Source organism: Manis javanica, chromosome 8 (assembly GCF_040802235.1).
Source record: "Manis javanica isolate MJ-LG chromosome 8, MJ_LKY, whole genome shotgun sequence".
Taxonomy (NCBI): domain Eukaryota; kingdom Metazoa; phylum Chordata; class Mammalia; order Pholidota; family Manidae; genus Manis; species Manis javanica.
Window position 1 is genome coordinate 8,249,007 of NC_133163.1, and position 144,179 is coordinate 8,393,185.

The 144,179-nt window shown below is 43.2% G+C and overlaps 1 protein-coding gene and 1 long non-coding RNA gene across 6 annotated transcripts in view; both read right to left on the reverse strand.

The window, feature by feature from the left end:
* Positions 1-11,001: 11,001 nt before the first annotated feature.
* Positions 11,002-74,374, reverse strand: LOC140850700 (uncharacterized). Of its 4 annotated transcripts, XR_012133684.1 has the most exons (5): positions 30,122-30,717; positions 13,238-13,310; positions 12,905-13,045; positions 12,241-12,373; positions 11,002-11,140 (listed from the first exon to the last, which is right to left on the reverse strand). It is a non-coding gene; the product is annotated as an uncharacterized lncRNA (long non-coding RNA). The 4 variants fall into 4 exon arrangements; XR_012133686.1 differs by lacking the exons at positions 11,002-11,140; positions 30,122-30,717 and adding an exon at positions 74,255-74,374 and having other exon boundaries at positions 11,149-12,373; XR_012133685.1 differs by lacking the exon at positions 11,002-11,140 and having other exon boundaries at positions 11,149-12,373; positions 12,870-13,045; positions 30,122-30,723.
* A 9,272-nt stretch (positions 74,375-83,646) lies between these two features.
* Positions 83,647-144,179, reverse strand: part of PAPOLA (poly(A) polymerase alpha) — a 76,678-nt gene continuing 16,145 nt past the window's right edge. Inside the window, exons 2-22 of one of the 2 annotated variants that reach the window (XM_073241888.1) lie at positions 130,447-130,620; positions 129,962-130,028; positions 126,862-126,943; positions 125,107-125,216; positions 124,604-124,657; positions 122,589-122,700; positions 121,809-121,898; positions 121,580-121,718; positions 119,949-120,021; positions 118,469-118,589; positions 117,437-117,521; positions 112,500-112,553; positions 111,867-111,986; positions 110,482-110,591; positions 107,066-107,187; positions 100,879-101,021; positions 93,988-94,085; positions 93,544-93,764; positions 89,853-89,915; positions 87,883-87,957; positions 83,647-85,829 (exon numbers count right to left, since the gene is read on the reverse strand). In XM_073241888.1, the coding sequence (XP_073097989.1) occupies positions 85,734-85,829; positions 87,883-87,957; positions 89,853-89,915; positions 93,544-93,764; positions 93,988-94,085; positions 100,879-101,021; positions 107,066-107,187; positions 110,482-110,591; positions 111,867-111,986; positions 112,500-112,553; positions 117,437-117,521; positions 118,469-118,589; positions 119,949-120,021; positions 121,580-121,718; positions 121,809-121,898; positions 122,589-122,700; positions 124,604-124,657; positions 125,107-125,216; positions 126,862-126,943; positions 129,962-130,028; positions 130,447-130,620 (2,209 nt within the window). In that variant the 3' untranslated portion in view covers positions 83,647-85,733. Of the gene's footprint in view, positions 85,830-87,882; positions 87,958-89,852; positions 89,916-93,543; positions 93,765-93,987; positions 94,089-100,878; positions 101,022-107,065; positions 107,188-110,481; positions 110,592-111,866; positions 111,987-112,499; positions 112,554-117,436; positions 117,522-118,468; positions 118,590-119,948; positions 120,022-121,579; positions 121,719-121,808; positions 121,899-122,588; positions 122,701-124,603; positions 124,658-125,106; positions 125,217-126,861; positions 126,944-129,961; positions 130,029-130,446; positions 130,621-144,179 lie in introns of both variants that reach the window. The other variant, XM_073241887.1, reaches the window with a different exon arrangement.

The window sequence follows — 144,179 nt, forward strand, 5'->3', positions numbered from 1 at the left end:
ACATCTGTTCTTTCTGTTGTGCATCCGTCCAGCCATCCACCCCCAGTCAACACACGTTTATGTAACACCTTTGCTAGACATTTGGCCAAGGCAGAGGTCAGCAAATGATAGCCCATGGACCAAAGCCAGCTTGATGCCTGTTTCTTCAAACATTTTAGTAGAAAACAGTTGAGCTCATTTGTTCACATCTTGGCTGCAGAGGCCTCCACCACCACAGAGCCAGAGTCGGGAGCTGCAGCAGGGGTCCTGCAGTCTCTAAAGCCTAACATACTGACTTTCTGGTGCTTTCCTGAAAAGGTGTTGCCAACTCTTAGGCCAGACCCGTGGCAGGGTGGGGATGCCGCCGAAGAGCTTGCAGCCAAGTGGAGTGAGCACTTTCCTCCCTCTACAGGGAGGCCGTCCTGGGAGAGGCTCCGGGGGTGCTCAGCCGCTCAAAGCCGAGAGGCGCCCACTCACAGGAGGACCCAGGAAGGTGTCTGAAGGCTGGGCTTTGCAAGGTGGGCTGGGCATGCCATGTGCATATGAAGAGGGGAGAGGAGGGTGTCCCCAGGGTGGGGCACCCAAGGCACCCACCCGCACAGGCAGGAACCAGAGCTGTGCCCTAGAAAACTGGAAGCACTGTGGTTAGGTACGAGGCCAGGCAGTGGGGGGGAGCATGGAGAGACACGGCTGGAAAAGGAGATCTGGGCAGGGTCCTGCAGGGTCTGGAATGCCAGGAGAGGGGGTTTGGAGTTTATTCTCTCGACACAGAAAGTTTTTAAAGGTTTTGAGCTGGAGAATGAACGGAGAGGCTGTGCTCTGGGACCATTAAAGAGGCAGCCAGGTGTAGTATAGGCCAGAGATTGATATTTCCAGGAGAAATTAAGTCTTCAGATTTATTCTCCCTAACCCAGCCAAATGAAGAAATGTATAAGAAGGATTTTGCAAGGTATAAGATGTATGGGGTTATTATGATTATTTATTATAACAATAATGCTAACCCAGGTAAGATTTAGTCCTTTCTGCTCAGATTCATTTCCATGTTTCAATCACTTTAACAATTCCCCCATCCTGGGTAGTATTTTGACTTACCCAGACTGCAATCACACCCCACGTAATACTGGGTGTATTATGATTAGGCAGTAACGTCTGAGCTTTCGTCTCCAGGGGACTTATTTTTGGTGTGACACAGAACATGCCATGTCATCATAATGTCACACAACAGAGGACTGAACTCTACCTGGGACAGAACATTCCCCACCAAGGGGACCTGGACACACCCTCCCATACAGCCTTGACCCGGAAGGGTGCTGGCTCTGTTGTGATAAGGTTGTCACCAAAGGCTAAGTCAGGGATAAAGAGCCACAGCTTCCGCAGCCCCAGCCAGCAGGAGGAAGGTGTCGACCAGTGAGGGCTGTGGGTCTGGGAGGTCTCATCACCTGAGGACGGAACAAGGGGTCATTAAGAAGGAATCCACTGGAATCAGGACCCCACATTTCATGTCACTGGCAAAAAGATATCATTGGAACTTTGCTTCAAAAAGTGAACATAGAAATCATGTCCACTTCTTTTCTTTACAGTTAATAAAATTCAGGTTATGATGGCAGCTGCATATGAATTCTGAGACTGAATAAGATGGGAAGTTATAAGAAGCAATAAGTTGGTGAGGGGCCATGTTTTTCCAACAAAATTGTAGGACCACACGTTACGGTTTGACTGAAGTGTAATAATAAAGAAGAAGAAAGAAGAAATCCATTTAAAAAATAAACTCAATTTCTCTTCATCCGTTGATATGAAATCATTCGTCTCTCAGGTCATCAGCCATGATGACCATGAAGTACTAACTCTTCTACGACGAAGTCTTTTTGCAAGTGGCTTTTGCAGATAGTTAAGGCAGGTCCCTAATATCCCTCAAACGGCTTCAAGAAATCCTGCACTTTGGGCAAGATTTACAACTTCACTATATAATTTGTTTACTATTGTGTTCATCCAAAATCTAACAGACGAGACATTGACACACTGGTGGAGGAGGAGTTCATTGTTGGGACAGGATGGTGACCCCTTCCCGCGGGGGTGAGTGCCCGAAAGCCCGGGGCCTCCACAAATTCAATTGCACTGCGAAGTCGTCACTGTCCGTGGCTCGCACTCACCAGACACCTGGCCCCCATGGCCAGCTCTCTGGGGAGACTCACCCTCTGCTCTGCAGGGAGAATGGGGGCCCTGGGAGGAACAGCCTGCCCCTCTCAGCCTCACACTCACGGACTCAGGTGTGTCCCAAACAGCTTTCACCTGTTCGCCTCCAGGTCCAGCTACTGCAGGAGCTTAATCTCTGCACATCTTCTGTGTTCACCCCCTTCCCACGGGTGCCTGGAGGCGACAGGTCATTGGCTCCCAGGTCTTCCTTCCCTCCCCTCCCTTGCCGTGAGTGAAGCCCTTTCTCCACCCCACTGGCTGGGGGCTCCACCACATGACTAACTTTAACCAACCAACTATATCTGAGGACGGTGAGCCGGTTCCGGTGGGGGCTTTAAGGAGCATTGCACATTGCAGCCGCTCTTGTCTGCCACCATCTGCAATGAAAAGGTGTGTCCCAGATGATCGTTCTGTCCCCAGCCTACATCCTAGAATGAGAGACCCTTGGAGCATGTCCGGACAGAAGCCCACTCGAGTCCAGCAGAGCCACAGCTGACCTACAGACCCAGAGAGAGAAGGAAATACCTATGCAGGACGCTACTGAGATTTGGGGACTATTTGCTGCACATAATTATTGCTACAAAACCTAATGCAGCTCTTTCCCTTCACAACCTGTGAGCACAGATAAACATCTATAACTTTTGTCCTAGAAAAATTCTATGGTACATAAGTTGGGGGTGTAGCCAGTTCTGCCAGAGAGCAGGAAGGGAGGTCAAAATTAGTTTGGGTTTTTTGGGAAGGAGGGGAGTTGTTTGTTTTATATTTTCTGCACCAGCAGGCAGCCTGGCATGGTGGCGAGTGTGGATTCCATTTGCCTAGATTGGGACCCCAGCTCTACTATCTTGGGCAAGTTACTCAACCTTCCCGTTGATCTGTGACATGGCCTGTGAAACCGCAATGCCGATGATACTAGCACCTCCCTGGCAAGTTCGTGGTAAGAATGAACTGAGTTAATATATGGCCCTTAGAGTTCTCCCTGGCCTAGAGCATGTACTCAATCAAGGGGGTCGTTTTTATTCTGACTCTCTCCTGCTGGCTGTGAGCTCAAGGCCACACCACAGCCACACCACAGCCACGCCTGCTGCCCTTGGGATGAAATACACACGCAGCTGTGTGGTAGTGACTTTCTGAATGCTTCTTGAGATACATGCAACCCCCCATTTCCCAGCTGCCCCTAAACCCGACACAAGCAAAGGAGCCCGTGCTTCCTGGAAGGGCCTCACGCCATGCCTGCCGCTGCTCGGCTCTCCAGTTCACTCCTGCCCATCCTCCGCCTTGGCCGTGTCCTTGTCCCCTCAGTTCCACACCCCTCAGGCTCTCAGAGCTCGAGACAGAGCAAGCAGGGCAGAGTGACGCGAAACCCCTTCACCTTCAGTCCCCACCACGTGGCTGCCAGGGGTGGGGGACTGGGAAATGCCATCCCAGCTGGACAGCCGCTCCCACCCATCCACGCAGGGGAGCGGGGTAGGTGGCCTTGTATGCCTCAGCTGGTTATGGGAAAAGGTAATTTCTTACACAGCCGAGCTAATGGGCTGAGGTTCATGCCAGTTCCACAAGGACCGCAAACATACTCCCTGGCCACACCTTCCTGAGATACATTTAGTTCCTAAACCGAAGCCAGTTCCTCATTCTGCTTGTCGCTGAATGCCAGTTGCTGGAGCCCAGCAGCCCCGACCAAGCACTTCCCCCATCTCTGGCTCTAAGCGGGAAGGTGTGGCTCCACTCCGTATTTCCCTCCCCCTGCTCTGGAGGGAACTGCCACTCAGAGGCAGGGGACTAACCCCCAAAGAGGCATCAGTGTCCGTTGTACAGACAGGGAAATCGAGGCTCAGGGAGAATCACTTGCCCAGGGTTACATAATTAGTGGGCTGGAACTTGAGGCCAGCTGCTTACTTGATTCAAATGTCCACGGTTTCACTGTAAAGTCATGCACACTCCCCAGCCTGCTCTGGCCGTGCAGCTGCTACCAGCCTTGATATGTGGCTAGTGCAAAGTGAGATGTGCTATAAGTGTAAAATACACACTGGATTTCCAAGACATAGTACAAAAAAGTGTGAAATATCACCTCAGTAGTTTTTATATTGGTCTCGTGTTGAAATTATATTATTATTCTGGGTATAGTTCATTTAATAAAATATATGATTGAAACTAATTCCACCTGTTTCTTTTTACTGTTTGAAATGTCACGAGCAGAAAATTTAAAGTTATATCCCTGGCTTGCATTTGTGGCTCATGTTATATCTTGACTGGGCAGTGCTGCTGCAAACCGAGTTTGTGTACGGTCCTTCAACAACAGTTTGTTTTATTGCTTTAGGGCAGTGGTTCTTAACTGGGGGTGCATTTGTCCCCCAGGAAACATTTTGCAGTGTCCGGAATCAATTTCGGCTGTCACAGCTTGTTGGAGGAGGATGGCTGCTGGTGTGTAGTGGGCAGAGGCCGGGCATATTGCTCAACAGCCTGTAGTATCCAGGACATCTCAGTTCCCTCCAGAGCAGGGGGAGGACATGCCCCCAGCTGGCCATCACAAGGCACCCATAGTGATCCCACCCACCCACTTAGCTCTCTGACGCTAGAACAGGGTCCTTCCCTAAGGTCTCAGTCCCACCAAATCCCCATTCCAGGCAGCAGGGTTCATCTCTGGCATGCACTTCACCCTTTATTTGTTAATAAAAGTGCTTTTCCTAGAATGCAACCATTCTAGGGGGGAGTGAAGACTACTAAGATGTGCTTGGCGTCTCCGATATTAATAGCACTGTGTGTCACAAGCTATGACAGTGATGAAAGTGGGTATGGACACGGGACCCCTTCTCTTCTGGGAGGCAATGCTCCCCCTTGCAAACAGAAAATAAACACAGCCCTGGTGGAGCACAAATGCCAATAACTGTGAAATTTTGATTAAATAATAGATATGTGTTCAGAAGCACTTCTTTATAGTATGTGATTAAGAAAGATAACTAGACATTCTTACAGTTCTAATGATAATAATTACCACAACACATGAAGTGCAGAATATGACACCAGAAAGGCCATTATTAACCTTTCCAAGGGTTATTTTTTGGGGTGTATTTTTGACACCATGGACACCAGCATGCAGAAACTAAATAAAGCTATAGCTGAGGTAATTACCCTCAGTTATTGGCCTGATCTATCGTGGGATCAAGACTGGGGGTGAGAAGGGGAGAGACAGAGAAAAAGACAGTGTACTGGGGGCATACAAAGTCTTTTATACAAAACAGATGCTTGTTTAATATCCAAACATCTGGCCAGTCTTATAAAGATTTGTATTAACATTTCTGCAACTGTCAGTAATTCAGAAAACTGACAGAGCTTCCCTGTTTAAATTTTTGCTATAAATAACAACCTTAGACCCAGGCTTTTTTTTTCCTGCTTGCATGCAATTTTTGGTCACTGACATATGATACCCAACTGCTCAGCACTTTCTTTCTGTCCTTCCCTGAGGATGCAGTGGGGGTTGGCACCTACTCAACAATCTTACTCCCTTGCACCTCCTCAAGAGCTGCCCCCAAGCCCACCCCACTATCTGCGATGACTGGCCTCAACTCTACTCAGCCTCCTCTAGTCTATACAAAGTGCATCAGTCAGCTTTTGCTGCATAACAACCTAACCCAAAACTGAGTGGCTTTAAATAGTGACCATTTGTTTTGCTTGTGATTCCACAGGTGGGCAATTCAGACTGGAATCCATTGGGTGGTTCTTCAGTCTTAGCTGGGCTCACTCATGCATTTGTAATCAGCTTCCAAGTTGGCTAGGGGCTGGTTTGTTGAGGGTGGTCTCCAGTGTGAGAGCTCATCTATATGCTTCATATGCTCGCCCATCTTCCATCAGGTCATCCTGGGAGCACTCATGTGGCAGAGGCAGGGACTCAAGAGATCAAGTGGCAGCATGCAAGGTCTCTTGAGGCCAAGGTTTAGAAATGGCATGCCATCATTTTTAATGCATCCTGTTGGTTGAAGTCACCAAACCAGATTCATGGGGATCAAGAAATGGACTTCACACAATGGAGGGTGTGCAAAGTCAGATTGCAAGGATACAGGTTGGGGAACAACTGTGGCCATTTCTGCAAACAAGGTCTCACCCCAGGCACAGCTTCTCGGCTATCATCTGAATATCCTCCTGCTCTAGCAAGGAAGATTTGATCCTAACCATTTTACAGTTAAGGAGCCATGGAAGGCTAAGTGATCTGCCCAAAGTTGCATGGCTACTAAGAGATGCCATGAATCAAAAGCAAAGGCAATAAGATGCATAGAGAAGGTACATAGCAGGAAAATTCCCAAGGGAGCAGTGAGGAAACTCTGGAAGATGTTCACCTCCAGCTGCAGCGGCCACCATGGCCAGAGTAAGTTTTCTGGCCAATAAAGTAGGTGGCCTCATGCAGGAGTGATTTGAGCAGCATCAGAAGGTCTACTTATTATTTCATTTCTTTGTTTCTTCTGCTATCTCATTCAATATAGGAATGTGGCAGCTTACAAAAATACATGCAAATGTTAAAGGACAAAAATAAATAAGAGAGAGCATCAGTATATCAGTATACTCATCCTTGAAGTTCCAAGTGGAAGTGTAAATGCCTTGGAAGGAATGAGAACCTGCCAACATCTCAGCCGGACTCAGTTTAGCACAATGGTTCAGGCAGACACCCACAGCAGGCATTCGGACATGAATGAGGTCACTTATGGTGGCTGCAGCGATGCAGATGGGAGAAAACTGCCAGCATTAGCAGGTGGGCTTTGGATGTGAAACATGACTGTCTCATCTGCCAGAGAACTTCAACAGCAACGTTGTTTACCTGGGGCTGGCCTATGAGGCCCTAAGGAAGCGAGAGATAGGCCAGCAAACTTGATAGCAACAACGTGTATAATATTTATATATTTTGCACGAAATACAAATTTATATATTTTGTCACTTAATCCTTACACTAGCACTGGGAGATACAGCAGATCCAATACTATCTTTCCATTGTCATTGACTTGCTCAGATGTGTCCATTTGGATCCTTCAAGACACAGATGCCAGGCAGGATGAAGAGAAGAGGGCTGAGACGTAGGGGAGGACCTTCAGACTGAGATGGAGGTATGACACCTGGGAGAGGACAGAGGGGAGGGGGGAGGATGGGAGGGAGAGCCTTGGACCACAGCATTCCGAGCAGGCCCTGGGAGCCCCCAAGCAAAGACTACCTGTAGAGGTGCCCTGGCTGGTCAGGCAGCAATGGTCCTGCTCCACTTCCCAGTGGGCTCAGTCGCTGCTGGGAACTGCTGAGGACCTGGAGGTCCAGCCACTGGAAGCCATGTGCACTGACCCTGCCTGTGGCAGATTCTCGGGAAGGGAGCCCTGTACAGGCCACCTTCATAACTACCACATGGCAATGACGTGGAGGAGTCAGGACTCAATTCCAACCAGGCATGTGACTGAAATGCAGATGAGGAAGAACAAGAGGAAAGTTCTGGAGCCTGAGGGACAGGAGAGGTGTGGGACAGCCCAGGTGGGGCCTGAGGAAACCCTTGAAAGGGCAGTGAAAAGCCAGAGGGGACAGAGATTCTGACACCAAATATCTTCTGTGGGGCCTCATCTCAAAAAAACCAGCCAAACAGAAACATGCTGGCAAGTTCGAGCAAGATGAGGGGCTCTGTGTTCATAGGAGAGCCTGGCTAGAAGGGCCAGTCAGCCTAAGGCTTTGCAATTGCAAAAGCCAGGGTGCCCCATTGAAGGAGGAGACAGGAAACAAACAGAAGAAGGGTTTGGGGGCTGAGGGTATCTGCCTTCCAGGGAGGTATTTTCTAGCAACTGTCACTGCAAAAGCCTCCCACTGGCACGTCCCAGCTGAGTGCCACATTGTGCGGGCACCCTGCCATTGGAGATGCTAAATGGGGCCCTCGTGTCACAGGGCAGGAAGTCAGTGATGCAGAACCTCTGAGTCACCCTGGGCAGACACATAATCAGACCACAGAAGCTTTGAGGCACCTCAGATATCATCTAGTACAGCCCTGCCGCTGCCATTTGACAGATGAGAAAACTGAGGCCCAGAGAGGAGAAGGGACTCCCTCTAGACCAGGGCTTTTCACTATTAACATTTGGGACAGGATAAGTTTTGGCAAAGGGGGGTGGGAGAAGGAGCTGCCCTGTGCACTGTGGGAGGGTTAGCAGCATCCCCGGCCTCCACCTGCCGATGCCCCAAGCATCTTCCCAGTCAGGACAACCAAAAGTATTCCAGACACTGTCCACTGTTTCCTGAGGAACACAGGCACCCCTGTTTGAGAACCACTGCCCTCGGTCAAACAGTCAATTAGTGGCGGAGAAGGACCTCCAACCAGTTCTCCTGCCACAAGCATCACCGATGGGACAGGGCCAGAGTCTGGCCTTTGACATCAGGGATTTGATGAGCAAAGAAGGGATCATTTTGAGCTTCACTGGCCACAGCAGAGAGGCAGACGGAAATGTTAGATGCAAATCTAATACTTGACCAGTGTAGCTCAGAAAGGACTACCTTTGTCTTTTTAGTAGGTTGATTATTTTCATCAGATAGAACCCTCTCCTTCCTATTTGCTGTTATTACTTTTCCCTTCCCTCCCCGTCAAAGAAAGAAAGACTCCTTCATGTTTATCACCCTGAGCTTCCAGAAGGGAGGCCGGAGAGTGTGGGCCGAGCATCGAGCAGTTTGGAGTTTCACTCTGAGCAGGACCCGCTGGCGCAGTGCCCACGGGGCACACGGGAGAGAGGCCAAGGGGACTCCCAGCATCAGCTCTGGTTCCTGGGCGGGCAGAATGGGTGGGGAGCAGGGGGCAGGGTTTGGGAATGAAGAGGGTGTGGCACAAGCTTATCACAGAAGGGTGGGTTTAAGGGCCTTCCAGGAGGAGTGCTGAGCAGGTTTGACCCTCAGGAAAGGAGGCTGAACTAGAGGCATGGAATCAAGACTCCTGGGGTGCATCGCAAGGGAGTCAGCCCCAGCGGTGCTCATGGCGCCACGGGCTGCTAAACAAGAAAGCTCTTTGAACACAGGGATGTGCAGGGTCCTGGAGGCCGCTGGAGCTCCAGCACATAGGAGAGCTGTTTTCTACACGGGGCCTCATGCCCTAAATGTGCAGAGCAAGGGCTCTGGACCTTTCTAGAGGCAGAAAATGACCACAGAGGCTGAGCTGGGTCAGTCCTGTCTCCCCAGGCAACCAGGCTGCCGGAGAATAGATCACAGGGAGAACAGATCAAGCTCTGAAAAACATTGCTGTCTGGGACTGGACATAGTCTTCTCTAACCTGGACCTATTTTTAGAAACTTTTTTTAGTGAGCAGCATGCAAAACTGTGGGTTCAGCGGAGTCTATTCCCCAGACTCCCTCTGCAATACATTTTAAGTGGAGTCACTGGTGGAAAGCAGCTCTGTACCCACAAGGGCCATTCGAAACACCCTGGTTCTGTGCCTTCAGTTACTAATGGCTGCTAATAAATCCACTAATAGTAACCTCTCGCACATCTAGAGAACTTCACAGTTTGCAGAATGCATTTGCTACATGGCCTCACCTGTCATCACTACAGCACAGCAAGGTAGGACTATTATCCCCTTGCACAGATGAGGAAATGAAGGCTCAGTGAGACAGATTGGTGCCCCCCTCCCCGCCCAAGGCCACACATTGGGCAACTCACAGGAGGGAAGGGAAAGCAGGATACCCCACACAAAGCTGAATGTGACCCTGGACCAGTCCCCGCCCTTCTCTGGGGCCCAGTTTCCACCTCTGCACCCAAAGGCACACCTGTGTCTGTAAATACAAGGGAGTCCGGGAGTCCTGGAGAGTCAACATAAGGGGCCAAGGTCAAAAAGCTAAGAGCAAGTGGATTTGGGAACCCTGAAAATGCCCCTCATACCAGCCACCTTCTCCATCCCTAATGACAAGGCTGGGGTCTGATTCCCCAGGGAGGTCATGGAAACTTGGGGGGTTCCTGAGCAGCATGGGGGATCCATGAGTCTATAAGGCAGCTGCTGAAAGGGAAGAGTAGGTTCTGGGAAGATCAACCCACAGTGGAAGTCTCCAGATGGAGCCATGGTCTCAGGGGTGACAGGAACTGCTGACAAACGCACAAGGACAGTGCCTTTTGATTCGCAGTGGGCAGTGATCCCAAGCTTCAGGTGTTGTCAGACAACCAGCAGTAGCCATGAGGACAGAACTTTCAAAACATTCCGTATACAGCAGAGAAGGTTTGGAGCAGGGAAGAAATATCCCAGAGGTGTCCACCATTCCCCATTTCATTGAAGGAAGATCTGGTTGCTACAACTTGTTCCTGGGGCAGGGATGGGATGGTGTGTGTGTGTGTGTGTGTGTGTGTGTAGGGAGTGGGGATTCTTGTATATTTATTCAATGAAAAATTTCTTCTCTTGTCTCTGTCAAAATAGATGCCAAATAGGTATAGATGTTCATTTTGTCTGTGTTTATGTGTGTTTTTTATAAGGCGAACAGGAGCCAAGATATAAAAGACCGTGGAGGTACACATTCAGATGACCTCCTTTATGGCTCATCACAGTCCTTACACTTTTAGGGCAATGGAATTTCTTCCAGGTACATCATGGCTCTGCCACCAACCCACTTCTCCAGACCTCAGTTTCCATTTCTGTAAATTAAGAAGCATAGAGCCGACGTCTCAGCACCTCTGAACCGTAACGAACCACAAGCCTGACCCCAATGGGAGAGACAAGCCCCCCAGGGACATGATGTACACAGATCAAATCAAAACGTCAATCAACCCACCCTGTGATGGGTCTCATACGAAATTCTTTTAATAAAATATGCAAATATTTTGCAGTAAATTGATTTCCCAGTTTCATTCTCTTATCTCCATATTTATTATTCATGATTCTTACTTGAAAACGTAAGGGGGGAAAAGTCTAGAATGGAGAGCTCACTGCTTTGTTGTGGTTATTGTTCGCCCAGTGTTATCCTCCTCCGAGTCAAAGGTAGATGTGAATCCAGTCCTGAGAACCAAACGCAAGAAGGTATTCATTCATCAAAGGCCACACACCTTCACTTCCTGGCAAATGTCAATAAAAGTGTGACTTTGATGAGGAAAATGAGGATCATTTAAGCCATGACTGTTGGATATTGCTGTTTCACTTGTTAAAGGTGAATACATTGTATCTTGGTCAAGAATTTGACAAAACAGAAAAACCCGGGAAAGTTTATTTCTTGACTGGAGAGCTTTCTTTAATAGAAGAGTATTTGAAGGTTAGTCATTGTGTTTCGGATACAAAACCTGGACCCCAAAGGTCCAGTCCCAGAACAATGTCCTGTTAAAAGCAGTGAAGTCCAAACAGGAACTTCAACCATTAGTCACACCACTTGAAGAACATAACCCATAACAACTGCTAAAAAAAGCCCATGACGCGTCCTCTCCTGTTTTCCGTCTCTCTGCAACTCCTTCTGTCCTTCCCCAGCCGACTTCTTTATCCCTCAGGCCCTTGCACCCAGGCCACCGTGCTCTGGGCCACTAGTCCCCCCTGTGCCCTGCCTGTGCAGGCTTTCAGTCCCCCAGCTCCCAGGGAGGAAAACTTAACCACCCTGCTCTTGTTGAGGACTTCGGCCCTACTGGGTTCTACCTGTTCTGCCTTCGCCCATTGCAGTGAGTTCAAAGCGGGTGATGGGGGAAATATGACCACGAGGTGGCAGTAGCATGCAGAGATCTTTATTTGGGTGCCACTTGGACAGGATTGTTTGTGACAGAAGTCCCTTTAGCAGGACCCTGTCCAGAGGCAATGAAGAAAGTGGGGAGGCCACCACCCCAAAGGGAAGGAAGGCAAAGGAAATCCTAGGGGAGAGGGCGGTTGAAGAGGGGTCTTCCATGCCTATGAGATGTCCCACGGAGATACCCTGGGTCAGGGAGCTTGAAAGGGCAACATCAGCCTGGGGTCTTGAGAGCCACAGGGTTTCTCTTATCCATGGCTAGCAGCTACTGAGCACAGTTTCTGAGAGTAGGTAAAGCAACTGGGTTCTAACTGGCTAAAAAATCCCTTTGTTTGGGCTGACTTTTAAACAGTTCAATGTGCACAAAAAAGATTCTATGGGCTTTTGAACATACAGGTCCCGGCCTGTGGCCTCATTCCAGCTGGTGGTTGATGTCGGCTTTTGGCTGGGGCGCCTCAGTTTTTCTCAGTGCGTCTCACCCTCCAGCAGGCTGGACCAGGCTGCTTTGTGCATTAGCAGAAATATTCCTAAAAAACAAGTTCAACTGTGCAAGCACTTAGTGACTCTACTTACATCATACGTATTGATTTCTCATTGGCCAAAGCAAGCCAAACACCATAATGCTGAGTCCGTGTAGGTGGGGACCCCATGAAGACAAGGGTCCCTGGAGCTGTGACTCATCTGGGACCATTACTTTAACAATCTATCACAACCCCAAGCCACAAGGACGGCTTTTTATATGGTGTCCATTTTTCCATCTGTCGGAAGAAACCATTTTCAGCCTGGACTCCAGCCGGGCAGTTTCTCTTTCTGCAAAGTGGATCCTGACAAAAGGACTTGGGTGAAGGTAGTTTGCTTAGGAAGCAATCAGGGAAGCCCAAGGGAGGGAGGAGGGAAAATGAGGCGGGGCAGAGAGGAAATCCAACCGAGTGCTGAGGTAGGGGGGTAAGCTCTGTGGGAAGCTTGCCCTTGGCCCTGCCGGGGCCCCTCTGAGAAACCATGTGAGCAGGCCTCAGGATTTACCATCAGAGCATGGGGAAGTCAAAGTGTCCATCTACCTCTGGTTGAGCAGGTGTAGCAACTTTCGAGATGACGGAGCAATCCAGAAGGAAGAGAACAAGAGACACTCAGGCACTTGGAGGTAGGAAGGTGTCACTGGGCTGGAAACAGTCAGCCCCAGCCGCAGGTGAGCCAGTGGGCTGAGGGGACATGGGCCAGGGCATCAATGGCATCTTATACAGACATATAGGGAAATCCCTGCCACCAGCAAAATGCAGGTACAGGGCAGCCAATACCCACAGATAAACTGAGAGCCCAAAAGCAGAGGGAAAGGGGACCAAGCTACAGAAAATCCACATCTTAGCAATGCACAACCCTCACCAGGGACTCACCTGAGCAATGGAGAGGACCACCCCCAGGATCATCAATGAGAAAGAGTCAGTACCAAAAGGAAGCTCGGAGTAACTGCAAATGAGGAGACATAGATACATGTTGCAAATAGAAATAAGGGGCTAACGCCAGAAAGTGATCTCCTTCCTGGTATTCGCGTGTGAAACAAAAGCTGCTTGGGAACCAGGAAGCTCTCCCCTATTTCCTGGCAACAAGGGACCAGGAACTTCATAGCAGAATCTTAAGTAGTAGCTGTGGTTGGTTGTAGATCATTATGCTTAACCGTGTAGTTCGCTATATGGCCCTATTTCACTGATTCTGAAAAGCACATCTTTTCACATTTCACATTTCCAAAGTCGGGACGCATTTTATCATTTACAACTGGCAGAATTTGCTTCTTCCTTGCTACATAAAATAATGGGGCACGTTAGATTTGATGGTGTCTTAGATATGATGAGCGGTAGGAGTGCGCATTTCAGAGCATGAGTTCAGCCAGGTTAGAATAATCCTTTCATTGATTAAAGTCTCAAATTGAAGAACTCCTCCACTGTATAGTTGCAGAGATGTCTAACCCTCCCGCCTTTTCCTGTTGAGATTCTGAGGCCCAAGGAGGCGCACAGAGGAGATCCGCAGTCCTCCTTACAGAACCTGGCTTCTCAAGTGCCTGCTTCTGCTTGGGTTACACAAGCTATATTTTATTATTCAAAATTTTAACTTTTGAAAGAACTTTCACATTTATCAGAAAGAGCACATGCTAAGAAATCTAAAAAGCACAATGACAGAACAGGGGCTCTAAATTAATATTTGGTTCAGCAGCACGTGGCAGAAGGCCTAGAATATTCCAGATTAAACAATTGGAGGTTCATTTCTCTCTCATGTGGAAGAACGCTGCAGGAAGGTGATTCTAGGCTGGAACAGTAGTTCCACGGTCACCAAGAGTCCAGGCTCCTTCTGTTTTCCTTACCCAGCTTCCAAGCACAATCATTTCCATTCTCAGGGTTACCTCGTGGTCCAAGGTGGCTGCTGGAGCCTCCACTATCTCATCTCCAATGCAGGCTAAAGGAGAGAAGCAACACGGAAGGGCAGGCAGGACTCCCTCCCCACCTTCTTTTAGGGACCTTCCATAGAGGCTCTGCCCAGCAGCTTCAGCATGCATCGTTGCCTGGTCACATGACTACCTTTAGCTCCAAGGGAGGCAGGGAGGTGTGATCTTTTAGCTGGGTGCTGTGTTGTCTCCAGGTGTGGAGATCGTAAGTTTAGGAGACCTGAATGAGGAGGCAGCCTAGAGCCCCGGATCCCACAGTCCTGACTGTGTTGACACCCTCGCTCCCTGGGAGCCATGCACGCTGCCCCGAGTCTGCTGCACATCAGATCAGCCCATCAAAGGCTGCAGACAGGAGACCATCGTCCCCATCTCCGCAACAGGAGAAGGTCCCAAGTGGGAAAGTGCAAAGCTGTCAAACATGCTCTTTGCTTTTGTTTCTGGAAGTGGACATGGGCTCCTACCTCTGTCACGAGGCTTCTCACCCCCATTAGCACACTCCAGACCACAAGGGAGAAAGGGGCCTGGTTATTCATGTACTTTCCAGGCAGGAGATCCGGAGTGGGCCTTTTCCATGGTCACTGGTGGTCTCTGCATCCCACCAGCTCCACAGGAATCCGGGCCATGGCGAAATGTTCTTAAAAGAGGAAAATTACCCAGAAAGCGCCTCCCAAAGAAAAGTCGGCTCTAAGAAAGTTTGTGCGTGTTGCAAAGCATTATCTTTAAGTCCTCCAGCTAGGCTAAAAGCCTATCCCATCCTCCCTGGGATTTCTAGTGAATTAATAATGCCACTGATGAATATTCAAAAGTAGGCAGCTATTGTGCCTCCAAGCACATAATTAATTATTCATTACACATTTTTATTCACTGAATTAAAAAACACAGGGTACTCTGGGAAATGAAGTGTACTTCACTGCAGGGGCATGAAATTCCACACTGCCCCTTTAAGGACTATTATTCTCTATTTGTGGTTACCAGGCAACATAAATGCTGGGCAATTAGATCATGGGTTGTCCCTGAAGACTGATGGGATAATAAGCAGTAGTTAAGTATTAAGTTGACCCAGTGAAGGTCCCATATGAATAAACCTGGGTAGAACCACAGCTGGTGTCTTTAAAATGAAACTTTTACATTAATACCATACAAAAGGTGATTCTGTTCCAGGGGAACACGTCGGCAAAACTCGCTCATCGGCAAACCCAGCATGGGTTCAATGTGTTTGCCCCTCTGACCCCGCTGCAGTTGCAAAGCTGTGCAGGGAGAGTGCTGTCCACTCCCGGAGTCACAGCGGCTCACCTCCAGGGGACAGCTGCGCTGAGGCTTCCGCATTAAGTCTCAGCTTCCAAGAAAGAAAATGCACGGCTTGGGGATCTTCCAAGCAGATTGCAGGGGGAAGTAACGAAAGCTGAGTTCCTCTGCTAGAGGTACTGAAATCTCAGCAGAGGCCAGCCCTGGCAGGAAGGCCTGGCAGAGGAGCGCACAGGCTGCCCCCTTGCTCAGGAACGCTCCCTCCTCCCTGCATTCCAGCCCCAGGTGGACCTTCCTGCCCTTGACTCAAGGGCCAAGTCCTGACTAGTCCAGGACTGGAGCTCTGGGTCTATGTGGCTGCCTCTCTCCTAGATGCCACGTTCCCCAGGGATCAAATTCAGGTCCTGATCACATCTGTGTCCTCAGAGTCTAGCACATAGTAGGCTCTCAACAATGATTACTGAATAACTATTAAGAGTTTGGGAAATTATTAATCGTGCTGTTTGTTTGTAAAGCAAAGCTTGGAGTAATGATCTCATTTAGTTGTTAGTTTGTGAATCTATTGGCTCTTCTTAAATGCCCGAGTGCCGCCAGCAGGGATGCCATATACAGTCAAGTAGGTTGTGCACTGCAAAAAGGACAGATGGCCAAAGAGGTGAGTGGAAACTGAAATCTAGCCCATGGTCCAATTGTCAAATCATATGCCTATCCAGAGGGGCCGCCTGTTTCTAAATCTCACAAAAGCACTAACAGCAGCCCTGACTGTAGTTAGAACGTGAGTGGCGGGAAGGTAGACCTGGCTTTAAAAAAGCAGAGCCAGCGCTCCTGATAAGGAAGACGCAACAATCAATATGCACAGGCAGAGTCCAGAGACCAAAGGCCACAGGCATCACCACTGTGGCTCAAGAGACAAAAACCCGCAGGCAATGCCTGCTTTCTGTCCTGCACAGCCCCTGGTATGTGGCTGTAGACAGCCTGAGGACAAGACAGAGGCCCACGAGGATCCTCACTGTTGCTTTAGAGATGCGGCGAGAAGGTGTCGGGTCTGGGCGGTGAGGATCAGCAAGACAGAAACCAGGACATTTGTATTATGTGAATCTCAAAGCACCCTTGTGGGCTGTGTGTTATCCCTACCTGCAGATGGGAAGAACGAGGCTTGGAGAGTTTAAACAACCTGCCCATAATCACAGAGCTAGAAAAGAACAGGGTTTCAACCCAGACAGGCTGGTGCAGAGCCCACACTCTTAACCAGGGCTGATATTCAAACCAGTTAGAAACGAGTAGTGTTAGAACAGATACCAGCCTTGGGGATAGAGTAGAGTCCTGCGCAGAGATCAGCAAGTACAGATGAGGCACCAGGAAATGACAGGGCTGGGCCTTCCTGCTCAGGCAGAGCCCTTAACTCACTTCTGGGCAGTAGAAACAGAAATCAAAGCTGATGATGGAGATCCCAGGTCCTGGACCTGGCAGGCCCGCTGCAGAGCACCCCTGGACACATCCCCCAGCTCCCCACTGGTAGAACAAAGGCTTTGGGTTGGAAAATCTCCTAGGAGCATTTCAACAACAGCATTTTATAATTCCATGTTTCTAATAAATGCAAACACTATTGAAAAGAAAAGGAAAAAGAAAAACATCTGCACTTTCTGCCACTGAGGTTTTGTGGTGGTGTTTTTATTTTTATTTTTAAGCTCAGAATGTCCTGTAATTCCCACTGGTGACAGGAGATGATGGTTTTATTGTAGTTGTAGTTCATTAATTTGTAGACAAAAATGTGAAAACACAGCTTATCTCTGTCTGCAGACACTTTGCTATGCCACAGTATGAAACAGTTCTGGGTTGAAGATAAAGAACTGCTGTCTAGAGTTCTGTGATATGAAGCAGAGAAGACAATTCCCCCAAAGCTAAGTGGTCTCCATGTTAGACATGAGAGATGTGGCTGCAGCAGTCTCTAGGTGACGCTGAAGTTTGTCAGGCAGGAACAGAGTGCAGGGCTGGGGAAGCTGCGGAGGAGTCAGAACAGCCCACTCTGCTACCCTTTCATCCCAACCCACCCTTCCTACCCTGATCTTTTGCAGAACTTCCCAGAGCTGTTGGGGCACTAACTACCACCAACACTTCCTTCCTACATGCTTTTCTTGAGAGCAAGGACTTTATCTCAGTTGTTTATGCAATCTGTGCTCCTAACACAGTGCCTGAAATGGAATGAACACTTGATGAAAGTTTGACAAATGAAAGAAAGAATGGACGGATGGATGGATGGATGAGCAACCCAGAGATTCTGAGTGGCTCCTCTCTTCATTCTCAAGAAGGTAGAATTTGAAAATCTAAGAACTTAATAGAAAGAATATTCTTGTAAATGTCCTCCAGGTCTTCTCATGACTACAGCTCTACTTTTGAGACATCACAAGTGAGTACTGGAAATACGTTCTGGTATAGCAGAGCAAGGAGTGATGATAAAATGGACAAAATTGTCAAAACAACCATTTCAGAGATCTGTAAATCAACAAAAGCCACACACCAAATTGAGAAGTGGTTATTCGTGAAAAACTACTGCACTTCAAAAAAGAACAGTGAAAGTACATAGTATTCTTGCCTGAGGTTGCTGCTATCCTCCACCCCAATTCCTTCTCCCCAGGTGGAGCAAACCATGAAAACTGGGAGGTTTGATGACAGGAGGATGAGTTGATTTGGAGCGGAGCGCTGAAAAACCCAGCCCCTGGTGGCATTGTCAGTAACAGCAATTTCCGTGGCAGGTGCACAGGGAAGATCAGCGGTTCAACTAGCTAGCCTGAGGTTGCAGTTCTCATTAAGGGCAAGTACAGACCAGCAGCATAGCCATGAATTTAACAGGGAGATGTGGGAAGTGAGACAAAAATAGGAAGCCTTGATAAGCTCTTGACCCATCCATGTAGGAGAGACTGGAAGAGCCCAAGCTATACAGACCTCTCAGGCTGACTGTCAGCCTGTATGCATGTGCTGAGAAGATATGAAAGAAAAAGTGGGGACACACTGAAAAACTGCTTGAACTTTGGATGCACTTCTTTACCTCTACACACTGATCGAGCAGCAGAAGACTGAAGCCCAGTCAGCTCATGGTGTTTGGGCACAATTTCTAACCAACCAGTAGGCTATACAAATACAGGAGTAAGTTCTAGGTAGCCAGGCTTTTAAAAAAAAAGAGAAATAGAGAAAAAAAATTTTTTAAGGAAGTAGAAACATAAGAAAGAATCAACAAATTTAAAGATAGAGAAAAAAAGATCCAATCTGAAGAAAAGAGGAAGAAGAAAATTAATAATAATGAGCAATGCCTTAGACATGTAGGTTATATCAACATATGTGTAATGGGAATTCCAGAAGCAGGAGAGAGAAAGAGAGAGACAAAGACAGAGGTGGAGAAGGAGGCGAACAGAAAGAAATAATGGCCAGAAGATCCCCCCCCCAAATGACATATTCTAGAAGCTCAATGAACCACAAGTAGAATAAACACAAAGAAATCCACCCTAGACACATGTAGTCAGATTGTTGGAAGACAAAAAGAAAATCTTGAAAACACCAAGAGAAAAAAATGACTGATCACATACAGGGGAACAACAATATTACTCATGGCAGGCTTCTCATCAGAAACAAGCAGGGCCAGAAGGCAGTAGAGCCACAGATTTAAAATGCTGAAGGAAAAAACTGTCACCTAAGAATTCTGTATCCACTAAGACTATTCTTCAAATAACAAAAGTGAAATGGAGACATTCACAAACAAACAGTGGCTGAGATAATTTGTCGCTAGCAGACCTGCCTTACAAGAAGCACTGAAGAAAGTCCTTGAAGCTGAAAGGAAATAGCATCAGACAGTAAAATGAATCAGTGCAAAGAAATGAAAAACATCAGAAAAGGTAAATATGTGGATAATACAAAAGACTATTTTTTATCTCTTCCTAACTTTTAAAAAAGATATAAGATTGCAGAAAACAGTAACTACAACATTGTATTGTTGGGTCTATAACACACACACACACACACACACACACAAACATATATATATATAATATATATATGACAATAACAGCACAGAAGAGGGGAGGAAATGGAGCTATGTTGGAGCAATGGACTAACTTAGATGAATTAAGTTAGTAGTAGTCTGAAGTAGACTGAGACATAATAAAAAGCATGTTGTAATCCCCAGAGCAACCACTTAAAAGTAAACAAACAAACAAATAAATAAATTCAAAACCAGTTTTTTTTAAGCCAACAAAGGAATTAAGATGCTAAAATGCTATTTAGTGCAAATGAAAGTGAGAAAGAAAAAATAAAGGAAGAGAAAAGGCATAGGGCATATAGAAAACAAACAGCAAAATGAAGATGTAACTCCAACCACATCAATAATTATGCTAAATGTGAATAGAGAACATATGACATAATAGAGCTAGAGTAGCTATATTAATATCAGATAAAATACAGGACAAGAAGTATAACTTGAAACAGAGGGACATTTCATAGTGATGAAAAGGATCAACTTATTCATAAAATATAACAGCTCTAAATATATACACATCTAACAACAGAATCCTGTAATGTATGAAATAATAATTAACAAAATTGCAGGACTCTTCACAATAGGCAAGATGTGGAAGCCATCCAAATGTCTATCAATGAATGAACAGATAAACAAAATGTGGTATGTATATATAATGGAATATCATCCAGCCTTAAAAAAGGAGATTCTGCCACCTGCTACCACATGAATGAACCTTGAGAACATTCTGCTAAGTGAAATAAGCCAGTTACAAAAAGACAAATCCTCTATGATTCCACTTATTTGAGATATCTAAAGTAGTCAAATTCATAGAAATGGAAAGTAGAACGGTGGTTTCCAGGAGCTAAGGGAGGGAGCGATGGGAAGTTATTGTTTAATGGGCATAGAATTTCAGTTTTGCAAGATGAATAAATTGTAGAGATCTGCTGCACAACAATGAATATGCTTAACACCACAGAGCAGTATACTTAAAAATGGTTAAGACGGTATATTTTATATTATTTTTACTACAATCAAAACTAATTTTTTTAATTGTAGGAATAGACAATTAATAATAATAGTTGTAGACTTCAATTACCCCATTCTCAATAATTGATAGAATAACTAGACAAATCGGCAAGAATATAGAAGATAACACTATCAACCAACCTGACCTAACCAACATCTATAGAACACTCACCCAATGACAGCAGAATACACAATCTTTCAAGCACGTATGGAACATTCTCAAGGATAGATTATATTCTAGGCCATAAACCAGTCTCAGTAAATTTAAAATGATTGAAATCATATAAAGTATGTTCTGATCACTATGGAATTTACTTAAAATCAAAAACAGAAAGAAATTTGGGGAATCCCCAAGTATTTGGAAATTAAACACCACACTTCTTTATAACCTGTGGGTCAAAGAAAGAAAATCACTAGAGAAACTAGAAAATATTTTAAATGAATGTAAATTAAAACAAACATATCAAATTTTCTGAGATGCACTAAAGCAGAGCTCAGAAGGAATATATAACTTCAAATGTTTTTATTAAAAAAAATTTCTCAAATTAATAACTTAAGCTTCCACCTTAAGAAATTAAAAAACAAAGATCAAAATAAACCCAAAGCAACCAGAAGGAAGTAAATAATAATGATGAGATCAGAATCCAGTGAAATATAAAATATATAAGCAACAGAGAAAATCAATGAAAACAAAAGTTCATTCTTTCAGAAGATCAGCAAATTGACAACATTTAGCTAGCCTGATCAAGAAAAAAAGAAGACACAAATTACAAAGACCAAGAAAGAGGGAATATTACTGTCAACCACAAGTTAAAAAGCATTATAAGAGACACTGTGGGCAACTTTATCCAATAGATTAGACAACTTAGGTGAAATGGATAAATTCCTAGAGAGGCACAAATTACCAAAACTGACTAAAGAAGATATAGGAAATATGAAGAGACCTATAATTAGTTTTAAAAAATTAACAGCAATTTAAATATTCCACAAAGAAAATCTCAGTCTTCAATGATGAAGTCTATCAAATATTTAAAGAAATAATACTGACCCTTTACAAATGCTTTCAGAAAATTCTATTATCATTCTATTAGATAATATTACCTTGACACCAAGGTCAGACAATATTCCACAAGAAACAAAAACCATAGATCAATATACCCCAGGAACAAAGATGTAAAAAATTTTAACAAAACATTAGGAAACCAAATCCAACAATATATAAAAATGATTATTCACCATGACCAAGTAAGATTTGTCCCAGAAATGCAAAGTTGGTTTAAGATCTGAAAATCAATTAATAAGATACATTACATTAATAAAATAAAGGACAAAACCACATGATCTGAAGATACAGAAAACTATTTTGACAAAATTCTAACGTGTGGCAAAAGCTCTCAACAAGTAGGAATAGAAAGGAAATTCCTCAACCTGATAAACAGCATCTACCAAAAAAAAAAAAAACCCTATTGCTAATATCCCACATAATAGTAAAAAGACTGCACACTCTCTCCCTAAAATCAGCATCAAGACAGAGATTTTGGAGAGACAGTCCATGCACACAGATTGGAGACTCAATATTGCCAAATGACAGTTCTGCCCAAATTGATATACATTCAGGATAATCCTTAGCAAAATCTCAGATGGTTTTTTTGTAGAAATTGATTAGCTGATCCTAAAATTCATATAAAAATGCAAAGGACTCAGAATAACCAAAAGAATTTTCTAGAAGAACAAAGAGCTTACACTACAGGACTTTACAACTTACAATAAAGCTACTCTCATCAAATAATGTGTTATAGGCAGAAGGATGACATCGACGGGGCAGAGCTGAGGGTCCGTCCAGCTTATTGACTGTTACATGTATCATCAGCAGAGTTTTGACAAAGGTGTCAAAGCAATTCAATGAGGGAAAGAATAGTCTTTTCAACAAATGGAACTGAGACAACTTGGTGTTCATACACAAAAGAATGAATTTAGACCCTTACCTCATACTATATACAAAAAATTCAAAATGGATTATAAACTAACATATATGAACTAAAACTATAAAATTTCTACAAGAAAATTTAGCAAAAAATATTTGTGCGTTGGAGTAAGCAAAGAGTTTTTAGATACAACACTAAAAGCACCATTCATACAAGAAAAAAATCATAAATTGTGCTTCATCAAATTAAAAACATGTACTTCAAAAAACACCATTAAGAAAATGAAGAGAGACAAAAGATGGTGGCGTGAGAGGTGAGACAGAGACCTCCTCCTAAAACCACATGTAATACAAAAATATAATTAATACAACTAATCCTAAAAGAACAACAGGGAAGAAGGCTATCTCAGACTGCATACACCTGTGGAATAGAACAGATCTCATAGAACAGGGTAACGTACCAAAGTGGTGACCTGGCAGACCCAAGCCTTTCCCCCATCCCAGCTCACCAGCAGGAGGAGCAGGGAGGGAGTGGAGGCCTGGGACTGCTGAATACTTAACTCCAGAGATCTGCTCTGGGAGCACGAACCTACATTGCATGGTGCTCTGGCGATTAGTGGGGTTGGAAAGCTAAGACAGGCAGAATACCTGGAGAGACTGAGATTCCAGCTGCTTGTGGAAAACAGGGCAGTCTAAGAGACTACCTAAAAGCGAGAGGGCTGCTAAAGGGGCAAGGATTGCACAGAGCCTACTGCTAAGGAGAAAGGACAAGTAGACAAAATTGTCTGGGTATACTCTGCCCAGCAGGGTGGGAACTATCATGATCTTCAGTGCTCCATCCCCCTGGCTGGCTACACAGCTCCAAGGCCCCCCACCTTGATATGCAGCTTGCTGTGCCTTCCTCCCAGCCAAGCCTCACCTGGCTCACAAACTGGCAAACCCTGCCCTGGCCTCAGGCCAGCCAGAGGAAAGCCCTGACAACAGCAGGTACAAACGCAAAGTATAGAGGCTTACACCTTTGTGTTCGGTCCACTGATTCTGGCAGTGGAGCCAGGCGTAGGAGCCAGGAAGCAGGAAACAGCTCTTTCCTCCCCCCGGGCACCAGCACCACTCCCCTGCAACCCCCAACATTGCTCTAGGGGCTGAGCAGCTCCAGAGAGTAGAGCTTCTGGGTACTAGAGGGTGCCACATACAAATATGAAACATCAAAGGAACCTGGTTCAAAGCAAAATCTCACAAACACCAGAAAAAGAATCAAGTGAGACTGAACTAATCAATCTTCCTGAAAAAGATTTCAAAATAAAAATCATAAACATGCTCCTGGAGGTACAGAAAAATATTCAAGAACTCAGGAATGAATTTAGGATGGAGATCGAATCATTCAGGAACACAATGGAGGGTTTTAAAAGCATATTAGATACAGTGGAGGAGATGATAAATGAAATAGAAGAGGAATACAAAGCTGAGGCACAGAGAGAAAAAAGGATCTCTAGGAATGAAAGAATACTGAGAGAACTGTGTGACCAATCCAAACAGAACAATATTCACATTACAGGGATACCAGAAGAAGAAGAGAGAGAAAAAGGGATAGAAAGTATCTTTGAGGAAGTCATTGCTGAAAACTTCCCCAATCTGGGGAAGGAGATAGCCTCTCAGGCCATGGAGGTGCACAGATCTCCCAACACAAGAGGCCCCACGAAGACAGCACCAAGATATATAATAAATTAAAATGGCAAAGATCAAGGATAAAGGCAGACTATTAAAAGCAGCCAGAGAGAGAAATAAGATCACATACAAAGGAAAACACATCAGGCTCTCATCAGACTTCTCCGTAGAAACCTTACAGACCAGAAGGGAGTGGCATGATATATTTAATGCAATGAAGCAGAAGGGCCTCGAACCAAGAATACTTTATCTGGCAAGATTATCATTTAAATTTGAAGGAGGGATTAAACAATTTCCACATAAGCAAAAGCTGAGAGAACTGACCTCCCACAAACCATCTCTACAGTGTATTTTGGAGGGACTGCTATGGATGGAAGTGTTCCTAAGAATATAATACCTAATATATAAAGCAAGGGGGAGGAAGAAAAAGGAGGAGAGAAAAGAAGAAAGAACCTTTTGATTGTGTTTGTAATCACATACTAAGTGAGTTAAATTAGACTCTTAGATAGTAAGGAAGTTACCCTTGAACCTTTGGTAACCATGAATCTGAAGCCTGCAATGGCAATAAGTGCATATCTATTGATAATCACCCTAAATGTAAATGGTCTGAATGCACCAATCAAAAGACCTAGAGTCACTGAATGGATAAAAAAACAAGACCCCATCTATATGCTGCCTACAAGAGACTCATTTCAAACCCAAAGACATACACAGACTAAAAGCAAAGAGATGGAAAAAGATATTTCATGCAACTAATAGGGAGACAAAAGCAGGAGTTGCAGTACATGTATCAGACAAAATAAACTTTAAAACAAAGAAAGTCACAAGAGACAAAGAAGGACATTACATAATGACAAAGGGGTCAATCCAACAAGAAGATATAACCATTATAAATATCTATGCACCCAACACAGGAGCACCTATGTATGTGAAGCAAATACTGACAGAATTAAAAGGGGAAATAGAATGCAAAGCATTTATTCTAGGAGAATTCAAAACTCCACTTACTCCAAAGCACAGATCAATCAGACAGAAAATAAATAAGGAGACAGAGGCACTGAACAACACACTAGAGCAGATGGACCTAACAGACATCTACAGAACTCTCCACCCAAAAACAGCAGGATACACATTCTTCTCAAGTGCACATGGAACGTTTTCAAGAATAGATCATATACTAGGCCACAAAAAGAGCCTCGGTAAATTAAAAAAGATTGAAATTATACAAACCAGCTTCTCAGACCACAAAGGTATGAAACTAGAAATAAATTGTACAAAGAAAATGAAAAAGCCCACAAACACATGGAGGCTCCTAACTAACCAATGGATCAATGACCAAATAAAAACAGACATCAAGCAATATATGGAGACAAATGACAACAATAATTCAACACTGTAAAATCTGTGGGATGCAGAGAAGGCCATGCTAAGAGGGAAGTATGTGGCAATACAGGCCTACCTCAGGAAAGAACAATCCCATATGAACAGTCTAAACTCCCATATGAGGCCCAAAGTCAGTAGGAGGGACATATAAAGATTAGAGCATAAATAAATAAAATTGAGAAGAAAAAAACAATAAAAAGAATCAATGAAAGCAGGACTTGGTTCTTTGAGAAAATAAACAAAATAGATAAATCCCTAGCCAGACCTGTTAAGAAAAAAAGAGAGTATACACACACAAACAGAATCAGAAATAAGAAAGGAAAAATCATGAGGACACCACAGAAATACAAAAAAGTATTAGAGAATACTGTGATAATCTATATGCTAACAAACTGGATAAACTAGAAGTAATGGACAACCTTCCAGAAAAATACAACCCTTCAAGGTTGACCCAGAAAGAAACAGAAAATCTGAATAGACCAATTACTAGCAATGAAATTGAACTGGTAATCAAAAAACTACCGAAGAACAAAACTCCTGGGACAGATGGCTTCACCACTGAATTTTATCAAACATTTAGTGAAGACCTAATACCCATCCTCCTTAAAGGTTTCCAAAAAATAGAAGAGGAGGGAATACTTCCAAACTCATTCTATGAGGCCAGCATCACCCTAATACCAAAACCAGGCAAAGACACCACAAAAAAAGAAAATTACAGACCAATATGCCTGATGAACATAGATGCAGAAATACTCAACAAAATATTAGCAAACTGAATTCAAAAATACCTAAAAAATATCATCCATCATGATCAAGTAGGATTTATTCCAGGGTTGCAAGGATGGTACAATATTAGAAAATCCATCAACATCATCCACCACATCAACAAAAAGGACAAAGACCACATGATCATCTCCATAGATGCCACAAAAACATTGGACAAAATTCAACATCCATTCATGATAAAAAACTCTCAACAAAATGGGTATAGACGGCAAGTACCTCAACATGATAAAGGCCATATATGACAAACCCACAGCCAACATCATACTTAACAGCGAGAAGCTGAAAGCTTTTCCTTTAAGATCAAGAACAAGACAAGGATGCCCACTCTCTCCACTTTTACTTAACCTAGTTCTGGAGGTCCTCACCACAGCAGACAACAAAAAGAAATAAAAGGCATCCAGATTGGTAAAGAAGAAGTTAAACTGTCCCTGTTTGCAGATGACATGATACTGTACATAAAAAACCCTAAAGAATCCACTCCAAAACTATTAGATCTAATATCTGAATTCAGCAAAGTTGCAGGATACAAAATTAATACACAGAAATCTGTTGCATTCCTATACACTAATGATGAACTAGCAGAAAGAGGAATCAGGAAAGCAATTCCATTCACGATTGTATCAAAAAGAATAAAATACCTAGGAATAAACCTAACCAAGGAAGTGAAAGACCTATACTCTGAAAATCACAAGACACTCATGAGAGAAATTAAAGTAGATACCAATAAATGGAAACACATCCCATGCTCATGGATAGGAAGAATAAATATTGTCAAAATGGCCATCCTGCCTAAGGTAATCTGCAGATTCAAAGTAATCCCTATCAAAATACTGACAACATTTTTCAATGAATCAGAGAAAATAGTTCTAAAATTCATATGGAACCACAAAAGACCCCAAATAGCCAAAGCAATCCTGAGAAGGAAGAATAAAACAGGGGGGATTTCTTCCAACTTCAAGCTCTACTACAAAGCCACATTAATCAAGACAATTTGGTACTGGCACAAGAACAGATCCATAGAGCAATGGGACAGACTAGAGAGCCCAGATATAAACCCAAGCATATATGGTCAATTAATATACAATAAAGGAGCCATGGACATACAATGGGGAAATGAAAGCCTCTTCAACAGCTGGTGTTGACAAAACTGGACAGCTACATGCAAGAGAATGAAATTGGATCCTTGTCTAACCCCATACACAAAAGTAAACTCAAAATGGATCAAAGACCGGAGTGTAAGTCATGAAATCATAAAACTCTTAGAGGACAACATAGGCAAAAATCTCCTGAATATAAACATGAGCAACATTTTCCTGAACGCATCTCCTCAAGCAAGGGAAACAAAAGCAAAAATGAACAAATGGGACTACATCAAACTAAAAAGCTTCTGTACAGCAAAGGGCACCATCAGTAGAACAAAAAGGCATCCTACAGTATGGGAGAATATATTCATAAATGACATATCGAACAAGGGGTTGACATCCAAAATATATAAAGAACTCACGTCTCAACAATCAAAAAGCAAATAATCTGATAAAAAATGGGCAGAGGATATGAATAGACAATTCTCCAAAGAAATTCAGATGGCCAACAGGCAAATGAAAAGATGCTCCACATCACTAATTATCAGGGAAATGCAAATAAAAACCACAATGAGATATCACCTCACACCAGTTAGGATGGCCAGTATCAAAGACTAAGAACAACAAATGCTGGCGAGGATGTGGAGAAAGGGGAACCCTCCTACACTGCTGGTGGGAATGTAAGCTAGTTCAACCATTGTGGAAAGCAATATGGAGGTTCCTCAAAAAACTAAAAATAGAAATACATTTGACCCAAGAATTCCACTCCTAAAAATTTACCCAAAGAATATAATTTCTCAGATTCAAAAAGACATATGCACCCCTATGTTTATTGCAGCACTATTTACAACAGCCAAGATATGGAAGCAACCTAAGTGTCCATCAGTAGATGAATGGATAAAGAAGATGTGGTACATATACACAGTGGAATACTACTCAGTCATAAGAAAGAAACAAATCCTACCATTTGCAACAACATGGATGGAGCTGGAGGGTATTAGGCTCAATGAAAGAAGCCAGGTGGAGAAAGACAAGTATCAGATGATTTCCCTCATTTGTGGAGTATAACAACGAAGCAAAACTGAATGAACAAAACAGCAATAGACTCAGAGACTCCAAGAAGGGACTAGCAGTTACCAAAGGGGAGGTATGGGGGAGGGCAGGTGGGGAGGGAGGGAGAAGAGGATTGAGGGGTATTATGACTGGCACACATGGTGTGGGGGGGATCATGGGGAAGACAGTGTAGCACAGAGAGGGGAAATAGTGGCTCTGTGGCATCTTACTACACTGATGGACAGTGATTGCAATGGGGTATAGGGGAGAGACACAATAATATGGGTGGGCATAGTAACCACATTGTTTTTTTCATGTGAAACCTTCATAAGAGTGTGTATCAATACTACCTTAATAATAATAAAATAATTTATTAATTGAAAAGAAAATGAAGAGAAAACACATACTGAGAGAAAATATTTGCAAATCATATCTTTGATAAAGGATTTGTATCCAGAATTCATAAGGAACTCTTACAATTCAATAATTAGAAGACAGAGACTCAATTTAAAAATAGGCAAAGAAGATGTACAAATGGTTAATAAGTATATGAAAACTGTCAACAGCATTAGTCATTAGAGAAATGCAAATCAAAACCCAATGAGATACCATTATACACCCGCTAGAATGGCTATAATCAAAAAGGCAGTAACTAGTTGGGCCAGGATGTAGGGCAATTGGAACCCTCACGTGTGAGGATGTCAAGGAGTACAGCCATTAAGAAAAACTGTGGCAGTTTCTTCACAAGTTAAACATGAATTTAGCATACAATCCAGCACTTCTATTCCTAATTATTTATTCACAAAAAATAAAAACGTTTGGCCACACCAACACTTGTATGTGAATGCTCTTAGAAACATGACTCAGAATAGCCCAAAAACTCAGAACAATTCAAATATCCATCAGTTGGTAAATGGATAACCAAAATGTGGTATATCCTTATGATGGAATTGTAGTCAACAATAAAAAGGAATGAGCACACCAACATTCTGCTGCTTGCTTGAACCTTGAAAACACATGAGAAGGGAAAGGAGGCAGGCGCTAAAGACTACCTAGCGTATGATGTCATTTACACGGAATGTCAAGGTCACCATTCCAGCAACCGCAGCTCCCAGAAGAGACTTCTCCTGGAGACAGGCAGAGAGGGCAAAGGTAGGAAATTCCATTCCTCGTATTTGAGGCACCAGTTGTCCCTTAAAGCCCTCAGACCCACCACCCCAACTTTAGAACTGAGAAGATTTTTGTTCCTTTCCCATTCCTCCCGGGGAACTTGGGGTTTTCACAAAAGAGCTGCCACCTGGATTACAACCAGCCAGCGAGCAGCAGCAACCTGCCAGAAGAGCCCCATGGCATTGGAGTCTTAGGGTGCTTGACCAGGGTGTGTGGCTGGCAAAGGAGAGCTCGTCAATTAGAGTGCACTTTCCCAAAACACAGGGTTTCACGGGGACAGCAGGTGATGCTGCAAACTTGCTGCAAGGGTGCCTCCAGGAAGTGTGGGGAAAGTGAAGCCCGCCCTGCAGTTGAAATGCCAGGATTGCCATGGCTGGCAGTGCAGGAACAGATTATAAGCTGAGGTGTGGGCGTGTTGGAGGGGACATGCTGCGTCAGGTCAGAAGACACACCAGGTGATCGTGCTCCCTAGGAAGCCCTGCAGGAGCTGTCACTCACCAAGGCCATAGCAACGAGGTGAGGCAGCGGAGCCCGACGTCGCTGTGAGGTTCAGTGGGCGCTCCCCTCCGCAGGCCATGGCTGAAGGTAAACACACCCGGACAGCACTGGGCTCACCAGCGGCATGAGACGAGAGCCAGCAGAAGCCAGGAGGATGCAGCGAAGGGCTCAGAAGGCAGGTGCAGGGTGAAACAGATGCGGCTTCATGGGAGGGGCAGAGGAATCCTCCAAGTGGGTGAGCCCAGAGCAGCGACCCGTCATCCACAGTACCTGTAGCCTCGCGGTCAACGGCAAACGCCGTGGCAGGCTGCTGAGGGGCTTGCGAAGAGAAGCACCGGAAGGTGCAAGACAAGGAGGTCTGGGGGGAGACACGCAGACGGGTGAGGGTGCGCACGCGCGAAGACTCTTGTCACATGGCGCACCACAAGAGCACTACCCGACCGGATGATTTGGCCGGGTGACCTCAGCCAGACTTCTTTACTCCCAACTATGACGAGGAAGCCAAAGCTCAGAAGGTTCAGCTGCTCGGTCAAGGTCACGTCCTGAGTGAGCAGGGAGGTCGGGAGTCACCAGGCAGGCTGCCAGCCACACTGTCTTTCCGTTTATGACGCAAAAGACACTTGCCTGGTGGTGGCAGGAGGAGGGCCAATGGGAGGACACTTGGCAGGGAGGCATGTATCATAAGCAAAAGGAGGGACACTAGCAGGGAAATGGTTGCAAGAGGAATGAGATTTTGGAGGAGTAGGAGAGGCCTGTCCATGAGAGCACCCCATCTTCAGCCGGGACTCAGGGGAGTGCTGACCCAGGCAATCGCAAGGGCCCCACCAACTCCCAGAAGAAAGGGTTCTCTTTCCATGCATGGCATTCAAATCCCCCGGCCCTGTGTCAACTTGAAGCTTCCAGCTGACGATTGGAGGAGGCCGAGTTCTGACTGGCACAGAAGCCCTTAAACAGGAGCGACACCTGACCTGGCTTCTGGAGCACCGCCGAGCGCCGCTGGGGGCTCTGTCTGCCCTGAAAGCAGGAGGCCAGACTGCGTGAGTGCTGGAGGTCCCCCCACGATCTCAGTGCCCTTGACTGCATCCCACCAGGTGCTCAATGGACGCTCTGGCTGTGCGTGGTGATGAGCGCCCATCAAACCCCACGGAGAGGCAGATGGAGGGCAGGCCAACTACAGCTCCCGCTGTCCTGGTTCTTAGCATATCTGAGAGGTGGGCAGTCCCAAACCCTCACAGCCTGTGCGGGTTATCACCTGCCCAGCAGTGCCAGGTTCTAAGCAAGACTCCCTGCTCCAAATTGCTCCTTGGCACAGCTCTGAGCTTTGGGACTCCCAGGGGGCAAGTTCTCCCAGGCAGTGGCCTGTCTGTGACCGCCCAGCCCAGCCAGCAAGCCAGGGCCTTGGAGCAGTCCTGAGCGGTTCCTCATGGAGGAAAGGTCGACTCTCTACTCAATTCCCCCTTCTTTAGCTACCCCTTTAGATCAACACGGAGGGAGAGACATCAGCTATCAACACAACAAACTGGACTCTTTGGAGCTTAATATGTACCTGGAACTCATACATCCACTTCACAAATATGTATCGAGCCAGGCCCTATAATGGGCTTGTCTTAGCTCAGCGTCTATACCAACATATCACAGACTGGGAGACCTAGAAACAGCCTTTATTTCTCACAGTTCTGGAGACTGCAAGTCCAGGGTCATGGCGCCAGCATGGCTGGGTTCTGGAGAGGGCCTGCCTGCTGGTTCACAGCTTACGTCTTCTTGCTCCATCCTCACCTGGTGGAAGGGACTAGGGGTCTCCTTGGGGCATTTTTATCAGGCACTGATCCCGGCATGGGGCTCCACCCTCATGACTTAAGTGCCTCCCAAAGGTCCCACCCCCTAATGCCATCCCTTCAGGCATTAGAATCTCAACATGTGCCTCTTAAGGGGACACAAACAGTCCAGACCAGAGCAAGGCTCTAAGATAGGGGCAGAAGATGTTTTGTGCAAAAGACCAGGTTGTAAGTATCAGGGGCCAGCCCGTCTCTGCCACAGCTGCTTGACGCTGGTGTCACAGAACAAAAACCACCACAGACAGTGTGTAAACAAACGGGAGTGGCTCTACCAATAAAATTTTATTTACAAAACCTGCAGCAGGCCCACTGGCCCACAAGCCCGAGTTTCTAAGCTTTCTAAGCTTCAGTTCACTTATCTTTAAAATGGAGATGATAATAATAGTGCCTCCTCCAGGGGGAGGCTGGGCACAGTGGGGCAGGTGGCCCCGGCAGTCCCCATGCCCTGCGGCACGTGGCACATTGCACTCTGCCTGGGGCCATCCCATCCCACCCCCACAAAACCACCCCTGGCCCACTTCTTCCTGAGAAGCCAGGAGCACAAGTATGTGCTGCAAACTTACTTTCTTGGAAAGCAGGCTCCGGGTGTCCTTGCGGTGGCCCGTGGGTGCTGTCGACAGCCTGCTGGGTGCTGGGAGGCATGCTGGCAGCAATCGGCCCTGGGGTCCTCACAACCAGCCCCGCGCCCATGTCACCCCCTCTCTCCCCTCCCCTCCCCTCCCCCCACCCCTCCTGTCCCTTTCTCTCTCTCTGGTTCTTTTCTCTCTCCTCTGCTGCTGTTTTACTCTTATTCATCATACACTCCCCTTCTCTGCTCTCCACCCTGTGCAAAGAATTTCTCCCCTGCTGCCTCCAGGCAAAGTTAGCAGAGAAGAATGAATTTTTCATTTGTTTTCCACTATTTTGCTTCTGTACCCAAGAACGTGGAACTCAGGCTTCTCTGTATGTGACTAGAGACGGGACACACCTTGATCTCCCAGGTGTGTTTTGTCATCTCCCATTAAAGTACACCCTGCCCAGGAAGGCAGGCGTCAGGTCCAGGGCATCCGAGAGGCCCGCCTGTCAGCAACTCCAGGGGACTCTGCCCTGTGGGCAGCTCAGAGACTGGGGGCTCCCTTTGTTATCAGCCCCCAGTGGGAGGGCAAGGACCAGTTAGCCAGTCTTCTCCAAGTTTTCAAGGATACAGGAGCTGGAAGTTGTCCCTCGTCAAGGACCCCGGCTGTGTGCACATGCGTACGCGCACATGGTGCAGGTCTCACCTACTTCCCTGAAGTACATTTACTGGGTCAGGCTCTTGAGTCACTGGCGCCAACTTGATGAGAAGGGCCCGGAGGGAAAAAAGACTTCCCCCTACTGCATTTTCCTTCTTTGCTCTAGTTCCAGAAGAGAAACTGAGTCAGGCTCAGCTCACTAGATTTGCTTTCTGCTTACCTTGAGGATGTCCTCTCCCTTCCTACTCCTCCATTTCCCATAATACAGACTTTTTCAGTGAGATTGGATGGAGGATCCCCGAGTCAGATGCGAGTGCCACAGGGACAGCAGTGTCGCCCTGAGGGAGCAGGGATCATCCTTGTCACAGGCCAGCTCCACTTCGGCCTCCAGGGCTCAGCCTGTAGGGCACCTCCCGGGAGGGGTTCCCTCGCCACCCTGTCCAGACAGATGGGAGTCTCCCGTGCACCCTCTCTCCCAGCCTCCAGGCTGTTTCCTCCTTGGCACTCCCCTCAACCTGGACTTGTTTTCTGTATTGGTGTAGCTGCTTGTTGATTGCCAGCCTTCCCCCCTAAAATGCAAGCCCCCTTAAAGCAGGGATCTTGCTGAAGGCACAGCACCTGGCAGGTGGCCAGTGACCAGTCAATATCTGTTGAACTGATGAATGAATAGATCATTTTATCCAAGCTCCTGTCATTATCAGCCATGAAACTGAGGCTCAAAGGGAGAAAGTGATTTGCCCAGCAGGGCACAGCCACGTGGGGCCCTCACTCCCCCCACCGAGCCCAGGTCTCCGAGTTCCCTGCCCTCGGTCTCTCTCCTTCCAGTTCACTGAGAGTCCTTCCACAAGAACTTCATATCCACCTGCCTGCTATCTTCTTAAGCCAAACCCATATTTCCTTTGGAGTAATAATGAAAATAACATATTCGCCAGCTGTTTTTTCCCCCAGATTTAATCTGCCCAGGCTCTGATTTGCATATTAAAAGCACTAATTAGCCCCTCAGAGTGCTTGAGCACGGAGAGAGCAGTAACTGGTCATGTCATCCCTGAAGACCATCCCCAGAGCTCTGGGCTGGGATGTGATGGTGCCGGCCCTGGCAGGGAGGCGTCTCTGTGCGTTTGGGGACTAGAGTGCCACCCGGCTTCATCCCGTGGCTCTTCTTCTCTTTGAAGTGTCATGTCTGCTCTGTTAGCTTGTCCGTCAGTTTCTGTGTTAGTGTGTTTGGGGGGGGGGTGTGAACTCCTCCCAGCCACACTGGGGTTTAAGGCCGGGAGGGTGGGTGGCCTGCAAACAGTGACCGAAGGGTGAGCCCCAAGTCTGTGCGGGGTGAGCTGCCTTCCCTGCTGAGCTTTGTCCTTCCCCTGCTTCCCAGCGAGGATGAGAGCGGTGATGCCAGTGTGCCAGTCAGTCCCTTAAATGATTCCTTTACTGGAACCATACAAAGCAATGGCTAATTGCTGTTGTTATTATTTCCTTAAAAATAAAATCGAGGGAATGTGTAAGGGGAGGACGAGGGGGCCATCCATAAGAGCTACCAGCCCGTGAAGTGGGATTCAGGGCGCGCTTCCAACAGACGGCATGCCCACCGTGGCATCGTGGCATTCAGCATCCTCCCAAGACAGCCTTGAGTTTTCTGCTCTGCCTGAGCTGAGATGTTAGATGGGGACCCGCCTGGTTTGTGCACGACTCTGGGAAGGAAACTGAGGCCTAAGCCTTGTGGGAGTTGGCAGAGACCAGACAGGGACCTGCCTGGGGACCGGTCCCAAAATTTCAGACTTTCCAGCCTGCCATGCCACATGCTGCTCCCCCAGACCCTGTGTTTTCACAGCAAACAGCCCCTCCCTGGAAGGCCTGGGAGTGTGTGGGGGCTGGGCCACAGCAGAGAGAGCCAGATGGCGGCTGTGCGAACACCAGGGGGCAGGGCCAAAAACCGTAAAAGGGAAGAACGCGCTGGCAAGAGAGCCTCTTTATTTCCTCCTGGGCTCGGGGTGGGCTCCAGCTTTGAAGGCTGAAGCTTGCTGGGGCTTCAGGCAGGCCGGGCAGCAGGGCCCAGTCCTGACCAGAGCCCGTGGCTGGCTGGTGGCCCATCATCACTGTCTGGGGTCCCCGCCCACGGCACCTTGCCCTGCTGGTGCACCCCCACCCTGTTCAGGCTGTCTTGAGACGTCCACACTGCCCTCCCTGTCCACTCCTGTACTTGCTCCAGATTTGCTCTTGGGACATCTCCCCTGTGCAAGACAGTAGGATGGAAGTTTGAGATGGCATTTGGGAGGGCAGGACATATGACCTTGACTCTGTCTGCTGCCTCGTTTCCGAGAGGAAACAGCTGAACTAAAGACACTGGTGCAGCTTTGAAGGAAAATGTCTGAAACATGGGCAGGAAGCTTCCAAGTCAAATGTGTTTCTTATGGTCAGCACAAAGACTATGGGGACAGGCGGGGAGAGGCCATGGCACCCTGACATGCGGTGGACAAACACTGACTTAACAATCTCTCCTGACTTTGGCAGGGGAATCACCAGAAACTCAAGGAGAGAGGCAATCAGCTGACTCTCTGGGAACTCTGGGAAAGTGAAAGAGCCAGCAGACGATGGCAGCCTGAGATTTAGGTGGCAGGTCAGGTAGGGGCTGGGGGCCTCCAAGCCAGCCAGGCCTGCATGAAGCTGCAGAGGGCCTGGACTTTGGGCACCTGGGCCTCAAAGAGAAGTGGTGGTGTGCTGGGCCATGGGCTGCCATGAGGGTGGAGAAGTTCCCCGAGATCAGGTTGGGGATGGAAGGCTGCAGGGAGGAGGAGGCAAGTGAGAAGGGAAGGAGAAAGCATCACCCGGCAGACTGGAAGCACCCACTGGTTCTGTTGGGCCTCAGAGAGCACGGGCTTGGCCCTGCAGAGTTATCAAATGCTTCTGATAATGAGGTGAGGCGCGGAGTGCGTGGGGAAAGGCACCCCCTGGAGGCAGGAGCACAGAGCCAGGTAGAAGGAGTAATGGAGGCAGGGCCTTCACAGGACACCCACGGGACTGGAGAAGGCGGGCTGAGACCACCAGGAGAGGAGGCAGGGTGGTGGGGGAGTGGGCTGGGAGCTTGACCTAGGACTGCTGAACGGCCTCCAGCCAACGGGGCACCCTGTTCCCAAGGGGAGATCCAGATCGTTCCATCCAGATCCATGCATCAGGGAAACAGAAGACAGAGAATGGGCCCCCTGGAAAAGGTGAGCCAGTGAGAGAGCATTAATCATGAGAAGGGCCTTGACCCAAATTGGAAACTCAGGGACCACAACTCACAAAGCCCTGACTGCCACCGGGCATCCCAAGTGTTGCAGATGCTTCTTCCCAGGGAAGGGATTTTCCCTAAGGAATAGAATCTTTCCAAAGGGGGAAGCAGGAAACCCAAATCCATCTGTTGCTCAGAAATCCTCCCCCTGCCGACCATTGCACTTAAGGCGCACAGACAGGCAACCATCGGCACAGGCACGGAAGCCGGGAGCCGGGAGCCTACCCTGCCCACTTTCTCTGATGGTGCTCACCCCTTCCCAGACACACAGGCTGGAAAAATCTAGTCTCTGTGACTGAAGATCTAAACTGCCGCCAAGGAGGTCACCTAAGGGCCCTGAGGGCACAGCTCTGACAAGGGGAACCTGGCAACCAAGGGCTATCAGAGGAGGTGGGCTGCAGCGGCTGTGGGTCCCCTGGGCTCTTGGATGTGGTAGTTAATCAGTCAGTGCATGGCTGGCAGGGGGACCTGCGAGGCCTGGAAGCCCAGGAGCTACGCAGAAATGCAGCACAGGATGGCAGTAGGGGTTAGGCATCGCCCTCCCCTTGGACCTGCATCAGAGAAGGCCAGGGGGGACCACCCTCAGGAGGCAGGCGGGGGGATAAGGTGGGGAATGACATCATCGCTTGGGATAGAAACAAGGCTACACGGGCTCACACAAGTGCCCGGATGAGTGCGCTGTCACTAGAACTGGGCAGAAGATGAGTACAGTGCGGACGGGAGAGAGGTGGTGCTCATGTCATGTTAATCTCTCCAAAGCAATCTGGAGAAACAAGAAACTCTGATAACCCCGTCTAACTTTTAAGCAGAAGAGAACAGTAAGTGACATATTTGCAAGCTGGGCAGAAAAATTGGCATTTCATGCTGTGGATAATGTTCTGCTTGGACCATACTGTTGGCACAGTGGGGACATAATTAACTGCTATAGATGACCTGACCGTGTCTGGTAGAGTTTTCTGGAGGTGACACTGGATGGAGCAGATTTGAAGGGGGAAGGATGTGAGCCTGTGTCTCCTGTGGCCTTGGATAAACGTGTGATGGACTTAGCTGGGCGTGTTTTAGGAGCTTCTGGAGGCAGCATTGCTCAATGCCCTTGAAAGGCCCTGAGGAGCTGATTTCACATGTCCTTGGATCTAGGAAGGGAAAGGTGAGAGGGTGACCTTCCAAGATGCATCTACTCCGAGAGACCCCTAATCTCTCCCCCAGGAGCTGCCCAGCCAGATGCCCGGCGGACCGCAGGTCTGGCACAGCTGACCTGGTGCCCAGCACATGCGGGGAATGTTGGTCTGGTTCTCCCGCCTTCCAGGGAACACCATGAGGCACGGAGAAGAGGAGCCAGTGTCTCCAGTGGTCCGGCCCCTTCTCCATGCCCATTCTAAAGAACTCCCCAGAGAAGAAAGGCCTAGAGCAGAACAGAGCCATGCTCCCCCCTCCCTGCATGCCCAGCCCCCTTCGTTCTCCCCTCACCGGGGCTGGCAGAGAGCAAGGACAGGCTGTGTACACCATAAACACCACGCTCCTCTTCCCTCCCTTCCCACGTCTCTCCCTGTTGGGTGGTTGGTCCAGGGAGAGGCTGTGGGCCGACAGCTGTTCTTGCTGGAAGAGCGAGTGACCAAGTTGCCGGTGGTTTGGGGTGGGCCAGGCAGGTGACTTGCTTAAGGTCGCACACATCGATGCAGCTCCGGTCATCCACAGGTAAGCTTTGTTGGTCAAGCCAAGCAGCAGGCCAACCAGGGTGCTCGAGGGGAAATAGCACCAGTGTGGCTGTGTTTCTCTCTCCCCTACACACAAACTCCACCACCCAGCATTTCTATTGCTCAGTGCACACCCTAGACCAGAAACTCATACAAACTGACAGATACAAGGACGTCCATTACATCGTTCATCACAGCAAAATTGAAACCAAAAACGCCCATCAGTGGGTGAGTACCCAGATGGCTAATGGCGTGTTCGTGCATCAGAAGACTATACAGCCATCTATAAGATGAGCTAGGTCTCTGTCTACAGCTTGGATGAATCAAGGATTATGTTGATTGGGAAAAAAGCAAGTATGATTAAATGTTTAATAGGATGTGATTTTAAAGAAATTTTTTTAAAATACAAAGGTCACATCATATATTATTTGCATATGCATATATATATATATATATATATATATATAAAGTAGAGCAGGAAGCAGAAAGGATGCATGTTCATTAGATGTGATTCAGTGACTGTGGGGAGTAGAGTGGGCTGGGCCCCTGGAGACCCTGCATCTCTAACTGAGGTGCAGGAAGAGTGGAGGGACAGGTCCACTCTGAGCTCCTGATGCCCAAACGCAGAATACCTTCGAGATAAACATGTAAACTTGACAAGACGAAGCCACAAGGAGGAAGATAAAGGAGGACAGCTGGCCGAAAGGGATTGTGGGAAGTTGAAGGAAGGTCAGGGATACGCACCGCGGTAGGACCCTCCTTCCACGTGAGTGCCCCCCCCCACACGATACTAACACTCAGTGCTTTGCTCTGTTTTTTTATCGTTGCTCATTTCTGTTTATTTTTGCAATGTGCCCTCTTTTATCAGAAACGCCAGGCCATTTCCATTATCTGGATAAAATAGGTGTTGCCCATAGTTTAGACTTTATGGGTAAAACAACTGCTGCTGTTATCCACCTAGGTGGCTATGGCTAAATGGGTCATCATATGTTCATTGAGCTATTCAATGAATATTTGCTGAGCACTTTTATGTGTGTCTGGTGCTACACAAGGCACTGGGATGCACCCATGTCCCCAACAAGCGTGGCTCCTGCGATCATGGAGTTACACAGGGAACAGTCCTTCCCGGTGAGGAGCCGCTCCTGGTTGTGGCTCCTCCCCTGAATTCCCCAGTCTGCTGCGGTTGTATGGCTTCTTCCTTCTTCCCCTTCCGAGCACAGTTACTATCCGAGGCCCTGGGGTCCCCACTTACAGCAGATGGAAAGATAGTGTGGAGAGGGCTACCCTTCCTGACCTAGGTCAGAACCTACCTTTGCGGTCCTGCCGACTCTCTCTAGCCTCTTGGACTCTGAGCCATTCTGGCCAAGATTCACCATAATGATCAGGTTCTGCCTCCTAATCTGGAAGCCAGGGCTTCCGGGTCCTCCTTTCCCCATCGCCTTTCTACATCTGCATTAGACCAGACATGGAGAGGACTGGGAACGTGGTGTTGGCACCCTCCTGATTGACAACATTCCTGCGGAGTTCTTCCTGGGGGGCACTGAGGGGTGGGCATGAATGTCGTCCTTGTTCTGAGATAAAGGAGCCGGAGGCCTTGACTGAGTGAGAACGATGCAGGTCTAACGGAGGCCACCCCTAGGATGGACCCATCCTGTCCCAACTGCACTGTTCCCCACACATATCCCACATACCTGCCCATCTGGGCTCTTGCTCAAGGTGTGTTTGCCACCTGGACCATGCCCCCACCTTGGGAATATAAGACCCAGTCCAAATGTCACCTCCTCTGGAGAGCCTCCCCTGACTGTTTGCCTTTCCCCAGGCTGAGCTGAGCCCCCCTCCCTGCTCCTTCCTATGACTGTCAGCGTGCACAACGTGACAGTAGGTGGACCCTCGGTCCCTCTCACTCCCCCAGGTCACTCACCTGGAGTTCTTCCCCAGTGCCACCATACAGACAGAGGGTACAAGGGACAAGGGACATGGGACAAAGGACGTGGGCACTAATTAAGTGCTGGTTCACCAAGAGGGAGAAGGGAACTGTGGAGAGATTGGAAAGATGAGGCGACAACGGCCACTCAAAGCAAAACCCCCAGAGAAGGATGTGGCATTGGCCAGGTCCTCAGGAAAACAGGTGTCAGGAAATCGGCAGAGCCTGGAGGCTATGGTCACACCAAGAAGGGCCCTGAGGCAGAGCTGTGTGATCCTGCCTGCAGGACCACAGGGCGTGCCAAAACCCGTGGAGAGAAGGAGCTCTGTCTCCTGCTCCCCAGGAATGATACTGGCTGGCTAGCTTCCTTCTTGCACATTTTCTGGTTCAATATTCATTTCCTAACAGCAGTACAGCCAAGATGCTGGATGGGTTCCTTTGTGCAGCTGAGTGCTGGGCTCTGAACTCAGGCTGCCTAGAACCTAATCCCGCCACTGCCTGGCTGTGTGATTGTGGACCAGTCACTTCCCCTCTCTGAGCCTCAGGTTCCTGTCTAGAAAGTTCACACATCCGCCCTCTGGTGGTTCTGAGGCACATTAAGAGCCATGTTGGTGGAGCTTGGCTTTTTGCTTCATGCACATTATCTCACTTAATCCCTGTTTAACGACGAGTTTCGAAAAACTGCTGGTAGAAGAGTCAGGATTTGAACCCAATTCTTCTTTCCAGCCCTATGGAAAGGAGGGGTCCCAGGAGCAGCCACTGACCACCCTCCACGGCTGCCTGCCTTCCCCGCCTGCCTGCTGAAGCAAGGGCTCCGGACCCAGTGGGGTCACTGGTTCTGAAAGGCAGCACATTGGCAACCAAGAAACACCTGTGCTCCCCAGCCCACCACCCTCTGGCTGTGCCCCACCCCAGTTCCCACCCACAGTGCTCACACCGCGGACCACCTTGTGGCCAAACCCAAAGCCAGCTGCTCAGGCCTCCCCATCCCCACTCCCTGAACCCACTGCTCATTGGCTCCCGAGGCCCCACTGCACCCTGGTCTCCCTGCAGCTCGCCACCTCGGATTCCCTGCGGCCCCTCTTTCCAGCCCCCCACTGCCACCTGCCACCCACTGTCCGCTTCCCCTCCACCCCCAGCCTCTCCCGGGGTGCTCTTGCCCACGCTTACCCATGGCCGTGGCCGATGTCCACATAACTCCAAGCCAGGCACCTCCTGGAGGCCCAGACCCACGGACCCCAGGGCCGTTCTCCACCTGGAGGTCCCTTGGGCACCCTGCGGCCTTAGAGTGCCCCCCTGAGCTGCTCTCTGTCCTGAACGCCTGCTCCTCCCCCCTGCCTGACCCTCCCCCACCCAAACAGAAATCCGGGTCATCCTGGGAACCTACCTTCCTGCATCTCACGCTGAAACAGTGGCCCAAGCCTGGTAACTCAACCTCTTAAGCATCTTTCTCATATGTAACATCCTTTCCATCTTTTCTACCCATGCTCAAGCCTCTTCATCTCTGACCTGGACCATTGAGGTTCTATGCAGCGTGGTTTCCGTGACACAGACCCGCCCCCTCACCATGCTGATGGCCTGATCTGATTTCTCCCATCAGGGCAGCCCATTTCACCTGCACTGATGGAGCATCTAATGTGTGTCTGCACCGTGCTGGGTGTCAGGGAATCGACGCAACCAAACACTATTCTTTTCTCAAAAGACTCAAGAGTAAAAGTGAGTCAAGAATGAATCGCCACACCAATTAAGAATGACGGTGGCAAATGGCACAGTGGAAGCACGCAGGCCACTTGACACAGCGAAGGTGGCTATGCGAGGCTTTATGGAGGGACTGAGGCTGAGATGAGTGAGTTGGCCTATAAGACGCTTTGTGAGCTGGGCCTCAGCTTCCCCAACCTCATTCTCACCCCCACCACGCATACAAAGAGCTTGCTTCAAACAGGCCCAGCCACCACGTGGCAGCCGGCAGGGGTCAGTCTCCCAGCCATTCGGCCCCAGTACAACATCTTGCATCAAGGATCATGTCAATTTGTGAGCTCGCAAATCGGCACTTAGCTCGCATGCCAAAGTCCACAGTCCTAAGTTTCAGTGGCAGAAAGACATTGCTGAAAATAATTGTGCCTGGCAGCACTGGGCTGGTTCCAAAAGCATCCGGTGCTCCAGCACACGCGGAATCTTTGGTAGCTCTATGCAACAGCCAGATGCCTCCGTATCCTGCCCAATTAATCTGGAATGAGTTGGACCGTGATAATGTACATTCACAACAACCTGCCACTGAAAGAGGGACCACAAAGCCGCTTCCCGGGCCCTTTCTCTCTCCCTCGCCTCTTTCCTTCTCACTCACCTGAGGGCCCTGAGGCTGCCAGCCCCCCACAGGTAGGCGGTACCAGGTTGTGGCAGAAAACGACAGCTCCACTGGCATGCTGGCCGCAGAGACCCCTGCACTGCCAGCCATTAGCCACTGACTAGCATCCTGCTGGCTCCAGCAGACGATAGTTGGAAATTCCTGTTCACTGCCTCTCCCGGGAAGAAGTCCATGCATTGCGCCCTTTCTTGGAAGTGACTTTGGCCCACTGCGTGTGGCTGAAACTCCAGTGGCATTCCTGAGGCCTGGCTTCTGCGGCAGGGACCTGCTTTCCCCTCTTGGTGCGCTCCAAAGACCCAGGCACAGGAAAGGCGAAAGAAGAAAGACTGTACCTGGGGGCCTGTTGGGAGGTTTCACCATATCGCACTCCTGGCAGCCTTATAGAACTCTGCCCTACAGTCTTGCTAATGGGCATATTTAGCTCAGAGAGGGTGAGTACAGTGGTGAGGCCTCACAGCCAGTCAGCAATCCCAGGTGAGGCCTCTTGACCCCATCACACCTCCCTGCCTGCACTCCAGTCCCCCTGTCATCCCACCTCGGTCACTCAGTCCCTTTACCAGAGAGGATGGGGGGCCAGGACCTTGCAGACTAGACAGTACCTCCATCTCTGTGACAGCATTCAGAGGCCCACCTACCTTGTCGTCTCCTTTTCCCTTTTCTTGGCCTCTCAGCTCAAATCCTCCCCTTCTGGTCCAGAGCCCACCCTCTCAGCGACCTCCAGGCTCCCACCTGCCTCCTCTCCTTCGTTTCTGGCTCTTCTTGGAGCACAGAGAATGCCTGATTCCAGAAAGGGCACCAGGGCCGGGCGGAGGGCGGAAATGCCCCGAGCTTGCAGGGCGGTGGTTCTTTGAAAATGAATGACCTGAGAAACCACCTGTGTGTCTTCCTCTTGAGAACTCAGGAACTACAGGGAACTCAGACTGGCGAGCGGGTTTCGGTTTGTGCCTTTTGCCGAGGTGTTTTTTTCTTCTTTCTTTCCCTCCCCACCCTCCCTGATATCCACACACCGAGGCCACCGCCGAGACTCGGCATCCGGCTCTCCCTCCCCCACTCCTGTTGGATGCTCGAAGTTGGGAGCCTGCCTTCAGTGCCTCCTTCCAGCACCTTCTCCCCTGGCTGTGCACCCCCACCCCCACACACCTCCACGTCACTCCCAGAAGAGAGAATGTGTCTCTGGCACCTTGACCAAGAGAAGCACCTGTGTTTCCCTCCCACCAGCACCAAAAGTTCTGGTGTTTTCTGGACTGTGCACGGAGCTCAGGAACAGGAAAGAAGCAGGACAGGAGGCTGAGGAGCAAGGGCATGGGATACTGAAGTGTCCCCCGAGAGAGCCAGCATCAAAGTCAAGCAAGGTTTCGGAGCAGGGACTGACTTCATCCGCTGGGCTGCCGGCGGCCTCGTCAGCCGTCCAAGAACCAGAGGGGCTGGCCCGTTCCAGGCTGTTCTGGCGCCAGGCTTCTCCACTCACGCAGAAAGTCACTCCAACAATTAAGCCCAGTTCCTTTGTTCCCCCTCCTTCCGGCGAACGCGTGTCCCACTGTGCGGGGTACTACAGCCACCCTCCCTGTCAGGCCGTTTCGCAGTAGTACCGCGGCGCCGCGGAGAGGAGCTAATTAGATTTGTTGTCACCTCCTGAAGCTGCCAGGAGCTCACGTCTGCTCTGGTTACAGATGAAGACATCACGGTGACAGGCCCAGAGACAGCTCAGCTGGCATCCCAAGGCCACTAATAGAGCCGTGTTGATTTAATGTCCGAGTGGAGAGGCGCAGACAAGCTGTTCGAGTTTTCCCTTCCAAGCAAAGCAGGGCTATACCATCCGTCATCTGTGGATCAGTAAATAAGCACCCGTGTGCCTCCAGGACCTCTGAACCATTGCCACAAAAGGATGACAAACTATTTTAAATGAGGAGAGACGGGGCTTTGAAATGGAGTGTCTCTCTGGTTTATGCTGCCCTCAGGGAGTCCAGCTAATTCCTCCAAACATAAATTTTACTTAACTATGTAATTATGAATGAATCCTATTAGCCTTAAAATGGCCCACTCGCTAAAGGTGTGCCCTGTGTATACGGTCTCTGGTCCAGGGCAGAGGGGTGTGAAGAGATCTATTTATTTCCATTGAAATCACTGGTCCATTCAATAGGCATTTAGTGAGCACCTACTAAGTGCCAGGCGCCAAGTGAACAAGATGCGGTATCTGCACACGAGAATTTCACAGGTGAGGTGTAGACAGACACCAGACACACAGTCAGTTACAAGGCAGAGAAAGAGGTGCTGAGGAGGAGGCGCAAACTGGGTAGGGGGGATTGAGAAAGGGGCCCCATCACGCTGAGCGGCTGGAATCGGCTCCCAGTGGAAGCAGCATCTAACCCTGGGCCAGCTTCCAGAGCAGTGGGGGGACCCACCCCATCCCTCCTCACTCGGGCAGCTGGGGTCTGTAATGGGGGATCCCAGGGATGACAGTTCCCTCTGTCCAAGACAACAGGGATGGGCAGTCATTTCCCTACAACCCACTGGTCGCTGGTGGTCCCCTTGGACCTGCAGAGCCCTGAAGGCTTTGGAGAAGTGAGTGGGTCTCACAGCATGGTGAGTGCAATGCCACATGGGCTGTGAGAGCACCAGGAGGGGGCTGCCTATCCTGGCCATCAGCCCCCCGTCAGCGGGCAGCTCCAGAACATCTCGATGAACCTCCCGTAAGGCCAGGCACATGCCAGGCACTAAACACCCACTTTCTCAGAGATGGGGCCCAAGCAGGGGAATATTGAAAATATTTAAGTCAGAGCAGATGCTGGCCGATGTTTCATAGCAGTGGAATGTCACCCTCAGGCCCAAGCATCCAAATGCCCAGCCGCTGGCCTCTCGTCCTGTCCCTGCCATCATCCCAAGGGCCCATATGCCGCCGCGTCCCTCGGCCCTCAGCCCTATGGCTCACTGGAGAACAGTAACAGGAGGGGCCCTCCAACCCCACAGAAAGGAAGCCCTCAGGGACCATCTGAAGCCCATCATGGGATGGGATCCTTCCACACCCAAGGGGGCATGCCCTGGCAGAGGACATTTACATAAGCTCAGAGGAGGGAGGGGCCCCTGCACCTTGACAAAGACCTCTCACCCCTTAACCTTCCTGCAGTTATAGAAACGTGGCCAGAACTTCACATGTCCTCAGACAGCAGCTTGGAAGAGAAAACAAACTCATCTCAAATATAATGGGGAGGGTGCCAGGAGATCACCCACACACCCATGGGCACCTCCCTAAGTCCGCTTCAGTGCAGCACACAGCGTCCAGGCAGAGCCACCCAGAGGGAGGAAGCCTAACAATATTAAGCTGGCACCCATGCCAGGGAAGAAAACATGGGAGAGGAGACAGAGACAAGGACAGATATGGGGACATAGACAAAGATCTTGACCTAAAGGAAAACTTAACTCTGGGAGGAGAAGGAATTCCTATTATTGCACAACTAATGAGCATAGAAACTCCACAAAATGGGAGCAGAAGGACAAAATAGTGGAACAATGGGAGGAGATGATACGGAAGGTTGCTCAAATCTAGGGGAAAAGATTGAAGCAAAAACATCATTACGAGAATAATGACTAACTTGTACATAAAGGAACAGAATTCATGCTTAAACCCCAATTCATGCAAATTGTTGACATATAAAAAGCTTGAGAAAAATCAGTGAATGCAAATAATTAGAAATAAGTTAATATTGAAAACAAATAAGAAGTATGTGTCCCTGAAGTAAACAATCCACCAAATGAACAAAAGATTCATTTAAAGAAGTAATACAAGAAAATTTCTCTTAAATGGAAAACTTTTTCAACAGATCAAAAAATATATATATATATGTATACACACACACATATATGTATACACACACACATATATATGTATACACACAGACATATATATGTATACACACACGCACACACACACATATATATGTATATGCATATATATGGTATTTCAGAAAAGCTTAATGTAGACCCATCAATACTGAACCCTTGTATGATTAAACTCCAAAATATCAAGGATAAACATGAATTATTTGAAGACCAAACAGGAAAGAAAAAAATCTAGTTGGCCAAAGTCTTGTCTGCAGCCATGTTCCATGTCAGGAAGTAACAGACAACTAGCTCTAGGGTTCTAGAGTAACCATGTGAATTTTAACTCAAAAAGATGCTATTTGAGTTTAATGGTAACAAGAGATATTTTCAAAACTCCAGGAATATAGTACCCAAGGCCTTGTAAAAATGACTCGTCATTGAAACAAACCAGTTCAAATAAAGAACCAGGAAAGGCACAAGTATGGCGAAAGCACCAGTGCCAGGGATGGGTCTATTTAAATACAGAACGAAAATCCAACCACCGCAGAGTTGTGATTTTAAACAGGACTTCATGTAAAATAGCAGAACTGGTGAGGGGAATGGGAGGAGGTGTGAGAGTCAGCCTCAGGGCAGAGTCCAGATGATGGTGGCTGAAACGGAAGCATGGAGGGGCACGCAGTGAAGCCGGAAAGCCAAAACACACGCATCTACTCTGGGTACTGAGCTGCACCCACATCATGGTAACCAAGCAAAATAGCTAGACAAGAATAAAGAGCACAGGGCGACAACCCCGCAGGGGAAAGATGTCAACAGAATTTTGAAGATAGTTGATGGGTCAGTGGGAACTGACTTAGCACACCAGACAGCTAAAATCTAAATGATTTCAAGGGATAAAGAGGAGGGTGGGTAACAAAAAGCTAGTCAGTTCCCCCCACAGAGGCCCAGCCAAGCTCCGGAGCAGAAGAACCAAGGATGTCTCAAGGATGGAGGATGAGATGGGGCTGAAGACATGGTGGAAAGTAGGTGTAAGGACAGAAAGGCCACCAGTTGGCATGACCAGTTCTTCTGGTCACCCGGGACTGAGGGGTTTGCCAGGATGTGGGACATCCGGTGCTAAAACCCAGACGGCTCCAGGCAAGGGCATTGGTCACCATCCCACCAGGTCTCCCTCACCCCACCATGTGCGCCTGTAAAACTGCCCCTCCCACCCCAGGAGAAGACTGGAATAAAGTTTACTTTGTGCTGAAAATAAACCATGTGGTATATTCCATAATGCCAGGCACAGCAAAGGCCCTACTGAAAATAGGAAGCTCAGAGAGTTTGCAGGGAGAATATGGTAGAATCCATGGCTCTCTTTCCCCACTTGGTTCAGAATCTAGGCAGCTGGGCATATAGCTCACACACCCCCTCCCAGGAGGAGATCTGGAGATTCACCTTTGAGGAACTACCCAAGAGGAAAGACCTACGGATGCTGGCATTCGGGAGCCTCCGGGAGAATGATCAGGTGGCCACCAACCATCCTCTGATAAGGAACACCAGCCTGCAGGCCCTGTCCCAGCACCCGGAGCTGCCATGCAGCTTGTTAGTGCCTCCCTCTTAAACATGGACGGACAGCCGAGGATCGCCACACATGACTGCCAGAACTGGAGAAAAGCCTGCAACAGAAAGGTAGAAAAAGGGGGGAAAAATGTAAACAAACAGCAACAGAAGTCACAGAAAATACTGCATCTCTTAAATAAAACCAGATGCTAGGAAAACAGCAGGAACAGCAAAAGGAGCAAAGAGAACAGGAGAGGAGCCCAGGCCACAAATGCAGCTGAAGAAGTTTGAGACTCACGAGACGGCAAAGTTCAAGAAACCTTGGAAGCAAGAAAAGCAGACATGGCGTCGCAGCCCGGAGTCAGCATGCCAGAGGGCGACAGTTGCTGTTATGCTCTTCTTTGTCATTTTGTATGTCCATTTTTCCACAATGGACACATGAATTTTATTGTCAGAAGATAAAAATATGTAAAGATGACAGTCAAAATCCCATGACCTCGCTCTCCCATGCTGGGAGCTGGGGCGGGGAGGGGCTGGGCCGGGAGCGAGGCCCTGTGCCCGCTCTCCAGGCACCCAGACCCCTGGGCAGCAGGGGCTGAGCTCCCCCTCTCCTCCCCGCTCCCCCCGCTGGCCTGGGCACTCGGGGCCTAGACAGGCTCCAAAAGGCGGGCCAACACCTGGATGTAGATGAGGTGCTTGCTTTCTCCTGCCCACCGAGAACCAACAAGAGAGGTGCCCAGAAACACCGGGGAGCTGCAAGTGGCAGGACCGAGGCTGAGGTCCCTCTGCCAAACCCAGGAGGGTTATAGCAGCTCTCGCCCCTCACGAACCTCCCGTCCACACTGTCACTGGGCAGGGCAACCCACACTGCTTCCCCGGGCCAGGCCTCGCCAGCTCTGATGCGGCAGTGAGCAAGGCCTACCTGGCCCAAAGCTGGAGGCTGGGCAGAGTCCCTGGCACTCTACCTCCCTGACGTCCAACGGGAGCTGCGGGGTCCCAAGGGGAGGCGGGCTTTGGCTTGGCAGTTCTGCCAAGGCTTTGGGCTTTTAATAGACTGGGGTTTGGAATCAGGAGTTGTGGTCACCAAGAGACCCTAGTAAATCCTTTGTCATTCTCTCTGGGTCTTGATGTCCTTGTGTGTCCAATAGACATGAGCACACAGCTCTTTCTATCCTGCAAAATGAGGCACAGAACCTCAGAGTCGAGCTGTTAGCACTAGAAGAAGCCAGATGCCAGCCCGTCCAACATCCCACTGCATGGATGAGGCACCTGCCCACAGAGAGGAAGTGCATGGAGCTGGGCTGACTGGGTGCAGGAACGTGCAGCTGGAAGGGTGTGGGGTTGGCCAGGTGTGACCCCCCCAACCCCAGCTCTGACGTTAGTAATTTCTCTCAGCCTTGGTTCCTCATCTGGAAAATGGGGTGATGATACCGACCACTAGGTTGTCACCAGGGCTAGTCATAGAAGAGAAAAAGTGCCACGATGTATGGCACTGCTTAAACTATGCTTGGCAGCCTGAAACATGTCACAGAGAAGCTGCAAAGCATGGCCCAACCACTTTAGAAGTTGAGTTAGCCCCAGAAGGCTTCCCTGGTCTCTGCAGGTGGAGGAGTGGCCATGGGTGTGAGTCCAGGCACATCACCTCCCAGCCACCTATGGACCCCTAGCGGCCTGGGGGTCACTGTCACTGGCGCTCCCCACCCAAGAAATGGCTGTGATTACAGCACACTGTAGAACCGCCCTTGCTTACCCCTGGAAGGACATTCTCCAAGTGAGAAGATCTTGCTCTGACCCCTGACTCTCAGGCCTTGCCCTCAGCATTCTTGGGCCTCCCACTGCCCAGCAAAGGGGACACCAGGAGACTCAGTTCCTGCCCTTGCTTCCCTGATCACACCTGAAGTTGGTCATAACTTTCTCCACATCTTTAACCAACCACTAAGGGGGGACAAGAGAGAAATGAGCACAGGAGCCCAAGGCAGGAACTGGGTCTGTCTGGCAGTGCCAGGCCCTGGCCCCACAGGAGCCCGCTGCACCCTCACGCTCCCCCCGCCCTTGCCTGAGTTGCACTCTGCAGGTCCTGTCTGGCCTCACACCCAGGCTGAGACGTCTCTGTGGAGCTTGCAGCCCGTGGGAGACGGGGAGCCGTGGCTTTGGGGAAGGGCTGTGACAGCACCCGCACAGGGTGCTGCTGAGGCTGGGTGCCTGTGCAGAGTCCTGATGGGTGAGCACTAGCGAGAGGGAGGCTTAGAGCAGCCTTCTGGAAAAAGCGGCCTGGACTGCAGACCGCACAAAGCAGGCCCTTGTCCACTCAGCTGACAAATATTCATCAAGCTCCTATGCTGTGCCAAATGCTGCTTTAAATGTTGGAGAGACATAGTGTGTTAGAATTCTCCGGAGAAACAGAACCCATCGGAGATACATATAGTTATAGGTGCATAAGACTTATTCAAAGGGATTGGCTCGTGTGATCACAGAGGCTGAGAAGTTCCATGATCTGCCATCTGTAATCTGGAGGCCCAGAAAATTCTGGGAACCAGAGGGCCAGTGGTGTCAGTCCCAGTCAAGGACAGAAGACTGATGTCCCCGCTCCACAGCCAGGCAGAGACAGGGAATATCCCCCTTCCTGTGCCTTCTGATCTACCGTGTCCTCCGTAGACTGTGTGAGGCCCACCCACACTGGGGAGGGCTATCTGCTTTACTCCGTCTGCTGATTCAAATGCTGATCTCATCCAGAAACACTCTCAGACTCACCCAGACAGAATGCTTCATCGGGGCACACCAGTCAAGTGAACGCATGCAATTAACTATCACACATGGTAAACAAGAAAGACTTTAGCAACCTAAAATCCATCAATGGATGAACGGATAAAGAAAAAGTGACACACACATGCACACGTACACACACACACACGTGTGTGTGTGTGTGTGTGTGTACGTGTGCACAATGGAATATCATTCAGCCATAAAAAAATAAGGAAATCTTACTATTTGTAACAACATGGATGGATCTTGAAGGCATTATGCTAAGTGAAATAAGTCACACAGAGAAAGACAAATACTGTGTGATCTCATTTATATATGGAATCTAAAAAACTAAAACGAAAATAAAAAAAAAAGAACTCATAGATACAAAGAATAGACCAGTGGTTGCCAGAGGCAGTTGGTCTGGGGGTGGGCAAAATGGATGAAGGAGGTCAAAAGGTACAAACTTCTAGTTATAAAATAAGGAAGTCATGGGACTATAATGTACAGCATGGTGACTATACATGTTAATAGTACTGTACTGCATTTTGAAAGTTGCTAAGAGAGTAGATCTCATCACAAGAAAAATACATATGTAACAATGTGTGGTGATAAATGTATTATGTTGATCATTTCACAATACATACAAATATCAAGTATTATGTTATACACCTGAAACTAATATATAATGTTATATGTCAATTATATCTAATTATATCTCAATTTTTTAAAAAGAATGACTTGTCCCTGTCCTCCTATAGCTTATAGTCTACTAGGGAGAGACAGTCAATGTGGAAATAGATAAGCAAGATAATTTTAGACAGTGATAAGTGACATGGAAAAAATAAAGCAAAAACAGGCATTTGATGATGGGTGTGGGTGGGGATCAAGAGTTACTTTAGCCAGGTGGTCTGAGAAGATCTCTGTGAAATGACATTAAGATTCCTGAAGGGTGAGACGGACCCAGTTACCTGGACTGGAGGTAGACAGTACTAAGCAGAGAAAATCATATAAGCAAGGTCCTGAAGCAGGACAGTGCTTGGCTTATCTGAGGAAAAGAAAAAGAAAAAATACAGTGCACAGAACATGAGAATGGTGGAAGGAGGTGGAGCTAGTAGAAACCAGATCCTGCAGGGCCTTATGGGCCATGTGCATCAGTTAGCTAGTGCTATGTAACAAAACGCCCCAAAACTTGGATGGCTTAAAGCAACAACAGTCATATATTTTGCTTAGGGATATGCAATTGGACAAGGCTCAGTAAGGAAGGCTTGTCTCTGCACTACATGGATGGGGGGCCTGGAGAGTTCACTTCCCGGACGGCTCATTCGCATGGTTGGTTTTAGCCATGGGCTAGAGGCCTGCATTCCTTCCTTGTGGGCCTTCCTAAAGACTGCTCAAGCTTAGTCCCAGCGTGGTGGCTGGGTTCCAAGAGTGAGTGTCCCAAGACAACCAGGCAGAAACTGTGTCGCCTGTTATATGATCTAACCTCAGAAGGAGCATCTTTTCCATCCTAGTCAAAAGTCTACACAAATTTAAGGGGAGGGGACATAGACCCCACATCTCAGTGAGAGGAGTGTCCAGGTCATACTGTACAAAGAACATGTGGGATGGGAGATAGGGTTATGGTCTGTTTGGGGAAATACAAGCTGCCCCAGTCTGGTAAGGAATTTGGATTTTACTGAAAATCTGACAGCATGCTGTGGGATGGTGGCATGATTTAACCTACATGTTTAGAAGATCTTGCAAGCTGCTGAGTATAGAGTGGATTGGAGGTGCCAAGAAGAAGCAATGGGGAGATTATAGCCATAGTCCAGCAGAAGGATAATGGCAGATTTGCCCCAGTCCAAGCAGTGGAGAGGGGGAACACCAGAAAATGCACAGTTCCGTTTACTGGCACATACAGTGACGAGGCTCTGTGACACATCAATGTGGGTCAGGTATGACATCCATGGGGGTCTAGACTTCATCCTGGGGCAGTGGGACCTACTGAGGAAGCAAGGAAGTGATGTGATTGGTACTGCTTTAAAGAATACTGGATCTAGGACAAGACTCAGTCTGACTTGGGGAGTGATGGCCTAGAACACCAGGTAGCAGGTTCAGTAAATTCACCAAAGGCCAATGGGCCACCCACTCTGTTTCCCGCCCTAAGCCTGTCATGGGGACTTTCCCTAGGAATTCAGAGCTTTAGGATTCCATCCTTCTTGCCCCTCTGAGGTATACCTGTTGTTTCTGCCTGCCCAGCATTCATTGCCTCATTGTAGCAGTTACACCATCAGCTGCTACTGGATCCCCAGGTCTCAGGGACCTACAGCAGCACATAATCATTTCTCCCATGTATTTTATGCCGGCTTCAGGTTAGCTGTGGTTCTGTTCCATGTGTCTTATTTGTCTCTTTTCACGTATCTTCTTTATTGCCAGATCCAGGGTCTCTTGGTGGCAGCCCCTTCAGAGGCCCAGAGAAGAGGAAGAGAGGGGGTGGAAACCTCCAATGTTAAATATCTTAAAGCTTCTTCTCAGACACGGCATATGTCACATCTGCTCACATGCCACTGACCAGAGCCAGTCATATATCGAGTCCACGGTCAGTGGGGAAGGCCATACACCTCTCCCGCAGGAGGCACTGCCAGTCAGCTGGCCTAGGAAGAGATAGGAAATCTTCCGACAGGAAAGGTATGAACAGCTAAGAGCCACCATGCAATGTACTCCCACCTCACCTGGGGAGCCCGTTGCTGTAGGTGTTGGTTCAAGGATGCACCCGTGACCCAAGCCAGGCCAACTGAGTCCACAGAACTCACTTCTAAGCCTTTCATTTGGGATGAAGGGAAATAAAAGGATGCATTCCCATTGCCACTTCTGGGAAGGCGGATGTGAGCCTGGAGCTTCTGGCAGCTTTCTTGGTGTCACATGGGGACAGCCTGCATGTGGACAGAGCCCTCCCAGGGACAGGAGCATGGTCAGACCCCGACATGCAGCCGGTCGTGAGAAGCTACCCTTGGTCTGTCCGGCTAGAAGGACCTGCTCAGTTGCCACCAAGAGCCCTGATGAAGAGTACCAGCTACTCAGACCCTCTTTGACTATCACAGCTGAACTTCACTGAGGGCATCCTTTGCTCCCTAACCATAAAATCCTTAAGGATAGAAAACCATAGCGCAGATTTTTAATCACCCCAAGTATCTAAGCACACGTTTTTGGGGAGAAGCATTTTTCAAGCATTTCCTCTGTGCCAGGCATTTATCTGTGCTTGGATGCTGTTTATTACCCCAATCATTGAGGAACCCCATAAGATAAACATTACTGTCAAGATTCAAAAAGAGCAAACTCTCTGTCTAAGTTACTCCCAGGTCAGTAAGGGAGCTGGAACTGGGGCCCACAGGGGCCCGTGCTGTTGGAGGTTCTCTCTGCTGGGGTTCCATTCCACCTCATAGTGCTCCACCCCAAGGGCCATGTCACTCCTCTCAGACTGACCTCACCCAGGGGCCACGAGACCAAGTCTCGGGTCTGTGAGCAGCAGGTGGGCCTCTTTGCCTTGGCTCAAAACCCGAGGGCTCCCCCCTGAGCCTAGCCCAGGTTGTCCCTCAACCAAAGACTGCTGGGCCTCAGTAACAGGCCCCAAAGGCTGTCTTCTCTCAGCCCAGCTGCCTCTAAAACCAACCCATCTTGGGGCCAACCTTCTCCACCGATTCCCATAGGTCCTATCGGCTGAAGCTACCTCCTGTCAAAATTCCAAGTGTGTCCCACAGTCAAACTGCCCCCAGTCCTCCGCCTTCCATGAACTCCCTGTCCCCAGCATCCAACCCTCCTGCCCTGAGATTATTAAAGATAACCCCCATTTGCAGGAAATATGCAAAAACTGTTTATCTTTCGAAACTAAAATATATGAAACTGAGTCATCAGGCAAATTATATGCATCAGTAAGTGATAAATGTTCAGGGCCAGCAATCCTGAAATAGCACATGAAGCCTTTTTGCTATTTGTCTTTCTGCCTACAGAGCACTTTTGAGCACAGTTCACTGCTGGCAGTACAGAGTCAAGCCCCATGGAGCCTCCCACGTGGGTCCTTTCAGCTCACACGGGTGCTTGGGGACTCAGGGACAGGGAAGCCCTACAGACCAGTGTCCCAGCTACCCCCTCTCCATACCAGGGCATGGCTGTCCGGGCAGCTCTTTGCTCCAAATGCAGGTTTGACAGCTTGAAACTGGAAGGAAAGCCAGTAAACATTCCCCTTACTGACATTCTCTCAGTTCACTGGCCTGAGGGGCTGGCCACCAACAGTGGCTCCTATGGCCAGAGAAGGGCCAGGGTAAAGCTTGGCCACTGAGAGCCCTGTGCCCCAGTGCCCCCCTTCAGAGAAACCCCGGGAGGGGCAGCTGCACCGGGCGGCCTACTCCTGTATGAGTCCCTGCTTCTCTATCTTGTCCCCCTACCTGCTGCATCCCCCACAGACATGCACACTCACACACCTCCTGATCACGTGGTGGTCCCTGCAACTAGAACACAAAGCTCCTGGCCGGAGACCCAAATTATGGTCCTGATTCTTCCTGAACCCACCACATGACCTTAGACCTCCCCTGGGCTGGTTTCCACATCTGTAATCAAAGGGTGTCGAGCCTCAGGGGCCTGTTGGTGGGTGGGTGGTTTACTCGTTTTAAACAACTGCTCTGGGTAATCCAGCCACTACTGCAGATGCTCATTCATTCACTCAACCAACACCAGTGGGGCTTCTCCTGTGTGTGAGGCCCTGTGCCAGGCTTCGGGGTGATGCAGCACTTGAGCCCTGTGAGCTGCCTGTGGTCTGGGACCTGCTGACCTGTGAATCACCATTCCGCCCTCGCAGAAGGGACTGGCTATAGCTGCTCCATTTCACGCCCTTCATTTGCTTGCCTTTGGCCTGGAGAGGTCATGATTTTAGTTCAGCACGACAGTTAAAACCTCTGGCAGAACTGAGTTCCAATTCACTTACTTCCTGTGCCTCAGTTTCCTCACGGGAAAAGGCGGATGATAAAGAATCTTACAGGGACACCACAGGGGTCATGTGGGGTTGAATGTCGCGTTCAGCACACAGTAGGCTGTGGCTGTTGTCATTACTAAAGGGCCCGCCAGGGTGGGCCGTCCTGAGCGTGCTGGTGTTGCACAAAGCCTGGGATGGAGCTCTCCAGCTTCACTTCTACTCTTGGCCGTCAGGCCCCAGGATGACCTCATGCTGTCCTCTGTGGTCCTCCAGTCCCTCCTCCTGGGTTTGGGTCCTGTCCTTGCAGGGGCCTCAGCTGTCCTCATCTGAAACATGGAGCTGATGGCACACCTCCCCTGCTTCGGGACTGCTGTGCGGACGGAATGTGACAGCATCCACAGGTCCCGGCATGACTGTGAAGGGTTTCGTGACTACGTATTCCTCTCCCATAAAAGCGGCAAGTCACTCTTCCTGTGCAGGACCAGCCGGGATGCTCTGGGCTGCGAGTAACAGAAACCCTGACTCAAAGTGGTTTAAGCAATAAAGGGATTCATTGCCTCACATACAAAAACCCTGGGGTGGCGCCAACTTCAGGCCCTGGTGGGTTGGCCGACCAGCTCTGGTGTCAAGGAGAACGGGAACCTTAGGCCAGTCGCAACTCACGAAGCCTTGGCTGGGTGGAGGTGGGCGGACCCCGAGCAAATGAGCAGGGCCCACAGGGAAGGAGGGGGAGCGGGTTCCGAGCATGCGACAAGGCCTGCCACACCTGCTCGCACAAGAGCTTTGGGCACGAATGTCTCCATCTACCTGCAAAGCACTCCTAGCATTTCCCAGGGACACTGAGAAAATGAGGGACAAGCATGGGCGAGACTTGCCTGGGAAGGACCCAAGCGCCACAGGCTCACATCAGCTCGGCAAGAAGCGACCTTTGGCAAACTGACTGCTCATTACCCCCACGTGTCCAGTTAAACTCTTGGTCCAGCAAAGCTGTTATCTTGGAAAATGCCTAAGACAGTCTCCATGAACCCTTATTCTCCAGCCTAGGGACTGCGGCTGACTGGAAGTGAGGGGGAAGGGGGGCACTACACCTGGGAAGGCAAAGCCATCTGGACCCTCCTCTCTCCTGACTTTGCTCTGGTCTATCCCCACAGCACACTGTCGGCCCCATGCCCCCATCTGGGGGGCACTCTCTGGCCCCTTTAAGACCAGCACTTGCAGGGACCTCACTGGAATTATAGCCTCAGCTAGTGGGACAGGTTCACTGTGGCTTGGCTGGCAGGGCCTGGCCTCACTGCCCGGGCAGGGATGCAGGGCCCAGCCTTAGCCTCTGGCCCAGTCCCCACCCCTGCCCAGGGCAGTCCGGCTGCCCTACCAGGAGCCCCAGCACCTGCCAGCTGAGGCCCCAGTTCTGCAGCCAGCACTCAGGGAGCAATCTGGGAGGCTCCGGGGCTGGGCGCCTAGCACCCAGTGGGCTGCCGCAGTCAGGGAAGCAGCAGTTCCTCGAGGGCAAATGTGGACGCCCACAAGGTGTGCTCCCAAAGGACCTGCTAAAGCCTCAGTCCCAGAGGTAACTGAGAAGCCGGAAGTGAGGCTGAGTGTCAGGAGCCAGGAGGCAGGTGGGGGCAGGGAGGTCCAGCCCCAGCTGCCCTGGCTTCTGGCCATTAGAGACAGGGGAGCCCGGTGCATAGCTGCACATTGCCGCGCTCGGGCAGCCACGTCGTGGCCAGCTGGTGCTCTGTGGCTCCCCTCCTCTGGAAGCAGCCCCAATGCCAGGCTGACCCCAACGGGCCACATCTGTGGTGCCCTCCCCACTCCCAAGAAACACACCCAGGTGGCTGGGCCAACCATTCTGCCACCATGATTTAGAAACTGAGGCACAGTGGTGCCAAAACTTGGTGGGGGACAGGGGCACACTGAAGTAAGTCCCCCACCTCCTGCTGCCTGGGTCCCCACGGCTGCCCCGAGCCAGCACCTCCTCCAGTTCCACAAACACCTTCTCCCGCCCTACGTTCTCTTCTGTTACACAAGTCAGTGCCTGCCACTTGCCACCTGAAGAACCGAGTGAACCCAGCTGCCTCAGCCACACCCTCACTTTACAGGCCTGGAAACTGAGGCCCAGATGGTCATGGGACTTGCCGAGGTTGCACAGGGCTTGAGTGGCAGGTCCCAGAGACTCAGGCTCCTGGCACCCCACCCCCAGCTCCCTATCATTTCGAGCATGTGTAGGACTCCCCGCCCTGCCAAGGCCCTGGCGTCAGAGGAGCCCACACACCCGCACGGATGCTGTGCTGCAGGAGGGGAGCCGGACCTGGCTCAGAAGCAGGCCCCCCAGCCTCACCACCTCTCGCACCCCATGCATGGGCGGGTCCCAGAGCCCGGCACTGGGGGCTCTCAGGGCTACTGGGGAAAGGCCCTCCACTGGCCAACACACTCCGGCCCCCACAGCTTCCGGGGGCTGAGACAAGCTGTAACATTCCCCAGATAAACAACATGTGGAAAGCAGGGAAATGGTTTCTGGTGTGTTTACTGCTCCCTTAGCTGGAAGGAGTGATTCTGCTTTCAGTAGTACATAAACTCTTGGCAAAGTTGGGTTTTCCATGGTTTGCTGAACTCCTGAACACAGATGTCCCATTTGTGTTCCATTAGTACATCAGGCGCTCTGCGGCTTCCGACCTCTGCACCAGGCAATAATTACCTGGCTCGGGCCCATCCCCTCGCCAGCTGGCTGGGGACTTGCTCTGCCCGACCAGGGCTGTGTCTGCTGTCAGCCCTTTCCAGGCAACTGGACAGCTTCGCCGTCACCATGCTGTCTCAGCTGGCCTGTGTTGGCAGTCGAGGGGGGTCTTGTAGACTTGAGCAGACCCCTCCGGAGGCAGAAGAGCCTTCCAGAGCCCAGCTGTCCTAGGGGAGGCCGCAGGGGGAGGGAGGGCCAGAGTGGGGAAAGGACAGAGATGGAGCAGCCAGAAGGCTGGCAGGAAGGAGGGGGAAGGGAGCCGGGTGCAGGCCGGGCCCAGTGTGGGAGTCTCATCTCTGAGCTGGGCAGGCTCCCGTGACCTGGCAGGCAGGGCACAGCCGGGATCCTGGCTTCATGCCATCTGACTCCAGCCAATGCACCCCACCCGCCTCTCAGTCCCAGGACAGAGGACAGATGTGTAGGGGAACTTCTGGAGAGATGTCGGCTGGTTTTCCAGAGCAGCCTTGGTAAAGTTCAGGGCTTTCAACCAGGGCTGACAAAGCTGGGCTTGGGTGGAGGGGGTTAGGACACCACCCCCAACTCCCCTGCCCCAGGTTCCACTCTGCGGGCTTGTGAGAAGCCACCAAGGAGGGCTCCAAGGACGAAAGATCAGGTCTAGGCCCTCAGGCTCAAGCACACAGTGGTCCCCAAGCCCCAGCTCGGTGCCTGTGAAACTGGGCAGCGTGCACGGATCAAGGGGGATTTGCTACCCAGCTATTGAGGCTTCAGCTTCAGGCCCTTTCCATGGCCCTGCACCCAATTGCAATTCATTGTTTTGTGAGTGAGCACCCCAGATCGTACAAGCTCCAGGCAGGCCCCCAAATCCCCGGATGTGCCCCTGGTACAAGTGTTCAACTCCACCTTGGCATCCACACCAAGGTTTGGGGCCTGGATGTCAAAACCAAACATCAGTTTCAGGTGGGATTGGGGTGGGGGGAGGTTGCGGGGTGGAAAGTTCTAAATCAGAACGGTATCAGTTGTTGGATGGAGGACCAGTTATAAAAGAGCAGGAGGAGAACAAGGGAGGTGACATTCATTGAGCAGCCACTGGGTGCACAGTGCTGAGTGCTTTAAATCGTGATCTTATTCAATCTTTCCAATAACCTGAGAGAAGGTTGTTCTCCCACCTCGATGCAAGAAGTCTGGACCTGGAAGGGCTAGGAGATTCCAGGAGTGGAGCTGGAATTCAGACTCACGTTTCTGGGGCCACATTTTTCCTACTATGCAGCAGGGGCTTGGGTGTGCCAGGGCTGAGGGAAGGCAGAGTGAATATTTATGGCTTTTGTGAAGCAGCTGGCATCGCTGACCCTGAAACGTGGAGTTATGTGGCACCTTCATCACTAATTTACAACCTATAAAATGTCTTAGGTAGTCTCTCTACTTAGACAGCTGGTTTGAGTTTGGGATTTGCAGTGAATGTGTATAAATGTATTTACATCCACTGATGTGTGGTTTCACTTGTGATCGGCTGACCTTTGTACAAATTTCCCCATAAATTCTTCATCTGCAGCCCTCCCTCCAGGAGGCTGTCCGACACAAAACCATCGCCACCAAGTGAGGAGAGAGAAGAAATGACACAGCCACGGATGCACATTTCAGCCTGTTTTTGCCAACTTCCGTAAGTTAGATGCGAAGCCCCGAAGTCCTGTTAGAAGGGCCACTGGGCTCAGCGGCTGCAGTTGATTTACAGCCTGCCCTGCCCGTGGGAAGGGGGAGCTTCCCTGGCAGGGGTGTTCCAGCCCCTGGAGAGGCAGAGACAGACTGAAGGACGGCCCTCCAGCCCCAGAATGAGTATCAGTCCAGGGTCTGTGAACAGACTCAAATGCCCTGGGCTGTAAAGGAGCTCGGCTCCTCCCACCCCAAAGGGCTCCTGGGGTTAGAGGTCAGCTGTGACCCCAGCCGGAGATGAGTGATGCCCAGACGGGATAAACAAACGGGATAACAGCCAGGGAATTGGCCTCACCTCTGTGACCAGAGGCAGCAGGTCCACCCTGCCCTAACTAAGGGGAAGGCCGTGTCCATCTCTGTGTCCACCTGCCCGGATGTGGTCATCTCACACGGGCCGCCCTTACTCCTCAGGCACCTGTCCAGAAGTTGAAAACAGCGCTTTCCCTTAAGTTTCCATAAGAAAATACACATGGGCTTTGCATGAGTGAGGGGGTCTACTGAGTCGGGGGGTTGCACGGGACCCCGCACAGCAGCAAGACAGCCGGAGGTCCCGTGGGGGCCCCGCCGTGTGCTCGCGGACCCACTGTCCTCCCCGGGCAGGGATCGGAGTGAGGCGAGCAGGGCACTCGCCGTGGGCATAGAATTTAAGAGGGTGCCCCAACATGAATAATACTTTAATACAAAAAAAAGCTCTATGATGAGCACAAATCAGCATTTTTAACGAAGACAGGACCATCTGACTGATTTTCCCTTTAGCCTCGGGCTCTAATGCGGCTGTACGTGGTTGGTCCTGCCTCTCAAATTTTGAAATTTGTTCATGGTGGGTTTTTTCAGTAATTTCAAGACACCATTTTTAATAAATAGCAAACTATTTTGTCACCGAAATACAGTCTGTCTTGATCCCTGCGATCCGGAGTGTCTCTTCCATTCTGTGCCCAGGGCAGGGCCGCCGCCGCCTCGTGCAGCCCCCCAGCTCGCTGCCTCCGGGGCTCTAACTATTACTCCTCCTGCTTTCTTGAGGCGGCTCAGCCCTCTCCACCCCCACCTGCAGACTCAGCAACGTCTCCCAAGACCTACACCTTGAGATGTGCGGCCTGTGCCGAAGGACAGTCCGACTCGGGCAGGGCGAGCAGGGAATGATGATAATGCAGGGGTGGGAATGAACCCAAGAGGGGATCCCGCAGAGGCGAGGCCCCTCACGCACAGGGCTCTTCTCCAGCACTCTAAGGGTGGAACAGCTCCCACCGGCCAGGAGGAGGCTACAGAGGCCGGGGGGTTAGGTAAGCTGTCCCAAGAATGATGAAGATAAAGGCCAGTGGCCAGGAGACGAGAATGTGGGGTCAGTTTGCGTGTTTATCTGGTGCCCTGGGAAGGGCAGGTCACTTCTACCGCGGCTGGTCCTTCCCCAGGGTCCTGACATTGGGCAGCCACCCTCAGCATCTCAGGGCAGGCACAGCAAGCCCCAGGGAGGCTGGGCCAGGAAGGGAGATGGCCGAGCCATTCTTTCGTCTTCCTCTGGAGCTTGGCAGATTCCCCAGGGCTCCTGCCACCCCGCTGCCCTTCCCGCTCCACCCTCTGCATCTGGGGCAGCCTGAGAGCTTCAAGGGACAAGTCCCGTGTCCATATTTCTGTAGTGTGGGCCTCAGAGACCAAGAGATAACAAGGCCCCACATCTGGGGCTGAGAAGACCCGAGCTGGGCCAGGAAGGTAGGGAGGCCTGCTTGGGCCTGAAGAACCGCTGGGATCAAAGCCCAAGCAGAGCCAGGCTGGCGTCCTGGGACGCGCCATCCTTCAGCGCAGCTGGTGAGAGAAAAAGCCAGAGCCCAGCAGTCTGTGCAGCAGGCACACAGCCGCCCTGGTGCGGGGTGTCCCCGCTGCCGGCCCAGGAAGAGGGAACTGGGAGGAACTGGATGAGGAAGCCGGGCTCAAGAAGCACCCCAGCCAAGCGCCGCAGGAATGGAAAAAGAGCAGGAGGTCCAAGTGTGCTGCCTTTGCGGAGGCCATCCTCAGAGGGCATGAGCCCGCTCCCCACCCAGGAAGCCTCTGGGAGGGGTGCAAGTGGGGAGAGGTGGGGGTGCCCTCGAGGGGCTTCTGCAGTGCTTGGGGAGGGGCTCCACAGTCCACAGCCCTGACAGTGTCCTGCCCCCGCTACTTACTAGCTGTGACCTTGGGCACGTGACTGTGCACACGCCCTGGCGTCCTCACCTGTACCGTGGGGATGGCAGTGGTGCCCACCTCAGAGATGGTACAAGCATTAAAGGAGCTCAAAATGCCAATCACGCAAGCCTGTGGATGGCGCACGAGAGGGCTCCACGCTGACCACGTTTAGTGTGTTACAGATATCTGAGAAAGGCTATTTTTATCCTTATGTTTAATATATATTATAAACTGTTGTTTCAGCCACCAAGTCTATGGTGCTTTGTTATAGCAACCTGAGCTAGGGCACACGCCTTCCCAGTCCGCTCCTGGTTCTTATATTTCAGTAGTCAAAGAACCACTCCCGAAAAAGAGATAATGGGAGGAGACAGAACAAAAACGAGCAAGTGCCAGATAACAATTTCTATGAACGTGAAATTCTGCTTCTGAGTCCAGATGACTTAGTGTGCCCCAACAAGCTGTCAGGGGCAGGGCCAAACTGGGAGAGGATGTCACCGTACACCTAAACCAAAAGTGCAGGTGAAGCAAGCCACACCTATTGCTTTGCAGTGTCCGTTTTCTGAACCAGTTATGTCAGCAAGCGTGGCCTCTGTTTTCCCATCTGTAAAATGGGATAGCACAGTTTGTCCTTGTCTGTTTTATAGGGATAATATAAAAGCTCAAAGCACCTGCAAATTGTAGTGACCTTCTCAGAGTGTGTGACAAGGGAACATTCCAATATGTCACCATTATCACAATTAAGCAACATTAATGAAACAAGAAGCAGGTGCTGAGAGCTCAAAGTCTAAGTGCCTGAGCATTTGAATCTCCCTCTTTTGGAAACCATTATCTCGGGGGAAGGACAGAGTATCAAGGATTGGGAAACTAGGAAGACACAGCACCATAGTCCCAGTCAAGAGGTAGAGAGGACACCACACATACAATAGTCCACAAGTTGGTGTTTTTCTGACTTAAATAATGCAATCACAAACCCAGAGCCAATAGTTTTTGAAACATCACCAAGAACCAGGAACATGGCAAGAAAGAGGGGCCACAGAAACAAGGTATGCTGAGCACAGAGTGGACGGGGCAGGCTGGAGGGGAGGGGAGAGAAGGGAGAAACCCGCAGGTCTGGAGGAAGAAAAGCCAACCTGCGACCTTGGGGGTCCATGACTCTGCCACCAACCTGAGCTCCTGAAGCCAGATCAGCTCTTCCTGGCCAGACGGCAGCGTCCTGGATGCCCCAAGCTGCACGGGGCTTAGAGCTGGGAGCTGGCACATGACCCAAACAGCCCAGTGCCAGGAGCAGAGTCAGCCCCTTTCCTGCTGTGCCCCTTGGCAGGCCGCTTCCCCTCTCTGTGCTTGGTTTTCTCTCAGGCTGCCCCAGACACATAATGAAGTTCATCTTAGACAACTGTTGGAAGGATTAAGAAAATGTACATGAACATCTTCGAGGAGTTTTTACAGACTCATAATATGCTCCGGGTCACACAGTGGGAGCGGAACCAGAACCCAGGCCTCCCGTTTCTGGCCTGGCATCTGTCCACTAGGCCACCTGCTCTTGGTGGTCTGACATGCTGTCATTTTATTAATGCACCAGGACAGAAGTCACAAACCAGTGGTCCAAGAGATGGTTGGTCTTCACGGCATTCAAATTTTGTGTTGTTGTTGCTGGAAGTTTAAAACAATGGGACATTTCACAGAAAAAGAAAAGATTTCCTCCTTCCCCCGAGAAATCATAACTTCTACAAACGCTGGGCCTGATTCCTGCATGATGGCCATGGGCTGGCCCTGAGAGGAAGCTACTCCCCGGGGCAGGTCACGGGCCCTCCATGGTCCTGCCTCCCCGCAACTTACACCAGGCCTGTCCCCCTCATTTCCTCTCCCGTCTGGCCTCGGAAACATTTGGACACAGGCACATGCAGCCTTTTGGAGGGAAGGCCTCTTGCTGCCTAGAAGAAGCTAGGAGACCTCTCAACAACAGTGAAAATTGCAAAGCACCCCACAAAAAATGTGTCCACGGTGATAAGCGGCTGGGGACATGCTTTATGGAGAATGAACACAGGAACATGCCAATTTGGCTCAACAGTGACATGGACAGAGGACACACTCCAGACACAGGCCTAGGGGAGGAGCTGAGTTGTTAAAGGAGCCCAAGGGGCAGCTCAGGGAAGCAGAAACTGAGCCACAGAAATTTTCAGATGACCTCTCAGGAAATTATCCCTAGAGCTGGGAGAGCCTGGGTGCTCAGGGAAGATTAGATGTGGACAGGGAGGAGAGAAAATGCCTTTCCCGCTTCTGCCTGGCTTCTTCTCAGAAGAGGACACTAGACTCATTTGACGGGTGCCAGGGAAGCAGCTGCCCTGCAGAGCAGCTCTATGGACTGGTGGAAGTGGCCCCAGGAGGGCTGACAGCCTTGTCTTTGGGGCCTGGCCTGGCCCAGCACACCCTGGGTTTGGAAGGGCAGCCTGTTAAGTAGGTGTTCAGTCAAGATTCTTTTCAGTTGCAACAAAAACCCAACTCAGATTGGTTCATGTGAAAAGGAAAATTGCTGCTTCCATGAATAGAAATTTCAGAGGTAGTACTGCTTCAGGCATGGCTAGATCCAGGGTTTCAGCCAATCTCGTCAGGACCTGGTCTCTCTCCATCCTCTAACTCCACTTTCTTCTATGCTGGCCTCATTATCAGGCAGACTCTCCACTGTGGTCATGAGACAGGGACCACCAACTTTATTGTTTTCTACAATAAAGACATATTAGGATTATAACTCTGAAACCAAAGTGAATATTAAAGAAAGCACTTGACAGCTCTGAAGGAAGCCCTGGAAAAATAGAAAAGAGAAGTCTTTGCTTGTTCCCCACAGACACCACATCAGGCCAGAGGGGCCAGTGGGGCATGTCTGGTGAACTCAAGGCTCGCCCTGCTGAACACAAAGGAAGGAGTCAGAAGTGTGGCTATCCTGGGCCCAGCACCCACACGTGTGCTCCAGGCTCACATCTTGGAGACCTCAAGGGAGAAAAAGCACATCTCTTTTCCATGAATCCCAGCAGATATCCTGAGATCTACTCTTACTGAACCAATTTTGGATCACATGCTCATCCCTACAGCACCAATCAGATTGATCTGGGGTGTGATGTGGTGACTGGCTATCCAGTACCCCTGGGCCCACCCATGCCACTGGGGTTGGAATGGGGTCAGCCCCTCTCCACCCAAAAGGGTTGCCTTTGGAGGAGGAGTTCTCCATAAAAAAATAAACATTCAATTGGAACTGAGATGCCACAGCAGCATAGCAGGGGGCAGAGCACAGAGGTCAGGGGAGGGGATTGGCAAGGATGTGGCCTTAGGGCCACCTGAACAGGGCCAGCACTGAGGGTCCTGGGCAGCCCGGGATCTGGGCAGACCAACCCTGGGGCTGGCCCAGGTCTCACAGTGGACCCCAGGATCCTGGGCACCCCCACCTGACGTTAACATCTTGAGCACTTTTGAGGGCTGCTTTGAGGTCTGGGGAACTTGCAGCTTGAAGCGGTCAATGCCTACAGTGAGGCCTGGGGAAAGTGGGGAGCAGGGGCTTAGGATTTCCAGGCCCAGGAGGGCAAAAGGGCACTTCCCAGGCACCCACAGTGTCCCTACCCGTCCCCAGATTACTGTCAGCCTCAGCCTCAGAGTGGCAATTTGGGGGTGGGAGGAAAGAATCCCCTCCTTGCCAGTGGCTGGCATAGGCAAAGGTGCGTAGGTCTAGCCAGTGAGAGGCCAGGCATGTTGGGTAGAAGAGAGGCCTGGCCTCCTGGAAGAGGTTGTTCTTGCTGATCAAAAACATCCCATTTGAAGAGACTTTCCCTTGTCCACCTTTGGAAATCATCGCGTCTGGAGAGCAGCCAATGGGCCCCCATGAGGGGAGGTGGCCGGGTTGAGCTGCCGTGTGGAGGGTGGCCAGGGAGAGCCCTGGGCCCGTGATCATGTTGGACAGTCACTGAATCAGCCAGCCTGGGGCTGCCGCCTCAGCAGATGTGTCACGGGACAGACTCCGTGTCCTCGCATCTGAAGCTAGTTGAGCAGGGGTTTTGTGACCGGCCGCTGACAGCAGCCTACCTGACACACAGACTAAAGGACTGCAGCTTTACTCAGAGCCAGAAGCTGCATGGGCGCGGGCAGAGAGCCTCCAGCCCAGAAATGAGGCGCCCGCCCCGCTGCTGGCCCCGGACCCAGGCATACTGGCCACCCTTCCTGCAGGCCCTGCTCACGGGCTCTGCTCCCTGGTGGCTTGTCTGACTGAGGACACCTTTCATCGCTCAGGTTCTTCTGCAAGAAACTGCTTTTTCCATCACTTCTAGGCCACAAACAGAAAATTTCTTCCTGAGTAACTTTCTTACTCTGGTTTAAATAAGCCTCCCTCAAAAGGGCCAGGAATATCCCTTTGTACACAATCAAAAAAGAAGGCTCACTGTCCATCAAGAGGGGGTAATTAAATTCATTCAACTACAGGCATCTGATGGCTGGGTGTGCAGCCGCTAAATTGATGCTGACAAATGATACTTAAAGTCACAGGAGACACTTTGTATATACTATGAGAGGGAAGAAAAGGATACAAAACTACATGTACAGTATGATCCCAATTTCATGTATCTATTTAATACATATCCACAGAAAGAGACTGGTAGGAAAATAACATGTCTTGCCCCAGAAGGTAGAAGGTGAGGTCATGGTTTTTTTTAACTTTATATTTCTATGTAGTTTTCAAATTTTCCTCAATAAAGACATATTAGGATTATAACTCTGAAACCAGAGTGAATACTAAAGAAAGCACTTGACAGCCCTGAAGAAAGCCCTGGAAAAATAGAAAAGAGAAGTCTTTTCTTGTTTCCCCAGACGTCCAGGGTTCTGAGCACCCACAGACGCCACACCAGGCCAGAGGGGCCAGCGGGGCATGTCTGGTGAGCTCAAGGCTCGCCCTGCTGAACACAAAGGAAGGAGTCAGAAGCGTGGCCCTCCTAGGCCCAGGCACCCACATGTGTGCTCAGAAGCTTCCGCCTCCGTTGGCCTCCATCAAATCCACCTCCCACCCGATTTGGGAGTTTTCTCCCTGCGATCAAGAAGCGGCAAAGCCTCCAGAAGGGAGCTGGTGTGGAAGCCGAGCCCCGCACAGGCCAAGTCCCCGGGATCTCTCACACACAGGGAGTTTGGCACGTGGGAGGTTAATTCTCTTATCAAAACTGTACAAAATCCTAATTTTGCAGAGTGGCAATTTGGGGGGAAAAAAAAACCCAGCAATGGGAAAATGTTGGTTATGCAGCACTAGACATTCAGTTCTCAGGGGATCAATTATAAAAACACTCATTCAGCTATTTCTATTCAAATGAACACCTGAAGAGGAGGCCTCAATGGTTTTAAAAGTGTGTGGATATTACTGGATAAATGTTAGTCCAATAAAAGAGATCATCATCCGCTATTTGTGTACATTTAAGTTGACACTAAAAAGATCTTTGTGGAGGCTGGCTGCGGCTGCCTCTGTTTCTGCATGCAGCTTTTTATCTCTATTCCCTTAACACTTTAGGAACTGAAGAAAACGGACCGAATGCAGCCTGGCCTGGGCTTTTGTTTTTTTCCTTCTTCTTCTTCCCGGAGATTAAAAGGACCTGGGTGCGGAGAAGGCCACACCTGAAGGGGGGCCCAGGTCCCTCACGCTTATGAATATGTAATGTCCTGCTTGTAGGCGCAGTCACGGACTGGTAATAAGAATTCACGGGGCTGGGTTTGAAAACACACATTTGCATTTGCCCTGTGGTCACAGTACACGGACCATTCTTATTCAGAAATTTATTTTTCTTCATTTTTTTTTTTTTTGAGGCCTGGGAATATTCCCTGCCCTCGCTCTCCACCAACACACACACACACACACCCTTCTTTCCATTTCCTCTTTAAACAGAAATTAAGAGAGCCCAGAACGCCAAAGCCCATTGCCCTGCAGCAGCTGAACCCCCAATTCCCAGGTGGAAACCCCCCAAAACCTGATCCAGTGTTTTCTTTTGTGAGTCCAAGAGGTTTCTCAGGCCAGAATGAAATGCAGAATTAAAAAGAACGGGAACACAAAAAACAAACAGGGGCGAGCTCAGCAGCAGCCCCCAAACAAAGTCAAGATGGATTCCCTGGGCCGCTGCGGGGACCGGGAGCTATGATTTCTGGGTTAAGCTGCCTGTGGTAAGCCCCGACCTGGTCATTTTTGAAAACCAGGCTTTTAGAAGTCTGAAAAAAGGCCTTTTTCATCCTGACCCACTAAATTGTTGGCAGTGTGCAGGGGCAGGGTGGGGTGGGGGGGCACCAGGAGAGGCATGAGGGACCGAGCGGGGCAACCCATGTCCATCTGGGTCTCTCCTCCATTGGCTGTCCCCAGGCCTCCCAGGCAGCCCACCTCTCATCTGTGGAGCCCCCACACCCCGCCTTGCCAGGATGGGCTGAGGTTCAGTGCTGACCCCGCAGACCCTGGAGGTTTGTGTGACCCCCTCCTAGTTGTAGCACTGTGCCCGCGGTGCCTGCCCAGGGGCCGGGCTGCTGTGGATGGGACTATCCTAATTCCTCAGGGGGTGGGGGGGTAGAAGAGGCTCTGGGACCCTGCTGAGCCGCTGGTGGAACAGCAGCTGGGCAGATTCCTTTGTGGGAAGCCTTGGGGCCGGAAGCCAAACCCCTATTTCAGGGCTAACAGTGACACCTGCAGTTTAGCCTACCACATGTCACGCAAGGGACAGCTGCATGGGAGGGGGCCAGGGACTGGGTCCTCCACAACCACCCACTTCTGGCCATGTGGGCCAGGGGTCTCAAGGAGGGGGTGAGACAACCCAGCTCCTAGGCCTGGCGAAGGGGCCAGAAAGGCTGCAGCCCCATCTGCTGCCCCAGTTTCCACTCTTTGAGCCTCCAGAATCAAGGCCCCAGGCCTGCTGCTCCCTGCTGGCCAGCCCTCCAGGAAGCAGACCTCCCCTACCAACCTGGGCAGGCCAAGGCTGGGCTTCTTGCTGGGCTGGGCAGGGAAGCCCCAGGACCCAGGCACCATCTGCAGCAGCAGCCCTCAAACACCCATTTTACAGATGAGACAGAGGACACAGAGGGGAAGCAGCCTGGCCACGGTCACCCAGAGGAGGCGCCTCGGTCTGGCTCAGCACTCTGAGCACCCAGGATGGCCGTGACCCTCAGCTTCTGACAAGGTCACATGCCCTTCCCAGCATGGCCACCATGGGACAACACGCATGCAGTTTTCGCAGATCACCTGCTCTCTGCCACCACCCGCCCTCCGCACACCCCCACGTGCACCATGTGGTCAGAGCTGAGGTCCCTCCGCTTCTCCGAATCCTGTGCCAGGTCCGGAGGCTGGCTTCCCCAGCCCCAGCTCCACTGCTTCCCACACACCCACTCACAAAAGTCTGAGAGCCAGGACACAAGGAGTTGGGAATGAAAATGAACCGACGCAAAGATTTCTTTATAACTTTTCTCAATATTCTGCTGATTGCTAGCTGGGTAGCAGATGTGGTATGCTTAATGATGCATAGACAAGCAGCAGCCCTAATCCCTAAATGAACTTCTTTTCTCTAAATATATACAGGGGAAGCTATATAAACTCACTTTAGCCCCTCTCTCCTCCAGCTATCCAAACCAAGGCGTTTTAGGAAAGAGTGAGAGTTTAGGCACCCACCCGGCAGGGCAGCCAGGGGCAGGGAGGAGAAGGTGGGAAAGCGCAGGGTGGTCACTGCCACGCCCACTGCCTCCGCGTCACCATGTGGGCCCTGGAGACAGCAGCCCAGCCTCCTCTGCTTCCACAGTCCCCTAGGAAGGGCCTCCTGGCAAGGAACCTTCAGTGGCGGCTGCAGCAAGAGCAACTAAAACCCGCACGAGCACCCCCCTCACCCCCACTCTGTGTAGTGTAGTGTTTCCCCTTAAAGGTGCCAGGATGATCCCCTCGGATGACTTCTCCTAATCTAGGCCTCTGCAAAATACATCCTGCAAGCTGTATGGCAAGATCCTGCAAGGTTTTAAAACTGATTGATAAAGGGAGTTAAGAGAGCATTGGCCCTGGGCCTCCTTCACTGTATGTAGGCGCCTGGGCCAGGGCCAAAGAGGGCCAGTGGGGCGGATGTGAGACCCAAGGGCAGATGGGGGCCAGCGGCAGAACACTGGGCTACAGGATCCTGGGGGGGCATTCATCATCCCCCTCTCCATGCTGGGCCCTGCAGGCGGGCTGAGTGGGGACCAAAGGAATAGCTAGTAGAAAGGCACAGAGGTGGAGGTCTGTCTGGCTGGTTTAGCAGTGGGCAGGTACGACTGGAGAGCAGGGGTAATGGAGGGCCTGGGGGCCGACAGGGCAGGGCCTCCAATGCCCTGAGCTTGATCCTTATCCTGTAGGAGGTGAAAGGGCTCCTCGGGCCTGTTCCCTCACATTGCTGCTGTCATGCTGAGTGGGTGGGCAGGAGGGTGGGTTCAAGACTCAAGTCCCAGAGATCCCGAGTCACTTCAAATAGCTGTTCAGCCCAGATGGCCTGCTGCTTTTGAAGGAAACCCAAAGAAGCACAAAGAGACACAGTGGAAAAGAGAGTGAAATCGCCCTCCGCCCATCCCTTAGCCAAAGGAGGGCAAATGCATATGCAATGTGGGCCCACTCAGAAAGCTTTTCGATTAGCCGCGTGGAGAAGCCATGGCCAGGTTGGGGGAATCCATATTTCACCTTACGTTGCACACAGCTGGGTTCAGACTGGCACCGGTGCTAAAATGCAAAAAAGGCCATATCTGTATTCATCAAGACTCTCCCTGGGAAGCCGGTGGGGGTGGGGGGCGGGGTGGGGGGCGCCAGGCTCCTTCTGGAATTCCTGAGCCAGCAAACAAAGAGAGGTGGGTGGGGCATGCCAGGGGGCAGTGGCTGGCAGACTAGAACCAGGTGGGGAAGAGGCCTTCAGAACAGGAGGAGAGACCATATCTTTGTCAAGTCACAGTTTTCTGGGGAAAAATATTCTTCCCCAAAGAGGGGACCCAAAGGAGCTTGGAGCAAGAAAAATCTCCCAAGACCCCACTCAAATGGCCTCATTTTATTGATGGGAAATCCGAGTCCCAGGGAGGAGAAATCACTTTCTTAAAGACACACTGCCGCTTGTAAATTCTGGGTTCATATGCAAATACAGTTGTGTTTCATCTCATTTTTGCCCATAAAGAAAGATCCAGGAGATCCTTAGAAGGTCAGTCATATATCAAGGCTGTGCCTTTTCTGCTAAGCTCTGGGTAGAGAACAAGAACAGTCTAAGGCGTGGGCCTTACCTTCCAGATTTGTACATGTTGTTTGGGAATAAAAAGACGAGCTCCTGTGGGGAACACTCAGCAAATACCACAAAGCAAACTGTAGTAAGAAAAGTATGGACACCACGTGTTCTCAGCACTGCATGAAATGCACCTAACAAGGCCTAGTTCACAGGCTTTCTGCGGGCAGTCCAGGGGATCAGCTATGTGACGACATTTAGCATCAGATTTAGTACACGTGAAGCTGGCTGAATTTACAGGCACCTGGGAAAATCTGGTGTGAACTGTGAAGACAGATACGGAAGCATGGATATCAACCACACATGGTACAGAAGATGCCTGCGAAGGCCCGTGCCCTGCACCGGCAGTGCCAGTGAACAGCCTTGGTGCCCAGGCTGTGTAACATTTCTTCCCAGAGCTGAAAAGCCTTTTCCACTCACTGATCGGTTCAGAGACTCAGGGCCGGGTTCCAGAGGAACTGAGTATCTGCAAGAAAGACGTCCAGGTACAAAGCCTTTTTTGCACTCGCCTAGATGGTCTGCCCTCCTTCCGTAGCCCTCCCAGAACCCTCTAAACGCGAACTCCATTTGGGCTGAGGGCGGGAAATACTCTACAGTCAGCCCACACTCCTCCAAAGGACAAACTGCTAAGGTTGAGTGTGAATCTGGCATTGCTCGCTCATGAATGCTTTTAAGCATCCGTTTAAAGAAATAAGAATCCCCTAATGCAAACGAATCAGGGGCCAAGGTCGGTTTTTTGAAATCACCTAAGTTACAGCTTGATTCCTTTTACTGCACCAGCCCAGCCCTGTGCTATACTCACTTTGGCGGTACTCACAAATATGTTCAGCCTCTGTCATTTTTTTCCATGAAATGTGCCATAAGCAGAGATGGTGAACTGAAGTCTTCAGGCAACCGGCAATTAGTACTAATCCAAGGAAAGGGTTTTGACAGTGACCCCTGAGATCTATAAGGACCTCTGATTACCAGCCACATTCCCGTTAGTTAGGCACCCTGTCATGGTTTATTCAGAAAACGCTACAATAACAGCTGTCAAGTCAGAGTCTTCCCAGCACGGCGGGAGAGACCATGGGCAGAACCATTCGGGGTCTGCTCTTCAGGGTCTGTCTGCTCAGGACTGGGCAGAGGGAGTGAATTCTGATTCGACTGCTTCCTAGCTGGTGCCCTTGAAAAAGTCACCGAATTTCCCTGAATTCTTAGGTCCCAGGCAGCAACCCTGTTCCCACAGGGCTCTTTTGAGAACTAAATGAGACATGCAGAAAATACCTGATGGTGACTAGTGCCTGGCCAGGGGCCGCCTTTCCTCCCTTCTCTTACCCTAAATGTTCCCATCATGGCTACTGGCTCCAGCATCTAGATGGTGCGGGGCCTTGGACAGGTATTTACCTGCTCTGTGCCTGATCTTCATCATCTGTTGAACAGGAACTATAATATTATCTGCCTAAAGGATTGTTGATTCACTGAGTTCACCCCTACGAGGTATGTAGCCCAGCAGCCAGTCCCGGGAGTCTTCATCCATGGGGCTGGTATCCCCCAGCACATCGGGAGCTCCTCAGGGTGGCATGGGCCAATCCTTCATGCCCTCTACTGACACTGAGAAGCATCTGGGACGCCACATGGGCTGTGGATACAGACGTGTGTCAGGGCACGGCCGGCTTTCAAAGAGCTCGGCTCCCACGTCAGGCGACGGTGCAGGACAGCGTCGTGCACTGAGGGACATGACCACACAGCTCTGGGCGTGGGGGGTCCAACCAGCCCTTGGGATCAGAAGACTGGTCAGGGATGATATCTAGGCCACAGTGTGCGGGATGAGTGTGAGCTGGCCAGGCACTGAGGAATGGACAGCAAGGACGCGGGGGCCCGCGGCCCTGGGCAGGAGGAGCACCCGCGGGCGGGAGGGGCGGCACGTCTCCTCCTCAGGCGACACACTGAAACTGCCGCAGGCAACCTGGGCTCTGCGAGTGCCGACCTGCTGCACAGGTGGGCGCCCCCCGCCCGCCCCAGGAGGTGCACTCGAGGCCTCCGGGGACCGTCCGATGCCCGCTCCCTCTCTGGAGAAGCCAGAGGCGCCGCGTAACCAGCCAAGGAGACAGCAGGGCCGCGTGCAGGGCAGGGTTGTGCGGGAAGGCATTACAAACCCCTGGGGAGCTACCCCCCACCCGGCTCCCCAGGTGCCATTTTCCGGCGGGGCCTGAGAACGGCTGCTGGGCCGTGTGGGTTTCGGAAGCAAGGTTCTGGGCAGGCAGTTTAGGGGGGAGGGAGGAGGCGCCTCCCTGAGGAAGCAGCGGCCATCGCCCCTTTCTAGCAAAGGTTCCCAGCCATTTGTCCTCATTTCTCCTTTCCCGCCCGGCCTGCTGGGCCTCACCCGCCGCCCCACGATCTCCCCTCCAGGCTGAGATGGTTATTGTTCCCCGCCGAACCCTCCCCTCCAGCCTTCAGGGAAGGCTGTAATTAGAACCAGCAGACAGACGCGCAGCTTCAAGAGGACGGGCGCTTCCCAAATGCCTGTTGGGTTTTTTCCAGTGTCTTCCGCTCAGGCTACAAGTTGCCAAATGCCCTGGGACGGAGGGCCCTTCCGCCAGACTCTAGCCTCTGCCATCATGGTGAGTGCGAATGCTTCTCACCCCAGCCCTGCGATGTGGGGACTGAGGAACCAGCCTGGCCTCCGTGACTGTTGGCTGGTGGGCACCGGGGCTGAGGTGGGTCGGCAGGGTGGCAGGGGAGGGCGGGAGCAGCGGGGCCTGGGCCGCAAGGGGGCGGCGGGCTGGTGGCTGGGAGCGGGCGGAGAGGGCAAGCAGAGGCGGCTGCGTTCATCAGTGAACACAGGAAGCGCTGTTGCTCGCCTTAATTAAATAAAGACTCATACATATTCAGCCTAGCGAAGCCGGGGCCCCCACAAAGAAGGCTGTCAAGGACTAAAAAGGCTTTCTGGGGGAGGACTCTGCAGAGACGTAGGCCCCTACCTTAAACAGGTCATGTCACGGCCCCCACGCAGGTGTGGCAATGGAAAGGGCACACAGCGCACGGCCTCCGCTGGCGTGTGACATACGGCTCCCTCTCACGATCCCACAGCCCTGGGCGCCAGAGCCAAGCAGCCGGAGGATGCAGGGAGGGCACAGTGGTACAGGAGTGAGCCCCAGCGTCCAACAGCACGTGCCGCGGCTCCGCGCTGGGCCGGCGCCTCTGAACGAACCAGCCTCTCCATCAGGACCCGGGATTGTTGATACCTTCCTTCGTAGGGCTGCTGGAAGGGTCCGGTGAGGTGGGGTCCCATGTGGCACTTAGTTTGAGCCAGGGTGTTATTCTGTCCTGTAGGACAGAGTGATTGGTCCTTGAACACCCAGGTCAGGGAGGAAGAGACAAGAGGGAGGAACCTGAGTGCTGAACTGGCGTCAAGGAGTACGGGTGAGCAAGGAGCAAGGGGAAGGGCTTGGACCTGGATCTGAAAGAGCGAATGCCAAGGACATGACGGGGAGGGCCCGGAGCATCCCCGTGCAGGCTGGTCACTGGCAAAGGATGGTTTCTCTGGCTGCCTGCTGATACTAGGCACAATGCAAGCCACGTCGTAGGCGGTTTGGATTGATTCACTGAGTTCATCCCTACGAGGTATGTAGCCCGGTGCAATGCACAGCTGGTCAGGCACAGCCCCCGAGGGACTGAGCCGCACCGTCTGTCAAGTTCAGTTTGCACTCCTTTCTCCCCGACCCAGGTCATGACCCCACTAAAGGCTTGGACCATGTCTTGGTCATGTTGAAATGTCTGATGACCTCCAAGACCCTTCATGACAGGGCTGCACCATCTCCTTCCGGTTAACCTACCACTCACGCTCCCAGCACTGGCCTCTGGTGCTTTGCTCTCCACCCCTGCCGTGCCTTCCCATCAGTGCCTTTGTATGAGCCCTTGGCCGGGCCTAGCAAGCGCCCCAGGCTCCCCCAGCTCCCCAGCTCCCCCACTCCGCTTCGTGACCACCAAATTACCATGCAAATGGCACCTACTTTCTGTCCTCCTCCTGGAGGCCACCGAGAAGCTGCATGCTCCCTCAGCACAGCCAGATGTGCCCCTCCCCCACCCTAGCTCCTGTTCACTAAACTCCGGAAACTCTGGCACCCTTCCTGCTCCTGAGGTCACCGAGCTCCTTCTTCAGAAAATGCTGCCCCCTCGAACCCTGCATCTGGCCCAAGCTTACCCAATAAAGGGGGCTCCTGTCCTTTTTGGAAGGCTAAGCCTTCTATGATTTGTAATTTATTTATTTGTCTGCCATCCTTGCTCCTTGAACCGGGAGCTTCCGTAAGGCCAGGAGCTGGTGCAGGTTTTGCTCACCATGTACACCCAGGGTCTCTCTACACATCTGATGAAAGTGAACCAGTGTCTCCAAACAGAAAGGGCCTGGGCTTTGGGAACTGCCAGACAGAGCTGTCATAGCAGCTACATGTGCTGGCCCCCCGTGTCCTAAAGTGCCTAGCACAAGGTAGCTACTTAGCCCCTGCCTGCTAGCCTCATTCTCTGTGACAGCACCAGGCTCGGCAGGATCAGCGACCATTTGCTGAGTGAATGAATCCTCACAGGAGGCAAGAACTGCATCCATCAGAATTACATCACTACCTCACAAAAATAAAGAGGGGGTGGACGAAGGGAAGAGCGGGCTGAGGCAAAACTTTCGGAACTTATTTTTCTAACCATTGATAGGGTCTTCGTTTCAACACAAAGCAAATCACCCATGAACCGCCGCAATTCAATCGTCTCCTTAGGAATCCCAGTCTCCCCATCGCACGCTCACCGCGCTCCTCTCCACTGCCCCTCCTGGGTCTACACACCACGTCTCTCCAAGTCCTTAAGGCCACACTCCAAAGGGTGCTCATTAGGACGCACTATACCTATTCAACAGCCATGACCATTTGTAGGGAAAATACTTCTGATATAAAATTGCTTACTTAAGATTACCTCAACTATGTGTAAAAAAAAGGTGTATGAGAGACAAAATACATAAGATTCAAAAAACTAGCTGAGAGGCAGGATTATAGACTTTGATTTTCTTCTTTATACCTTCTCATGTTTTTCAAGTATTCAATATCCCTAATGTAATCAGAAAAAAAGTCAACATTAACAAATTCTACATGGCATCAAATATGCCTAAAATCACTTCACCCAAAAATTATTTGCCAAATAACACATTAACCCACAATCCACATCGTAAACAATATTTACCAGTCATGGCATTTTATATATAATCAACAAGACCCTCCCCACAAAAAATTATTTTTAAGTAGATTTCTATTTTTTTTAAACATTAACTTATATCTAATTCCTCTAAAAGCACTTCTGCCTTAATTTTGTGTTAAGAAAAATTTATCAAATACCTTCAGATATAATATAGTATTTACAACACCTCCTGAGCAACCCCTAAGGTATCATTCATTGTTGGTATTTTTATTTAATTATGAGCACTTAAAACTTCTTTAGCATTTCTTCTAGGTGGTCTTATGTCTTAATTGGCTTAACAAGAAAAAAAATAAGGAATCATTCTAAACAATATGGAAAATTGTATTTTAAATAGAAATTTTAGGCAAACCAGTTATGCGAATAGGATATGAATGGGTCAGTTTACCCATACTAGCCAGAGCCTGAACCTTCTCCGTACTAATAAACATGCATTAATTTCCTCGTCTTACTTAAGTCCACCTCCCCCTACAGCCATTCACCACCTGCCTTTGCAAACCCCTGCCCCTCCTCACCTCTAGTAGGCCAGCTTCAAGGAAATCCAGACAGCAGAAATGCACTGTTTTGAAACCAGAAGCCTATACAGAAAGAGCTAGCAACCGTGGCCTTTCCAACGATAATATCCAGACACACTGAAAGGCAACAATCTTAACGTGGGAAAACACAAGGTCCTATTTCAAGAGTTAACTTTCAAAGCAGATTCAAATCCCAATTTACTGTGTGACCATGGGCAAGGTGTTTCACAAACGAAACCTGTTTTCCTCATCTGTAAATGGTGACACCACTTACCATGTCAGCACCAATCCCATATATTGCTATGGACTGCTTGACATGAGCTACGGTCTGGGGTATTTCCCAGGTCCATTCACTGTTCCCACGCTCAGCCAGCAGCAGGCAGGCATGCCGTCTACTCGGCTGTGCACTGCGTCTGTGAGGTGAGAGCTGTCTGATGAAGATGTCAGTCTACCTCCACCTCACATTAATTTTAAAAGCGAAGGAGGTTCCTGACTCCAGACTCTTTCCTCTCTACTCTGGTCCTGCCCAAATCTCTCACCAGGAAAGCAGCTTTGGCAATTTGAAGAGGGTGGTTTGGTAGATATTTGTAGCCTGCAAATGGCTTTTGCACTTGCCCTCTAACAAATTCAACGTGGGTTTAACCTAGCATTTGAAAAAAAAATCTGATTCCCTAAACATCTATTTACTTGCTAGTCCCATCAAATTCCGGTAAGAATTAAGCTATGAAGAATGAATTACTATTTACTTAGAAACTGAAAAGTGTTTAACAACTTGTCCATGGTCACCTGGCCCTGGATGGACAGAAAGATAGGGTTTGTCCTTCCTGAAGGTCTGGGCTTTTGCTTTTAAATCACCGGACCAGGCTCACTTCTCAGCACTCAGGAGACATTAACACGCTCTGCCGGTGGCTTCAGAAGCCTCATGTGCAAGACTTGATGCAAAACGGAGGACAGTTCAACTAAAAGACCAAGGTTTGGCAATATCCAACTTACAAATCATAAGAAAAGGCTTTTTTTCTCTCCACTACTACCTGGGGACCTCCAGCAGAGCAGGTTCAGGCTACTCCCACCAACTAGATAGAAAATAGCAAGAAACTGGTGACAATATTTGGCTGAAATAATTACTTACAAACAAAACCTGCTGTCAGGTTGCTCTGACACAAACTTTAAACTTTAATGCAATCTCAAACATTCAACATTCTTCCAATGTTAAAGTTTTAGATCCTACCTTGGACCAACACTCAAATTGCCACAGATCATTTTGGTTACCCCAACTAAAACTAAAATTTAGTCAAAACTTTAAGATTAATGAATGTTCCAGGGTAAATGCTGAAGAGCTAAAGCTGAGATCTGAATGCGGCTCTGACTTGAAAGCAGGCATTTTTTTCCACTACCACAGAAAAGGTGTTCGCTGAGTTTCAATTCAGCTAACATCTGATGAAATGGCAGCCAAGATGAATGGCTTCTTGGGCAACTTTGCTGATGACTGCTTCTAGCATGTACCAAGCCTGACACAGATGATCCAATATCCTATGGAATTAAATTCTTATACCAGATGCTAGGCACCCCTACCACAATGGCACCTCCACTAGAAGTAGGCTTGAGTCCTTCACTGAAAAAGCTTAGACCTCGTCTCTTATCCTCCATGGAACCCCAAGCTTCTAATTGGTTCCAGCACGAATGGTCAGCCCAGGGCCACATCCCGAGAACCAAAACTCCAGTTCTCTGCTGTCGCCCGTCTTCTCTGGGCTCTGAGGCAGGGAGGTGAGGACCACCACCTCCTGGAGTTCATGTACACGTGGCCCTGCCACCCAGTGAGGGAGGGCCAGGGCTGCTGGGGCTGTGGAGAGGAAGGCCTGAGGGGTCCACAGCCAGGCACCAGATCTCAAGGCTTCCTGTGTCTCTGCCCCAGGTGCACTTAGGCAAGTTATTCAGACTCTGCCAGAGAGCCAAGGTACTCTGGCCCCTCTGACCACTGTGGTCCTAACACATCATGGTCATAAAACATCCCAGCATATTTTACTTGGGATAAGAAAACAAGTGACAACTCCCAAACCTGTTTTGAAGGTCTCATGTTAAAGGAAGTAGAGATGAGTCAGATCTTGCTTCTAAAGCGAATAGTTAAGACTGCTGTGGATCAAGGAAACCACTTCCACCTTGAGTTGAGCCTTATCTAAAATTTTAAACACTATGCAGCAGTACAAATGAGATATGGAGTTCCTCCTCAATTAAAATGGCTGAGGATGTCATGGACAAGGATGAACTAGGTGTTTCATTAGGTTCCTTCCTTGAGATTCTATGAAGTTATTTACATTAAAAAAAAGCTTTGTTGGAGAAAATCCAAGTTTTGGCAGGGGGCAAAAACTGTACTTGCAAAGTAAATCTGTTCAAGTCACATTGTCAAGAAACTAGTGTTCATATTTGGGTCATTTAACAAGGGCCACAATGATATGGAAATATCCTTAAAAGAGAAATCTAATAATCTCATATTTGAGAAAATAGAATATATAACCTAGGACAATTTTTAAATTACAGGCAAAATCTGTGTCTTTACAGTCAGTAGAGTGCCAAATATTCTAGTAGCCCATCAAGGAGAGAACTGCTTAACTGAATGCCAGCAGCCTAAGTTGACCAGCAGTGAGAGATGAAATATATACACAATTGTCATGACTAATAACATAACACCCCATAGCCAACACCTATTGTAGCCAGTGATTTTTCTTGACGCTGTCACACTTGGCCTCCCATAATTGTGAAGAGACTGTTTTCCAGAAGAAACTAGACTTTCTACAAAGATTATAGGAGTATTTTCTAAATAAAAAATTTTACTTAACTAGTATGAATTATAAGTGCTTTTGAGGATATGTAAAAATAATTATTTTACAGTTGGGAATTGTGTGTCATATTTGCAAATATATTTGTCCTGAGCATTCTATAACTTAAGGATAAAAATGGGAATGGGAAACAAGGCTGAATTAGAGATGTAGTAGCCTAACAGTGCAGTAAAGCTCCTCCTAACAGTCTTGGCACAGCGTCCAGGCACGGCCGGTTCTCTGCTGGGGGCGACTTTCTTGGCTGTGAAGGCAGAGCATGCCCTCTGTCACTCACAGGGAGCAGTTCTGCCCAACTGTCTCTTTTCAACAACTTTATCATCAATCTCTTTATTAACAGCTCCACTGCAGTCAGAAAACGCAAACAAGGACCAATTCTCATGCCAGATTTCTGGAAATCACATAGCACCAGGCACCACACAGTGTGAAAGTTTGTAAGGAGGGTGTTGTGCCAAGAGAGAAGACAGCATCCACGAGGAACAAGCACAAAGTTGGGACATTTCACATTATATTAAAATACATATACCTATTTTCTTATGCCTCAAATATGAAAAGACCTCAAGTACCCACCTGTGTGTATGTATGAGAACTGAGAGAACAGCAGTGACACCTGTCATTTTACTCCCTACAAGTAACTGATTTTTTTATTTCCGTAAGTCCTCTTGGCGTAAAAATTGTATCATATCAAAAAAAATTTTTTTTTACTACTTCAGGACTACATGACACTATCAGAAAACACAAGACAGATAACTGCAATGAGCTATAATAAACCCATAAAACTGGTATTTTTTAATTAACCAAAATACATATTTCCAAATTGGAATCTGTTAGATCAAAACAAAGCATCTTACAAATTAACTAAGGAAATGCTCCTAAAAGACTGGCAGAATATTAAGAGACTTAAGATTTTTTTAAAAATCAGGTATAATCAAATGACTAATGAAATTAAAAACACCCAAGTTAAATAAAAACCAAGTAGTCTGGATAGTTTCAAATATTGAGATGCATGGTACTTACACTGGATGACACTTTATCACTTTAACTGTTAATTATATTGTATGCAGCCCAAGACTTAAGCCTCAAACTTAATGGTTTTCATTTATTTTGTATTTCAACCCATTGATGCAATTGTTGAAAAAAATGTTCAGTAACTAGAACAATTTGTTCTTAAGACCCTGATACTATATAACTGAATTCACACTGCTCCAGACAACGCTCTTTGCTGTGATACATCTTAAGTAAACTGTTTCAGGGCAGTGATATCCGCTCAGGTGGAAAAGGAACTCTGCTGCCAAGACAAAAGCGGCAGGCCAAGTTCAAGACAAGGATGAGTTAGCGCTGGGACTGCCACACCCCCATCGTTTATTCCACAATGTAAAACAATGTAAACACACCCTTGAGGCTTTCCCTGGTCAAATGTGGGACCCAGTAAGCATGGACGGTTTAGCATAAATCCAGTCTCACCACTAAAAAATAAATAAGAACAACACATATAAACAAAAACTCCAAGTCCAGTGGCAAGGAGGAAATTATTTTTGATTAAGGGCACTAACCTATACCTTAGAAACAGCATAGTAAAAATATAAAGCTTTGACTGAAGCACACATATACACAGACTGTCCTATTCATTTCAAATAAATGCATTTCCCATTCTACTAGTACAATTTAAAGATACCCAAAACAGAAGGAAAGTGACCCTGTTGTCTTCTTTATATTGAAGTATGAATACTTTCAAAGTTTACATTTTAAATAGTACATGGTTGAACCCTAAAAGCTTGAAATACTTTGCCCTCTGTAGATGCGATTTTTAGCTATCTGAAAATGTGAAGCATTTAAAAAGATAATTAGAGGAAAAAAAGCACAATTACAATCACAACCTTTCACACAAATGTGAGCTTTCTGAACAGGAAAGGCCTGTGAATTTTGGGAGGGAATGAAGAAAGGAATAATGCACTTGAACTTCTATCCCTTTCAATAAAAATACACTATGGCTGGCTGCAACGACAGCCCCGTAACAGTGAGGAGGCACATCGGGAAGGCAGAAAAGCTGAAGTTTAAATGAGTCCCAAGTACATGAAATCACTTCTAGAACAAGGTGCGTACAATGACTTCTGGAACAAATGGCTCAGAAATATTGATACCACCTTTCTTAGGACCAATAAAGCTATATAAAATGTCACAAGAATATTTAATCTGGTAAGTATAAAGGATGAAAAATTGATTATACAAATGAGAAACATATTACACAGAACTAAACACCATGTGTTGCTATATGACTGAAAACCATGTTTATTACAGAACATACTTATAATATTTTATTTATCAATTTCAGGTCTGAATTAAGACAGCAGCCATTTATGATTCTGATTTGAAGAAAAACTAAGAGAAAAGGAATAAAGTGGAACATTAACAAAACAAACCATGCGATTCAAGCCAAAAGGCAACTAATTTTTCTTGTACTATTCTTTTATTAGAATTAAAATAGGTGAAAAGTATATCCAAAGGGTTGTTCAATGCCTTTTTAGGTAAACAATTTATCTTTTTTTTATTTGTTTAAACACACTAACAGTTAATATTTCCAAAGCTTGGTCTACAAGTTTGTGTATATTAATGATTTAGCCTTTCATACATCAATTACTACTTGGAGCTGCTGATCATTTATTGCCACCTTGAGTGCAGCCAGAATTAATACTACGCAGAGCTCTAAAACATTTTTCTGTGTGGAGAAAAAAACAGAGGTGTTAATTAGAAAAATACGAACTTTATTCCAGAATATACCCAGAGCCACAAAATACATAACTGTCAATTATTTCACTAATTCAGCAAATGCATGAAATGCCAAAAGACCATGTAGATGACAAAACTCAGAAAGTGTGATATTCAGTCCCATGTTTAAGTGTCTATCAAGGTAAAATACAGCAAGTTCAATTTTATTGGTGTTCACAATGAAGTCAAGGGTAATTTTTATAGTATTTTCCCTTTTACTGAACAGTCCAAAAAGCTAAATTTTATTTTAACAGGAAGTTACCTCACACTGCAATTATGTTTTATATATAATAAAGGTACCAGAATTTGGAATTTCAGGAATGAAATATGCACAACTGCACGGTCCCTAAGAATAATGGCTTTTATATAAGGAGGTCCATCGTTCCACTCAAAGCACTTCAGATAACCAAACTCAGGAGCTGGTCATTATGAACACAGAGCGGTTCATTCCTAACCCATGAGTTAACACATGCAGTGTCGAGCATTTGGGCATTTAAGAGAAGCAGTATCTGATTTGGGTTTAATGAAATGAGAAACGTTAAGATCCTGGCTGGTTGTGGTCTATAATCCTAAATATACTGAAAAACAACAGTGCCACCTGCTGACATCAGAGATAAAGCACCAAATGCTTTGAAAACCAAGAGCTTTGAAAAGGAAACACCATCAGTGCTACACTGCCTACATGAATGGAATAAATACATATAAAAGGCACAGCGTATACATACACACAGTATTTTAGAAGATGGGACAGTTGAAAGTGAATACTAACTACATTCATATTTTCCTCCCTAATGATCAATTATATGAAAAATAGATACCTGATAATGTGAAATATTAGTTAATATTAGGCTGCAGCTAATGGCTTAAATTAACTAGAATCAAGCCTTTTCTAAATGTAACCAAAGCCAATTCTTTTGCAAATCTTCACTTAGAGCCATACTATAAACTTACAAGCAGGACCAATTATACAACTGAGAAAACAAAAGAAATAAAATGTCAGTCAAAAGAAACCAGTCAATTGTGGGATTGTGCTGTTTTTTTCTTTTTTATTGTGTTTTCAATGGAGAAATACATCATCTGTTTACAAAATAGCTCTTGAAAAATACAAGGAGTACAGATACTATAAAACAAAGCAAACTCCAGTCATGAGACACTACGTACATCATGCGAAAGCAACAGTCTGATCTCCAGGTTATGAAATCTAGAATTAAAAAGTCACTACACAGAAAAGGTCCAAGTTTCCAGATTGGTAAAACTTGGGTGCAGTTACATGAAACATTTAATAAACTGAATTTTTTTCCCCGATGTGTAAACAAAATGACAAGACTAAATCTGTGCCTGGCAATTTCAATCTAACTCTGAAGCTACACAAAACACACAGACACCTTGTACACTTCACCTGTTAGTATGACCATCTTTTTTCTTAAGTGGTGGGAGGAAGGGCAAGGTGACTGTGCAGAGCAAAGATGTGGGAAGTAGAAATGTTGTATACTAGACATTATAAAAAATGTTGTATACTAGACATTATAAAGTATGGTGAAAAGAAAGCCTCAATTAATGCATAGCCTAGGGGGAGAAAGACTACACTCCAACTTTGGAAAATTAATTTAGAAAGATGGGGAAGAGTTTAAGTAACTGCATTGTTAACATGAAAAATGCACATGTGATAGAATGGAGCACAATGGAGGATTCATGAAACATGCTCATCAGAAAAACCTCTTAGGTCTGCTTTGTCCAGATTAAACAAAGAGTAGGTTCATCAACACCTGGCATCCCTCAGACCTTGTAAAGATGGATATTTTCTGTTGCTTGATTTTGAGGAATTATTTTCTTTAAACAAAGGAGTTCCTAACCTGCTGATAGGCTAAAACAAAGTGAAAAAGCAGTAGAGAGCTGACTAGATGTTAAATGCTTGCTGGAAATGATTTTTAAAATGTTTCTACATGTAAAATTTACTGATAAATTTTGGTCAGCCATTTAAAAATAAAAATCATTTTAAAATTCTTGGAGAAAATGCCTTTTAGCCTACATTTAAAATTGAAAATCAACTTTACTATAGACAGGATTCTGTGGAGTGTACAAAATTCCTCATAGTTAGAGATCAAATGGCCATCCAAGATAGGTATCATGTTTCACAGGCATTACTTTTAGTCACCCTAAAATTTTAGCCATGGGACCAAAATTAAGTATTCTGTGCCATGTGGACACAGGATCATTCGTTTCACATCATGGCTTAAGAAAAGACTGGCATTTTGTGTTTTTATGAAATGCTACTTTATGCATACAAGCAGAAAGGGAAAAAGAAAGAGAGGGAGCAAAAAGCTTTGTTTCAAAGACAGCAGATAGAAGGCAAATGAATACAGAGCTTTAATAAGCTCAAAGAAAAATATCTGTTGGCTCATCACTGATTTTTATGCACTCTAAACAGTACTACAAATAAAACCAATATGTCATTTCTTAATCATGACCACACTGAACCAAGTATTTCCTAGTTATTCTTTCAATGTCAAATATATACCCCAGAGCTGACATTCTGAAGGGTTACAGCTACCGCACAGGGGCTGAACTAGATGTGCTCTTATCCCTTCTCTGAAGTCTAACAGTATACACCACTGCACAACGGCATCCAATTTGAAGACTAATGGTAAAGGAAATTCTTCAGGAAGAAATGAAAATCCATCAAGCTGAAAATCTAAAATTAGTTCTACTTTCTAATAAAAAAAAAAATACATAAAAGTGCATCATCAGAACAAGGAATTCTTATGCCAGTTTGTATTGCAAATTTTCCAAACAATGCATCAAACAGAAACCCAATCCAGATGTCAATTATGAATACAAATATAGCTTGAGGTTTTTTTTCTTTTTCTGAAGGCAGTAATTTTTTGAAATAGTTAATGCAACTGTTGCTAACACAATAATAATAGTACTCCTGGCTTCACATACTAACCTGGACTTCCGATCAAGTGTTGATTAGCCCAGCAAGAGAGGTCACCAAAATAACCTAAATCCATTTGCAGTCATGCCTAGTCTTGTACCCACCATTCTCCTTTTTTAGCATTTGAAGACAACAGGTTGAGTTGGCAGATATTGTTTATGGACCCCTGAGGTTGTTTTTACCGATTCAATCTCAGTTTTATTGAATTCTTGATAACAGGAATAGGATTCGCAGGAAGAGCAGGGATATCAGAAAGGTCTGTACTGGCTGTTTTCTGAGAACAAGAGCAAAGAACACAACATCGTTCAAAGCACTGCAACGTAACAATGACATTCACTTTCCCACTGCTTTCCCTCCTAAGAAATGGATGGGACCTTATCATAAGCATTAAAAATTTAAAGAAAAACACCCTAAAATGTTGTTAAAATGGAGTATAAATACACGACTACTACTATAAAATTACTGTTCAATGCTTGTAGAAATTTTCAAATTAAGCAGGAATATTTTAGCAATATACAGAACACCTAAGTTATCTCTACTGCAGCTTTTATAGACATAGTCTTAAGAATGACCTGTCATATTATTAATTTCATGTTAAACTCGTATTAACTCTACCAGTTACAACATTGGCTGGTACTGGAGCGCCCCCATGTGGGAGAACACTTGAAGCTCACCTTGAACACAGGAGCAGCACTTACGAGTAAATTTATTATTTGCTGACTCTGTAGATTATGAAATTGAACCCATCCAACTGAACAGTAACTGAATTACTTATTCTAAATTTTAGGGACATTTTATTTGTTAAGAAACATTAAATCACAAATATTTTTTTAACATTCAAAAACAGAGAGATGAATTTTAAATGTTTTATTGTGGAAAATCCCAGACATATATAAAAGTAGAGAATTGACATAATGAATCCCTGTGTATTCATTACCCAGCTTCATCAACTCCCAATTCAAAACCAATCCACTGTCCTCCCACCTTCACTCGGAGAGTATTCTGAAGCAAATCCCAAATCTTATTCTTTCATCTATAAATATTTCAAGTTTATCTCAAAACAATAAGGTTTCTTTATTAGACATGACTACACTATTATAATCACTTCTCCCAAAAGAAATATGCCACTTATATCAACAAATGCAGGATCTATTTTTTTTTAATCACCATAATCATTCTTTTGTAACTGAGTGACTTTTCTCAAAATGGTCTTAGGAATCTTTTCATTAGAAAGAAAATTCTATTTCCTCACAAAAATATCTAAAAGGCAAATACACATTGGTAGTAATCGCTATAGAAATGAACTCAGTAAGATGAACTATGAGAGCAGATCCCTGCAGAGTAATCAGGAAAACCAAAAGACATGCAGCCACAACACAGGACAGCTGAAGTGTGATAAACAAGTTTGTGCACCTATCAATATCAAGCACATTTCCTAATGTTTTTACTTCCCTCCCTCTCCCAAAAATTTTATTTAAGGTTATGGAAATACAAGACATTCCAGAAAATAAACATGATATTTTTATCTTTGGGGGCCTTGGTTCACGGCTAGCAAAAACACATTTTAAAATTATCACATTAAAATAACTCTGAACTACAAAGCAGCAAGTATCATTTTACCAGTTCAGCAACACGACTATGTAACAAGTGTTACCTCAAGTTGTAGAGGTCAAGCAGTTTAACATCAACTTAAATAAAATATTTACTTTGTGTCAGAGTTTGACCTGGACTTTGCAGAGCGTATTCAATTTAAAAGGATTCAAGAAGACAATTATTTCACAAAGAAAATGAAGGTTCACAAATCAATTTAAAAAAAGATTCCAAGTGACTACTATATGCAAGGACTGTCACAAGCAGAATTTCTAGGACAAATGAAGAAGTAATTTTAAAGTATGGGCTGTATTAAATTAATAACTGAAAATCAGAAGTAAAAAGTGAGGCAGAAACACATTTAAATGTAAAAAGATCATAATAGCCTTGTAAAAAAAATCCATGAAAAATGTTTTTCGTTATCATTGTTTTCCATTTTTGACCTATATAAATAAAACCTCATGGCATATTGTGACTAGTGAGGATTTAAACGATTTGCAATATCAAATAATATATAAGGGGATGAGTTAACATCTTGACAGTGTAAAAGAATGGTTTCCACCAAATCTAGTGCTCTACCTTTAAACTATAATAAATACATTTATAGGCTAGTAAATAATTACTTTCAATAAAAATAACTTTAACAGTAGTCTTCTGTATATGCTCATTTTAATTCATTATACCATACTAATCTTAACAACATTTATAAAACTCTCCTTGCTTTTTGCACTTAGTACCTGAGAGGCCAACAGAGAAGCCGCTGTCTGAAGAGTTTCTGATTGAGTTGTACTTGTCTCTGTATCAAGTTGTTCCTGTGAGACAAAGAGGATGGGGGAGGAAACAGACTTAAAAAAGAATAAAAGAACATAACTGGGTTTGGTGGCTAATAAAGAGGACAAATTGGAAGACAGGAGGGATCAAGAGAGAGATGTGACTACATTAATGATCCATTAAGCCTCATTGTAGGTTATTTCACCATTTAAGATACACATAAATTTTATTTGCCTACTTCAGTCTTATAAGGCATGGACAAAATATCTCATGACTTTCCAACTAGCTCCAACTTGGACATTTTAAGCAAACAATAATTAAAGGCAAGCACAGGCACATTATAAAATGTTGCCCAGACAATAATTAACAGAATATAAACTCAAGCTCTTGGCTATGAGAAGAAAAAAATAAAACTATTCAATAAAATTATCTAAAAGCACAAAAATTGCTCCCACTCCCATTTTTAGTTCAAAGTAGAAAATGTCTCTGAAACATTCTTCCTTGTTTCTCTTCCCCTCCTCAATAATTAACACACTGAATCTACTCTAAGGATAATCAGAAAATACACATCAACCACTATTCTCAACTTTTCTAAAAGCAGTGCACAACAGAAAACAATATATATATAATAAAGGAAAAACAAAAATCTGAGTTTTTATATAATACATACAGTATCAAAAACCATAAAATACCAATTTTCTCCTATGAAACTGAAAAGGGTAACAGGGTCTAAGAGGTCGAAATGAAGTGCAGCCTTTCTGAGGCAAGCTTGGCAATATATACATACCAAGTTTTAAAAGTAAGCACACCATTGCCTCGGTAACTTCTCTTCCATTAATTTACCCCAACGAAATGAACATAAATGGATGGCAGGTATTTCATGGTCAATACTACAGTAGGAAAGATCAGTTTCTTTGTTTAACAGAAACAACTGCTAACAATAGGGAACGGTTGAATAAATTATGGGAACAGTCTTAAGACAGTATTCTATGCAGCTATTAATGTAACATTTTGTAAATTATATAATGACAGGAACAATTGGCAAAAGGCACGGGTATGCATGTATTCATTCAAAATCTACAAAGACACCAAAAAATACTTGCTAAAAGAGCAAATGAATTCCTCAACATCATGGAAATATGTTAATATCATGGAAATATTGTAAAATATATAAGTACATAAAATCTATATTATAGTATTATAACATACATCAAGGAAAATATCAATAACATGGGAATCTGAATTTCCAATTTTTCTACAATAAGGAGGAAAAAGTTGAAAGCCTCCAGTACATCTCAGTTTCTGAAAAAAATGACATTTAAGATCTAATATGGTGTGACTAAGCCTATCTCTCCCACCCTGCCTACCTTGTCTCAAGCCTCATGTACCCTGGATTCTACCCAGAATCTTCTGCCAAAATCTGGTTCCCTAATAAACTTAGCATATTCTCATCCCAACAGTGACATGACCTTTTCATCTTGGATTGACAACCTTATGAACTCTTCAAGGACCACCTCAAGTACTACGTCATCTCTATGAGACCTTTTTTCTGCAGTCAGAATAGCCATCTCACTGCCCTTGTCCCTCACTACCCTCAATTACTCTGACTTTCTTTGAAAAGATAATTAATAATTTCAACCTCTTTATCTTTTCTACTTAATTTTAAGATCCTTTAAAATTATGGAGTATGTCTCACTCATCACTCTATCCCATTCAGTGTCCACCCAGATCACCTTACATTAAGCAGGACCTCAAATATTTGAGTTCAATTTCAGCACTATAAATTAACATCAAAAAGGGACAAACACCTCTCTAAAAACAATACTGAAAACAACCTAAAACCTGTAGAACAAAATACAGTATAATATTCTAGAGACATTTCTATTGAATCTTCTGTACTCTTAATTATATTGATTCCAAGGCTAAATTAGTATACCTTTGTTTCTGTTTTATCATGTCCACTCAAAGCAAGACAGTTAGCATCTTCGCTTGTTTCATCCTGTTTTTAAAAAAAAAAGCTTTATTCTCTCAAATGAAAAATTTAGATTATTTGCCAATCAATGCTTTAATTCACAATTTTTTTAAAATTATAAAATAATTGAACCTGTAAAATCAATTTTGGCCTTAAAATAGATTACTGGGCTCACTTAAGAAAATTTTGTTTTCATGTTAACGAATTCAATCTGGCTTCAGTATCTAACAAAATTAGAATATGAAGAAAACCGTTATTGTTGATTAATACAACCTAAAGAACATCCCACAAAACACTAAGTTCATAAAATATTTTTTGTAAGGAAGGAAAAAAAAAAAAAAAGAATCACCTGATGAACTATTTAGGAACTTGGAATACTATTGCCCCTATTCTGGGAGAGTGACACACACATTAGCACATAGAAGTTTCTGAGAAGTTCTTCTCTTAACTTACCGAAACAGAATTACCCTGCTTTAGTAAGACCTACTAACATTGGGAAGAATAGGTTTGAGAAATGCTTTCCTCAGGTCTTAATTTTTTAATTTATTAAAATTCTATTCAATAACAACTCATATTTGATGAAGAGAGGAAACAGGAAGCCAAGAATGGCTGTACTTTCCCATTCCTGCAGTGACTTGAAATAAACACTTTAAGAAAAACAATTGTAACACCAATTTCTCTAATTTACTTCATAGAACTGAAATTTAACTTAAAATGTAGTTTCAAGCAAGACATAGGAACCACAAGCTAACGCATAGAGTAGTTGAGATTTGACAGCAATATCAATCAACTCCAGTAAGGATTAAACATACAAACATACAAACTTAAGAAATAGTGATGTAAGTCACAACTGGACCAATTTCAACACTGACTAGACATGTGACACTAAAGAATTATTGTATCAGTAAATATATACACCCCCCCAAAAAAAGATATATATATATATATATATATATATATATGGTGATAACCTACAGTAGTTATGTTTTTTTGAAGTCCTTATTTTTAGATACACACTGAAGTATTTATGGTTGAAACAACATATCTGAGATTTGCTTCATAACAAAGGGAGCAGACATGTAGATGAAACAAGGCCAGCTATGAGTTATTAACAGCTGAAGCTAAATGATGCAAACATTACTGTTCATTATAATTTTGTAAGTGTTTGAAATTTTCCATGGAAAGTTTTTAACATATATATTCATTTAGCCACATAACCCAGGTAGATAGGGTAAACTCTCTTCTATTTTTATCATACATTCCTACCATTTATATGTATTTGAAAAGCTTTAGAATACGATGCAAATTAAACAGAAATAAACTACCTGCTAATAATTAAAACCCTCCTATCAACATACATGTTAATGTATTATTCAGTAGGACCAGTGTTTCTTTCTGGTTTGATCAAATTTCTAATAACAAGTACTCATTATCAGAGAATAAAAGACCCAGTTTAGTAGAGCTTCAAAATTAGGATATTAATAACAATCTCCTTCAACTTTAGCACCATGAGATTTTAGGCTGAGTTCAAATCATGGCTCAGGCTTTAAGTAGCTTGTAAATGGGAAAGCCCCTGGACCTTGAGTTGCTCTTCTGGGAAATGAGATTAGCCTATGAGGTAACCTAAGATCCTAAGATACCTTCCATATCTTAAAAATTCTATTTTTGTCAGTTAATTTCATGGAGCTGCCATAAGCAAAACCTAGACTGTGAGAAAACACAGAACAAAATACTTTTAAGAACAAAAGGGGCATAAACCTGTATTTTAAAGGATATCTAATGAGCCATCAATTGCTATACAGGGGTGTCACAGAATTAAACAAATAAAGACTATTTTTGTAAAAAATCAATGACACAATCAGGAACATTTGAGCACTCACTAGATATTTGATATTAATAACTGTTGTTGATTTCTATAAGTGGGTTAAGTTTCTTTTATACTTTTATTTTTTATAATTCAGTTTATTTCTTTTTTATTATCCTTATCTTTTAGACATAGGATTTAAAAAATACTAATGAAATGATGTATCTGGATTTTGCATCTAAATAATGGAAATGAAAGAGGCTAAAAGAATTAAGGGTATAGGGACTGGCTGAGTTCATTATCCCTGAAGCTGCATGATGAGTACATGGGTGCATGAAGTGATTCTCTTTACTTGAATGTATACTGTAAATTTTCTGTATTACTGTTGCCTCTCTAAACTAGACAGTAAATGTGAATGTTTCCTACCAAAGTAAGTACAAATGAAATGACAAATATTGAGCTGGCACACATTTAGTCAGAGCTCTCAGGGAACCATCATTAAGGAATTAAGCTATTAACAGTAAGGAAACAGATTGAATAGGGATCTAGAGTTATGCTTCCATATAATTTACTCAGGTAGAAAGAAATGTGAATTCTAAAATGCTCTGATAACCCCAAACAAGTATCAATAGAGCGAATGTGGAATGACACCAAAACTAGTAGATTTTTAGGTTGCTGTACAACACAATCACGAAACACTGGGGTGTTTAATAAAATATTCCCAGGCCTAAGTTCTGGAGAGTCTCTGATTCAGTGTATCTAGAGGAGGCTTCAAGATCTGTATTAAAAACAAAAAAAGTGAAAAAGCAATTCTGTACAACTGAGATTGAAAATCACCGCCTAAAAGGTAACTACACACAAATGGTTTTCAAGATACACATTGCAAAATATGGTATACTATACCTACTTTTCATTCTCATTTAGCATCATCAGTGACAAAATTCATCAAGTATTTACTTAATAATGACTATTTCAAAAGAAGTCAAAAAACAAAAGCCTTCAGAACAAGCTAGGGAACAGGACTCTTATAAATTAGAGAGAATAATTTTTCACTACCACAGATCAAAACACCTCCTGAGAAATCTAGATTTTTTCCCCCCATTCTAAAAGAAACTTTGATGTAATGATGTAATGAGTAAGCTCCTAAATAGCAAATTATCAGCCAAAAATTCTAACTAAATTGTTGTCTTTGGACTGTCATCAGTGGAGCAATGGTCAATGTCTCACTAACAGGAAAACAACATGAGAATGACTCCAAGGAGCAATGAAATTGTGTAACAAAGCCACTTCTATATTAAGACACACACCAAAATCAATGTACACTTTTAATAATTTTCCTAGAACTGAGACTTTGACAAGGTAAACCAGTCACTATAAAAAGTGAAAGTATTCTGAGACTATTTCCTAAAGGATTGAAGGAAATAACCACACCTGGTCCCCAAATAAGTCTGATTTTGCAACTCTGGTCATTCAATTAAGAATTCCCTGAGAACCTCCCATATACTGTAGAAGCTCCAAAACTCCATTTGGATTACAGAACTGTGCCCAAAAGGGCTATCAAAGGATCAGTATGCACAAAAGACATAGTTAAAATTAAGATAATATGTAAGTCCATGCTAAATTGTGTTACACACCAGAAATGCTATATAGAAGCTTAAATGAGAGACAAAGCTGTACAAAGAGGTAGTTACTGAGAAGAACAGAAAAAGGTGAAGAGAAACTACGGCTCTAAAGCACTATCTCAAAAAGCTTTCCTCCTTGCTGCTTCTCAATTCTGACTCAAAGGTTTTCTTCCACTGGATTTTAAAACAGGCAAGATGGTATTCCCATGGCTAACTGATAGATAGATACCTCTTCAGTTTTGGTTTTCTTGGGGCTCTCTTCTTTATGGGGTGAGGATGTCCTCTTGACTCCTGCTACAGGATTAGGTACTTTTGTTGTTGCATTTCCTGAAGGTCTAGGTAGTGGGTTTACCAGACGTGTTGAAGAAATAACTCTGGAGACCGTAGGCTTTGGTGGTGGTGAAATGGCTGGTTGTGTGGCAGTTTGAGGAATGCTTTCACTCGATGTACCTAAGTAGGAAGTGTTTGATGTAAAATTAAATCATACCAACATCAAGTTATAAATAAAGCTTTATGTTTCTGAATATGATTTCATTGATAATTTTACATGCAAATAAAATGGCATTAGAAAACTGAACTCAAACTATTTAATCAACAAATAAAGCCATCTTTCAAAATGAAGACACAAACCAAATGTAAGTATTCTCAAGCCTGTCAAAACTGATCTCCTTACCCCCTGAGCTTTCACTGGAATTTACTTGTGGCACAGAAACTTCAGTAGCCTGTATGTTGGTCACAGATGCTGCTGTTACAGCTGGAGCAGGACTGTTTCTGCTAAAAAAAACAAAAAAAAAAAAAAAAGAAAAAAGAAAAAGGAAAGCAGCAAAGAGAGAAATACAAACTAAAATTCAGTGACAAAATTTATTATCTGCAGAAGTTATTTTCTAAACTATTATGATTCAATTTTACTTTTCATTTGTATAAATCAGTAACTGGATTTGATAAAATTAACTAATCCAAAGCATACAAACATTTCTAGGCAGTGCTGTCTGACAACTTTCTGTAACAATGTTTTACATATGCACTATCCAATATGGTAGCTAGTGTACACAGCTACTCTGCACTTAAAATATGGCTAGGGAGAAATTGAATATTTAATCTTATTTAATATTAATTGTCATATGTGGCTAGTGACTACAATATTACACAGAACAGTTCTAAAAAATCTGTCCTTCTCTGTTTCAGGGTAACAGACTTAACTTACTTGGTATATAAGAAAATCCTACCAAAAGCTATAAACAAGTAAATGGTCTGAGAAACGGAAAGCTCCCACATACAAACTCTAAGGGTTCATAAAACCCTAACAGCCCATCCAGTGGCCCAGGTAAACAACACAGGCTCTCAAAGCCCAATCCCCACTTCTATGTTCTGATTCCCACTCCCTCCCATCATCCCAGGAAATTCAAATCACCCCTGCTTTACTCTATTTCTTCAACTATTCTGTCTCAAACAAATCCTGTACTTTAGTACTCCAATCTCATTTTTATTACCTCCTAGAAGAAAAATTAAAGGAAAAAGTTCTCTGTATTTACTCTCCCTCTCAGTTACAGCTCACACTCCAACTGCTGAAAGATGATACCATGAAAGGGTAGGTAACACTAGAGGACTTAGATTTTTGGTGCCTCCGTGACATTTGCATGCAGTCAGCTTATTAAAGGTTTTGACCTCACTGGTACTAAATAAAAATAAATGAAGTCAACAGAGAAGGTGATACTGCACCTCTAGAGAGAATACAAAGATGGAATAAAAGACTGAGGAGAGAACCCTCAAGGTCACAAACATCTAATGATTAAACAGAAAAGGAGAGCTGGCAAGAGAACCACCACAGATGCAGGAGGAAATCTGAGATACCTAGCAAAGTGACTGGTACATAATGAATACTCAGTATCTGTTAAGAATATACACAATCATAAACTTAAATTTCAGAGTTTTTATTCACAGATATTGAAGGAACTAATACATTTCTAAAATCACTTACTATGTATACCTATTTTACATACATTAAGTGTAAACTCAAAGTACAAAAGGCTTTTTATACAAATAACAAAATTCTCCCTAAAATTTCTGCCTCTTGAAAACTTTTAAAAAAAAATAACAGCAGAAAATTCCCTAACCTGGAGAAGGAAACAGACATCCCGGTCCAGGAAGCATAAAGAGCACCAAAAAAGATGAACTCAAAAAGGTCCACAACAAGACACATAATAATTAATGTCAAAGATCAAAGAAAAATAGAGAATCTTAAAAAGCGTCAAGGGAAAAACAATGAGTCATGAATTAGAGAAACCCCACTAGGCTATCAGCTGACTTTTCAGCAGAAACTCTACAGACCAGAAGGGAATGAAAGAGAAAAAAACCTACAGCCAAGAATATTCTACCCAGAAAAGTTATCCTTCAGAACTTAAGGACAGATAAAGAGCTTTCAGATAAACATAAGTTAAAGAAGTTTGCAATGACTAAACCACCCTTACAAGAAATGCTAAAGGTACTTCTTTAAGGCTATAACTGGATGAAAAAAATTATGAAAAGAAAAATTTTTCACTGGTAAAAGTAAATACACAGCAAAGGTAGTAGATCAATCACTGAAAAGCCACTATAAAGGTTAAAATACAAAAGAAGAAAATCAATGACTCCTAAAAATTAGTTTAAGGGAACCACTCAATTAAAAGATGTATATAAGTCATATATATATATATAAAATGGGGAGAGGGTATATAAAAAATGCAGTGCTGTTAGAATGTATTCAAACTAAAGCAACCATCAATTTAACAGACTGTTAATGTGTAGGTAGGTCCTAACATATGAACCCCACAGTAACCACAAACCAAAAATCTATACAACAAACAAAAATTAATAAAAGAGGAAGGAATATCCTAACACTAAAAAAAAATCATGCAAAAAGGAAGAGAGTAAGAGAAGAAAGGGTCAGAGAGGAACAAAAAAAAAATGAGGAAATATTTAACAAAATTACAATAACTATGGGACGTATTAATAGTTACTTTAAATATAAATGGAATAAATGCTCCAATCAAAAGACATAGGGTGATGGAATAAAAAACAGGACCCATCTACATGCTGCCTTCAAGATACTCCAGATCTAAAGACACAGATTGAAACTGAAGGGAAGGGAAAAGAGATTTCATGCAAATAGAAATGGAAAAAAAAAAAAAAAAGCTGGGGTAGCAGTACTTTTATGAAATAAAACAGACTTTAAAAATAAGACTGTAACAAGAAACAAAGAAGAGGATTATATGATTAAGGGCTCAATTCAACATGAAGATATAACTTTAAGTAACTATGCACCCAACAGAGAAGCTTATAAATATATACAGCAAGTATTAACAGACATAAAGGGAGAAATTGATAGCCATACAATAGTAGTAGGGGCCTTTAATCACCCTACTTACATCAGTGGATAGATCATTCAGACAGAAAATGAATAAGAAAACCGTGGCTTTGAACCACAAGCTACAGTAAATGCACTTATTAGATATACACAGAATACTACATCTAAAAACAGCAGAATACACACTCTTTTCAAGTGCACATAAACATTCTCCAGGATAATGTTAGGCCACAAAACAAATCTCGATAAATTTTAAAAGACTGAAATCATACCACACATCTTTTCTGACCACAACAGTATGAAACTGGAACACAATTACAAGGGAAGAACTTGGAGGAAAAAAAAACAAAACATGACCACAGGGAGGCTAAAAACCATGCTATGAACCAATGGATCAAGAAAATCAAAAAGAAAATCACAAAATACTTGGAGAATAATGAAAATACAAAAGCAATGGTTCAAAATCTTTGGGGCTCAGCAACAGCAGTTCTAAGAGGGAAGTTTATAGTGATACAGGCCTCCCTCAAGAAACAAGAAAAATATCAAAACAATCTAACCTTACTACAAAAGAACAAACAAGGCCAAAGTTAGTAGAAGGAAGGGAATAATAAAGAGCAGAGTGGGCACAGATGAAATAGAGACTAAAAAAATACAAAAGATCTATGAAACTAAGCTGAATCTCTGGAAAGATAAAACTGATAAACCTGTAAAGCTAGACTCATCAAGAAAAAGAGAGATAGGATTCAAATAAAAAAAGACGTCAGAAATGAAGGAAAACTCGCAACTGACACCACAGAACTACAAATATTTACACAAGACTACTATGAAGGATCATATGCCAACAAATTGGACAACCTAGAGGAAACAGATAAAAATTCCTAGAAACATGCAATCTTCCAATACTAAACCAGGAAGATACAGAAAATCTGAACAGACCAATTACTAGTAAAGGAACTGAATGTAATCAATAAATTCCCAACAAACAGAAGACCAGAACCAGATGGCTTCACAGGAGAATTCCCCCAAACGTTTAAAGAAGAATTAATACCTATTTCTCAAACTATCCCAAAAAGAGTAGTTTCCAAATCCATTCTACAAAGCCAGCATCACCTTGATATCAAAACAAAAGAAACTATAAAAAAAGAAAATTATAGACCAATATGCCTCATGAACACAGATGCAAAAATCAACAAAATATTAGCAAACCAAATTCAAAAATACATTAAACAGATCATTCACCATGACCAAATAAGACTTATTCTAGGAATGCAATGATGGTTCAATATTGGCAAATCAATGTGATAAATAAATCATATTAACAAAAGGAAGGATAAAAAACATATGATCTTCTCAATAGATGTTAAAAAAGCATTTGACAAAATTCAGCATTCACTCATAAAAATACTCAACCAAATGGGCAAAGAGGAAAAACACATCTCAACATAATAAAGACCACATACGAGAAACCACAGCTAACATCATGATCAATGGTGAAAAACTGAAAGCTTTTCTTCTAAGATCAACAACAAGACAAAGATGCCCACTCTTACCACTTTTATTCAACATAGTACTGGAAGTCCAGCCACAGTAATCAGACAAGAAGAAACAAAAGGCATCTAAATTGGTAAGTAAAAAGTAAAATCGTCACTATTTACAAATGACATGATGCTGTATACACAGAAAACCCTAAAGACACAACCAAAAAAATACTGAGATTATTAGATAAATCCAGTAAAGACACAGGATACAAAATCAATATAAAGAAATTGGTTGCATTTTTATATACAAATAACAAACCAGCAGAAAGAGAAATTTAAAACATAATCCCACTTACAAATGTATCAAAAAGAATAAAATAGCTAGGAATAAACCTAACCAAGGAGGTGAAAGACCTGTACTCTGAAAACTGTAAGACATTGATGAAAGACTGAAAATGGGATAAATAAATGGAAAGCTATTCCATGTTCTTGGGTAGGAAGACTATTGCTAAAATGTCCATACTACACAAAGTGATCTATAGATTCAATACAATCCCTCTTAAAATACCAACTGCATAGTGCACAACTATAGAAAATAATCTAAAATTTGTATGGAACCACAAAAGACCATGAATAACCAAAGTAATCTTAAGAACAAAGTTGTAGATATCATGTGCCCCCACTTCAAACTATACTACAAAACTGCAGTAATCAGAATAGTATGTACTAACACAAAAATAGACACATAGATCAATGGGACAGACTAGACAGCCCAGAAATAAACCCATGCTTATACAATCATTTAATATATGATAAAGAAGGCAAGAATAAACAATGGAGAAAAGAAAGTCTCTTCAATAAATTATGCTGGGAAAACTGGACATCACATGTGAAACAATGAAACTGTTTCACTTACAGCATACATAAAAATAAACTCACAATGGATTAAAGACTTAAATGTAAGACCTGAAACCATAAAAATCCTAGAAGAAAACATAGGCAGTGAACTCTTCAACATTGTCAACAGTAATTTTTTTCTGGATATGTCTCCCCAGGCAAGGAAAACAAAAGCAAAAATAAGTGGAACTGTATCAAACTAAAAAGCTTCTGCACAGTAAAGGAAACTATTAAAATGAAAAAGCAACCTACTGAATGGGAGAAAATATTTGCAAATGATATATCCAATAAGGAGCTAATATCCAAAATATACAAAGAACTCATATGACTCAACACCAGAAAAACAAATAACCTGATTAAAAAATGGGCAGAGGACATGAATAGACATTTTCCCAAAGAAAACATAAAGATGGTTGTTGGGTAAATGGAGCTTTCTAAACAGGATTCTTGCCCGGCCTTGATATACCCACTGTATATACACACAAGAGCCTGTTTGCACATTAATGTGATGTTTACCGGTGGCAGAGCTGCTGAGCATGGGGTTGCCTGTCCCGGGTAAGAGGTGGAGAGTAGCAGCTATTCTTTCTTCCCCTCCATTCCTGGTGTGTAATTGGTCAGGTAACCTCCAGGGACCCGCCCATGGAGTTCCTCCTGGGGCAAGGGGCGACAGGGAGATGAGTGCAGGGCAGCCTGAGAGAGACTGGTAGCACAGCTGAGCGAGAGGAGATGGGGCGCACCGAGCGGTAGAGAGCCGAGCAGCCCCGGTTTGGAGCAGAGCACGGCAGGGAGAGAAACAGCCATGAGAATAAACACCCTCTCATTTCCAATCCCTTTTTCTTGTCTTCCTTCAGTCTCATCTGATCTGATTCACAGGAACTTGCCCCAGGCGGGGAACCCCCCTCTCCCAGAGCTACAATGGTCAACAGAAGCATGAAAAGATGCTCAACATCATAAATCATCAGAGATACACAAATCAAAACCACAATGATATACCACCACCTCACACCAGAGCAGCTATTATAAACAAGACAAGCACTAACATGTGTTGGCAAGGATATGGAGGAAAGGGAACCCTTGTACACAGCTGGTGGGGCTGCAAATTGTTGCAGTCACTATGAAAAACAGTATGGAGGTTTCTCAAAGAAATAGAAATACCAATACAATGCCTTAATGCTACTTCTGGGAATTTATCTGAAGAAAACAAAGTGACGACTTTGAAAAGATATATGCACCCCTATGTTTATTACAGCATTATTTACAATAGCCAAGAAAGGGAAGCACACTGTGTCCATCAATGGATGAATGAATAAAAACGGTAAGGTACATATACCCACCCAATGGACTACTACTAAGCCATAAAAAGAATGAAATCCTCCCATTTGGAATAGCTGTTTACCAGCTGTTGCCCTCGTGATGGAGAAGCTGACTGCTGCTGCTCAGCATGAGAGACAGTATCACAGTGCATATCGCGAGCCAAGGAAAAGATCAAAATTTGAAGTACAGTTCGTACTCCATAAGTATTGCTTTTTCACCAATGTAAAAGTTTAAAAATCATAAGCTGAACCATAATAAGCCAGGAACCGTCTGTTTAGAAAATTGGAGAGGAGTTGGCACTAATATTCACTCCTCTCTGAATTATGACATACGTGTTCCAAAAATGGAATACAAGTATGACACAGTAAATCAAAGATAAAACTTACTTCCCAAAACTAGTAGTTAAATTGCTCTTTTTAAAAAATCAGAAAATAAAATAAAAATACTATTCTAAATAGATGACTTTAGCAACAAAAGAATATATCTAGTATTTAGTAAACAGCCACTCCACTTCTGTTCCCTTTTTCCTTACCCCTGAGAGCTGCCAGAATTGTTCAATGGACTGGTCTTCGTAGCACTAGTAGGTGAAGGCACAGACATGCTGTTATCACTGTCCATAGAGAAGTCAAGGCTGCTATCATTCAGAGGTGTCAATCTGACACCTTCCGCTGAATGCTGCAATTAATAAAATATTTAATCAAATATATCTTTATTTTAACCAGACCTTTGAAACATAAACATCTTTACTTAACTGATAATTTCTACTAAAAAGCACAAATCAATAAATTTATGAAATCAGAAGAGTCTTGCTGACTATAAAATGAAAAGATTTGGGAGACACATACTTCCTGACTTCAACTTAACTATAGTTCTTCTGTGGGGAAAGACAAAAAACAAATGCTACATTAAATATGCACACTGAATGTAAGACAAATTGCAAACTACAAAGTATATAAGAACACATGGATGTCACATCAGAGGACTATAAACATATACACATACATATTAGAAAAAAAGTCCTTTAACAATAAACATGCGGGACACTAGCAATGAATATCTCTAGGTAGTGGGATTAGAAGTAATTTTTTGTTTACAGATTTTTAATTAATCTACAATGAACATAAAATTGTGTAATTTCAAAAAGTTATCAAGTATAATTTAGTCCAACTCCTAACTATATGTAAATAAACAAGCCTTTTTCAAAAGCAAGAGATTTCTACTGCTCTAACTCCAAGTCAAAATTATAAAATGTACATTTAATAGGGGAAATTATTCTGTGAAAAAAGAAGAAATACTTTTCTGAATGTGGATATAATTTCTAATATCCACATACAAATCCTAATGTTAGTTCTGCTTTTTAAAAATCAAAGCACTCAAAAGTAGTTACTATTATAATGTAGAAAACTGAAGTATAGCTAAAAATACTGAATGGTTCTATGTGAAGAAAGTTTATTTCTTAAGTGACTTAAGTTTCCATGTTTGCAATCAGTGTATTATAATATCAATTTGATTATTTCTGCTTTTTTTTCTCAGAACACTTTTAACTTCAGTGTTCACTTACATAGAGAAACATTTTAATGGGAATAATTTTTCATTATTGGCAAAAACCCGTAACTGAGTGTGTGCGCAGGCGTGCACACGCACATGCAGGTGCACGCTCCACCTCCCCAAATGACAAGGCATTCTAATCTTTGATTTAGCACTACAAAGATACCACTTGTATACATAAATCAATGTTGAGCAAATGGGGAGGAAGAGATATGGCAGAAGAGGAGGAGAAAGTAATGCCACTTGTTTATGAAGTTGTGAAAGAAATTTTCTAGTACTCAAAATAAGCATCTTTCCTGTGCAAAAATGCTACCAATCTCACTCTCCAGCAGAGAAAGATTTGTCTGGTAAGTAAATTACACTCAACTCTGATCAGGTGATCAAACATTTGTGGGGTAACAGGCCACTGTTGAAGATAATCTGTGAAATGTGAAGGTTTTAACCAGTTGGTCTGAACATAAAAACAGCATTAAGCTGCTTTCGCCTTACCTCTGTATCTATATCGTTTGGCACAAGAGACTTCAGTGCCAAGAAATCATGACTATTCTGTCAAAACTTTCCAATAAAAGATAAAGACAGAACATACTACAAAGACATAAATCCGTACTTTGCATTTAGATCTAGGTCCAATTCACATCTCATACTACATGACCTTGGGCAAGTTTTATAACCACTGTTGTTTCTTCTATAAAAGAGACAATACCTATGGGTTACTGTGTCATTAAATACAGAAAAACACTGATACAGTGCTGTACAAGTAGCAGTTAACTAAAAAAAAGCTACTAATAAAAGAGTCCAAAGAAAAGATTCATAGAACTAGATTTCTAGCCATCTGTTACTTATAAAAACAAGAAAAGTGTTATTTTATTATTGGCAACTTAGAAATAATCTAAATGATGTCAAATAGAGGATAAATTCAGTGATACTGTAGCCATACAAAGAAATACTAAGGAGTCACTTAGTATTATATAGTGTCATGTAATTTGGATAGATGGTCCCAATAGTAAGCACCACAAAAAGCAGGTCACAAAATGCTATCACCAAAAAACTTAAAAAAATAATTATATGTGGTTACACATGTGCACTGAATAATCTGTGTATAAATAAATAAACTAAAATGTTAAGAGTAGCTATTACTGGTGATGACATTGCAGTTAAACTTTATTTGATAAATAGAATTTTTGGACTGAACAATGAATTTCAGATCATTGATTCTTTTTATATTCTAAATTATATCTAGATAGCTACTATCTTAAAAAACAGAATCAAAGTAAAATGTACTTAAACTATGCCCTAGTTGTTCCAAATATCAGTACTACCATGTAGACAGGAGTTTTAAAAGAAAATCTGAATCAAGGGTTTTAAAAAATCTAATTACCTCAGTTACAAAGAGGTGCTTTAATAAAATAGAAATAGGTACTAAAGAACATAAGAATCTAATTACATTCACTTCTGAAACAAAAATGTTACGTATCTTTACATGTAGTAAATACACATTTAAGCATTGATTGCTTAAGCCCATTGATAATGTAACACCAAGGGAAAATCATTAAACAAATGTTGAACTTGACACTTGAGTTAAAAAATAATAACTGATCCAATGGTAAATTTTACGTTATTTATATTTTGACAATTACATAAATAAAAACTGCTCAAGGAAAGAATGATACATTTTAGATGTCTCCTAGTTTACTCACGAAAGCATTAGGTTGAGAAGAGAACAAGTCAAGCCATAAAAGGCTTTAAGGTAGTATGTTATTTTTAAAATGAAACATGCTTTTAAAATTGCATTTCAGACCAAAAACAAAAAGGCAAGTAGCTCTACCAACTCCCACCTATGAATAATGATGATGGTGATAGTAACAGATACAAATATGAACATTCACTATGTGCCAAGCTAGTCTAAACCACCTATCAGGTACTAATTTCAACTCAGAAAATACCTAATGAGGCAGGTAAAATATTATCCTGATTTTAGAGATAAGGAAAATCAAGAACATGGGATTTGTTATGTACCTTGCCCAGGTCTCACAGCTAGGAAACAATGGCAACTAAAATTGAACCACATGGTCTACTGCAAAGTCCTTGCCCTTGACCTAGATGCTCTGTACCATAATATATTCTATGCTTTAAGAAACAAAATGTTAAGCACTCTGTGTATTCACTTCACTTCTCTCTTTCCAACCCCAGTCCCAGATAACCAATCATTATCCTGAAACCAGTGGTTTCCATTCTCTAACAAAATTTTACTTCATATTCTTTCCTAAATAATAGTTTTATATTTTTCAAATATAAACTTTTTATAAAAGTACCAAATAGGGGGGGAAGAAGAAGGGGGGTATTAAGATTAGCATGCATGGGGGGGAGGGAGAAAGGGGAGGGTGGGCTGCACAACACAGAGAGGACAAGTAGTGACTCTACAACATTTTGCTAAGCTGATGGACAGTAACCGTAATGTGGTTGTTAGGGGGGACCTGATATAGGGGAGAGCATAGTAAACATAGTATTCTTCAGGTAAGTGTAGATTAAAAATTTAAAAAAAAAAAAAAAGAAAGAAAGAAAGAAAAGGGGGATTACTCCTTAACAGGATAAAACTATTGGTAAATCAAAGATCAACGCATGCTTTAAATATCCTTAATGTTGATCACTTAAAGGGTGTCAGATGATCAGCTATGGAGGTACTCTTTTCTGATAATATTCCTTTCTCTTAATTAAAAAAAAAAAAAAAAAAGCAGTTACTGTGTGCTGACCTCCAATGAGTTCTGCACAGTGGTATAGAGGGCATGTCAAAGTGTGGGCAAAGGGTCTGTTTGTTTCTACGCAGAAGATCAAGGCCTAGCTTGGATACCCAGAAAATGAACTAAGATACGATATGAGGAGGAGCTTCCGGCATCAGCACTCTCTGGAGGACTCGTGCCGGGGGATGATCATCAAAAAGCCTCCACAGGGATCCGGACGATGCTGCGGTTGTGGCTGCATCCAGCCCACCATCTCCTGGACTTGCCATAAGAAGGAGGAGGGAGATGTCTAGGCTGGCATGTGCATACAGTGAGACAACGAATTTGACTGGATCTGTACTGTTGGAACTCAACCAGGAGTTGGGAGGGGTGCAAGTTGTAGCACCCCAAAATCTCATGACTATAGACTATCTATGGTTAAAAGAACATATGGGATGTGAACAGATCCCAGAAATGGGCTGCTTTAATTTGTCTGATGGTTCAAGTACAGTTGGAAAATATCCATCATATCATAGATAAATTTTCACAAATGCCTAGGGTGCCTAAATGGTTTTCTTGGCTTCACTGGAGATGGCTGGTAATTATAGATTTGCTTTGTTTATGTCACCGTATTCCTATTATGTCAATATGTGTGTGCAAATTAGTTAGTAGTTTAAAACCTATACATACTTAAGGTACTATACAAGAAGATATGTCAAAGAAATAATCAATCCTCCCAAGTTTCCTTCATATGCTACATCTATAGCTTTTCTTCTTCCTTCCTAATTACAAACTTTAAATAGAATTCGTGCCTCATATCGAATTTACCGAGTATCATAATTCCTCCAGGTGGTAAAGATACCTCGAGACAAGTGCTGGGCATAGAAGCCACAGGGCATAAATCTGCAAAGAAGTAAAAAGCTAACCTTTGCAAACAATATGGCTTCTCTCTCACTTACCAACTTTACATTTCCCTGTATGGCCCCGGAAGATGACTGGTTAGCCAGAGACGGGTAAGATTCCTCAAGGGAGGAACAACCTAAGACAGGCACAGTCGCAGGGGGGCCATCAGGTGAGAATTTGGGGGTCAACAGAGGTGAGGCTCAGAACCTCACCCCCCCTGCTTTGAGAGAAATCTTCTGCATCCGTGGATGTCTTGCTGCCCTTGTCTAGCCTGGATTAATACTTAGTCCATAGGCACACACCTGATCATCTGATCATCTACATTTGCCTTCTTACAGCACTAAACTATGTTTTCTACCTTTATCTTGCATCTACCTACCACTTCAGCATTTTATTAAAAATAAAAATAATAATAATAATAGGAGAAATGTGGGATCAACATATAAATCAAGTACAAAAATCAAATGAATATTCATATTTGACCTGATGGTTTATAGGTCATATTGCATGATCAAAACCGAAAGTTTCTGTGATGACTGCCCTTGTACTGTTCACCATGTAAGAATTTATTCACTCTGTAAGAATTCGTTCACCATGTAAGAACTTGTTCGTTATGCTTCAGAAGATTGGAGACTGACGAGAATTAGGCTTGAGATGGATTAATGATTGTACATTGAGCATTGACCCCCCTATACTGAATTTTATTGTTGTTAACAACCATTTGATCAATAAATATGAGAGATGCCCTCTCAAAAAAAAAAAAAAAAAAAAAAAAAAAAAAAAAAAAAAAAAAAAAAAAAAAAAAAATACCAAATAGTACATATTCATCTGTACTTTTTTAACTCAACATATTAATATATAACTCTAGCTCATTTACTTGTATTCTTGTAAGTTCCCTTTATAGGAAATAAGCCATCTACTTTTGAAACCAATTATAGTAAAAATGTGACTGTTATCTCTGGACTACAATTCTAGTATGTCCTCTGTAAGTCCAGGTAAGGAAAACAGGGCTGTTAAGTTATTCAACAGGAAGCACTAACACCAGCATAACTACTACAAAACATTAACTCTGATGACCTCTGTTAGTGATCTTTACACTCAATAACTTTGTTTTTAAATAATATACATGTATAATTCTTGTCAAAATAAAGCCATTTTTCATAAAGGTTACACAATTTACTTGATCCACATATTACCTAATTAAGTATTATTTACTTTTTTAAAGAAAAGGAAATTAGATACTGATGTGGAATAGTAAATGAGTAAGAAAAAAAGATTTAGAAAAGAGAATATAAGAAAGTATGTATGTATAGATAAAAAAAGGATATGATGCATCACCATTAATCTTCCTGATGTCTGGAAGCAGTGTTATTGGACCTACCAGAGTAGGTCCAAGATTTCACATAATGCATCTGCTTCATGTAACAGATATTTAAAATGCAGTGATCTATTTCAAACATGACTAAACTGAGTCTAAATTTTGAAGTATTGACAGGCTGGATACATAGAACATTATGTAGTAATGCTTTGGTAAGTACTTTCTAAATTTACCTTTTTCTTTTTCTGAAGCACATGACTAGGTAGTAGTTGATGGAGTTGCTTTCTTTTTACATGCATTGCAGCAATTTTCATGTCCACCTCAAACATCTTGCTGTTTATTGCTTGCCTATAAACTACATAATTAGGAAATTGTTACAAGAAATAGAAACATTTTTTAAAAGGCAGTTAAACTCACCCAGGAGACACTATTCTAAGTAGGGATCCTTTTTCCATCAATACTACACATCTAAAAAATTATCAGGTCAAAACTTTTCTCTGATCTAAAATAATCCACTGCTTAAGCAAACTCTAAGTACCTTTTACCAGAAAGTGTACATAATGAATGAATAAAAGCACAAAGTATGTTAATTCTTACACTGTAATACCTTTTAAAGTAATAACTTTAAATAGTACTCTTTAAGACAGAATGGAGAAAGGGTTTCTTAAAAACTGTACCTTTGTATCCTACCAGGATAATTTAACATTTTAGCCTAAGTATGTAACAAATGCAGTGAAACAAATTAAGCTTATTAACTTGAATATACCTAAATATCCCTTTTCAAGAATCTACAAGATAAAATTTTAAGACAATAATATATTTTCTATTATAATTCAAGTAAGAGGGTCATAGGAACCAAAAGAAAATGTTGAAAATAAATAAATACAAATATTTTCGTTCCAGATTTCCAAAATGGAAAAATTCACTCACTCAATCATTCAACAAATATTTCTTGAGTACCTATACCATATCAGTGTTCTAGACACTGGGGATATAGCACAGAATAAGAGACTAGCAACTTCACATCCTAGCAGGGAGAATATAATAAACAAGAAAAAAATAAGCAAAAGATACTTCATATTAGATGGTAGTAAGTGCTATGGAGAAAAACTGAGTAGGGAAGAAAACTGGAAGCTCAGGCTGGAAACCAAGATGACACTTAAGTGGACGTGAAGACTTCAAGTGAGGAAGCGAGAAGAGTGTCCGGCAGAACAGCACTCCAGGGAGAGCGGCCTGTCCTGAGCGGACAGCATACCTGGAAGGTTTGAGGAACGACCAAAAGGCCACTCAGGGGGAGGAAAGTAGGGATCTTTAATCCCTTATATGTGATTCTAAAATCCCAGAAGCTCCTAACACAAAAGTTTTTCCTAAAATTGGTACCAAAACTCATCTGACAACAAACCCTGACCTAACTGTTTGTGGCAATTTAGTCTCTGCCTTTGTTTACCTTGAGTACCAATCCATTACCCCAAGAAATGTTACTGTCTTTAACAAATGCAGCTCTAGGACTCCTTGGAATATTACTTACTAACTTTATTACTTTTCTGGCCCCAAGACACAAGGATAAAGGATTCTAAACTTACACTAGGAAATGAGGTCAGAGACAATCACAGAGTCAGGATGAGGTAAAGACTTGCACACCACAGTAAGGACTTAGACCTCATTTCCAAGTGAGATGGATAGTCATTATACCCTTTAAGGCAGTCAAGACATGACTTGGTTTAGCATCATCTTGGATGCTGACTGAGAATAGCTGTAAGTGGGCAATGGCAGAACAGGTAAATTACAGAAACGGCAGTAATCCGAAAGAGCAGTGATAAGTAGCCTGGCCTAAGGTGACAGACGTAGAAACAGCAACTAGTAGCAGGAATCTCCATGTATTCTGCAAGTAGAGGCAAAAGGATTTTTTAATGGACTGATATCAAGTATGGGAAAAGCAGGAGTCTAGGAGGACTCCAAGACTTCTAGCTTGAACAGCAAGTATATAGTTGCCAATACTTGACATCAAAAAGATCTGAAGAGAAGTTGGTAGAGACTGAGGGTTAAGAATTTGAGTTTTGAACATGTAATATGTGTTTTATTAGAAAAAGCCCATAAAGTATTCCATTAAAATGTTTCAAGATACGAGACAATTAAGTATTTCCATCCCCAAATACCCAAAAGTTCCTTGAAAGTCTTGATGGTTCATTAGTACAATCTTTGATAAACAGTTCAACTTAGATGCAATATCCAAAAGTAATTTTCTAGTGCAAGTATCTCTACATGATTTGTTAGTTCATAAACAGCTTAAGTTGACAACAGAATTTTTACCTTGGGAAAAAAACACTTCTGTGATGTTCAACAGCTGAAGTTATCACCCTCCAAGATGCATCATAAAATGTCTGTACAAGGGTTTTTGTTGTCACAATGGTAAAAGGTTATTGCTAGGGACACTAAGTATCCTTCGATTCAGACAGTTCCTCACAATGAGGAAACTGTACTGGGTCCTACTTACATTTCTAAAGATGAAAAACTTATTTATCAATGATCTGAAACAAGAACTCAATTTTACATAAAAACATTAACTAGCTTTAATCTGAATTTCCCAGGAATGCAACTACCATAAGAGATCACCTTTCATTTTATTTGAAACTTTAACTTTTGCCATGTCACCAAAGGCAATGCCACTGATTGTCTATGAACCACAACAGGTAACACCTGTATCAGCAGGAACTCCCAGATGTAATACTGTTAGTGATTCTACATACAAGTACAAACACCTGACTACTTACATCTTCTAGTCGTTGTACCTCAGCATTTAGATACTAAAATTACTCTTTGAAATACTCTATATAATATTCTTGTCCTTTTATTTATCTTATATGTTTAGTAAATGATACTGACTTTAACAAACTGTACCAATTTGTCTTTCCTCCAAGGAGATAAAAAATTTAAAGTTAAATCTGAAATATCCTTAGGGGAAAACTCCTTAATAGGGACAGGTGAAAATGACACACACTAAATTTTTCTTAATGGGGGCAAAAGGAGAGATGTCTGGGGAGGGGGGGGGAGTATTTAGCTTCTAAAGAAGATGCACATTCATCATTTTCCCTATGTATATTCACTCATCCCTTGAAAAGCTGCACATCTACATACAGCCTTAGCTTCTGTCAACTACATCCTCCCTTTGGCTTCAGTTAAATTGTACTACCTTATACCTCAGGGTACAGGTCAATGTGAAATGTAGCTCTAATCCTACTTATCCCCCACCCATGAATTAACAATCAAGTCTACTATATTGGATATTGAGGACAAACGTTCTCAAGACACAAGAAGTTTAGCTTCACAGATTTCTAAGGCACATGTTTACGCAGTCAGACACATACTCAGTCTTTTAGATAATCAAATATTTAGGTGGCTTCTAATTTCATTAAGAAATTGTGGACAAATCAAATTAAAAATGGTTCTACTTTATGTTTACTACAACATAAAAAAATCTGTGTTGAAATCATCTATACTGAAACTAATAACTAATCTAAAACCATTACAATTATTTTGATGATCATTGTTCAATATTCATTTTTAACAGTTACTAGGAGTATCACTAGCTTACAAGAAGACAAATTCAAGTATGAAGGTAAATATTTTGATTAGCCAAGTACAAATATACCTGTATCTGTGAAAGACTGAATATCATAGGTGAGATCAACACTGAGATTTTCGGAGTTTTCTGTTTTTTTAAACACTAACCCAATCACCCACATCGTGCGAAATTCTTCCCTGCAAAGTAAGAAGAGCATTACTGTAGAGTTATCAGGATGTCATGAAAATACATTTATCAATGTGATTGATGAGATGATGTAGAAAAGCTTGGAATACAAACATATAAGCTAACTGAATTCAAAACCCAAACCCCATCAAAACTTAGTTCTTCCCATACACTGGCCCTCTAGATTCCTATTATTATGTAAACAATTAGAGTCTTAGGACAAATACACTCTTATTATCTATGTAGTAACTGCCAATGTTCCTAATGATCCTAAAGTGCCCAAGAAACTGCAAACTAAGAAAAAATTATGTTCAAACTTATGAAATAAAAGGAATAACGCATTTTAGAAAAATCTGAAATGGAAAAGGATATTCTAGATTCAAAAATTTAACTGAAATATATATACCTTAAAAATCTGAAACTTGAATTTAAAAAGCCACATGAACAGAAATTTGCAGCATAACAACAGGAATAATGAGCAGTTCAGCTACTTTTGAACATGTAATGATACATCTACTGAATGGATCATAGTTTTTTAGTAATTAAAAACATAGCAAAATATTATAAAAAGCCTAAGAAATTTTTACTTGATCACAAAAGAATATTATCTATATAAACAATCAGAACAAATCTTCTACTACAGCACCATTTTAAATGATCCATTCACATTTATTTTTCAGTCTTTCTTTAATGCTACTGTATTTTAAAAGCTCATTACTAAAACTCCCTTCACCCTCCAAATGCAACAAAGTAGTCAAAATAGTATCTATATAATACAGCAATCAAACCAGAATTTGACCTATAAAAAAAGGATAAAGTGAGCCTGCCTTTATTATCACATTTTCTCGATAGTACAGAATCCCGTCACAAATCAGATCTTTGCAAAATATGTTCTCCTTTTTTTTTTTTTTTTAATAAAGATAAAAAGCAAAGACAGGTTTGGTATAACAGCTATTCTGACAACCACTGTACAAAACAGGGGAGAAGAAAGCAATGTCAAGAAATTCACACAGGCAGATCTGCAGAATCTGAACTCTAGAGTTAATAAGCACCTTATCACTATAACCTATCACTAGAGAAAACTATTTCTGTAGTGATTTTTCTCAAGAAACAGTCTTTCTCTTCAATGTTTCTGATCAGGAAACCTAAACTATGATTCTCAAATTGACTTTGAGCCATATTCAACAGAGCAGTGACCTTAGTTATTAAAATTGCCCATAAAAGCTTCCATGAGCACAAGCTGAAAACGGGAAGAGGACACCAGATTAAATCAGAAGACGGCTTACTTGTCAGGATTTTCTTTGGGTGCTGGGAATGACTGGGGATTCACATGAGCCAGTGTAATAAATTCATTCTTCTCCAAACTTCCAACCAGGATTCGGATTTTGGACTCCACTAAGCCCACCCTGAATAAATATCACTTTTATTAATGAATTTCTGGTTAATTTGAAAAATAAAATAAAATGCACAAAATCAAATGTTTAAGGTAGTAACATGAAGGTCATACTTAAATGCACACGAGGGAAACTGAACTGTCTGAATCTCCACAGATAAAACCAAAGCCTTATGCTACACCCAAAAATGCTAACACCAAAACTGGGGGAGAAGAATCAGCCACATTTCAAACTAGGAAGGTTACAAAAGACACCCCCACAAATATTTAAAGAAAAAAAAATCAGTAAGCTGATACAAAGCGCTTTAACTATACAGTTAAGAAATGATATATGAACTCTTCTGTAAGGCAAACAAAAAAACCCACAAATTCCTGTACTTCCATTACTAGTAGTAAAGTTCCATTTACAAATAAAATCAACCTGGATGTTTTAAGGACTTCCGCCCACCTCCTACCTACTGTGTTCTATGACTATCTGATTCATTCTGAAGTTTATTTTTTCTGTAAAGTCTAATCTTATACTCACCATTCTAGGCGTTGTTTTTCTGTTGGTGCACTTGCTAGAAGTACAATATAATGCCTTTGAAGATAAAGACAACATGCTATTTATTTTATTTAACTGCTTTGTGCTGGATATTAATACCATAATGTAATAAGCTTCATGATAATTATAGATCAGTATCAAGTTAGCAAGGAGGAATTGCAATCTCATTAAGCACATAAAATCATAAAAGCTAAATTCCACAAGTTCCTAACTACAGGCAAGTTTAATTCTTCTGAAAAATAGTGATTTTATGACTAATTACCCAAAAAAAGCAGATTAATTCAAGAACACTGAATAAAAATTAACTGATAATTTGGTTCACTGACTCCAGTGTGGAGTGCATTAATCTATAAAAATTAGCTGCACAATAAAATACAATATGTTAAAACAAAATTGCTTTAATGGAAATAAAGCACCCAGTCTTTGGCTGCAAAACCAGTGTTACTAAATAGGTATTTCATCAGGAACTTCAAAGACAGTATCAAACACACCATTCTTTTAAATTTAAATTAAAAGATACCAAAAATTTAACTGAAACTTGAAGACATGCCTCATGGTTTTTTTCAGTAACAGTATAAATTTCAGTAACAAGCAGATAGCACTAATGTTGAAAGCAACAAAAAAAAATCTCATTTCTATGCCAAATTCAACCCCATTAGAGAAAACAAGTTTTCACTTCAGAAAATACCATCAAGACCAAACATCTACTTTAAGTCTTTTCAAAACAAACTATTTACAACTAACCTACAATTCATATAATTCAACTTCATTAAGACTAAAAAAAGTTCAGTCCAATATACTCTTCTTATACAGAACCCCTTTGAGAGGTGGTGGAAGCAAAACCTCCCACCAGAAACTTTAGCTCAAAAAGCAAACTGATACCATTATCTAGTATAGGTATTGGTTTGGAAAAATCAGGGGATGACCAAAATTTTAAGTTACTCTTTTAAAAAGCTGAAACTTTTATCTTTCACATTTTACAAAAGAGTTTCTGGCTGAAAGCAAGTTTGACCTAAACCCAGAAAAAAACTACCAACCCTAGTTCAAATAAGCCAAAAAAAAAACCAAACCATTTAGCCAAGGGATATGGAAGTTTTGGCAAGTTTAAACATTTTTAAACCATCCTCTCTTAAAACAACCCATTTGATTATTTATTTATGCTCACAAAGTATTTAAAAAATACTTGATTCCTCATAGCTATGTAACCCAGGTCTAAGACTTGTGTACGTCATGTGTAAAATAGGATGAAATACCTGTCTTACTGGGAAAGGAACTGTGAAGTTCAAGAGTTAGAAGTATTTTAAGTAACAGAGGTAATATATATGAGAACATGTAGACAGACATGCAAATATGCAGTCCAAATCTATATAGATCAAAACTTTCTTTACCAGTTTAAGCATTTTTTTGGAGCAAACCAAAAATACGGAACAAACAAATGGCTCAATTGAGTAAACAAGTCACATAAAAGCACTAAAAGCTCATGCATTCTACATACACAGAAACCCACTCTGAGCCCTAAATATTCTTACATCAAAGTTTTAACAGTAACCTGATTTCCAGTTCCCCTGAGATTGTAAATGGCCAAGAGAAAAACTCCTCCATCCCCAAAAAAGGGGGGGGAGCAAGATGCAGGAAGAGCTCCCTGACAGAAGTGTAACAACTGGTAACAGGAGACAACAAAGTATAAAAAGGCATGCACACAAAAACTCAAGGGAAAAAAAAAAAAGCAAAGTTGTCTGGGTTCACCATAGTGTAGGGACAAAACTTCCTCAGTCTCTAAATCAGTCTTTCACCACACTGTTAAAATGGGTGTTCTTAATGACCACCAACAAAAGCTTAAAAGATGTACAATGTTCTCTATGAAGGTAAAATATACAACCCATTTGAACGTAATTTTTTTGGTAGAACACAGCTTAAAAGTTTTGGAGCTTAGAGACTTCAACTTCCATTCTTACTGTAATACAAGGGGCAGGAGTATCTACTCTGTACATTGTTCATGCACTCAGGCATTTTTAAAATATAGCTAAAAGTGTGAAATAACTAAGAAGCATTTGTGCTGAGGTTAAAGGTCCTTTTACTGAGTCACACTTTAGCATATTGGAAGTGGGACATATAAAACGCAATAATTAGGTTTAGCAGAAATTACCTATTAGAAACTGATTTATAAAACAAAAACTCACCCAACTAATTGAAAACAAAATCCCAACTCTGCTGTTTTAAAAACCAGAATTGGTATTAAAGATCTTTATCAGAGCACAGGGACCAAGAAGTACTTGTAAGTTCAGGCTGTATCCGTTTCTGTTCCAAAAAATTACATCCCCTATTTCACACTGCCACACTTAAGATGCTCAAATGCCTACATGAGACACTTTGAAATCTTAATGCAATAAATCTTAAAGATTATCAGTTTCTAATAAAGAATATAAAAATGTGCCCCCAAATAAATTAGAACCTATTTAATAAAAAATCCTATGGACATTTTAGTTGCTTTTATTACCTACTATTTACCCAAGTATTCTGTAAGTAGGTTTTCTAGCCATTTCATCACATTAATATTTTATCTGGGTAGATCACAGCTCAGATATGTGCTCTGGAAAATCTAATTATATTGCAGACAAAAATCCTTGCAATTCTCTAACTCAGGACCAAGAGTTACAGTTTCCTATTTTGTCTTTTAAAACTTTTAAGGCTGAATTATTCTATGTATACATTCTCCTTGAAATCATAGATCAATCTTACACCTTATAGAACATCCTAGTTTTTTTTCTAGTACCTTTTCCTTGTTTCCAGTGAAATGGAACACCTACATATTCACATTTCCTATGTCAATGATTTATTGCTAGCTACTTTTGTCATCCTGAGTCTCTTAGACATACACGAACAGTACTTTTTCTTATAACTATTAAAAATTTCACAAACCAAGGTTACCCCTTTTTTCTCAAGAACACATTATCTTCTGGAAGATGATTTGTCTTTTTTAGACAAATGAACTTTCCTCTTGATTTCCTCCCTTCCAAGAATGGCAGACAAGTATATTACACATGGTTTATAATCCTACACATAATAAATGGCAATACTTTAAGGATACTTCCAGTAAGGCTCAACCATGACTCAAGGGAAAACTATTTCAATCCCCTTATGCAGTCCAGTATTGGCATATTGCATAGAGTACATTAGAGGAAAATCTCAGACCTTAATACTCCTGAAGTGTAATGATTGTGATCATTAGGTATCATGAAAGGAAATTCATGGAGAAAATTTAAAAACTGAATTTGGTATAGATGAAATTAGCCCATTGTTATCATGCTTCCAAATCTGTTTTCCCAGAACTCGGCTTAAATTTTAAATTTTCTGATATAACTTCCTCTCCTTGTTGCTACATCCTCTTATCTAATTATGTTTAGTCATTGTTAATAGCCTAAAATGATTTCTTTCAAGAGAAGTCAGTAAAAGTATCATAATCTTTTAATCAGCCAAGTGAATATACCTTATAGGTACTATTTTGCATAGATTAAAAGGATAGCATAAAAATTTTAAGACTAGGCAAGCTTTAAAAAGCCTTAAAAGTTCTAGTAATGCAAATTCATTCAAACAGTTGAAGTTTGTTCAATTTCAATAATAATGTTTTAAGTGAAGGAAGCCACTTACGTAGGCACTTTCAAGAATTTCATTCTACCCACCTTTTACTCCTATAAGAAAGTGAGATAGGGAAAAGAATGGACGTAGTTTCATCTTTGATTCTCAAGGATTAAGATATGCTGACACGTTTTTACAAAATCAATTTCGTTACTATACTCCTCACATAATTATGTACTCCCTTGTAGTTTTTGAAGTATTGGAATATATGTTTATTAGTTTAAATGTTCAAAGGCACTTCTCCTCAGCATTGGTTAAAATAAAAAAACAAAGAAAAATTATCTGCCATATGGAAAAGAAAAATTTATGGGGAGTAATAAGAGCATTCAACGTTATGCTATTTCAATTTTTACTGATAGCACAGTGCTCCCAGAACACAGTTAAGCTGGCTCCATTATTGCTTTCTCATGCAAAAGATACAGAAACAAAACACAGAGACATCATGAAGGTCATCATTCTTATTTTTAATTGGGGAAATGGCATAAAGCAATCTTGCTTAGATTATTACAAAACACAATCCAACACAAGATCAAATGGTCAGGAAAGTTTCAAGCATTAAAGAAAAAAATTTTAAGTGGGACTCTGGCAAGTTTTCAGCTCAGGGCAAATAAAAGTGCAAGTCCATTTTTTTTTTAAAGTAAGATTTATTGTAACTTACAATTTTCATCAAAACCAACACAATCAGGCTTTTAACCTGTACTAAGGTATTAAACTATTATATTAAAACCATTAGTAAAAAATGTTACACCCACTTAAGATTCCAAGAAAATTATTATTTTGTAGAAATATCTGAAGGGGCTTTATTAACATTAGGGGGAATCAATAGGCCAATCATGTGCTAGAACTCTGAAAACATTTCACTGACTACATATTGACAGTTACTAACTTTGTCTAAGTTATAGAGTATCTTAATAATAAATTTCCAGAACGGGCTCAAAATACTTACGGTTCTTAACAGAGAATGGTAACTACTGATATTAATAGTTCACTCCTTCGCCAAGGTATACAGATTTAGTTTTGGTGATGACTAACATATGCCTACAGAACTGACGTTGCTACAAATGGAGGGGTTCAGTTACACCAGGCAGCAAACTGCAGGGGCCATACTTTACCTTAACAAGGTGAAAACAGTACACCCGCTGTGACAGGAAGGAAACGTCTACAGAAGATGTTTAAAGGAAAATTAAAAACCACAATTGTCTATCAAGAAGAGATGTCACGTATGCGACCATTAAACCATTACTTAAAAGAGCAACATGTCTCACATGCTTTAAAATACATACTTGTACTTTTGAAAGAAGTTTGGAGCTTCAAAAAGTTTGGACCACTCTGCCTTACTCAGCAAAATTTCATCTGTGATAGCAAGACCTAAATTAAAAACATATTAAGATGTTTGCATGCTGCAGTCTAACAATCTAGAATTTTTAAAGATCTTAAACATACCACACATACACACACTATAATCCTAAAATCTTAATTTTAGCAAACAGCAATTTTAGCCAGACTTTAGAGGAGAAAAATTCTTACATACATACACACTTTTCAAAAAGCTGGAGGATTTTTTGAGAGCCAGTTTTCTGGTAAATTACCATTACTCTAAAATGTCATCTTCATAAAATGACTCTCTCCAAACACTGAAGCACTGTAGTTACTCAAGAAAAATTTCCCATAAACTGTTTCTTGCCTTTGTAAAAACAAGCCTCCTGCTGTCTCTAAACAACCTTTCCATGAAGAGCCTCTTTCAGAGTACAGAAAAGAACTTTACACTTGCATTTGAAGCTGGTAGTCATACAGCTGTTTCTCTTTCCCGGACTGGTATCAATCAAACAATCCTATTTCAGCTACTTCCCTCCAAAACTGTTTGTCAGCAGTTCTAACTTCAAATCAACAGTACTACTGGGATTCAGAAAAGTTGAGGTTCTTCAAAATAATGGGCAGTTTGGCTCCAATCCTGCTCAAATTTTGTTCCATTATACAGCCCACTAAAACCATCTCTTATGTCACCCAGTGGAAAACAAATTAAGGTATCATTTAAAATTTTACATGGCAATCATATGGCATGAAGCCAGCCAATAAAGGCTTGGCTAAAGAGACAGTTTTAAACATTAATCTTCCAACACATAATCAAAAATAAAATGCTTAAAAGCTAGTTTTGCAAGTCAAACCTCAAAAATATATACTGTCACCAAGCAATAAACACCAAAATCCACTTAAGTGAACACGTTCTTCAATTTAAATTGCATAGCCAACTATTGGGTCTACAGTGGTCTGCAAATCCTTCGTGTATAAAGGAGAGCATAATGGTAAACACTTACCTTGTTTAAACTCCTCAACCATGACCATCCGTGTTGAAACGGACACATTGTACGTGGAGTTCTGTTGTGGGTATGCTGGTGTAATTATAGGCATAAGATGGTACCTATCACTGGGGTTTACCTACATACAACAACAGCCAATCAGTTTCTTCAAGTATATATACAACAGACACTTGGACTTTTTACCCCTTGTTAAACTGAACCAACGATTAAATTTTGTTTCATTCAAAGCTGGAGTTGAGAAAGAAAAACCATGTAGAGAGACAGTTTTTAACGGAATTCTTTATATAATCAAGAGATTTGTTCTAAACTAATGGTTTGTTTCAACCATTTGGGCATGACCATTTTGGCAACCTTACTAGAAATAGTGTGCCTATCAAGCAAAAAAGGCTGGGCATCTTGATATTTAGTTTTTCTTTTTTCAACAACAGAAGGGCGGATACCCACACAATTACAACTAGTCTATGACTTTAGACTTGGGAGAAATGAAAAATTACACTCCTGAAAAATGTCATACTATATGTTCTGTGTAAAACGAATTTTAAACAAGTTGGAAACTTAGGTTTTAATATACCATTAACTTCTAAGGAGTATAAGCTTAGAAGTACATGATGAAACTATATTATCCACATTGGTATCATTTTAAGAGATAATGAAATGGTTTAATAACTGTTAATCTTAACCCACACACTAATGAGAGGTGGCGTATTTCCACAAAGGAAAATGTAAACTCACATCCCTCCCAAAATTAAATGCCTTGATGTTTGAAAATCCAGAAAATACACAGCTTGATATAACTGACAGAACTTAGAACTGATATTTTCAACATGATAGCAAATTAATGTAGAAAAATACTATTTTATAAGCCTAAAAGCCTTATTCAAACCTAAATTTCCTTTATCAATTAATGAAGTGAATGCTGTTAACATTTAAATTGAGTAAGCAGTAAAGGTCATAACTTTCCAAAAAGCAGAATAGAAGCTCTTCTTTTAGCCCAACCATATTTTTATAATCTGAAATATCAAAACCAATCTTTACATTACAGCATAGAAATTAAAGTGATATTGCTTAGAAGTTATCTGCCACATGTAAACATTAAGAAACAGTTTTCCTACAACAATCCAATTTTAACAAAATATTTAGATCAAATAAAAAAATACAGGGATTTTTAGTATCCTTTTATTTTTTTTTAAAGCACAAATGCCCACACAACTTTGACTTACAAGGCAGTTCTATATAAATTAAAATGTTAGTGAACTTGATGTTATAAACTATGTACAATTAGAAGTAGTTTACAGGGTACATAATTATGCTTCTCACATCAGAGGACAATTATAGTTGAGGTTATCTAAAAGAAGTGTGATAACGGACATGTCCACTCATATGTAAAAGGAAGGGAAGTCTCCCTGAAGTTTATGCAGATGATTTTTACTTGTTATTGCACAGTGTGAATTTGTAGGGGAAAAAATAATACACTAACCCTTGGGTCCCATACAGGCAAATTAAGATTGCATTCTTCAGGCTGTTTCAATAGCACTGGATTTGGCCATTCCCTGTTTAAAAAGATTGTAGCACTTGATAAGACTATTGGATATTACCATCTAAACGTATTTTGTTAAACATACAGCATTTGTGAATGTGATCCTTCCTCATTCATTTTGTTCTCTGGTATATATTAATTTTATTCCTTTTTGTTGACATTAGACTACTCAAAATACTTTTCCTCTAACTCTGAAATTAACTTAACCACTTGGTAGCTTTCTCAGACTGAAGTCAAATATCTCTGCCTCCCAAAGAACTGTTAAAAGCACTATTTAAATTATAAGTACTCTCCCAAGACATCTGATGTGTTCACCTCAACCTTGAACAGCATAAACCCCTTCTGAAAGACAAAAATCCTGTCTTTATATTAGCTCCATCCAAAGACAACTGAGGATGAAAATGTAACTCATTACATGCAAAGGAGTATGAATAATTTTAAAAATTGACTAGGAAAATTTTTATCTCATGACTTAAAAGTCCTAACGTGAATATGTGTAATAAAACTTCATGACGTGAATACATTGTTTTCAAGACGCATTCTATGAGTTAGCTACTATAGTCCTTTATAGAAGAGATTGAAAATTGGAAAACATCTGCCACCTTTAATATCAAGGTTAGCTTCTTAAGGGGTCTTATTTGCTGTGTATGTGTAGCATTAGAAAAATTCAAATATTCTTTAGTCAATCTCATCAAATCTAATTATGTATTATTAAGTGCTATCAAATCTGTAAGTAGCAGAATGTGTATTGAAAAGTGTAGCACAGTTCTAATTACAAACTGTCTCCAGTAACTCCAATTTTTATAAAATCACTAGAAAAGGTATCTTTCTTCAGAAGGAAGAGGTACAAGGGTTGGCAGGTATAGGGCGGGAAAACAAATTACGAAGATCGATCTGATTAAAAACTAAGAACCCTAACCTGTGGGCCAAAGCAACTCATAGGAAATGGCAATAATCTTTCATCTCACTTTTCTTAAAAGAAATGATGGTTGACAAATGTGAATATGCTGAAATGAGGGAGCTTTTAAAAAAGTCTCTCGTAGGTTAATGACTAATCTCAATGGGCTGATAAATCACTTTTTTTTTCAAGCACTTATTCTTAAAAGCTCTTCAAATACAATTACATTTTTAGTATTTTACCAAAGATAATTGGGCAGCTGAAAGCAAAAAAAATGATCACAAAAAACTAATGGCCTACAGACTTAGAAGAATTCAAAGACAAAAAACGTGGTATATATGTTTTATCCTAAATTCCTGAAACTGACATCCCAACCTATCAACTCACTGGACTTTTAGCAGACATTACATTTAAAACTCAGAATTTATTTAGAGGATAACTTTACACATGGAAATACAAATAACACCTGCCTTACTATCCTGGGAAAGCTAGGGGTAAAGAATGGAATTTAGGTTTGCCATTTTATACACCATGTGATCTCCCCACAGCTACCTAAATGGCTACATCAGGAACTTAAATTTGAATCTGAAACCAACTGCAGAAATGTCATAGAAATAAGACTAAACTTCAGTGTCTACAATCAATTTTATTTTAATATAATCTAAACACATACCATTTAGAAAATACCAAGAAAAATTTATGTACAAGGGTTGATGCTATTGCATTTGGATAAAGCTGGCAAGTTCTTGCTACTAGCATAGCCCAGGAAACACCACCGAGGAAACCTAATATATTGGAATAGATGTTGTGGCCTGTTGATAAGGGAAAAGCAAAAAGAGAAGTTAGTGTTGAACAAAAATTTAAACATTTTCAATAAGCTAGCCAACAAATGCTGAACTCACGTTTGGCCCACAGTTTGACAGCTCTCAGAGTTAACCTGAAGTTGTCAATGTTTGGTACTAGATGTAAAATTTCATCGGTTACCCTGCAACCTGATTAACAGGAGTGAAAAAACAGAGCATTAAATCATCCAAAGTTTAATGATAGTATTTCTTTAAAATTTTCCAAGACTGATGTCAAATTAAATAAAAACTTATCCAGTAGAATCAATAATGTTAATTCAATAAAGAGGCAAATACAAAAAAATCTAAAACCTTTATCTCCTATCACAAATACCAATAACCAAAGAATGCGAACTGTAATCTGCCTAATGCCAAACTTTCAACCCATAACTAAAGCTTCTTCCAGACCAGATATACTGAGGAGGGTTTGGTCCACTTAAGTGTCCAAGAATTGTTCTTCAAGACCATGGTAACAAGAAATGCTAATACAAAAGTGTTTAAAAGTAACCCCTTTAAACACAACAGTTGGTCCCATTACAAAGGACATCACGATCAAAATTGAATAAGGGTTACACAGTGAAACCTACATCACCAGTGGTAGAGTACAAATGTCAAACACTCTTATAAACTGTCCCAGGAAGAAAGAAATAACAGTGCAAGATACCAATAAGTAAAATAAATTACCAGATACCCTTCCCCATTGTCTATTAAGTAAAGCACATTTTACCTGACTCACTATGGATAAACAGTATGCATATAAAAAGCTTCATTATAAAATAAGCTGAAAACTACTTCACATTAGGAAGAAACTGCTACAATACAAAAAGGGTTTTGACATACCGTTAAGACTTCGTATGCATCTTATATCTAAATTTTTAAGCAGACTGTCATCTCGTAAGTCCAAGTCTTCTGGAATAGTCTGTAGTGCTAATCTTGCAAACAAAATATCAATCTAAAACAAAAACAGAATTCAACATTCTGTATGTGTCAAACTATAGACATTTTAAGACATTTCTTTAAAAAAGAAATACTCCCTAAAGCCAGAATTTTATTGTCAATTATGAATGTGACAATGCCTCCAATGTGCAAACAATATTTATATAGTGCTTTAATCAGATAATATCAAAAAATGATAATATGAAACAGAACTTGTATAAATATCTTCTTGTCACTGTAATCATACTAAGTTTGGTTTACTAAGTTTATTAAATACATCTATAGGACTCATTAAATTTGCTAAATGCATACACTGGATTACTGTAACTATTTACTACTCCACCTATATGAACAGTGAATTAATTCTATACTAAAAGGTGTCCAAATATAAGGCCACTATCCTTACATTAGCCCAAATCAACTGTCAGTAAAAAGGGGGCTCCTTATATTTAAGAACTTACATATCTATAATACTACAGTACGTTTCTCCAACTTAGTTTTGACTCACAGAAACAAAACAAAAACAATGCACCACCTAAGTCTTAAGTCTAATCAAATGCAACAGACAAAAAAAATTTTCTTCTTTTTTTCAAGGAAAGATGGGAAGGCAAAGACAGCACAGATTTGGTAATTAGTCCTAAGGGTAATTTCATGGTTCCAAAACTCTGAATGCTGCTAGAAACAAGCGTTTTGTTTAAGATCACCTTAAGAAGCAGTATTTTAAGAGCTAACCGTGAAAGATCATTTTAACATGCACCCACAGAACAGAAAAGGATCTGCAAACTTTTACAAGTATTATGGTGTAGCATTAACTTTTCCAAAGAAACAGATTCCAAGTCCAGAATCTCCCCCAGTTTAGACAGAAATACAGATCATGTTTACAAAAACAGGTAATTCAAAATGCAACTCAGATATGACAACAACATTAAAACAAAATTTAGGATAAAATTACTTCACAAAGTATTGAAATGGAAAGATATTCCCTAAAATAGCATTATTTCATATACGGATAGAAAACTAAAATAGCATTACTTCATACATGGACAGAAAACTAATACATTAAATATTTCAAGTACCCCTTGGGAAAATGGAGCATTACCTTACAGGTTGTTTTATATTTAGGTAAACATTTACAATACATCTGCCTGAACCTGATAATCTTTACTTTACTAAAAAGTTTACAAAGAACTTCACCAAAATTTAACATGTTACGTCTACTTGTTAAGGTTAGTCAATCGATTTTTCATAGAAGAGTTGGGCATCTTATGTTGTAATTACAGAAACCACCTATTCACAAAAAATGAAGTTTTAGTTATTTTTCCAGTTATCAAAATTTTATCATCTTCACTATTACGATCAGTGACTTTCCAGCACCATTATGCACAGCAGAAGGTAACTACCACTAAAGTTGTTTCACTGTCAACTTTGTTCCAATTACTTTCACTACACACATTGAAAGCAGCCAAGAGAAATGCACGTCACATTGAGAATTTGAACTCATAAAGCTCCTTATATCAGAAAATATCAGGTCATAATTTCTTCTCAACTTCTTAAATACTTAACTTAAACTCTAGGCAAATGTCCATCTACCAAAACGTATCATGTTATTGCCTTAATGAGACTAAAAGTATACAAAATATGCATGTAGAAAAACTACCAAGTAAAGTGTTTTGTAGCAGCATTTCATAGTCAATATTTCATTACTTCTGTCTACATTTTAGGCCATAATTTTACTAGGCTCCTTTAAAAAATACTAAGAATGGTATACCCTACAACAATCAATCACTAACATTAAAAAAAGATTTTATTAGTACCACACCAACTCACTAATTATTAAAGCTTTAAAATATATCAAGTTTTTAACCTACACTGATCAAAATGACACATAGCAAGAACTGTCTATTTGACCTACACCTTACCTCTATCCCATCAAAACACAGTTTGATAACTGGTACAAATGCCTCTTCAACAGCCTGTAAGAAAATTAAACAAGTTAAGGGTCTCTTAAACTAACATTAGACCTACCCTAGCTTTAGTAGTTCTAAATGGATATTTGAAATCACTTAAACATAATATATCACAATGCCTGACACAGATGAAGTTCTCAGCACCTATTTAAGATACTAGGCTCTTGAATCAGACAAACTTAGGTTCAAATCTTTGATTTCTGCCAGTCAGATATGTGATCATGGCCAAACTGCTTAACATTTATTTTGTCTGCCTCATTTCCTACTCTGTATACTAGGTTACAGAATTATGATTTTAGGCTTAAAGAATAAAATCCAAGCATACACATTAAGCACTTTAACAGAGTCTGGCAAATTACAAACGTTCAATCAATGATAGCTATACCATAAAATTCACTCAATTAACTAAACTAATTTTTATAGCTCCTCCCCTTTCACCCCAAACATTTACGCACTCTTAAATCTTTTACTTCTTCCTGTAATTTCAACTTATCATAGAATGAGGTGAAAAAGTCACTTCGATCAACATGTCTTGGTGCAACACACAACGCATCAATATCGGCACCTAAAAAAAATTAAGCCCATGAACCACTAAAAATTAGTATTACAAGAAAATTATTTTGCATCTTATCATGGCAATATTTAATGTTGAAAATCCGTTAATAAAAAATGAATCCCTCCCCTTAAAAAAATACCAGTCAGTACAGGAAAAATGCAATTCTAATTGATGGGATGCTTTTTCCTGTACTGTATTCGTAGTGGCCCAGGTAAACTGGGAGTCACAGAAAGGGGACTCACATAGGACTTTTATGGTGCAGAGGGATTCAAGAATGCACACATCTTGATGTTATTAGTCACAGCCATGTTTATTATCAAAAAAATTAAAAAGTATCTATCTATCTATATATGTGTGTATATATATATACACACACACACATATATATAGTTTTCTTCCAATACATTATGTGACTGGTGCATATAGGCTCCTACCTGGCCCCTAAATGAGACCTACAGAATAAACTTTAAGAAGGACCATTGGCAAGAATTCAAAGAGCAGACCTTGTAAGAGATCTGTTACTGATTTAGTGCTCGACAAGAGGCCAGCACTTAACACATAGGGAAACCACAAAAGAAATGGTGAAAATGAGTAACTGGAATCATAAAAGCACGAGATCAGTGTGAAATCAGGTCAACATAGTCATTTTCCCAGAAGATTCAATAGCTGAGGCACTGCTCTGAAGGCCAGTATACTCAGTATACTCAGCATATTCAAGAAGGAGACGAAGAGTGTAAAATGGCACAGGACACATCAAAAGCGAACAAAAGCATTACTACTGGCATAGAGCAGCAGCAGAAGGGGAGAAGGGTGCCAGAACCAAGAATGCCACACTGGTGAACACTTTTAACAGAGGCCAGTGGTTAGTGTTTGAGAAGTACAGCCTCAGACTGCCCAAGTTAAGAATCCTAGTTATGACAAGAGGTATCTGGGAGAAACTGTTCAAGCTTTACTGCTTCTCTAAGACTCAGACTCCTATTTGTTACATGAGAATAAGAATACTGAAGAATAAGATAATGAAGACAAAGCTTCCTGGCTCAGCGCTCAGAGATAAGAGCTCAATACATGTTCTCTGCCTTGGTAATGTTTTTATTGTGCATTTATTTGCATGGAGGAGAAAACTACTACCAAGTGTAAATAAGAAAATACTGCTAACGATTACCATTAATGGCTGCAGATAACACATTTTTGGGTGTTTGTTTTCTGCTTAACTATATTTTACAACTATAATAAAAGCATAGGGAAAAGAAAATCCATTAAGTTTTGTTAAAAGATGTAATTCATTTTTGTTCTGATTTCCAGACTGACATTCTTCAGGTAGAGGGATTGACTCTAAGAGCTGCACTATTCAAAAGAACTCTCCAATGGGAAAAGCGTTCTATATCTGCATGTTGCCAGACGGTAGCCACTAGCCACATACGACTAATCATCATTTAAAATGTTTCTACTTCTAGTGAGGAACTATGTTTAAATTAGTACTACACTGGACAGTGCAGGTTTAGAAGGCATCATTTTACATCTTCTCACCAACTTAGGTCCTTTAAGTACTCTCTCTTCACACCTAAGCTGTACGATACACAAGTAACTGAAATGGACGTGTCATCATTATTTTTAAGAAATAAAGTATTCCTTCTCAAGATAAATCAGTATTTACCTTTTGTATGCACTCCTAATCTGTATGATCCAAATGTAAAAATTTTTCCTCCAACATTTTCAATTACAGATTGTGGAAGATTCTGTTGAAATAAACAAAAAGTCACTATTTTGCCAATGGAGCATAAAGAAAACTATTTCAAACAACACTGTACATTACAGGAAAAAAACAAGATTTCAGTGCAAATTTACAGAAAGTAAACAAATTCTACTGACGCTGCAAAACACTAGACCTTCACAGATAAACTTGAAATTAAAGCAAATTTCAACTTTTAATAAGTGTTCTTTAGTGAAGAACTCATACTACTCTAGAATTTTGCCACATTTCTAGGAACTGCTATATAAAGGACTATGGTAGAGATTAATTCCACAGAAGCAGTGTTAGAATCAGAGACTTTACTCACAACAAAGGTGCTGCATATATCATGAATGTTAGAGTATAACAAAAACACATATTCTGACTGCTTAAAAGATTATATTCAGTGATTATACCAAATAGCCTACAGTATAGTTTAAGTTTACCACACAAAAGTGACTTTAAGGCCAATACTTCAACATAATAGTTCAGTTTTTTAAGATTTCTGAAAAGCTTTAGGTGGGTGATTTTACACAGAACTAAACTTAACGGACTGGTTTCTCAGAGTCGAAACATCAGGAAGACGGAAAAAGAAAAGCACCTAAAAATCATCTCCCTGACCCTGGCACTACTGTGCAGAACTATGGTGAATACTTAACGGTCCTAGAGGAAAGGACGAGGTCCCTCCGAACAAAAAAACAATTTTAATGTGGGCTAGGTCAATACTTCTCTTTACCTTCTAATTCCTCGGTATAGTAAAGTCTTAGGCAGTACCAGAATACAAAAGAGACCACACCTCCCCCCTCACCCACAACATAAATCAAGTGCTAATTCATACCGCAAAACTCTAAAAATAAATTGTAAAGATTCAGGGATCCCTTGTTTTTTTAAGTGCATGTTTAGCCATCACAGAAAACAGAATCTATATGTACAGTATTTTTCCAAAATAGGCAAGGCCTTTGTCTTCCTCTATTTAAATAATTTAAGAACTCACAAAGTTGGCCTGGTTATTTAAATTAAGACTGCAAGATGTGTGCAGAAATAAGCCTACAAAGGAAGTTAGCAAGGAACTGCCTGAGAATAATGATTTGCAGACACGTCTAGTGTAACACACAAACCTTTTGAATGAGCACACTCTAACAGAACTCTCTAATATAGTTGCTGCTAGCTATGCTTCACTATTATGCACTTGAAATGTGGCTCATGTGGTTCAAGAACTATTTAATTTCAGTTAAATTAAAGTGAAACCGACAGAGATGACTAGTGGTGCCTGCATTAGTGTGCTTTTTTTAGACATTAGTGTGTTCATACCTATTACAGTGACTTAAACCCAGAAATTAAGATTTCTTAATTTGGGTGACGGAAAAACATTTTCCAATTGCAGTATCTTTGTTTTGTTAAGTCTCTGAATATTAGAAGGCAAACATACCAGAAAGCTGAAGTAAAATTCGAATTTTATATAATTCTCCCCCAATATGTTTAAGTTAATTGTAACTACACGATAAATCAGTGGTTCTCAACCAGGGATGATTCTGCCCCTTAGGAAACATGGCAATGGCTGGAGACATTCTGTCACAATTTTGGGAGATGGGGCAAGAGCAATGAATGCATCTCGTAGAAATAGGCCACGGATGCTGCTTAGTATCTTGACAGCCTACAGGACAGGAACCCTAAAAAATAATTATTTGGCCCAAAAATAACAGTAGTGTCAACACCAAGGAATTCTGTATAAAAGTCAGAGAAATAACCACGCGGAAAAGAAATCCTCTCTACAAAAGGCAGGTAACAAAAGATCAAAACTTATGAAGCCTAACTTCTTCAGTCCCAGTCTCTAACCAACTTCGTCCTGTAAAATTAGGCTGCAAAGAAAGACAGTGACAAATTTTAATAGGAAACTGAACAATTTTTCTTACCCTCAGGAAAACCAGCACAAAGAATTGTTTCAAGAATTACTGTTTAAAGAAACTATGTACATAAGTACCTGACGCAAAACTGTAAGTGCAACAGCACTCTTGTTGAGCACATTCAATAAACAGAAGTTCTGGCCTTGTCTAACTGGCTATGGTTTTAAACAACTAAGAAAAAGCCATTAAAGCAAAAAAAGCTATGTTTCCTACACAAAGTTAAGGAAACACTAAGTTCAACAAATGAGTAAAAAATAATTAAGCTTGCACATCTTCAGCTCAGCTCAACAAGAACTTCCTTTTCAAAAATCCCATTTTTATCAGCAACTCTATCAGTGAGAAACATGCAGTACACAGTCCCTTATTTAGAATACTCTCATCTTTAAAGTTTTAATCAGCTTCTTGAAATACACAGTTTAAAGTAAACAAAATTATAAAATTAACTAAAATCAGAAGACTTTAAGTTATTTTTTTCTACACTGATACCATTCTCTCAAGTTTCTTCTAACCTAGGTTCTTTACCAATTTTTTATTTTTATTACAATCTAAATATGTATTCTGTACTACCCTTGAAAAAGTACCACTTTTATGGAATTTTTTAAATGGGCCAAATGAATTCTAAACACAATCCTAAGATTAAATTTCCTTTACTAGAAGCCCAGTCATGGAATCATCAGTTGTATATATGATGTTTCATAATAAAGTATTAGGAACTCAGAATGTCATTATAAAGAAGAAAACTAAACAAATACTCGGTTTGAGAGTCTAATACCTGAAAACCTAAAAAGTGTTCACTGTTGTAGGATTCCTGAAAAGGTAACTAGATTCTCAAATATTTAATATACATGTTTAATATACATTTTTAAAGCACCTTTTTAGGGAAATACCTACTATGCCTGTGAAGTACATAAGTAATTACTGAGTTTCAGCTTTGAAATGCTGCAACCAAATTTAGTTGTTTTTTCTTTCAGTTAACTAAAAACAAATGTAAATTCTGTTCTTAGTAGTCTAAAAAGGACTCTGCAATAAGGACTCTAAATCCACTCAAATAGGAACAGGTTATATAAGACAACTGCTATGTTCAATTGGCAAATTATTTCATGTACAGTAAGTTACCTTACCTTGCTTTCACTGATTTCTCGTATCCACTCTTTCACCAGGTTATTTAGTTTTCCCAAAATTAAAATCCTGTTGGACAGAGCAAATATCAATGAAGTTTCAAGTTGCTTGTTATTCCAGATCATTACTAATTAAAATCAAAGTCAGTTTTCAATAGGTGGCTTCCTAAATTTTAACCAGTTTTACATTATCAGAAAGTCATAGTACTTAGCTATATGTAGGCTGTTACACCGGGTTAGGCATTCCCCTTTCTCCTAACAATTCCAGACTGTAATAACCAAAGTATCAAAAATCAAAATGAAGGGAATAAAATTCTACATAGAAAAATTTTTTCTAAGTCTCACTCGTGTCTGAAAAAGATACATGATTTGTAAGAATAATTCTGACTTTCTGAGTAAAGAATACCACATTAGTTTATTATGTTAATAAAGTTGTAAGTTAAAAAACAAACAAACGTATGTAGACACAGGTGTGTATGTGTCTTCACCTGCGCTGCAGTTCCTCTTCCTCTTCAAAAACCCCAAAGGGCTTCAGAGTCTCAATTAGTTTCTGTGTGAGAAGACAATCCGTCTCCTTGGGGGCTGCTAAGCTGATAGGAGAGGTAATGCCATAGTGCTTCTGTGGCGGCTGCGTTTGTTGTGATCCCTGTGTTGTAACCGGACTACAAACAAAATTGGATAAAATTAGTGCCAAATATTTCCACGGCTTGAAACTAATTAGCATGACTGGAAAAACTGTTTTAGTATAATGTATTTCTAAACATAGTTGCTCACTGCCATGCCCCAAAAGCCTTTACATTTAAGACATTTTTACTTGTCTTACAACAAAAAATAACCAAAAACAAGTAACGAAAAAGAAAACTTTATTTATGCTCCCACTCCAAGAATTCTGTCACTATCTAAATATCTACAGCCAATGGTTTTGTAACATCTGTCTATGTTGACAGACAGTAACTGCACTAGTTGGGGTGAGGATTTAATAATGTGTGTAACTGAACCACTATATTGCATACTCGAAACCAATACTGTTTAACCAACTACATTTCAATTAAAAAAAAAAAAAGAAATACCTAAACTAAAAGTAAGAATCCATAACAAATATTGCTAGAGAAAATGCAATCCAGAATACTGTTGACTCCTGAACAACACAGGGGATTAGGGGCACCCTGCGCAGTCAAAATTTCACATCTAACTTGATTCTCCCAAAACTTAACTACTAATCGCCCATTGTTGACCAGAAGCCTTACCAATAACATAGTCGATTAACACAGATTTCGCATACGTATAATACGATGTAGTTTTATAATGAAGCTGGAAAAAAATGTCTTTTACAAATTGTCACATAGCTCCAAAAAAATCTCCAACATATTTACTGAAAACTAACCCATGTTATCAATGGACCCATGCAATTCAAACCCGTTGTTCAAAGGTCAATTGTATAGTGAACTTTTGAGAAATTTTACTTCTCTAAAAGAAATCCAAATCTGTTACACTGCTATTTGAAAGCAATGATAATAAGCATACTACAAAAATACTACCTTGCCAATACAAAAGTCCCCAAATCTGACTCACAATGAATAAAACTCAGATCATAGGGCATTAACATAAACAAAACAAACATAACTTGTAGGATGAAGAACTATATTCACACTAAGCTTGTTACAGATTTTTGGTAAGAGGTTAACACTTCAACAGTGATGCTGAAAAAAAGTCTTTTTATCTTAAGAGAAATTACAAATTTTTACAACCAACTGTATTTTAATATAAGTTGTGAAAAGGATGACATGCTTTAAATGCTTTAGGAATTAATTTGACTCATTTATTTTCTGGTGAAACCAATTCTTGTCTTTTATTCTCCCTGTTGAAATACTAACTTTATTAGACAATAGACAAGGACTCTAAAGAAGCAAATATTATTATTAAAAACTAACATGTTGAATAACATGCAAAACCAGGTAAGGGAGAGGGAAGAACCTAGGATCTGTAGCAATTCTTTCCCGCAAATTCTGTTCCATAATTAAAATGTTTATTTCTAGAATCCACTGGGTTCTAGCTTGTACTGTGACTGCCAGAATGTGTTTCGTATTTTGTCTTCTGGTATCAACACAGACCTAAGAATTCCAGAAAGTATATACTGCTTGTTTCCAAACAGCCACTGGTCTGCACATATCATCTAGTCAATGTTTCCTGGTGTAGTTATGCATTGTTTCAATTTTAACTCAGATTTTTCAGTAACAATTTAAATTTACTAAATAAATATGAATCAGATATATCTTACACCAATTAATTCATGTCAGATCATTTCCTCCTACTCCCTTAATCTGCATAGTTATACAAGGCTACCGTGTTAATCACAAAAAGTGGGGGATACACATGAGCACAGAGCATTCTCTGAAAATGGAGACCTGACATTAATGTTCTATTTTCAAATTTATATACCATATCCTATGATTAAAATATACAAATTAACATAAACACCACTGCATTCATGTCTTGGTTAATAACATATTTTTATCAATCATCAAATAATTATTACGAAGTGCCATAAAAACTGACATCAAAAACTGGCCCTCAAAACTGCCTAACCATTTGAGAAACCTCCACTTTGTATCATACACTTTTTTTAAATTTTGGTATCATTAATCTACAATTACATGAAGAACGTTATGTTTACTAGGCTCGCTCCACCAAGTCCCCCCCACATACCCCTTCACAGTCACTGTCCATCAGCGTAGTAGGATGCTGTAAAATCACTACTGGTCTTCTCTGTTGCACAGCCCACCCCGTGCCCGACACACACTATACATGCTAATCATAATGCCCCCTTTCATTTTCTCCGCTCTTGTCCCTCCCGTCCCACCCATCCTCCCCAGTCCTTTTCCCTTTGGTAACTATTAGTCCATTCTTGAGTTCTGTGATTCTGTTGCTGTTAAGTTCCTTCAGTTTTCCTTTGTTCTTATACTCCACATATGAGTGAAATCATTTGGTATTTGTCTTTTGCCGCCTGGCTTATTTCACTGATCATAACACCCTCAAGCTCCATCCATGTTGTTACAAATGGTAGGATCTGGTTTTTTTGTTATGGCTGAGTAATATTCCATTGTGTATACTACCATCCTCTTCTTTATTCATTCATCTACTGATTGACACTTAGGTTGCTTCCATATCTTGGCTATTGTAAATACTGCAGCGATAAACATAGGAGTGCATCTGTCTTTTTCAAACTGGAGTGCTGCATTCTTAAGGTAAATTCCTAGAAGTGGAATTTCTGGGTCAAATGGTGTATCTATTTTGAGCATTTGGAGGAACCTCCATACTACTTTCCACAATGGTTAAACTAATTTACATTCCCACCAGCAGTACAGGAGGGTTCCCCTTTCTCCACAACATTGCCAAATTTGTTGTTGTTTGTGTTTTCGATGACGGTGATCCTTACTGGTGTGAGGTGATACCTCATTGTGGTTTTAATTTGCATTTCTCTGATGAGTAGCGATGTGGAACATCTTTTCATGTGTCTGTTGGCCATCAGAATTTCTTCTTTAGAGAACTGTCTGTTCAGCTCCTCTGCCCATTTTTTGATTGGATTATTTGCTTTTTGTTTGTTGAGGTGTGTGAGCTCTTTATATATTTTGGATGTCAGCCCTTTATCGGATTTGTCATTTATGAACATATTCTCCCACACTGTAGGGTTCCTTTTTGTTCTATTTATGGGGTCCTTTGTTGTACAGAAGTTTTTAAGCTTGAAATAGTCCCACTTGTTCATTTCTGCTTTTGTTTCCCTTCCCCGGGGAAATATGTTCAAGAAGAGGTCACTTATGTTTATGTCCATGAGATTTTTGCCTATGTTTTTTTCTAAGAGTCTTATGGTTTCATGACTTATGTTCAGGTCTTTGATCCATTTTGAATTTACTTTCATGTATAGGGTTAGACAGTGATCCAGTTTCATTCTCTTACATGTAGCTGTCCAGTTTTGCCAGCACCATCTGTTTAAGAGACTGTCATTTCCCCATTGTATGTCCAAGGCTCCATTATCGTATATTAATTGGACATATATGTGTGGGTTAATGTCTGGAGTCTCTATTCTGTTTCACTGGTCTGTGGCTCTGTTCTTGTGCCGGTACCAAACTGTCTGGATTACTGTGGCTTTGTAGTAGAGCTTGAAGTTGGGGAGTGAGATCCCCCCCACTTTATTCTTCCTTCTCAGGATTGCTTTGGTTATTTGGGGTCTTTCGTGGTTCCATATGAATTTTTGACTATTTGTTTCAGTTCACTGAAGAATGCTGTTGATAATTTGATAGGGATTGCATCGAATCTGTATATTGCTTTGGGCAGGATGGCCATTTTGACAATATTAATTCTTCCTAGCCAGGAACATGGGATGAGTTTCTATTTGTTAGTGTCCTCTTTAATTTCCCTTAAGAGTGTCTTGTAGTTTTCAGGGTATAGGTCTTTCACTTTCTTGGTTAGGTTTATTCCTAGGTATTTTATTCTTTTTAATGCACTTGTGAATGGAATTGTTTTCCTGATTTCTCTTTCTATTAGTTCATTGTTAGTGTATAGGAAAACCACAGATTTCTGTGGGTTAATTTTGTATCCTGCAACTTTGCTGAATTCCAAAATCAGTTCTACTAGTTTGGGAGTGGAGTCTTTAGGGTTTTTATGTACAATATCATGTCATCTGCAAACAGTGACAGTTTGACTTCTTCTTTACCAATCTGGATTCCTTATATTTCTTTGTTTTGTCTAATTGCCGTGGGTGGGACCTCCAGTACTATGTTGAATAACAGTGGGGAGAGTGGGTATCCCTGTCTTGTTCCCGATCTCAGAGGAAAAGCTTTCAGCCTCTCGCTGTTCAGTATGATGTTAGCTGTGGGTTTATCATATATGGCCTTTATTATGTTGAGTTACTTGCCCTCTATACCCATTTTCTTGAGAGTTTTTATCATGAATGGATGTTGAATTTTGTCGAATGCTTTTTCAGCATCTATGGAGATGATCATGTGGTTTTTGTCCTTCTTTTTGTTGATGTGGTGGATGATGTTGATGGATTTTCGAATGTTGTACCATCCTTGCATCCCTGGGATGAATCCCACTTGGTCATGGTGTATGATTCTTTTGATGTATTTTTGAATTTGGTTTGCTAATATTTTGTTGAGTATTTTTGCATCTATTTTCACCAGGGATATTGGTCTTAGTTTTCTTTTTTGGTGGTGTCTTTGCCTGGTTTTGGTATTAGGGTGATGTTGGCTTCATAGAATAAGTTTGGGATTATTCCCTCCTCTTCTATTTTTTGGAAAACTTTAAGGAGAATGGGTATTATGTCTTCTCTGTATGTCTGATAAAATTCCGAAGTAAATCCATCTGGCCTGGGGGTTTTATTTTTTGGTAGTTTTTTGATTACCGCTTCAATTTCGTTGCTGGTAATTGTTCTCTTTAGATTTTCTGTTTCTTTCTGAGTCAGTCTTGGAAGGTTGTATTTTTCTAGGAAGTTTTCCATTTCTCCTAGGTTTTCCAGCTTCTTAGCATATAGGTTTTCATAGTACTCTCTAATAATTCTTTGTATTTCTGTAGGGTCCATCGTGATTTTTCCTTTCTTGTTTTTGATTCTGTTGATGTGTGTTGATTCTCTTTTTCTCTTAATAAGTCTGGCTAGAGGCTTATCTGTTTTGTTTATTCTCTCGAAGAACCAGCTCTTGGTTTTGTTGATTTTTTTCTATTGTTTTATTCTTCTTAATTTTATTTATTTCTTCTGTGATCTTTATTATGTCCCTCCTCCTGCTGACCTTAGGCCTCATTTGTTCTTCTTTTTCCAATTTTGATAATTGTGACATTAGACTATTCATTTGGGATTGTTCTTCCTTCTTTAAATATGCCTGGATTGCTATATACTTTCCTCTTAGGACTGCTCTTGCTGCGTCCCACAGAAGTTGGGGCTTTGTGTTGTTGTTGTCATTTGTTTCCATCTATTGCTGGATCTCCATTTTAATTTGGTTGTTGATCCATTGATTATTTAGGAGCATGTTGTTAAGCCTCCATGTGTTTGTGAGCCTTTTTGCTTTCTTTGTACAATTTATTTCTAGTTTTATACCTTTGTGGTCTGAAAAGTTGGTTGGTAGGATTTCAGTCTTTTGGAATTTTCTGAGGCTCTTTTTGTGGCCTAGTATGTGATCTATTCTGGAGAATGTTCCATGTGCACTTGAGAAGAATGTGTATCCTGTTGCTTTTGGATGTAGAGTTCTATAGATGTCTATTAGGTCCATCTGTTCTAGTGTGTTGTTCAGTGCCTCTGTGTCCTTACTTATTTTCTGTCTGGTGGATCTGTCCTTTGGAGTGAGTGGTGTGTTGAAGTCTCCCAAAATGGATGCACTGCATTCTATTTCCTCCTTTAATTCTGTTAGTATTTGTTTCACATATATTGGTGCTCCTGTATTGGGTGCATATATGTTTATAATGGTTATATCCTCTTGTTGGACTGAACCCTTTATCATTATGTAGTGTCCTTCTTTATCTCTTATTACTTTCTTTGTTTTGAAGTCTATTTTGTCTGGTACTAGTATTGCAACACCTGCTTTTTTCTCTCTATTGTTTGCATGAAATATCTTTTTCCATCCCTTGACTTTTAGTCTGTGCATGTCTTTGGATTTGAGGTGAGAGTCTCTTGTAAGCAGCATATGGATGGGTCCTGCTTTTTTATCCATTCTATTACTCTGTGTCTTTTGATTGGTGCATTCAGTCCATTTACCTTTAGGGTGATTATTGAAAGATACGTACTTATTGCCATTGTAGGCTTTAGATTTGTGGTTACCAAAGGTTCAAGGTTAGCTTGTTTACTACCTTACTGTCTGACCTCACTCGCTTATTGAGCTGTTATAAACACAGTCTGATGATTATTTCTTTCCCTTCTTTTTCCTCCTCTTCCATTCTTCATATGTTGGGTGTTTTGTTCTGTGCTCTTTTTAGGAGTGCTCCCATCTAGAGCAGTCCCTGTAGGATGCCCTGTAGAGGTGGTTTGTGGGAGGCAAATTCCCTCAACTTTTGCTTGTCTGGGAATTGTTTAATCCCTCCTTCATATTTAAATGATAATCGTGCTGGATACAGTATCCTTGCTTCAAGGCCCTTCTGTTTCATTGCATTAAATATATCATGCCATTCTCTTCTGGCCTGTAAGATTTCTGTTGAGAAGTCTAATGATAGCCTGATGGATTTTCCTTTGTAGGTGACTTTCTTTTTCTCTCTGTGGCTGCCTTTAATACTCTGTCCTTGTCCTTGATCTTTGCCATTTTAATTATTATGTGTCTTGGTGTTGTCCTCTTTGGGTCCCTTCTGTTGGGAGTTCTCTGTGCTTCCATAGTCTGAGCAACTATTTCCTCCCCCAGTTTGGGGAAGTTTTCAGCAATTATTTCTTCAAAGACACTTTCTATCCCTTTCTCGCTCTTCTTCCTCTGGTACCCCTATGATGTGGATATTGTTCCTTTTGGATTGGTCACACAGTTCTCTTAATATTGTTTCATGCCTGGAGATCCTTTTATCTCTCTCTGCATCAACTTCTATGCGTTCCTGTTCTCTGGTTCCTATTTCATCAATGGCCTCTTGAATCTTATCCATTCTGCTTATAAATCCTTCCAGAGATTGTTTCACTTCTGTAATCTCCCTCTGGATGCCATCCCTTAGCTCTTGTATATTTATTTCTCTGCAGCTCCGACAGCATGTTTATGACTTTTATTTTGAATTCTTTTTCAGGAAGACTGGTTAGGTCTATCTCCTTCTCAGGTGTTGACTCTGTGAATTTTGTCTGTCTCAGATTCTGCCTTTTCATGGCAATAGAGATAGTTTGCGGAGCTGGGGCGAGTGACGGCTGGGAGAACGTCCCTTCTTGTTGGTTTGTGGCCTTCCTCTCTGGGGAGAACAGTGACCTCTAGCGCTTGTGCTGGGCAGCTGCGCACAGACAGGGTCTCTGATTCTTGCCTGGCCACTATGGAGTTCAGCTTGGCAGTTGCAGTGGGCGTGGCCTGCCTCAGGCTGCTGCTCCGATATGGCAGAGCCACATCGGAGGGGAAACAGCCAGGAGGCTGTCTATCTCTGTGGGGGACCTCTGAGCCGCCCTGCTGCCCAGGGGGTTAGGGTGCCCAGAGTTCCCCGGGATTCCCAGCTGCTGGGCTAAGTGTCCCAGGATGCTTCTGTCCAGCTGTGGGGGCCCTGTCCCTGTAAGATTTTCAAAAAAGCACTTGCTTTTCTTTGTCCCAGGGGCGCCAGCTGTGGGATCCCACTCACAGGTCTTACTGTCCTGTTTCCCTAGTTTCCAGCACCCCATGCATGCACTGTGTCTGCACTCCAGTGCATATGGCTAGGGATGGGTGTTTAGCAGTCCTGGGCTCCCTCTCCCTCCCCACTCCAACCCCTCTCATCCCACCGGGAGCTGGGGGGAGCGGCGCTCAGCTCCTGCTGGGCCAGGGCTTATATCTTACCCACTTCGCAAGGTGCTGGGTTTTCGCAGGTGTGGATGTAGTCTGGCTGTTGTCCTGTGTCTTCTCGTCTCTCTTTTAGGGAGAGTTGTATTTGTTGTGTTTTCAAAAATATATGTGGTTTTGGGAGATTTCTGCTGCTCTATTCATGCCGCCATCTTGGCTCCCTACCCTGTATCATACTCTTAATAGATTTCAGTTAATTTAGGTATTAAACATTTTTAAAAAAGGACACTTACCATATATCCTAGTGTAATTACATTATTTTGTATTGTTCATTACTTCATATGTGTTTCTACATGGACATAAACTATAGCCCTTCATGACTATTCCAGGATTATGAATACTTTATATGATTTTAACAACTAGAACCAGAAATGAAAACAAGTGTAAAGTTCATTCTAGCTAGACTTGGTTCAAGCAAATATAGCTTTCAAGTTCTGTAAACTGAATTCATGTTTTTGTAACTTCAAGTAGTAAACCTCTACTCAGTTTTGGTTTTTGTTCTTGTTTTGAGCAAGTATTATGTTTCCCTGTATTCTTTTCCTTCCTCAAAGAGTTAAATTTATTACCAGTTGAGTTTGAATCTTCAATAAAATAAGATTATTCATTGTCTGGGGAGTTAAAATTCCTTGCTTATCTTCCACATTTTTTTTCCTCAAACACGCAGGTTTTTCATTCTCACACCAAAAAACCAATGCAAGCCTACTTTAACCATATTACTAGAATATGAGCAGACAGACTCAGGTCTCTCAGTCTAACTAGGTTGACCCTTATTTGAAAAAAAAATGTTCATGTCTACATTACTTTCCATTACTAACATTTTGATGGAGAAACTACTCATTCAAATTTTAAGTTTTTAATTTATTCAAAATGTAATCATATCATCTAAGATACAATCACATTTGTCCTAATTCAAGAAAATACATATATAGTATATATCTACACACACATAAACATAGAACATATAACTAATTCGAGTACATAGAACATTTACTAAGAAAGAACAAACAAAATAAAAATAAATTACAACCAAATAAAGGGAAAAAACACAAATACGTGTTCTGAAAGCTATAAGATAACCTGTGCCTCCAACAAAAATGACTTAATCTTAGCTTAAGTGGCTGGACTAGGAATTCCTGGCTGCCAGATGCTTTGAATGTTCAAAATGTCCCAAGTAGAAATATTAGCCATGATTGCACTTTAAATGGAAGAAATCAAGTTTTTCCATTTAATTTTAGTATTAGAAATTAAGTAGAGTGATAAAAGAATTTAAGGATCTTTTTGTTGTTCTGTTTCTAATGAAACAAAATACTCCAATATTGGGTAATTTAAAGGATTCTGTTTTATGGACTCTCCTGGAACCAAACACCAGACAACTATGAATCCCCAAGAATGTAAAGCTCTTCTTTCATTCCTGAACACATTAGACACCTGCCCATGCCTGTCACTTTCAAGAGACATTTCACAAGTATTTTGTTTTCTTCAGACGGTATCCTATTTTTAAAATAAACTTTTACGATTACATAAAACAATGGGAAAAAAAATAACTAGGTACAGAACTACAGTATTGTGACTCATTAAACTTCTGGTTTTTAATGTCAAGAACACTTTGTACTTTTCCTAAGCAATTGGTTTATTTTCATCTGGTGAACGTTTTGTATTTATTGTTAGGATACTGCCTGAATTCTTAGAGCACAACTGGAAGTCAACCAGCAAGTTCTCTACTTTACAAAAATCTAAAAATCACTGTTATTTCTGTCAGACCTTGTACCCTAATTTCTTGCTGCTTTACATCTCTATCTTCTTCTTTCTTACCTACCTTTAATGCAGACATATTACTAGTTTTTAGAGAACTAAAGCATTCTTAAAATTCTTAATCTTACATACCTACATGTAACAGTGCATATATAAATTGTGCCCCCTTCTCAAAACCACAAAAGATAGCCAAACACCCCTTTTCCCCCATCACACTTTTTTTGGGGGTGGGGAGAGGGAGACTCAGTGTTATGTATTTTCAGAATTATTCTCTTATTTATGTCATGGGGTAATTTCTTTACAAAATTTAAAGTATTTTTGAGATTCTCAAGATATCAGCATGAATAAGGTGGCAGAAATCTCCTCCCAAAACCATATATATTTTGAAAATACAGCAAATACAACTGTTCCTAAAAGAGTGACTGGAAGATACAGTACACGAGTCAGGCTACATCTGCGAGAGCCCAAGATCTCACGGGAAAGGGTGGGATACAAAACTGTGACCCGGCGGGACCCAAGCACTACCCCTACCCCAGCTCACTGGCGGGAGTAAGGGAATCAGAGTGGGGAGCAAGTGGAAGCACAGGACAGCTAAATAACCAGCCCTGGTGGTCTGCCCCAGGAGCACAGACACACACTGCATGGTGCACTGGATATTGGAGGAACGGAAAAGCAAGGTCCGAGACTGAGACTGCAAACAGGTTCCCACAGCCGGCTTCCCTGGGACAAAAGAAAAGTGGGCACTTTAAAAATCTTAAAGGGACTAGGGTTTAACAGGTGGACAAAATCGTCCTGGCACACTCAGCCCAGCAGGTTGGGAACTCTAAGGAACTTCAAGCACCCTAAACCCCCAGGTGACAACACAGCTCTGAACCCCCTCACAGCTATAAGCAGCCTGCCGTTCCTTCCCTCCTGCCGGCACTGCATGCAGACTGGCTGACCTGCCATTGTTGCGGAACAGCCAGGGAGCAGTCCCACCTACAGCAACCACACAACTTGGCACAGAGTCTTGTCCCTGCGTGCAGCTAACTGGCCCAAACCCAGAGGCTGCTTCCTGCATGCAGTTGACAAGCAGAGACAGCAGAGACCAGCACAAAGTCCGGGAGGCACAAAGGGGCTTTGTTTTTACAGCAGAACATAGGTCGCTCGCCTGCGACCCCCACCAGTGCCGTAGGTCATCCTGAAAACTGCCCCACTGACAGCAGCTCAAGGGTTTAACCCAGAGGCTGTTTCCTGTGTGCGGTTAATCAGCACAGACAGTAGAGACAGGCAAGGCAACCGGCAAGCAGGAAGGGACTTTGTTCTCCAAGCTGACACACACACCACTCGCCAGCGAACACTTCCATCGCCATGAAAACGCAGAAGAACCTTGTTCAGTCCAAAATCCCTCAAACATCAGAGAAAGGGCTTGGTGAGACTGAAATCACCAATCTTCCTGAAAAAGAATTCAACATAGAAGTCATAAGCATGCTGATGGCACTACAGAGAAATATTCAAGAGCTAAGGGATAAATTCAGGAGGGAGATAACAAATGAGACAAACAATAGAAGGATTTAAGAGCAGACTGGATAGGGTGGAAGAGATTTAATGGAATAGAAATAAGAGAACAGGAACAAAGAGAAGCTGAGAGAAAGAGAGATAAAAAGATCTCCAGGAATGAAAGAATATTAAGAGAACAGTGTTGTGTGACCAATCCAAACAGAACAATATTCGCATGATAGGGGTTCCAGAAGAAAAAGAGCTAAGGTTACTAAGGGTAGAAAGTGTCTTTGAAGAGATAATTGCTGAAAACTTTCCCAATCTGGGGGAGGAAATAGTTTCTCAGACTATGGGAGTTCACAGATCTCCCAAAACAACGGACCAAGGAGGACAAAACCAAAACATATAATAATTAAAAGGGCAAAGATCCAAGACATGGACAGAGCATTAAAAGCAGCCAGAGAGATAAAAAAAGATCACATTCAAAGAAAAACCCATCAGGCTATCATCAGACTTCTCAGCAGAAACCTTACAGGCCAGAGGGAAGGGCATGATATATTCAATACAATGAAACAGAAGGGCCTCAAACTAAGAATACAGTATCCAGCAAGTTTATTATTTAAATTTGAAGGAGGGATTAAACAATTCCCAAATAAGCAAGTTGAGGAAATGTACCTCCCATAAACCACTCTACAGTTTATTTTAAAGGGACTACTCTAGATGGAAGTATGCCTAAGGCTAAATAGCTGTCACCAGAGAAAATAAAAACACAGAAAGGAAAGTAGACCAACCAAATACTACTTAAGGCAAAATAAAATCAGCTATCCACAAAATCAGTCAAGGGAAACACAAAGAGTACAGAATAAAACACCTAACATATAAAGAGTGGAGGAGGAAGAAAAAGATGGGAGAGAAACAAAGAATTATCAGACTGTGTTTACATAGCATAATTAGTGAGTTAAGTTAGACAGTTAGATAGTAGAGAAGCTACCCTTGGATGTTTGGTAACCACAAATTCAAAGCCTGCAATGGCAGTAAGTACATACCTATCGATAATCACCCTAAATGTAAATGGACTGAATGTACCAATCAAAAGACACAGAGTAATAGAATGGATAAAAAAGCAAGACCCATCTATATGATGCCTACAAAAGACTCACTTGAAATCCAAGGACATACACAAAACAAAAGTGAAGGCATAAAAAAAGATATTTCTTGCAAACAATAGGGAGAAAAAACAGGTGTTACGTTACTTGTATCAGACAAAATAGACTTCACAACAAAGAAAGCAACAATAGACAAAGAAGGATACTACATAATGACAAAGGGGTCCATCCAACAAGAGGATATAACCATTATAAATATCTATGCACCCAAACTAGGAGCACCTACATGTCAAATAAATACTAACAGAATTAAAGGACAAAATGGAATGCCATGCCATTCATTCTAAGAAACTTCAACTCATCACTCACTACAAAGGACAGATCAACGAGATAGAAAATACTGAGTAAAGACACAGAGGCACTCAACAATACATTAGAATAGATGGACCTAACAGACATCTACAGAACTCTACACCCAAAAGCAGCAGAATACGCATTCTTCTCAAGTGCACATGGAACATTTTCCAGAATAGACCACAAACTAGGCCACAAAAAGAGCCTCAGTAAATTCAAAAAGACTGAAATTGTACCAAACAACGTCTCAGATCACAAAGGTATAAAACTAGAAATAAATTGTACAAAGAAAACAAAAAGGCTCACAAACAAATGGAGGCTTAACAAAATACTCCTAAATAATCAATGGATCTATGACCAAATAAAAACAGAGATCAAGCAATATACGGAGACAAATGAAAACAACAGTACAGCACACCAACTTTTGTGGGATGCAGCAAAGGCAGTGCTAAGAGGAAAGTATATACCAATCCAGGCCTATTTAAAGAAGGAAGAACAATCCCAAAGAGTAGTCTACAGTCATGATTACTGAAATTGGAAAAAGAAGAACAAATGAGGCCCAAAGTCAGCAGGAGGAAGGACATAATAAAAGATCAGAGAACAGATAAATAAAATTGAGAAGAATAAAACAATAGAAAAAATCAGTAAAACCAAGAGCTGGCTCTTTAAGAAAATAAACAAAATAGATAAACCCCCAGCCAGACTTATTAAGAGAAAAAAAGAATCTACACACATACACAGAATTATAAATAAGACAGGAAAAATCACGACGGACATCACAGAAATACAAAGAATTATTAGAGAATATTATGAAAATCTATATGCTAACAAACCGGATAACCTAGAGGAAATGGGCAACTTTCTAGAAAAATACAACCTTCCAAGACTGACCAAGAAAGAAACAGAAAATCTAAACAGACCAACTACCAGCAATGAAATTGAATCAGTAATCAAAAAACTACCCAAGAACAAAACCCCTGGACTAGATGGATTCACCACTGAATCTTATCACACATTTAGACATAATACCCATTCTTAGTTTTCCAAAAAATAGAAGAGGAG